The sequence below is a fragment of the Argiope bruennichi genome, chromosome X1 (assembly GCF_947563725.1).
Source record: "Argiope bruennichi chromosome X1, qqArgBrue1.1, whole genome shotgun sequence".
Lineage (NCBI taxonomy): Eukaryota > Metazoa > Arthropoda > Arachnida > Araneae > Araneidae > Argiope > Argiope bruennichi.
In genome coordinates, this window is record NC_079162.1 from 33,149,720 (window position 1) to 33,273,848 (window position 124,129).

General features: G+C 30.7%; 2 protein-coding genes across 4 annotated transcripts; both read right to left on the reverse strand.

The window, feature by feature from the left end:
- Positions 1 to 2,810: 2,810 nt before the first annotated feature.
- On the reverse strand, positions 2,811 to 92,856 carry LOC129958553 (uncharacterized). Of its 3 annotated transcripts, XM_056071097.1 has the most exons (15): positions 92,618 to 92,856; positions 92,326 to 92,455; positions 91,529 to 91,618; positions 91,323 to 91,441; positions 87,617 to 87,749; positions 84,103 to 84,166; positions 80,155 to 80,212; positions 48,596 to 49,289; positions 41,372 to 41,569; positions 31,032 to 31,132; positions 30,386 to 30,488; positions 28,034 to 28,142; positions 15,151 to 15,322; positions 10,290 to 10,476; positions 2,811 to 4,630 (listed from the first exon to the last, which is right to left on the reverse strand). In XM_056071097.1, the coding sequence occupies exons 3-15, from the start codon at positions 91,600 to 91,602 to the stop codon at positions 4,525 to 4,527; spliced, it is 2,118 nt and encodes a 705-aa protein (XP_055927072.1). In that variant the 5' UTR covers positions 91,603 to 91,618; positions 92,326 to 92,455; positions 92,618 to 92,856; the 3' UTR covers positions 2,811 to 4,524. The 3 variants fall into 3 exon arrangements, with proteins under 3 accessions (XP_055927072.1, XP_055927073.1, XP_055927071.1); XM_056071098.1 differs by having other exon boundaries at positions 91,529 to 91,615; positions 92,326 to 92,856; XM_056071096.1 differs by having other exon boundaries at positions 92,326 to 92,856.
- Positions 92,857 to 99,913: 7,057 nt separating this feature from the next.
- Positions 99,914 to 102,267, reverse strand: LOC129959185 (uncharacterized). The gene is made up of 2 exons (XM_056072007.1): positions 100,775 to 102,267; positions 99,914 to 100,094 (listed from the first exon to the last, which is right to left on the reverse strand). Exons 1-2 carry the CDS (start codon positions 102,265 to 102,267, stop codon positions 99,914 to 99,916), a joined length of 1,674 nt encoding a protein of 557 aa, XP_055927982.1.
- Positions 102,268 to 124,129: the final 21,862 nt, after the last annotated feature.

The following is a 124,129-nucleotide window of genomic DNA, read 5'->3' on the forward strand; positions in this document are numbered from 1 at the left end:
TGACTTCACTTTTTACAACATTATTTTGAAGTTTTTAATCACTTCGTTTATTCCCTTTTTAAGAATTTACCATTCGATTCTAATTTTTTATATAGTATGTTATGTAAAATTTTAAGAATACACTTAATATAGTTAATAATTCTCAATCATATGCTTAGCGCACTGTGGCCAAAATTGGTTCTTGCACCATAAAATTTTAAAACAGTATCTCAGCAAAAAGTAGCCATTTCAAGTTTCCTCCTTATTTCCGTCGTGCTCAATTCGACAAAGGAATGGGATGCTGACAAACTAATTCTTCGCAAAACATACAATTTGAAAATTTCACAACCTGAAGTTGGAGTTGAATAGACAGTCACAATTTGCGAGAGTATATTTTGCAGTTGCAATCTTTCATTAATAATTTTTCAAAATATCGAAAAGCAATCCAGTCGATTCTAATAATGCATTAGCAAATTTCAAATGTGTCTTGTGGCCATAGAGTACGAGCATAAAATTAAAGAAATAACAAATATAGAAATCTATTTTAATAATGGTTAATATAATAGAATTTCTTTAAATAAAAAAATGAGATCTTGCTACTGTCAAGAAGGAACTCTTTTTGGATAAATGAATATGTTTCTAGAATTTGCGTGCTTTATGCTGTTCTCTGGAGAAGTTTCAGCTTGAGTAAAGTGTCTTTCAAGTGTTATGGGGGATGACATTTTGGAGTATAATATAGTTGGTTGGATGAGTGGTATTTTATGACGCGGAAGCCATTTTTGGCCATGCTGTAACAAACTCCCCATGCTTATAGGGAGTAGAACATGAATAAGGATTTAGAAGCGATATTCGATGTTGTTTGTATCCTATTTCTACTAGAGAGCAAGAAACCAAAAAAGAAATATATAAACTTAAAAATTGAATACCATTGTTTCCCATTTCTTGGTTTTCAAAATAGAATGTTTCATTTTACCCTTCCCTTCCAAAGAATTTAAAAATTACATTCATTTATAACTTTGTTAAATTCTAATTTGTATTCTCAGACAATGTTGTTGGCATCTTTACGTGTTTTTTTTTCTTTCCGCACACTTTTTTTAGTACAACTGCTCTTTGTTCAACAACTCTTAACATTTTAAACTTGTATTTGTGATTTTTGCTTGCTTACTGCTAATCATTTTTTGATATATTTTATTATCTCCTATTATACCTCTTTTAACTAGTTTTTATATCAGCTTATATATGATGCAGTATAATCACAGGGTTGCCACTGAAATCTGGAAAAAAAATCCCTATATTTTCCCTGTTCGTACATTCAAGATACAAGAAAATATTTGAATAGCACTCATGCTAGTTATAATGCAATATAATTTTAAGGGGTGTAAAAAGCAAAGAAAGCAAGCAACAGCTTAACATTATTTGAAATAATAGCATATTAAAAGAAGGTTTATATTTACATACAAAAAAACTTCTCTTTATTATCTAGAATTTAGCAAGACAAAATTTATATATTAAAAGGGGGGGGGGTATATATTACCTCTCATGATCTTTAACTGTAAGTCACACAAAATTAAGGATGCGGGTGAAATAAAACACAAATTATTTTGTATTCTTATTTCTGCAGATTCTTCAGTCAACAGTTTCATGGAGCTTAACCCTAATAAATAAGGCCTAACATATATTTTTTACCTATTTCACTTTCAGTGGACATATGTGAAAATATTTCCGATATATCATTAAATGCATTAAAGGAAAACTATGACACAAGTTTTAATGCCCATAAAAATGCAGCTTTAACTTAATGTTTTTTAACTAAAAAGTTCGAAATTGGTTTATTTTCGGTCATGAAATTTGATGTTTTCGGATTTGACATGTCATCTTTCACTCTATTCCGTTTAGATACTAAATACAGCATCAATGATGACTCTTTTGAACTGGCAAGCATTCTTGTATGCTTTTATCTTTTGGCGTGATTAGTAAGTGCCTGTTTTCCCATATTACTTAAGCATATAATCTTCTTACAAAGACAGCAGTAAGAAACAAATGGATTTTTCCGATTCGTATTTAATGCAGATTTTGTGTAATTTATTGTTTAAAAAAATTCTCTAATCTATTTTGAAAAAGATGACAGTTTTTCAAATAATAAGCAAATCATTCAATAAAACTCAAGTATGGTAGACTAAACACCACCGCGCTTCTTCCACACATTGAATGTTCCCGCCAGAGAAATGTATCATTCTTTCAAGCAGCTGCAAAGTCTCGCGCATGTTCATTAGCTACAATTCGGGAATCTCATGGAAAAAGAACAACTGTCTCGCAAATATAATCTATATAAAAAAAACATGGATTATATAAAAAAAAAGGAGGAAAGGCGCGAGTTTCCGCATTACAAAATCGCGAATGGTATTGTTTCGTTTTCAGAAGCTATGACAGCGATCTTTAATTCTTGCAATCTTTAGAGATCGGCATGTTTTAGATGAGGAAAAAATAACTAAGAAACTTTACATCCCCTGTATTTTACCGGGGTTTATGAAATTCCCTGCATTTTTCAGATTTTTTTCTGTCGATTTTTAAATTTCCTGTGTTTTTTCGGTTCTCCGGGTGGCGTGGCAACCCTGAGTCCTATCTGACTCTTGTGACATTGAAATTCACCCGCCGAAAGTCTCACATTCTGCACACAGCATGATATCATCATATAAAATAACAAAACTATTCTCAACAAAAATGCCTTTTAATAAAACGATTCAAATTAATAAACACTTGAAATTAATCACATAAACATATATATTTGAAATAACAATTTGGTATTGTATAATAAAATTTTGATATAAATGCATAACATGATACTTTATAAAATTAAAAATAAATGCACAAAATAGGAACAATGATTAAGACTCTTGGGTATAACTGATGAATGAGATTCACCAGTAATAAGATTGGTATAAATAAAAAATAATAATATAAGATATCCAAAGTAGTAAGTTTTCTAAGCTACTGATCACATTCATAAAAGGAAAAGTTAAAACAATTAACATCCATTCAGCTTTGCTTCTTAAAACAAGCTGTAATACAAAAGGACAGCTCAATGCAATAAACAGAAGTTATAAAATACTGAAGGGTATTTTATATAAAAAAAATAGATTTTTGTATGGTTAGCCGAAATAAGAAAATCTCTCATGAAATTTCAAATAAAATGGGTAAAAACAATTCGATTCACCAGCAATAAGATTGGTCTAAATCATAAAAAGATTGTGTAAGATATCCGAAACAGATATTTTTCTAAGCTACTGATTACATCCATAAAAGGAAAAGTTAAAACAATTAACATCCATTCAGCTTTGCTTCTGAAAACAAGCTGTAATACAAAAGGACAGCTCAATGCAATAAACAGAAGTTATAAAATACTGAAGGGTATTTTATAAAAAAAATAATAGATTTTTGTATGGTTAGCCGAAATAAGAAAATCTCTCATGAAATTTCAAATAAAATGGGTAAAAACAATTCGATTCACCAGCAATAAGATTGGTCTAAATCATAAAAAGATTGTGTAAGATATCCGAAACAGATATTTTTCTAAGCTACTGATTACATCCATAAAAGGAAAAGTTAAAACAATTAACATCCATTCAGCTTTGCTTCTGAAAACAAGCTGTAATACAAAAGGACAGCTCAATGCAATAAACAGAAGTTATAAAATACTGAAGGGTATTTTATAAAAAAAATAATAGATTTTTGTATGGTTAGCCGAAATAAGAAAATCTCTCATGAAATTTCAAATAAAATGGGTAAAAACAATTCGATTCACCAGCAATAAGATTGGTCTAAATCATAAAAAAATTGTGTAAGATATCCGAAACAGATATTTTTCTAAGCTACTGATTACATCCATAAAAAGAAAAGTTAAAACAATTAACATCCATTCAGCTTTGCTTCTTAAAACAAGCTGTAATACAAATACAGAGTTCAATTTAACAAACAGAAGCTATAAAATCCTGATACGTATTTTATAAAAATTAATATATTTTTGTATGGTTCACCAACATGAGAAAAATCTTTCATGAAGTTTCAAACAAAACAATTTGATTCACCGGTAATGAGATTGATCTAAATCATAAAACATTTGTATAAGATATCCGCAAAAGAGATTTTTCTATGCGTCCGATCAGATTCATAAAAGGAAAAATTAAAACAACTGACAACCATACAGCTTTGCTTCTTAAAACAAGCTGTAATATAAATAGAGAGCCCAATATGATACTGATAAGTATTTTATAAAAAATAATATATTTTTTTATGGTTAACCAACATGAGAAAATTTCTTTCATGAAACTTCAAGTAAAATCGGTAAAAACCATTTGATTCACCGGTAATAAGATTGGTCAAAATCATAAAAAATTTGTATAAGATATCCAAAGTAGAGATTTTTCTAAGCTACTGATCACATCCATAAAAGGAAAAATTAAAACAACTGACATCCATACAGCTTTGCTTCTTAAAACAAGCTGCAATACAGAGAAGTCGGTGTAACGAACAGAAGCTACAAAATACTTAGTATTTTGCATTGTTAATCGACAGAAGAAAATCTTTGCCATGAAACTTCAGATAATATGGATAAAAAGCCGCAGCACGGTACTCTGCCTTCATTTTAAGACACCTAAAGAAAAAAAAATTAAAATGTTAAAATACCACAGATTTGAGAATTACATCAAATACATGAAAAACTAAATTTTATATTTCCTGAATAGAAACAAGAACAATAATGAGTATTACAAGAAATAACGATAATAAATATTAATAATCATTACTAGCAATGGCGGATTTAAGCACTTTGTTTCCTGACATGATATGGTCCCTCGTTTGAAAACTTATCAATTCAGTTTTATGTCTCTTAGCTTATACAAAATCATAAAACATTTAATCCTTTTTTTTTTGGTTTTTTTTAAATCTTTTTAAATAAATCAATAAAATTATTGTAATTTTAGTTATAATTATATATTTACTTATAGATAAAATCAATTATTATGATAGATTATAAGAAAATAAGCTTCAAACAACATATTAAAAATTATTTTATAAAACCTATGAAGTGAGATAAAACAAAACTAATAGAAAGAAAAAATTAAATATAATATAATTAAAAAATAATAAAAATTAATAAGTTCAAAGTAAACACACATTGCAGTCCTAATATATTATAAATAAAAGAATTTGCAGTTTTGTTTATTTCAGTTCTAGACTAACATTTTGAAATCAACAAGCTTGTACTTTCCCTCTTTAACCAAGTTACTCTAGGTAGCAGCCTAGTTTGAAATCAGTCCCTGATTACTTAAATATTATTTATTATAATTGCTTATAAAGTTATGAATACTTCCTTGTTTTATGGGGAAAATGTTTAAGAAAACAAACTAGAGACAAAATTTATATGCAAGATTTTAAAAAGGCTTAAAATTTCAGGCTTAAGTACATTAATAAGCTTAATTAAATACATTATTTTTTTAAATGCTCTAGTATTTACATTTAAAATAGAAGACTATTTATTAAATTAATAGAAATAAAATGCATTTCAAAAATTTGTCTTTTTAATGAAATGGGGGGGGGGCGAGTGCATTTCACCTTTTTAATGTGGTTTCCGGGGAAAGCGTTCATCCGTAGACAGCCTTGTTATTCTCGAATCCCAAAGTTACAATGCATTTCTTAAAAGAAACCATCTAGTTTCTATATCCTTTGATATAGGAGAGGCGTACGATCGTAGATGGAATTATGATATTCTCTGTACTTTAATTGACTTTAGGTTTAAGGGTAATTTGCCAGCTTTTATTCAAAAAATTTTTTTGTAAAGCTCTTATCTTTCGAGTTCACATTGGCAATACATTTACTCATCCTTTTATCCAAAATGAAGGTGTTCTTCAAGGAAGTGTTTCGAGTGTCACCCTTTATTTAAAGATATACTTAATATTTGACCTTCATCTGTTTCTGGTAGACTTTAATTTGATGATCTTTAGATATCGTGTCAAGTATCACTAATATAAATTTAACTGAATGGTAACTTCAGCGAAAAGTGAATAAACTTACAGCTTGAGTTGATCAAAATAGGCACAGACTCTGACCAGAAAAAAAAGGAGATGTGCCCATTTTTGTCAAAAATGATGTATCCATTCTGATCCTGTTATACAAATTCGAGTTGTCAACAGCCTTGTTATTAAAGAGGTACATTTCTTGGAGGTCATACTTATCGAAAACTCACTCTCTTTCCTCATGTTCTTCATTTGTGGAGGAAGTGTAAAATAATCCCTCAACATTTTGAAAGTCTTTCAATTACAAAATAGGGGTCAGATCGTATATATTTACTTCGCTTCTATAAATTTGCCCTTCTGTCACGCATTGATTCTGGATGCGCAATATATGGTTCAACTCGATATAATGTTCTTCGGAATATAGACATAGCACATAATTCTGCTTTGCGTATCATTTCTATACCCTTCCGTATATTGCTAGTTTATAACTGGTACGTAGTTTGTCACCAATTCCTATTATATCTGCGTCACAAAAAAAATCGCGTGAACAGCATTTTTTTTCTGCCTTCAATCTTATGTCAATCATATGAATGACATGGAAATATCGGATGAATATTCTCATTGACCTGGAAAGGTTATATAATTCGCATCCATCTAATATTCTTCCTTTTCATGGAAGAATAATACAGTCTCTTGGGAATTCAGATGTTTTAAGTCTTCACATTCATTATATCAATGTTCTTGCTCTTTACCCGAGGGCATCCCAGAAATATGATACTTAATCACTTTCCAATATATGACAAATCCACTATTGTTTCTGTGATTTTTCAATAGTTGTTTCTATAGTACCGTAATCAATATTCTACTTATATTTCTGTCTTTAATGATGGGTCAAAAGCAGTTTTTCTTGTGGGTTGTGGTGTCGTCGTTACTGGGGACATTAGCAATTTTAATTGAATACTTTAAGCTCTGTTTTAACTACTAAACTGGTGGCGATTTTGTTTGCTCTTGCAAGAATTTCAAATTTTCCAGACCATAAATTCTGCATTTATTTCAACAGTATGAGTGCTCTTGAAGTCCTCAGCCATGTTTAGAATAAAGCACATCTACAGGCTATAGATATTTTTGACTTTTGGGGACTTTGCAAGTTAAGAAATACAAAATTGATTGTTCTTAGCTTGTTAACTAGTCACGTCGGCATTATAGGCAATGAATTAGATTATGTTGCTGCGAAAGCAGCACCTACTTCTTTGAAATGAGCAATTTCGTACACTGATGTAAATAAAAATCATTCGAAATGTATTTCTCATTTATGGAATTAATCGTGAGATCCAATAAACTACATTTCCCAATGCGGGAAATAGACTTAACTGACTCGGCTTCACGTTCCTCTCAACCATAAAAATCTGTTTCGTGAACAATGTCAAGTGTTGATTTGACTGCCATTCACATTTTATCTGAATGTCCAATTATTTTAATCCCCATTTATTACGTTTTTTGTAAAACATCATTTTCAAATATTTGTGAAAGTTCATCCTCATCGAAATATTTTTTTAAAATTTTTTCAGAGAAATTGGGTAATTTATTTTACCAAACTAGCAACATTTTATCTTCATATTTCTTGGACTTTGCATATTTGCCATTATTTTAACAGTCTCGTTTCCATTGGTAACTTTTTGAACTTCACCATCCACTCAAATCAAGATAAAAAACTCCCCGTGTTTTCCTTGCATGTATATGTTACGGCCAATTCGCGAAATGGCTGGGGACGATCGGCCAAAGCAGAAAGAAAGGAATCAAGAGCACATTGTTTTACACCCTGTTAAAAATGAAGTATTTAAAAATGAGTACTTCTGTGTACTGTTTTTTTTTTTTTGTTTTTTTTTTTTTTTTTTAAGTACAATTGTTTCAGAAACGAGTTCAAATATAAGTGACACCTCTGAGTTAAAAATAAGCTTGTAATATATAAAAATATGATCTCGTTCTCATTCGTATTCTGTTCTCATATTAAAGCCATAATAGAAATTATTCAGTGAACGTATATACTTTAACAACGTGATAGCTTGAAGATTAGATTTGTGCCCTTCAAAATGAAAACATTATATCTTGAGCAAAGGCGTTGCGTATCGTGTATGAATACAAAGGCAAATTGAGTGTTCAGTTTTCAATTACCTTCAGTTTTCAATTTCAATGTCGAGAAACCCTGCAGAGGATTAGCGTATCTTCATTGAGACACTCGGTGAAGTGGTCTAAAATCGCCAGTTTTTATAGAAGAGTGATATTGAAATTTCATAAATCAGTCAGTTTTAGTGATTGATTTAGTTGGTTGGAGTTCAACAATTTTTATTAAAAATATTGGTGTCTCAAGAATATTTTGTTAAATATGATTCAAAGGGTAGAGGACCTATGTAAAAATTTAAAATTCCTGATTCATCGGAGCATTTATTGACTAAAGTTATATTAAATATAATTATTTAGTCAATTTAGACCATTTTGTTAACAAATGTATGACCCAAATTAGCTGATGGTAGCTGATTAGAATGATTATCCTAAGTATATTAAACTATGTTTGCCTTAAATTAAACTGTTTTATTGAATTAATAATATAGGTGTTGTCAAAGCTCATAGAAAACTTTTCCTCCTTTCACTTTTCAGAAAATATCTTATTTCATTTTTTTTTTTCATTTTATACAGACACCTGCAAAAAATTACAATTTTGTTTATTAAATGTGCAATAATAGTTGATTTATTTTTTAATTTAAACTTCTATCAATGTGATGGCAACACGTTGATAAAAGCTATTTTTTTAATTTGACGTGCTCGTGCAGATTAAATTTTAGCATAATATAATCTAAGCATAATTTATAAATTAAGTTTTAAGCTTTAATTTAAAAAAGCTTTAATTTGATGCAAAAATCGATTTTGTGCTGTAATATTTTCTGGTTATAGCGACAAATCGCCGAAATTACGCTTAATTTTTAATTAAAATTCTAATTAAAAATTTTAAAAAATCGCTCCACGGTGCATATTTTCGACCTCCAAGGTATATATATGACAAATTTGATAACTGTTTGTCAAACGGTTTGGAATGTAGAGCGCCAACACACACACACACATACGGGCGCGCGCGCGCGCGCGCACAAACATACATTGAGCTTTATTTATAAGTATAGATTATCACATCGGGCTTTGGCCAAGGATTCCCGGCCACTTCACGAAATGGCCAGCCAAAGTAGAAAATACAACATTAATTGCAAGTATTTCGGACTTTGGCCAAACCTCTTGGCCAGTTCGCGAATTGGCCGGCCAATTCGCGAACTGGCCGTATTTCGGGCTTTGGCCGTAACATATACACAGTATCAGAGGAAATGCGCAGACAGTACCCATGTACTAATTCTAATAGAAAAACAACTTCCTAGTTTTCAGCAGTGAAAAAAGTAAGGGGGAGAAAGTAGTAATTCAAAATTACCTGAAACTATAGAATATTAAATGAATATTTATATCTACTTACAGAAAAAAAAAGAAAAAAAAAACCACATTTTCTCTTTATTTATAGTCTCGAATTAAGCAAGACAAAATTCACTTGTTAAGGGAGAAAAAATTTGATCTTTTACCTCATATTCTCTGATCTAAAGACAAGGGTCTCGGGTCAAATAAAACACAAAACAACATTTTTGCTACCATGATGCAAACTATTTAATAATTACTTAACAAAAAAACATTGCAAAGCATTTTTTTGTAAGCCAATTTATATATTTCAGCATCAATTTGTATAACTTCTACAGATTTTCAGTCATTAGTTTCATTTTTTTTTCTTTTGCGACAATTTAATTTGCTAAACTCTTTTGCTTTTGTAGGGTAATTTTTACTATTTTTCATAACATACTTTTCTTTATTTCTTTCGTAAATAACGTACAAATTACATTTTTGAGCTGACACCGATAAGGACTTACACTAATTAATTTAAATTAAAAATCTACGTAACTTAATCCAAAATCTATCATCTACTTTGTTTGATATTAAAAGGCATTTATAGTTAGCAATTCCAATATCTTAACATTACCTATTAGTTTTGCTCTAGCAGTGATGTGATATCAATATTTCTGATGGTTGTGAGCCTATCTTATGATATTTGTCCGTAAGCAGTGCTTTATCAACATTTAGCGCTCATCATATTAAACTATTGCAAAAGCAGAGCAGAAGAAACATCATATTGAGGAATATTTTGAATTTAACTAAAATGAAATATAATTAATTATTTTCAATCCAAATGACTTAAAATATTTTTTTACAACTTACCCTTTTTCAGTGCCGCAAAGAGCGGTATTTACTTTCCAGAATTTGATCCGGCAATCTCCGCCGGAGGAAGCAAGCAAAGAACCATTATCATTGAAAGCGAGGTAATGACAGGGCCTTCTATGTGCTTGAATTTCATTGCACAATTTTCGGGCGCCGATATCATAAATCTTAATTTGCCCTCTTTGATCTACAGACAATGAAAAAAATTTATTTTCAGTTAAGTCCTCAAAAAAAATCACTGGAGTAGATATCGCTATATGTACCAAATTCAGCAAAAATATATTTAGAAAACAAGAGAAAAGAAATGAGCCATATTATTTTCAAATTATTAATATGCTACTTACACGGGGTCGATACTCAAACACTGAAATATACAACAGCTCTTCCACTTTATACGAGCATGAAATAGCTTTGAGCAAACCACGTTCAACATCATCAAGCCCAGATAAAATATATTAGATAATCAAAAATCTGAGTGAAGATTATTTACATGCACTTTTAATATTTTTCTATAGGATTTGGTTAGAAGATTTGTTTCCAAGCCTAGAAAGGAACCGTAGAATCCTGTCAGCTACAGATCGATTACATTAACAGGTTGCTTGTATAACTAATGGAGAGAATGATTAAATCTCGTTTAGTCCATTGTATGGAAAAATCTGGCCATTTTAATCAAACTTCCAAGGTGAAATTCGATATGGGCGAGGCATCACTTACAATTCTATAATGTAAGAAATAGGTGTTGAGACGATTTTGTGACAAAGAAAGACCTCGATTTCGATTTTGTTTCCGACATGGATAAAAACTACAATAGAGCATGGCGCTATGGCATTTTAAAAGACTTATATAACATAGGGATTTCGAGGAAAGGTGTTAATTTTTATACAAAATCTTCTAGACAAAATCATTTGAGGTTTTCATATGTGTGAACAACTTCCAATAATTTGGATGAGTCTCACAGGGAATTATCTAAAATGTAATTTTATTTATCATCAAATTAAATGGTATCATTCAGCAATCATCACAATACGTGCATTATATATGTGGATGACCTTCAGCTACATTGCACAACCTTGTTTACAGCTTAGATGATAGAAACTTTGTCTTGATTGTGTAAAAAGTAATTATGAGCCGTCAATGTGGGTGTGATAGGGTGCGATACTTAATACAACATTTAACTATCGAAAACAAGGAAATTTTACCTAGAGAAAATAAAATTTCACATTGGATAAAAAAGGATATTAAACAAATTAATAATTTTAACAATCATTCTACATCATCAACAATCGAATCGATTTATTTTCAGCTTGTTAATTCTGTCGCAGCTTTTAATTAATAAGGTTTGAAAAGTTACATGATTAATATTCGGTATTTACAACCGAAAATTATTCCATTCTAATAGTTTCACAAACAATAAGATCGGAAGATATTATAGAATTGTTTATTTATAAAGACTCGAAAATTTTTGTTTAAGCAATTTAACACACATCATGACACAACTATCTGCTAGTTTTGAAAGGCTTGAATCTAATTTCTTTAAAAAACAACGGCTATAGTATCACTTTATTCTGGATCCAGAACATGTAGGCATTGCAAGAAATGAAGGAGCAGATAGAGCAGCAGTAGCTACTGCTGTAGTTAAGAACTGTTTCGTTTCTCTAAATGATATAGATCGAAATATAAAATTTAATATTGAAAAGAAATGGCAGATGGTTTGAGAAAATCCAGTTCATAATAAATCGAACTTTATACAGTCATAAATCACAGGTTTCCAACAGACATACTTTAATCCTAAAACGACTGTAAAACTGATAAGATTAAGAAATTGTCACACATATTTCACACGTAATCATTTTTTAAAGGGTGAACTATCACAAATGTGCATGACATGAAACACAATTTTATCTATTAGATATTGTCACAAAATATTTTCTTCTACAAATACCGCAAATTAATCGTAATAATGCAGCGCATTTACTCGCTAGTTCAGCAGCTTGCTTGCCATCTAATCCTCCAGTTTCTTTAATTGTCGGCGACTCCGACTCCTCTCACACACAACTTCTGACTATCCACACACTTCCTTTCTGCGGATTCAGATTGTTTGTCTTTTATAGTTCCGGGAGGCGGGGCTGGAATCTTCAGACCAATCAGGGCGTACCTGGCTGTATCTCGGGTCTTGGTGGATGGATCGAGAAAGTTCTCGAACTTTCCAGTAGTATCCATTTAGTCGCCAAACTCGTCGCCAAGCTCTCAGGTCATTTACGCGGCAGCTGCTCAGCACAGATCTTACAACGGTCTTTCTCACGATGACACTATTCATGCCGGGTAGCAAAATTACAGATTTGTAACAATATATTTTAGATGAATGGAATAATTTTAACAATTTAAGCATGAAATATTTTAACAATTTAAGCATGAAATATTTTAACAATTTAAGCATGAAATATTTTAACAATTTATATCCTAAATTGGAAGATTTATGAGAGACATTCTGAACATAATTTTCTTCCGTCCGAAATCTGTTCGAATAGTCTAATTTGATTTATTCTCGTTATTTGGAGCTTTTGTAATTCCTTTTGTTTTTCTTTCCCGTGACTCTTCTTGTTTGGCCCAAAGTGATCAAACCTGGTTTTTACACCATTAAACTCCAATCGATCACACAACCAATCTGTAAATGCTAAACTACACATTTATAGAATATTGCCACTGATGATGAATCTTTTGTATTAAGAATGGATTTTCATCGTTCCAAAAATTAGCGTTATGGCAACTGATGCGACTCTCTCTATTAAAGTGACATTCGTCTGTCCAAATTACCTTTCTAATTAAAAAAAATTGCCTCAATTACAAAACTAGAGATATCGATTATGATAGGATTGTAGCTATCTATAAATGCTGTATGGATACCAGCTATTAAGTTCAAGTATTCTCTGCAATGCCGTTTTTGCTGAGCTGGCTATTCATACACTAGTATGAGGGTAACTTGAAAAATTAGTCAAAATATCAGTTTCTGTATCATCTTATAAATCCTCATTCTTCCCAGGAAAATATGGATTCTATAATCTTCAATGGCTGATCCATTCTATAAATACATTTTCTAGACGGATGCTAGGAAAACGATGCTTGTATTAATTTTGCAACTATGATGACACACATCATAAATCCTTAATATTTCCTAAATTTACCTCATTTGTAAAATACACCATTGTTTTACTAATGAGGAGTAAAAGAATGATACTAAATAGAAAAGAAGAAAGATCAGAGAAATATTCAAAAATTTAATATCATGCACATAACTGTAGGCAAATATATATATTTGTTTGGGGGTCACATTACTTCTCTGATCTATCTTACGTGTTCAATTTCACAAGTTTCTCTTCCTTTCTTCATAAAGTCAAAATTGCAACTATCGACCAATCAAAGTACATAACAGTATACTTAACTATTAATTTTTTCTGAAGCTATGATGATTTAATGATGTACTACTAGACAAATATTTGCATATGATAAAGTTTCTGTATTTAATATTCATTCTGATAACCCTTTTAAATTTAAAAATATCAGTAAATTTTGTTAATAGAAGTGCGAAACATTGTTTGTGCATAGAGGAGTGCAAGAAAAACGTTTTACCGCCACTTTCGTTCTACGGCGGCCGTATAAAAATTGCATTTTCTTTAAAACGTGTTAATAACAAAACCATGAAGTCAAAGAGTTTTCATATAATTGCCCGCCTTATTTAATGAAACTCTCTCATTTGAATAATAAGTCTAGATGTAATATTTAGGGGAACTAAATAGTTGTTCCCTGTTTTTGAAAAACATTCCACCCTGTAAACAAGATTTTTAAGATAAGAATATAAGAGATATGTTATTCAAATATTTTTACGGCTATAAGTTCAAAGATTATATTTTTGTCAATTTCAGTGTATGGAGTAATAAGTAATTGACAAGAATAATTAAATAAAAAGTACATCTTCCACATTCATGAATCCTTAAATTATATGTTTAAGAACTCATCACTTCATGCAAAAATAACAACCCAATTTAAAATTCTGGAGCTTTGGAGGTTTTTCTGCAAGCTTAAAAATGCATGCATTCTAAATTTGATTACTGGACAAATTGCCGAATAAAGTACGGTTACTGGATTATCGAATATTTAACACATTTCCGCACATTTTTAATTTCAGAATCCTGCCCACAAATGCAAAATGCACTACGATGAGAAATAAAGCATTAATAAATATTTAGAAGAGAAAATTATTATAATTACACAAGTGTTTCCACAAAAACTCTCGGTGGCTATAACCATAAGGTGTTAAATTTTTTTCTGTCTCTAGAAATAAAATATGGATTTAATAATCGTGGAGTTCTATTTTGAATGCGGTATACGATCGCCATAAGGCTAAAACAAATCCCTACTAATTTAAGAAAAAAATACTAAAAAATTAAATAGCAGATCCTAACAAAAACACAATTTATTACTGACTGTTATGTAAAGAATGAATAAAAATATAATAATATGGAAAAAAAAACTGTTGCATGAAAACTGTAGAAAACGTTAATTGCTACAGCCCTCATTAGATTACTGAAACGAACATGTGTTGATTTTTCCAAGATATGAAAAATCGTACGCAAAATCAATTTTTATATATCTAAGATAATAAGAAATTTTATTCAACGTATAACTGAAGAATTAAAAATTAAATGCATTTTCACTAATTTTTTTTAATGAACACTTGCAGGATAGCTTTAATCGTCATGTACCACAGTGAACCAAGAAAAAAAAGTTTTATTACCTACTTTGAATTAAAAATTATGGAAAACTATTGAAATTAATTTGATAAATAAAATAAAAGTATACCTACCACCACATGCGATATGCTTTTCATTTGGAGAAACTTTAATAGTATTTACAGTAGAACGCCGACACTGAATCGTCCATATTAATTCATGATGTTTAACCGACCAAACAAAGACTTGTCTATCAGAATAAGTAACCACAAACATTGGCCAAGGATTTGGATCAAATTCAGCAATCTGGAATAAAAGCAATGAAATAGTTATTATTAACAATTTGCTTTTCTACTTGAACAAATCAGAGTTAATATCAGAGCAGCGAAGCAAGAATCAAGATACAAATCAGTCAGTCACATACGCTTAGCTAGAGACAGCAGGAAGAGACGTGAATTTTATTTAGTGAGCAGCCCTATATATAACATACATATTTTGCTCAGGGCGCCATCTATTGACACATTGTATAGTTAAAACTAACATTTCAACACTGCCACTTTAATTTTAAAGTATACACACAATATACAGAAACCAGAAACTTGATTAATATACACACAAATTAACAAACAGATGCCTAAATAATGTTTACAAAACACATACAAAAGAAAACAAACAAACTTGGCTATAAACATAAAATAATATAACTGATACTTATATTCAACACTTCTCCAAAATAATCACATATCAACTTGCATCAGTTATATTTTAAACCCACTGATCGGGCATACAACTCGTGTTTTGCTCACACAGTTTTTGTTAAAAAAATCTGCTATCATTCTAGCAGTTGGCATTCGTTCAACAGTAATCTGTCCACTCTTTATCACTTCCGACACAAAGTGATGTTGGATATCAATATGTTTGCTCCGTGTATGGTACATATTATTTTTACTTAGATTGATGGCACCATTGTTATCACAATACAGAGTTATTCCATTAATGTGCGCGATTCCCAAGTCGGTCATAATTTTTTTGAGTCACATAGCTTCCTGGGCAGCAGCAGACAGAGCCATGTATTCAGCTTCTGTTGTGCTTGTTGCAACTGTGTGTTGCCTTTTACTAGACCATGACACAGCTTCATCACCTATCATGAAAACATACCCACTTGTAGATTTTCTATCTGCTATGTCACCTCCATAATTGGAATCACAGTATCCAATAACGTAATCACCATGGTCTTTAGTATAGCTGAGAGTGGTTCCTGTGGTCCCTCTAAGGTATCTCATGATATGCTTTATAGCAGTCCAGTGTGTTTTGTCAGGACTGTTGCAGAACTGGCACAATAAATTCACTGCAAAACGTATATCTGGTCGAGTTGCCTGAGCAGCATAAAGGAGGTTTCCAACTGCCGCTTGAATTGGAATTTTTCTCAAATCCTCCTTACTATTTGTAAATTTATTTAATGAACTATTACTGTCCAGAGGTGCTGGGACAGGATGTGACTCATGAATGCAGTACTTGCGAAGCATACTCTCTAAATACTGAGTTTGATTCAGGCTAATAGACCCATTTTTTCTATCACGTTCAATTTTAATTCCTAAGCAATAATTTGCAGTACCTAAATCTTTCATTTCAAATCTCCTTTTAAGTTAATCTTTAACCCAATTTTTAAGCTTTACAGAATTGCTAAAAATTAGCAAATCATCAACATAAATGGTTACTATAACTAGATAATTATTTTGATCTCTTTGAATAATGGCGCAACTACCAAAGGAATTTTGTCTTAATCCCATTTCAACCAAACACTTTTCCAACGTTTGGTACCAAAGTCTGCCACTTTGTTTTAAGCCATCTAATGCTTTATTTAGTTTTAGAATCTTCTCTTCAAGATTTTTACCATAGTATTCATTAAAATCCTCCGGTATTTTCATATAAATTTCCTCATCTAAGGTTCCTTGTACAAAAGCCATAACTGCATCCATTGGATCAATTTCCCAATCATAAATGTAGTGACGAGCGCCTGTTGGCGAGCGCCATCTGCTGGTTGTTAGACGGAGTTGACGCTGGTTAGACGGAGGGCAGATCAGACGGTTCTGGACGAGAGAAAAGACGTGGCAGATCAGACGGATCTGGACGAGAGTAAAGACGTGTCAGATCAGACGGATCTGGACGAAAGACGAGACGCGACGTATTCGACGAAATCTACTGAATGTTCAATTCTTTTATGTTAATGTATATATATCCTAAATGTCCTAAATGTAATTAAATGTGCGTTCTAAAATAGTAGTGATTTCTGAGTCCTACAAAATATGGGGGTTCGGCCGAGATATTAATGAAGACCGGCACATAGACGAAAGAAGAGCCAAACAGGAGTGAAATTTGACGTGCTACAATAAATCTTTTGGATATCAACTACTTGTGGACTGACGCAGTGTGGATCGACGTTGAAGAAATTGTGAGTACAATTTTGATTTATTCTCAAGTATGGCATTTCTTACACGAGCACGAAAGAGCGACTTACTAACTTTAGTAGACGAATTAGAACTAACGGCACCACAGGATGGCAAAGTGCGACAGTTAGTTACAATGATAACAGAGTCGAAAGACTATGACGAAGAGTTCGTAAAAAACTTACTTTTAACTATCACTCAGGAGCGCGAAAGGTTAGATGCTGAAAAAGCCGAAGCCGAAAAGATAGAGTGTGAATATACTTTGAAAAAGTTAGAACTTGAGTTAAAAAGTAGAGAAAATACTTTAACTGCATCAGATATGCCTAAGACTGATATATTAAAATTGCTAAAGAATTATGATAATAGCGGAGACATAAGTGTTTACCTTTCGTTATTTGAGAAACAAATAAGCAGGGCTAACATTGCAAAAGAAAACTGGATTTCTTATTTACTCGGGTTATTACCATTGGATATAGTCAATTTAATTGCTCGCGAACCTGATCCATCAGCTAATGACTATGATTACATAAAAAAACTGTTGCTTAAAAGATTTAAATTAACTTCCGAACAACTCAGGCAGAAGTTCTTTACTCACAAACGAGATTCTTCTTCATCATGGCGGGATTTCGGTTTTGAACTGAATAACTTTTTTGAGGAATGGATAAATTGTTTAGAAATAACCGATTTTGAAGATTTAAAGCAGCTAATGGTCGTTGACCAGTTAAAGAGTAAAATACCAAATGACGTACGCGATCATTTTCTCGACGATTTGCCCAAAATAAAGAAAGTAGAAGATTTGGTTAATAAACTGGACGAATATGAAGCTGCACGAAGTCACCTTAAAAAGGAAACAAACAGAAATTGGCGTGTTTCCGAAAACAGAAGTAAATTTGATATCGCGAAAGAAGCTAAAAATTCACCATTGCCGTTCGTTCGTGCTCAAAAGAATTATGCTGATGATAATTACTATAACAAGAGTAATAATAAATGTTTTAATTGTAATGAGACTGGCCATAAATCAACTAATTGCAAGTTTAAAAACAAAGGATTGAAATGTTTCCAATGTGGTAACTTTGGCCACAAAGCCAGTAACTGCCCGCAAAGAGATTTTAAAGTGTCTCTCTCTAATAAAGTATATACTCGTAACTCTCCAAAAACTGTAAATAAGCTTAGTAAAAATGTCGAAATAAATGGTGTAAATTGTGATGCATTAATTGATACTGGAAGTGATATTACTATGATTAATTATGATTTTTATTTGAAAATTGGTAAACCTAATTTAATGACTGATAATGTGAAATTAGCTGGTATAAGTGGAGATAGCATTACTCCTCTAGGTTTTTTTTATTGTGATATATTAATTGATGAATATGTAATATCAACTAATGTGTATGTGTTAGAAATAATGCCGAACGAAATAATCATTGGCATGGACGTATTAAATAATCTAAGCTTTTCATTTCAAGAAAATCAAATTATCATTCATGAAAAAAGAGCCCAAATAAATTACACCCGGCTGGTGAGAAACGAGGTCAAGGTCGTATCACTACGTTCCTCGGAGCTGAAAAGAGACAGTCAGGCACCTATTTTTGCTGAGACTGGCAATAAAATAAATACACATCCTCTCCCATACTTCATTCATTTAACGGATTCGATAAACTATGATGAAATCGACATGAGTCATGTAAAAAAACCGTTGAGACAGGAAATAAATCGTCTTTTAAATAAGTATTCGCCAAACAAAACAAAAAGTACGGATTTGCAAATGAAAATAATATTGAGCGATGATATTCCGATTAGTCATAACCCTCGAAGGCTGCCTTTTAAAGAACAAAAATTCGTTGAAACTCAGATTGATAAATGATTACAGGAAGGGATAATAAAACCTAGTTGCTCAAATTACTCTTCACCTGTGGTTTTATCCAAGAAGAAGGATGACAGTTATAGGTTATGCATTGATTATCGTAAGCTAAATAAAAAGATGATTAAAGATCGGTACCCTTTAGCCCTCATAGAAGATTTGCTCGACAAACTTGAGCAATCAAAAATATTTACTACTTTGGACTTGAAAAACGGATTTTTTCATGTAGACGTAGAGAAAGATAGCACAAAATTTACGTCTTTTGTAACACATCATGGCCAGTGGGAATTTCTTAAAGTACCATTTGGACTTTCCAATTGTCCGAGTGTATTTCAGCGTTACATTAATGTGATATTCAGGAATTTGATGCTAGATGGAACTGTACTGATTTATATGGATGATATTATTATTCCATCCAAAACCGAGGAAGAAGGGCTAGAAAAATTACAACGTGTTCTAAAGGTTGCATCAGAGTACGGTTTGGAGTTAAATTTTAAGAAGTGTCAGTTTTTAAAACCACAAATAGAATTTTTAGGCTATAGAATCCAAAACGGAACTATACAACCCTCTGTATCTAAAACGGTAGCTGTACAAAAATTTCCACAACCACAAACTGTTAAACAAGTACAAAGCTTTTTAGGCCTTACTAGTTATTTTCGGAAATTCATACCCCACTATTCAAAAATCGCAAAACCGCTTAGTGATCTACTAAGAAAAGACGTAGCATTTAAGTTTGAATCTGAACAAAAGGAAGCTTTTCAAAAACTTAAAGATATTTTAACTCAAGAGCCAATTTTGCATCTCTATCAACAGGGGTCAGTTTTAGAACTTCATACAGATGCTAGCAGTCAGGGGTTCGGAGCAGTGCTGCTGCAACAGGGAACCGACAATAAGTTTTATCCTATTCATTATTTTAGTCGAAAAACATCTCCACAACAAGAAAAATATAGTAGCTATGAATTAGAAGTTTTGGCTGTGATCGAAGCATTAAAAAAATTTAGACATTATTTACTGGGTTCTAAATTTAAAATTGTGACTGATTGTTCCGCTTTTCAACAAACTATGAGTAAAAGAGATCTTACACCAAAAGTTGCAAGATAGGCTTTACAATTAGAGGAATTTGATTACCAAATTGTTCACAGATCAGGAAAACAAATGGCACACGTAGATTCTCTTAGTCGAAACGCAGTACTTGTTGTTACTCGTTCATATAGTGAAGTGACCACTAAAATAGCCAATGCTCAAAATCAGGACGAATTCCTTAAGAAATTGAAAGCTTTGATAGATAAACAAGAAGATGGTGAACACATTGTGAGAAATGGAGTTTTATACAAATACGATAATGGTAGAGAATTGCTCATAGTCCCAGAAGCATTACAAAGAGAAATTATTCGAGAAATTCACAATAAAGGACATTACGCTGTGGCTAAGACGGAAGAAATTTTAAAGCAAGAATTTTACATACCAAAGTTGAGGTCAAAAATAGAAAGTGTGATTGCCAATTGCGTGGAGTGTATTCTTTGTAATAAGAAACGTGGGAAAGGTGAAGGTTTCCTTAACCCCATCCCAAAAGAAAATTTGCCTTTAAGTACATATCACATAGATTTCATTGGCCCTATGCCTTCTACAAATAAGAACTATCAGCATATTTTTTCAATAGTCGACGCTTTTACAAAATTTATCTGGTTGTACCCGGTTAAATCAACATCTACTCAGGATGCAATAACTAAACTTAAGCTTCAACAATCTACTTTTGGAAATCCGACGAGAATAATAACAGACAGAGGTTCAGCTTTTACCTCAAAAGAATTTGAAACATACTGTCAGGATGAAAATATTGAACATTTCAAAATTAGCACTGGAATTCCTCGCGGAAATGGGCAAATTGAAGTAATGCATAAAATTTTAATACCCATTCTATCAAAACTCTCAATAACAGACCCTACCAAATGGTATAAACATGTTGCATCAGTGCAAAAAATAATCAATAGTACTGTTTCGAGGAGTACAAAGTTTACCCCGTTTGAGCTTTTAACTGGTGTAAAATTAAAAGATACAACTGATTTACATTTAAAGGAAATATTGGAAGAAGAATACAGAAAAGCAATGATGGAAGATCGAAATAATATGAGAGAAGAAGCAAGGGAAAACATTTTGAAGATGCAAGAAGAGAATCGGAAAAGTTTCAACAAACGAAGAAAAGTGGCGCGCATCTACAAACTTGGTGAATTAGTGGCCATACAACGGACGCAGTTTGGAACTGGACTCAAACTAAGACCAAAGTTTCATGGACCATATCGGATTGTTAAGGTTAAACCTAAGGATCGCTATGACGTGGAAAAAGTTGGATGTCATGACGGACCAAATACAACTTCCACAGCAGCCGATTTCATGAAAGCATGGTCTTCAGACTAAAAAAAAAAAAAATGTTTATTGTTTTATCCAGATACTGTTTTCTTTTTTTTTATTCTTTCAGATTTTTCTACTATAACTTTCGAGGACGAAAGAGACGTCAGGATCGCTGAATGTAGTGACGAGCGCCATCTGCTGGTTGTTAGACGGAGTTGACGCTGGTTAGACGGAGGGCAGATCAGACGGATCTGGACGAGAGAAAAGACGTGGCAGATCAGACGGATCTGGACGAGAGAAAAGACGTGGCAGATCAGACGGATCTGGACGAGAGTAAAGACGTGTCAGATCAGACGGATCTGGACGAAAGACGAGACGCGACGTATTCGACGAAATCTACTGAATGTTCAATTCTTTTATGTTAATGTATATATATCCTAAATGTAATTAAATGTGCGTTCTAAAATAGTAGTGATTTCTGAGTCCTACATAAATAACTGCATATGCTAACAAAACTCTTAATATAACATAATGAACAACTGGTGAGAATGTTTCATTATAATCTACCCCCTCAATTTGCGAGAAGCCCTTAGCTACCAACCGACTTTTATACCTTTCTATCTCACCCTTGGAGTTTTTCTTAATTTTAAACACCCATTTACAGTTTACAGTGTTTTTATTTTTAGGTTTGTCTACAATTTTCCATGTTTTATTTTTGATATGAACCAATATAGTTTCGGTTATAGAGTCTCTCCAATGATTCCCATCAGGACCATTCAATGCCTCTTCAATTGTTTTAGGTTCTAGAAAACAATCATTTATCATTACTGCCAAAGCTTTTATATAACACATACGATTTAAAGTAGGCATTTGGAAATCTGGCACACCATTCATATCAAAATTCTGATAACGATTTGGAATTTTTGTTTCTCTGTATGGACGAGTCAATACAGGCAGAGAATTATCAACTGAATTGTCTATATTTGTGTTATTATCAATGGTATTATCACTAAAAAACATTATCTGGCAAGTCTGTTTCAGCATTATCATTTCCTAAACTTTCTGTCTTATTATTGGAATCATTATTAGTATCATTGTCTGAAGAAATAGTTATACTCCCACTGAATAAAGAATCATCATAAAATTCGGGTTAACCACCATTCGTTAGATTATACATTTGATTTTCTAAAAAATGTACATCTCGCGCATTCCTTATTTCATTAGTTACAGGATCTATCAAACGATAACCTTATCTATCTTGGCAATACCCAATGAACATCATTTCCCTTACCTTAGCATCCCATTTTGTTCGGTTTTCTTTAGAGATATGAACAAATGCACGACACCCAAAAACTCTTAAGTACTCCAAGTTCGGTTTATCTCCACTCCATTTTTCATAAGGAGTCATACCTGCAACTGACACTGTAGGGGAAACATTTTTACAATGATTAGCAGTTTGACTAGCTTCTGCCCAATATTTTCGATCAAGATGAGCATCAGCTAACATTGATCTTGCCCGTTCAACAACAGTTCTATTATTCCTCTCAGCTACCTCCATTTGCTCAGGTGTAAATGGAATAGACGTTTGATGCTGGATACCTTTCGATTCTAGATATTTCATCATCTCATTATTTATGTATTTTGTTCCATTATCTGACTGCAATACCTTAATTGACCTACCAGTTTGTTTTTCAACATGTGACTGAAATATCCTGAATTTCTCAAACACTTTCGATTTATGTTTTAAAAAATAGACGAAAGTCATTCGTGACAAGTCATCAATGAAAGAAACGAAATATTGAGAACCACCAATTGATGCGACATTCATTGGTCCACATACATCTGCATGCACAATACCCAATATTTCTTTGGCACGTTTAGCTTTTCCCTTAGAAAACAGCTGCTTATGTATCTTGCCCTTGATACAGGAAGTACAATAAGGCAATTCTCCATTAAAAGTAAAGCCTTCGACAATATCCTTCAGCTTTGTCATTCCCCTTTGCTTAAGTGATCTACTCTTTTATGCAATTTATCATTTGAAATATTGTAAGTTATCAAGGCCCATTCACTACTTACATCTAGTGAATATAAATTGTTACCGACACCTGTCCCTCTAGCAACTAAATGCTTGTTTTTATAGACCAAACACCTTTCTCTAGTAAAAGTGCTAATCATTCCAAAAGTTTTATTTAAATACTTAATAGACAATAAATTAGCTGTTAACTTGGGTACATGCAAGACATTACTAAAAGTTACATGCACTTTCTCTCCATTTCGAGACAAGAGGAATGCTACTTTACCAACACCCTCAACTTCTATCATTGAACTCCCAGTTTTAATTAATTTTACACTAGGCTTAATATAATCGTCAATTAATTCCTTGTGTGGAGTCATGTGATACGAAGCACAAATATCCATAAACCAAACATTAGGATCTGGATTAGAGCTGCCAACACACACATCTACCATGTAAGCTTCCACCCTCTTTGGTTGTTTTGTCTTAAAACCATTTCTTTTCTCAGATTCCCTTTCATTATATGTAACCTTAGAACGATCTGAGCTTTTGTGCCCATATAAGTGACATTTAAATAATTTACCCTTAAAATATGTCTCACACTTTTCATTAACAAAAGCCTGTTCCCCGTTAGCTTCTACTTGGGGCTTTACATCTTCAGTTAATAATTTATTTCTTACATTATCCACAGTAATTTCCTCACCACAATTCTTTAATTCCATAACGAGTGGCTCAAATCTATCAGGTAAGTTTGCTAGAATTATCCTAGCAATTAACTTCTCATCAGGTTTAATACCTGTAGAATTTAGCTGCTGATATGCTGAAATAGCTCTATGCAAATAATCAGACATATCTTTACAATTTGTATACCGAGTGTTAACCAATTCCTTTATGACTGAGACCTTTCTTGTGATTCCTTTATCCTCATAAGTTTCTGCTAACACTTGCCAAGCCACCTTCCCACTAGATAATTCATTTAAGTCATTAAAGATTGTCTCACTTCCCCCTCAACAATATAAAACAGTGCTTTTATATCATTAACAGTATCTTTCTTAATGCCTGCTACATAATCCCACAGCCCCTTTTAATAAGATACATTTTTATTGCAAATTTCCAATCCATGTAATTAGCCCTACTAGTTAACTGCCTATGATTGAATGAACCTTCTCCCCCAAGCATGCTGAATCCTGTTTTATACCCTAACCAAACAAGACAAAGTTACTTTGAGAGCAATTTTAATAAATTTTCTATTAAAATTAATTTATTCTCATATAGGAATTTGCTTAATTATCTAATTAAAATGCAAGATTAAAGTTTAAAAGATATCATCAATCATAGTTATACACATTTTACACTTAGGCCTACTACCATGTGGTTTTCCACATGTCTTCCATTTAATTCATAAAACTATTTATCAATTATTCTTACAAACATTACAATCTTATTCTTAAAGTTCTTCTGGGCAAATAACCTGAACAAATAAGAGAAATATCAGAGCAGCGAAACAAGAATTAAGATACAAATGAGTCAGTCGCATACGTTTAGCTAGAGACAGCAGGAAGAGACGTGAATTTTATTTAGTGAGCAGCCCTATATATAACATACATATTTTGCTCATGGCGCCATCTACTGGCACATTGTATAGTTAAAACTAACATTTCAACAGACTTTAATTTTTTTTTTTTTTTTAATTGCACCACCCTGAAATCTAAGCATATATCGAAGGACAAGACCATTTTATAGAGGCACAGAAAATTTCAACTTTCCTACTATTAGTTTTTCCGTTAAATTTTCTATAATGACCCTAAAACGATGCATTTAGGGGCGCATTCACAAATTACAAAATGTTGACGCTTTTTCATTTGGCATTTAAATGCTCTATTCATGCATTTCTATAAACAAATATCGCTTTCCTCGCTATTGTAAAGTAAGAATATATTTTTAAAAATTCGACAGGGGCGAAAAACATGAAATCAATGTAAAAGAATGCTTTCTATTGCCATAATATTTTATTAATAGTCTCTGATTTTAAATATGAAATATAGTCTTTGTCCCTGTGGCAAGCTAAAAGTTTTACTAGTTGGCTCATATGTGAAAACTTATAGAATACAAATTACTGAAAAATGGAAATTTTATATCTTAATAAATAGTTTATCTTATTTGACTATTTAATTTTACAAACATTCTGACCAATTATTTCTCTTAATTAACCCTTTCTAGGGCCGTGGGAAGTATGCTTCCCACCAAATTTATCAATCTTTGTATGAAATTATGTAGGTTGGCATAAGTTTTGACAAATTTTTTTAGAAAGACAGAAACTTAGATGCTTCAGTTCTTTATCTTACACAAAATGATGTGTCTTGGTTTGTTACTTAATTATTAATTAACCAAATTAATTAATCAAATTAAATTTATCTAATAAGAATCCCTTTTCTTATTCTAATTTCAAGCCTAAAAATATTTTAACATAATATGACTAGAAAAAAATGGCCCTTTAAAGGGTTAATGCGTAACGAACTCTACATTTTATAACAAGAAAAACGCCATTTGTGTATGTTTAAATTTAGATATTTGTCTAAGTGCTCAATATTTTTTTACATAATTCTCAAATTTCATAAGATTAATCTGCTTTAATTATAATTATTATAGTATTGTATATAATCATAAATGGATTCAAAACATTATTAGATGACGCATTTAGTATTAAAATTTTGGACACAAAATATATCTTATATTTATTTCCAACACATGTGGAAATGAAGAATTTCAAATAATTTTAATCATTCGCACAGTATTGATTGATATTTTAGTTTACTAATATTTTTGTCGGTATAAAATTCCTCATTTTTTCTTAATATTTAAATGAAGAGCCCAATCGGATCAAATGAAACTGAAAGACAAATAAATTCAATGGTTTACTGATTGAAGAATTATTTGTATACCCTTTTGAAAAGAATTTCAAACTTTTAAGAATAAATGCAAAAAATTAAACCTATATCTATTCTTAAACTTTTAAGAATAATTGTTGTTTTCAATAAATTACATTTAGATGCATTATTGCGAATTGCAATTCTTTTTACTGATTTTATTACTCCACTTAATATAGCTGATTCATAAATGCTACATTCTTTTTTTTGATAATTTAATTAAATGTGTTATGCTGAAGCAAATAGGTACTAATATGAAATTTCGACTATGAAGCTAGTTACTTTTGAAAGATATCCTATGGAATAATTACTCTCATAATTATATCTATATATATATAATAATAATTTCTATAATTATGCATAATTATTCTTATAATTATACTTCCTTTCAAATTTCTATTCATATCAGAAACAGCAAAATATATGATGACTAATAGCTTAAAAAAGTGCAACAGTAATGGAAATTAAAGTTATGAATGAACATTTAGAGTGATGTTCTGCAGTTTGCTTTTCACGACTGTAAGACGCATATATCCTATACAGTATCTTAATATAATGAAATCTTTCCCAATCAATAAACATTTACATAGAACACTAAGTTGTCGGGAAGCATATAAGAAAGTTGTTTACATTTATCAGTGAATAAAAGGAACTACTTTTTTAAGTACTTGTGAAATGTAGTGGTGTATCATTTCATATCTATTTATGAAGAGTAAGAAGTGATGATAGGAATAATATATACTGATAAAAAATGCAGGGATAAAGCGCAAAAAAGGGTTAAAAATCAGTTAATTTGTTCTCCGTCTCAATCGGTAAGATATTCATTTTAACATTAAAATTAATATTTCTTTTAAACAATAAAAAATAAATTTATTAAAAAAATAAGTTAATTTGTCATGAATGAAATAGCAGACGATTTTAACATGAATATTTCAATTTGCAGATGCTTTTAAAGTGTCGCAAAAATAAAAATACTACTACCGAAGTCCAGAGAATATCAAGATATTACACATCTATATATGAAAACGACCCTTTAACAGAAAACATCAAATATCTGTTGATGTAATCATGATATATTAACCAAAATTTATACTCCGGATAATTTTATCATGGGAAATCTATTCATGACATCAAAATAGGTGTAGCTAAAGGAAATTTCAAAGTTTTTACAATTTTAAAAATGTAGATAATCACCTATTAAAATTTTAGGCACAGCATCTTTTAGTACACCTCACTACTTTTAAAATGGTATTTTTAGTTTTCACATGGAATGATCAAAATCAGAATAAAGCTGAGTGACTTTTTTTCTTCTCCAGAACTGTGATGACCTTTATAATCATAGTACCCCAAAACATTCTATGAATAAAAGAACTCACCCCCCCCCCATCTAAAGCATGCAAACAAAATAAATACACATACCGTTACTTCTGAGGGATGAACGTAAGTTTCCACAGGTTCAGGTCTGTTGAAGTTCCACAAGCAAGCAGTTCTGTCAGATGCAGCAGTTGCAAAGTAAAATTCACAGAAACTATGGAAATAGAATATTAATGAACACCAAAGTGCCAAAACAACAAAGTAGTATATAACAAAATATTTCATATGTTTAAAAAATTATCACTACATTTAATAATTTTAATGTAGTGATAACAAGTCAATAACTGGTATTTCAGAATCTAGATAAGATAATTTAACAAGCTGAATTATTTGTTTGAAAAGATTTCAATAATGCATAAGCAATGTATGATAAGAGAATGCAAAAATAGGAGCAATATGACAAAAATAAATGGATAAATGTACTTAAAATATACTTAAAGATAAAATAATATCTGGGCTTAAAAGTTTATACAGACCTGAGGCAAGACATGAAATTCTGAAATATTATTAGATGGCAAGGATTTGAAGAATATTTATGAAATGCTTCCAAAGACAGGATTTAACGGTTTAATTTCATTTAATATAACAAATTAATAGAAATTCACAAAAATTAGTCACATTTATAGAAATTACAACAATTCCTTAATGAAATTCTGCCAATATCCCGATCCTAATTGTTCTTCATGATACTGATATGGAGAGGACGGCTTATGTACAGACACTTATAACTGCAACACTCCCATTTTATATAAATTCCCATTTCCCTTATATAATAATTATTTAATTTTTTAGGCGATATCTAAATCTACTAATACAATTTCTTTCCAATATTCAGGAGAACACACAGTAAAAAATGGTAACCTTTCTCTGCAGACAGAAACCTCCCCAAATGTACCGATTTCTACCGCTGCACGCGTGAAATAAAGCCAGGCGCATAGATGAGATTACTTCAACAATGAAGTAATTGAGTTGAGCGCACCGTGCTATTTCTCTCCGACTAAACAGTTTAGTTGATGGGTGGCGTGCTTATGCTATACACAAGCGTACTAGACATGAGCAAGAAATTTTGGAATTGCATTTCCCCCCCCCCCCTAACTTTTGCAATTTTATATGGCAGTAAATTTTAGTTTCCTTTGAAATTCTTTAAATTCATTTCTACATAACACTTTCTTACGAAACTACCATTTGAACCCATAAATCATTAGTTTTCATTTCGACTTACTATCGAACGCTTTGATAATCATTATTATTATTGGACCAGTACTATATATTTAGTGTAAAACCAATAATTAAAATTTATTTTGATTAATTTTTAGTCAAAATGGAAAATTATATATAAAAAAGTTTATTTGAATTGTTTTCGCTAGTTAAATACTAACGCCTCTTGTGTTTGCTCAGTGATCACTAATTGTGCAAGTTGAGGTTCAAATTTGCAACGTTAGGGTTCGTAGACGCGTAACAAAGCCACTAGACAAAAGTGTACACTCGTGTCCGGAAGTTGTTATCTGGCTTATGATGTTACCACCACACTAATGAATAATCTTTAAGGCTCTTAATTTACTCGAGGAATTTACAAGGTATTCAGTAAAAAAACGTGAACACTTTCTTACTTTTTCAAAAGCTTTTCTGAATGCATTAGACTTAAATTATACTGTTTATTTTTTTAAAAAAAAATTACATCATTACTTTTAGGCTCAAATTGCTGTAATGCTCCTTTATATAAAATATCTTAAATATTTGCTCTGAATTTGTCATCAGTATTCACTTAAAAGTACTTCGTGAAACGTATATCCAAACTCGTCTTTCTGATTTGAATTAATGAATAAAAAATATCTTTTAGATACCAAATAATTTTTTAAATTAAATATAAAAATAGTATAGACTTAAAAATTAAATATTAAAAAAAAATGTCGACACGACACTATTCTTGAATAACAACGAATTATTTCAGGATTTGTTTCTTTGTTTGAGTTTTTCTGGCGCAAGAGTCATGATGTTGACTATGATGTGCAAAATAATAGGTAAAATTGTATCACTTTAAAACAGTCGCCGAAGGGAATATGAGGAAGAACTCGAAAATGTAACCAAGATAAATGGATAAAACTTTATGTACTTCATAGATGAAAAAAGTTGAAAAGACATGAGGTGTCTTATCAAGAAGAAAGATTATGTAGTGCAAGACATTTGAGCAAATTGTAAAGTCTGGGCATTGAAATAAATTATTTCAGGATAGAAAAAAGTAATCAAAACTGTTTTTTTTTTTTTTTTAAATAATTCTGCACCAAGAAATATATTTGTGAATATAAAATGTAAAACTTAATTTTTCCTTACTCAGTCTTTTCTTTTCATATCAAAGTTTCTCATACAAAGTATATAAATATAAAATAGAATACTTACCTCACAGCTATATCGTTTATTGAATCGCTGTGGTTATATGTAGCAGTGTTTGTATAATCTGGCACTCCGAAAATATTCTTGTGACTCGAATTATATACACGAGCTAAAAAAAAAAATAATAATAATTCTTTTTTAAGATACGAGTAAATTTTTTTTATTTCAGTAAAAGTATTAAATAATTTAAATTATTTGACTTTTATATTATACTTGCTATTCCTTTTTAAAAACTAAGGCTGATTTCAAAAATAGTGATAAGTTATCAAACAGTTTTGATCAATTATTTGACATATTTAAAATAAACGTTTTAATCATACATTTACACTTTGATTGCTGTTGTAAGTTCACTAATGTAATTTAAAAGTCCGATATCATGAAATAACTACAAATATTAATGATAAATGCGTGTATTATAACTACATGTAATTTAATAATAATATGTCTCAGTAAAACTAAAATTGGAATTCGTTTTTTTTATTTATAGGTAAAATTTTTTCAAAAATAAGCCTCATTACTCAGTGATAAATATAATAATAAGTTTATCTTTCTAAAGCAGTTAATAATGACAACAATACTACTTTCTGAACAACCACTATAAACTATAAAATATAACTGCATGTGCAAATAAGAAGTGAAAGATATCAGTTACCTGTGCCATCCTCAGAACAAGACATTAATAAACCAGAAGGTGCATAAGCTAATCCTGTTACTGGACTTTCGTGCTGTGTTAAAGTACGAACCGGGTTATATCTGAAATAGAAAGATAGGAAACGATAATTTAAAGAAAATATAGCAAAAAAATGAGAATTATCACTGACGATATTTAATAAGAGAAAAATAAACAAAAAATAAAACTGCCAGAAAAAACAACAAATTAAAAAAGTGACATTATACAATAAATGGCAAATAATTTTCATGAGGACAAAAAGTAAGCCAGAATGATTTTTTAAATTTTTATAACTGCAATATTCTGGATAAAAGTCGCACAGAACAAAAGTAAAACCCTTAAAATTCTTCTAAATCATAATCATTATCTTAAGTTATCAAACTGACAAATAATTTCAGAAACGTTCTTTACAGACATATGACAATTTTAAAACATTGCTTTTAGAGTTTAAAGAGAATCCAATCAGTCAGTGTTGTGTTATTTTGATAGAATGATAAAAATAAAAAACTGTAAATTTGGTTTGAATAACAAAAAGAAGTTTCCAAAAGTGAAATTATTGAAAAACATGGACTTGCTTCATTTATAACTTTGAAAAGCAAAGATGAAATCAAAGATGCCGCATTGTAAAAAAAATATTGTCGGCATATTTAAAAATGTTTCAAAATGGTACTTGCAAAGAATTATTCTTTGTAAGTACCAATTCGAATCTTTCAATTAGTAGATCAACGACAAAAAATTATGGCCAACCATATCAGCAAATGAAATTACTAATGATTAGTTCAACCGTTTCAATAATAATAATAAAAGCATTCCTAAGCAAAAAAGAAAAAGAAAAAAAAAAAAGAAAAACCCTTTATGGCCAATTGGCAAGCAATTTAAATTGGTAGTTCTATTTTGATGAAAATTCTTGAAGTCATTCTGTAAGTAAGGGAAGTAAACTTCACACAGAATTCAAAATCGTTTCATGTGATCCAATTACATAAATTGCAGAAACATAGGGAATAATGAAGGGAAACTTTTATGAACAATCTGCAAATGTGTATTGAATGCGTACAATTACAGTAGTGTACGTGTATGAATCGCCACCCATAACCATTGGAATTAGCAGTTGTGCATGGCTAACGTTATTTTCTATCTCGCCAGAATAGTTCATCAACAATGAGGGCACCATCAAAAATTGGACTATGTTCAAGAATTCCATGAACAATATACTTGCCAAACAAATGACCTATGAATTTCTTCATACAAAACCATTAATAAACTGCCTGAGTAGCTCTAAAATGTCCCTATATGCTCCTGCAGCTAAGTCTCTCATTCTGCTCTGCCACTAAAACTCGACTGGTAGTCACCATCCACTCCGCATCTCTACAATTAGACGCCTTGATGCATTTTGGGCCCACGACTAAATACATACCACGAAACATGGACAAAAAATATATTTACCCTTCAGAATGAGGTTTCAAGTTTCACTCGAGTGGAAGGTCCTGTAAAAGAAGAGAAAAGATCGCAGAGTGCCTCGGGATTGGGACACCCTTACTCTCCTAAATTTAGCCATCCCTTGAGGGTACGTTTTAAGATATTGTAGGAAGAGACGCCAAATATTCACAGTTGCAAGAGCCACATAAAGATTCAATTCCTGATTAGATAATACAGACGCCGAACAGCCGTATTTAAAATTACGTGCAGCCGGCTTCCTCTACTTTCAGAAGCAATTCACCTTACCCTTGCTGTTCTACTACCGCCAACAATCACAGTCACCTTAACGCAGCTCCAGCCGTTCTCCTCGTCGATCTAATGAGGAAAACTAACTGAAGCGACCTGTGCTGGAGGTGAAGCCGCAAATAGGGGGGAAAAAAATTCTCCGACGTATATAAAAACTAAGTTAAAATGAAATATCATCTAAATCACAGTAAATGTATAGTGGATAAAAACCCTCGTTGATTTGGGTACCGATTACTCCGTTATATCAGAAGAATTACGCTGACATTTGAATGTCCCTACAGAGACTGAATCAAAACTTAAAGCAACGACCTGAGCTGCCTCAAAATGAAGTGAAACAATGAAGCCGTTTGAATTTCTAGTGTTTCCTCAGTGCAATCATCAAATGATACTTGGATGGAACCTTTTCAGTGCTCCTGATGCTGCCATAGATTGTGGAAGTAAAGAGTTTCAATTTACAGAAATTCTTTCAGAGAGATTAGCATCACAAAAATCTGATTTCCTCCTGCTTGTCGCGACAAATTTCCTAATTGAAGCCAAATAAGTAAAGGAAATCAAGTCAAGAAATGAGTCAAGAAATCCAACTAATTTCTAAAGGAATAAACATAGCTTGCTTGAAGACTATAGAAAATGAAGCAATTTGTTTCAACAAAGGGGAAGATCGAGAATGTTTTAAGAGACAGAAGGCAAGGAGAAGAATATCTCGAGGAAAATTGAAATCGAGGAATTGAGTCTTCGGCGCTGTTAGCTTCTATGGAGAGACAATTGCTATTGAATTTATTGAAAGAATTTGGTTACATTTTGACACTAATAGAAAATCGAGGAAATCCAAACGCAAGGCTGCCACCCAAATCAAGCAGATACCTTATCGTACATTAACTACAAAGAGACGTGCGATTGAAGACGAAGTGCAACGGATGGTGAAACAAGACGTGATACAGCCATAAAGCACATGGTCATCTTCAGTCGTGCTTAGAAAAAGAAGATTGTCGAATGGCGCTTTTGGATCGATTATAGAAGGCTAAAAAAATTAACCAAGAAAGATTTCTATACGCTGTCACATACCGATAACGTTTTAGACTGCTTAGCCGGTGAATTTTTTTTCTCTGATGGATTTAAAATCAGGTTACTGGCAAACAGAAGTTGACGACAAAGACAGGGGAAAAGACTGTATATATGACATTAGATTATCTCTATAAATTTAAAGTTATGCAATTTAGATTATGCAGAAATTGCATCAATATTGCTTATAAGAGCGGCGGTAAATATTCCGATGTTCATTAATTGTCAAAAAAGGTTCTTTTCGAAGGAATTCGAGCGTTGTGATAAAATCTCTTCCCTTACAGCTATCACAAATTACAGAAAAGAGCTACTAAAAATAAGCATTTGATCCTAAATTAAAGCTTTCGAGAAAGGTGACAGTTACTAAAGCTATCAAATAATTCTATGGGACAACAATGGCTCTTAGTGGTACCGACACAATAATATCATGATATCTTAAAGAGTCTTTATGATGACCCAACTGCCGGTCATCTCAGAATTTGCCAAAAGGTAGGACAAATTAAGAAAGTAATATTGACCAAGATTATATAGGAGCGTATGCTGATATGTGTCACACTGAAGATAATGCCTAAAACTGAAATCTCCACCTCAACTTCATTGGAACAACTTCGCATTATAAAAATCCGTGACATACCTTTTGTCGAAATTGGAATAGATCTTCTTGGAGCTTTCTAGTTTTCCGAAAAGGGAACCAATGGATCATTGTTTCTACAGATTACTTGATGAGATTCATAGTTACTAAAACATTACTGACTTCTGAAACCACCGAAATTACTAAATTTGTAGATGAAAAAATCACACTGAAGCACAATGCTCCTTGAGAAATCATAAGTGACCGCTCTTCTTATGGAATCTTGTAAAAGACAACAATCAGTTTTGCCAGACGTCTCGTCTTCTAACGACCTCCCTACCACCCATAAACCAATGGTTTGACCGAAAGGTGAAGTAAAACATTGGCAAACATACTGTCTACTTAAATAGACGTCGAACAAAGAAACTAAGATATCATCCTACTACTTGTTCGTCTACAATACAGTGAAACAAAACACTACCGGATTTAATCTATTATTTGTCACTCATGACAAAGATATCGAGACTCCTTTGGACGTAATTCTACCATACGACACAGAAAATCATGACGATAATTATATACCACAGTTGGTCACTAGAGTGGATGGAGGAAGCAAGACAACTTGCGGAATTATACATCCTGAAAGCTCAAGCAGCTTATAAACGACAATATCACAAGAGGCACAAACCAATCAATTACAATGTAGGCGAATTAGTTTGAGTCTTTACTCCAGTAAGAAAAATTGGACTTTCTCAAAAGCTCTTTAGACGTTAATTCGGTCTTTACAGAAAAACTCGAGGCCTATCTGACATGAACGAGTACAAGGTTCGGAAGTGATTAGGAGACGACGAAGTCAGAAACACGTAATACAAGCACTGATATTGAAATCCTTCTTTGATCCAAAGATGATTGATCTTGATCTAACTTGATATCGTAGTACAGCATATCATTAACAGGAGACTTGTTACGAGAAGCCAAAACAGAATAACTCAGAAGCCAAAACAGAACAGAAGCCAAAACAGAATTTCTTAGATTTCTTCTAAGAAAGGGAATATGTAGCGAAACTTCGAATGTGAAACTATGGTACAATTGGCAACACAATAAGCTTCCGAGGCACAGTCGGATGTGACAGTTCATCGACTCAAATTTGGCTGCAGAAAAAATGCGTAAATGTTTTATTTATTTATTTTTTTTATGCTGCCTTTCGTTTCTTTCTTCTAAATTATTTATTCAGATAATTAACTGTAATTATAGTTGTTAACTGTATCTTTAGAAATTTCTTCTACTATTTATAACGAGATTGTGTTTAAGTTCTGCATGATATAAAATATCAAGTTAAGATAACTATATTTTCATTCTTGCTTATCTTACAAGTTCGTCTAGCTAAGTTCATCTACGAGACAATATTTTCCAATAAAACATAACAAACTTTGCCAATTTGCGATTATGATTGTCTTGTAATAATATATTTATTTTAGTTTAAAAATCTTATTTGTTTCTCTTGTAATGTGAAAGGTACCATTGGATGAACTGCAATATCTATTTGTAAATGTTAAAATTAAATGATTTTCCTACATTTAAATATATCGCATCTGCTCCAATAATCTTACATGGTAAACTCTGTAATAAATGTACAAAGAAAAGTGTAAATAAATCGCTCATTAAATATTGTTGAAAAACATTAAAAGTTGCTGAGGAATACAAATAACGAAAGTTAAATTAAAAGATTTATAATTTGAATGGCGGATCCTATTTTTGTGTTTTGATTGTCTAAGTCAAATTTAAAATAAGTCTAATTGAGGAAACAGATTTATGTGATTTGTGGTTAACTTTATCAGTTATGGCTGCAATTATTTCTTTTGAAATGTTTGCAATCATAATAACAAGTTACAGAAAAAAAATGCTCTTTAAATCTTGATAATATTTTTATATCCATTCGTGCAAAAGGATATTCAACTAAAATTAACTAAATATCTAGCAAAAAGGGCATCATTGCATCCCTTCCCACTTACAGAATCGTGGCCACCGTTGAGAAAACCGTACCCCCCCCACCTCCATCGGATGATCCACTGTCGGTCAGACTCTACCACTACTCTTATAGCGGGTATAAATTTCAAGTTCAGGATAGAGATTGCTTTGGACAAAAATGGATCAATTTTTAATAAAATTGTGCGTCTATGCTAGTCGTACTATTTGACAAGATGTTCAGAACAGTTTTAGCTGTCTTTAAGTTAATCTCAGTTCATCCTTCGTATATAATTTCTAAATCATTAGAATATAATGTGCATGGAACTGATTATGGATATTTTAAGAATTCGAAACGTATGGATGGTAAAAAGAGTAGCACTTGAAATGCTAGCCTGAGGAACAAATATCTGTCAGTTGAACAAAAAGGATCAGAAAATGTGGATCTAATTCGGAAAAACCTGATGAGATTTATATATATATATATATATATATATATATATATATATATAGAGAGAGAGAGAGAGAGAGAGACGTTAATTGACCACAAACTTCAAACTCAGATAAGGCTCAAAGGCATCATCTGAGGGTACAGGCGCTAAATTATTTTGAGGTCCTTCTTATCTAAATTCTACTGATGTCAAGAAAATAAGATGAACTACGAGTGAACTTATTTTCGCTTTTAACTTTACTTTTATGCTTATATCCAATTTTGCAGTTATTTGATTGGCAGGAAACTCTTACATTGTTACTTACTGCATCTATAACGATTTTTTCTCCCCATTTGTAGGGAAAATATTCTTTATTATTGACAAAGTGTATATTCTATGACATTTTTTAAACGGTTCCACACCACTGAACTTACTTTGTATTTCATACAAGCATGTGTATTCTTTTTTTTTTTTTTTAACTCGAGCAAAATTCTTATAATTCCACCTAAGCATGTTTATACAAGAGTTAATATTTAGCAAAAATTTCAGACTACATTAACTTTCGAGAAAAAAATCATAGGAAGATGCCTATAGATTCTACTCTATCTGCCCCAAAAAAATCCTATTCTAAAGGCGTTCTACAATTTCAAATGATTTATATATGTAAAATTTTGAAAGAAAGAAAGTTACTCATGCGACAATTGCTTTTTGAAATATATTAAAAAGCAGTGTTTGAGACCGTAATGGTGTGTGTTTTAGGACATCGGCAAATCGCTTTCGTCACTTCTGAATAACAATGATACAACAACCATTTGAAGTTGTAATCAACATTGTTAGAATACGCAATTTTTTTTCTCTCCTCGTGAATCCAAATAGAAAGACTTTACCTCCATATTATTCCGAGTTTTCGAAAAATAATGCGATCTGAAATTTTTACCAGATATACCCTCCTGCATCACACGTGCTTTAAAATTTTGCTCAAATAAAAAAAAAAGTCTGCTAAGAAAATATTGCATAGCAAATTTCAAATATTTCAATATTACTAGCTCGAAACTTTTACGACTTTTCGTGTTTACATGTTCACGGGTGGACAGGTAAATAGGCTTCGCGATGACGGATTTTCGCACAAAATTTTATAAAAACGTATAATTTTTATATAAATATCCCATACAAAAATTCATACCTTTCACCCCGTCATGCTCACAGACTTGCGCTTTTCGAATACGAGATGTTTAAAATGTGATGCAAGTCTCGAAGAAAATTGTCTGAAATGACCTGTTGATTTACGGATTTTTTTTTTTTTTTTATTTTTTTTTAAAGTAAGGCAATTCATGCTTCTCAAGCTTACGTATTCAAATTTCGAGACTCAACCGAGTTTGCTTTGTCATTAAACGCTGTTTGACACTTCTACGAAAGGGAATTCTTAAAAATATAAAGTGGCAAATAGAAATAACATTTTTTACAGAATCTTTGAATTTTTAAATCAGTGGTGGATTTAACCCTTCAGCAGTGCACGTGTGCGGTCCCTCTTTTAATAAATTTGCCAGTTTAGTTTTGCACATTAAAACACATATTTAACTTAATCAGCATATTAAGATTTATTTTAGGTGAATTTTTTTAGTAACTTTGTGAAACTGCTAATTTTTTTATTAGTTATGAATTACGGCTGTGCCCATGTCTGCACACGATTTTACTCAAGCAGATGCTTAGCGTCTATAAATTTTTAATAACAAAGTGGAAATTGTGAAAAAACAGATTATACCTGCCCCACTGATACTTTAAAAAGTGCTAAAAGTGCAACAAATAAATGTGCAAAAAATTCAAATTCTGTGGTTACCACAGAATTTGAATTTTTTGCACATTTATTTGTTTGTCAATTAGGTTAAGAAAATTTTTTAATCCATCTACTTACATTAACACCCTTCAGATGCTTAGTCCTAACTTGTTACCTAATTGGAAATCCACCGTCGTTTTGAATTACAGTATTTTTTTTACGAAATGTTCAATAACAAAATAAATAATCGCTACGATTAGAAATTTAGATTAAGGCTAATCGAAACCTCATATATTCATTTAGGATGTATCAGGCCCAAGAATTAGGAAAAGTCGAGACAATGTCCTCCTTTCCACCAAATTGCGAAGTCCAAGCAACAAGAACCGACAGAAATTTGAAGTTCGCCTAAAATAATATCACCATCTCTTTTTAGAGTTCATAGCTATGTCAGCCAATAATATTTCATCCATACTTGAAATAGGATAGGAATTTATTTAAAATAGGGTAAGAAATTGGAATAATGGTCCTAAGGCAAGAGGAGACTGCCTCCAACGCTTGTGCGGAAATCGTCTTTGTAGTTACTTGCCAAATCGATACACTAAAAACCACTGTATCGCCCCCCTATATGCATGCTTAACAAGAGATTTTCACCTGTCCATAAGAAGCAATTAGTAAATACAGCAGAAACAACTTCTCATGAAGAACTTTTTTCTTTACTATCAAAGGACACAGAAGTAAACAGAAAGAGATGGAGAGGGTAAGACTGAAGAAAGTCCAAAACAAAACAAGTAAATACAGGATGTAGACAAAGCAATTGAGTACTACATCTATTTTATTTATAACATTCTTTATTGTATTTTAGCTCCATAATCAATCTCCTATAATAACGAGAAATCCATTATATTTAATAATTATAATTTTCACCAGATTAAAGCATTATCATTATAATTAACTGTGCAAGTACACTACTGACAAAAATTAGGGGATATTTCACATAACTAGGTACAGATAAATATATGTAAGAAATAATTGATTTCTGAATTAAAGAACCAAAGATATTCGTAAAACAACAAACGAAATGTAAGCGATATTCTTGTCTGATAAATTTTTTAAAAATGAAATACTTTTTTTTTATCCCTTCATATCCAATTTGAAATATTTCTCATTTTTGTTAGCAGCGTAATTCCTGTGAAGCACCTTAACAGCTTCTGTTCAAATCACAAGAAAATCGTAAAAATTCCTTCTTCTATTAATAATGCCTATTCTGTTTCCTTAATATCACCCGGATATTCACTACACATGTTTTTAATTGTCAAGACTGTTAATTATTAACAGCTTTGACTGAAAGATCAGATAATCGATTTCTGAATTGAGCTTCCTGTTGTTATTTAGTTACTGCTTTTTAACCCTTAACTGGGACGTGCGGTCTGTGAGACCGTTAGTGATGGATTTTCGGTCCCCCCTATTCTATTTTTAGTTCAATTGAATGGATTGACTCGGTAGTTTCCTGTTTTGTGACCTTCAATACACGTGCACTTTAACAACCGATTTCACCGGATGCTTTTTAAAATAATTCAGTTATTTCTTTAAGCGATGTCTCTAAGACCGCACCTCCCTGTTACTGTCCCAGTGATAAACAAGGCTTAGCAGATGGCGCTAAAACTTTGGCCCCGAAATATCATCCAATTTACTGATCCTGTTAAAAAGCAGTGCTCCAGACACTTTTAAATGAAGCAGAAAGTGATTTTAGTGATAAGGAGAATTGTACAGAAGAGTTTTTCGATGAAAGTTCGCATTCAACTGATTCTGATATGTATGTTCAAACATAATTAATTTTTCTAGTGATAATGTATTTTGAAAAATTTATAAAATATTTGAATATACCAAGAGATATATATACAGAATTTATATGTTGATTTTTATACTAGTTCTTAACCTGTATGTTTAAAATGCCCTGGAAAACCGTGCTATGAAAGTCACAAATGCCGATAAAAAAAGGGCCAATTTTACCCATTGTCAATTTTTTTTTATTTTTCATATAATTGTTGAATTTTACATTACATTGTCTTCGATTGTCTACCTTCATATACTGTAAAAATAAATATGATGTAAAAAGTAATATGTTTTTTCAAGAATATTATTTATTGCAACATGTAATCTGAGAAGAAAATGTATATTCCAACGCATTTACTTTTTCAATGATAATATATTTTGAAAAATTTCTAAAACATATCCATATTTCAAGAAAAATATCTGCAAAATATATTGACAGTTTTTCATACTAATACATTTATTAGAAAATTTAATTTGAGTGTAAATGAAATGCGGTCTCGTAGACCGCACCTCCCCAGTTAAGGGTTAAAATGCAGATATTTACTACACGAATACAAAAATTTTATATGAAGTTCACTGAAAATTTAAAGTCCACGTATTAGGAAGTATAAACAATTAAACACGATTTGGATAATTTAAAATTTAAACTATTGGAGTCAGATAATGAACAAAGGTCACCTCAATACTTCCACAAAACATAAAATAATCCTAAAATACATAAGCTATCAGCACTTTCTCTATTGACAAATCATAAAAATATAACTATGCAGCTAAAAGTATCAGTATTAAAATTATAAAATATTTTCAGCTTTATATGAAGATAACTTAATTGTGTTTCATTTTAAAATTTTAAATAAAAGCAATTATAAATTTGCACTTAATAAAATGCTGAATTTACACAAAATAAACTTTCTGAAATATACAGAGAGCGAGAAAGATTTTTATACAACTTATAAGACAAACTTACCTATTCGGAGCAAGATGGGTTTGGGTTATATACTGCACGAGGTTTGGGACATTTGTTTCCTCTAATCGGAGACGAGCTGTACAACCGGTATATTTTCCTGATTTCTGCTTTTCGAGGTCTAACTCAAATATTTCAATATCATTTTCATAACCACATGCAAAATGAGTATTCTGCTCATTCATGGCAGCGGCTTGAATCCTACAATATGAAATATGAAAGCCTCGATTACCTACAATTCATAAACTGAGATAAATTCTATGTATTAAAATGATAATCTAAGAACATTAAGAAACTACAATATGGTACAATTTTGCGAATAATTCACAAAATTGTTAAAACATTCTAAAATATATTTTTATTAAAATGTAATGTTTTGAATATATTCAACTAATAATTTGCAGTATTTGGAATTTCAATAAATACAGTATAAAAGGACACAAACTTCACTTTCAACTGAAACGCAACAAGATTTCTGGTATAGTAAAAATTTAGCTAATTAAAATGCCGAAATGAGGAATAAAATTATCAGAGCTTCATCTAGCAACTAATAGAAGCTTAAAACGAGTAAAAATTTTCGATATGTTCAACAAATAAATGTAAGTCAGTTGTACAAAATATGCAGAGATGAATTTTAGCTCATTTTAATAGCTTTTAAAATAATTACATAATTAGTACTATTTTCTAGTTAAACAATACTTTTGAAAAACTTGAGGACCGAAATATTTCATGATTCAACAAAAAAGTCACATAAGTTTGAAAGCGTTGCAACTGAACATAAATCTTTTTCATTTGAAAACAAAAGAATAGAGCTAATACCATTGGGGGAAGGACTTCGTGAATCGTAACATGACTTTTAAAATATATATAAATCTCAGAAATTATGCTACAAATGCAAAACTGTCTTATATGAAATGCATGGAAATGTAACCTGTTTTTACTTAATCTGCTTTAATGAAATGAAAAATATTATATTGCTAACAAATTTCCAGGCCCGGATGAAGCTTAGATATACCACCTGACTGAAGACTGAGAGGTTTTAGGTTCAACTCCGGAAGAAAAAATTATTATAAAAGTTTTTATTCAAAACTTTTTTCTATTACTAGCTCTAGGAGTTCTAGTTTATCATTGAAAGTACTCTAATATTTTTACTCTTCCGGAATACTTTCCTAGAACAATCCATGATGATATTTAAACCTGTCTACCTTCATTCTGGTTAGTTCTCATCTAAGTGTATATGGTAAAAGTTTTATAAGTTGCGTTAAAAAATCAGATTACGTCCTCAATTCTATCTACCCATTACATTAAGAAACAGATGTCCTCAATTCTATGTACCAATTACATCAAGAAACAGTTTGATGGAAACGTCGTGATGCTACTCATCTTGGAATCAGATACTGCTCCCAGAAGAAGTGGTCGACTTCAGGATACCCTACCTAAATAAAGACTCTATATACCGTCCTCAAAGACAAAGATATCGGAAGAAATGGTTATGGATGCGGAAACGGAGGAGTCTGTCGTTATGACTTCTCCAATGCTATAATATAGAAACCCATCTGTATTTCGTGCGGAAGCTGGCCAAGGCTCAAACAAGTGACTTAAAGAATATGACCGAGTCGTTAAATACAACAAATGGCATGAATTCTTATGACTGTCAAACGTATATTTCTTCCTTGAAGTATATATCGATATTGATTCGAAAGAAATGAACTGATCACATTTTGGGATCAAGACAAATTTAAATAAGAATTGATCAGAACATATGGAGACAGCAGACGTGCTGGGATAGAAGCCGAAAAAGAATTGAAATCGGGAGTTGAATTTGAAATGAAATGAATCGATAAAAGCACTCAATCGTGCATTCAAAATGTGATGAGACACTGTCATGAAATAAATTCTCAAATAACGGAAGATAAAAAGTATTCCACCTCATTAAAGGTTTTTCAGAAGACTTTTACCAAGCTCTTTTAACAAAAGAAATAACGGCGAAGAAGGGCTTCATTTACTGGAATTAGTATATCGAAGAAATGAAAGAGAAGCTTGTAAGCCGAAAGAAATTCGATCATTACCTGATGCCATCAGAATGTCCTCTGTCAGGGAAGAAATGGATTTTAATAACCTTATTCGAAAAATAAATCGGAAGAGATCCAATGTATACAACGCCGAACAACGAAAAGTCTGAAACACAGCTTAAATCCATCGAAACTTTTGTTCCAGAAGAAATGCAAGGGGCTCTATTACCTCTCACACGACTGAAATTCATCCATGACCATGATTATCAAAGCATTTTCCCACCATCGCAAAGACGAAGAGAACTATTAAGGAACCTGAAACCATAGCAACTTATTCATAATGAACTGCAGAAAATAAACTAGAATACTGCCATTGTTGCCGTACAAGACATGTAGTTCCATATTATAGAAAGAGGCGAGCCATCTTTGACTCTAACCTGTCCCACAGAAGAAATGATAATGAATCAAGAATCGAAATGGAAGACCCTGCTGTCTATAGCCGATTAGCCACTAGAAACATCTAGTCGAGCCCTACACGAGGGCGATCACCACCCCCAATACCATCACCTATCGGTCCATTACCATTTTATCGGCGTTCCATTTCTTGTTCTTCACCCAGCTGATACAACGAGGAAAACTAAAAACAGCGACCTCCTTTGGGGGCGAAATCACCAATGACGGAAACCTCCACCTGGAGCGAAGTAGTTTAAAAATCAGCTGGAGGTTATTGTCGATAATCATTTAGTTCATGGTCTTGTGAACTCCGTGGCATCTTCCTCCGTCATTTCAGAACTGTACAGATGTCATCTTACAAAACCATGTTTCAAGTCAAAGAAAAATTCGTCTTGAAAGTAGACACTGGAAATTATGTGCCGCTGGAGAAAAGTGTACTTCGTCTTAAAATTAAGGGCTGAATTTAAATGCACTGTGTTGCTGAAATGTAGCCACGATATCATCTTGAAGCAACCTAAGGTGTCATAGATTGTGGAAAATATCAATTGACATTTGAAGATTTTCCAAGTTGTATCAAAATACTCAAATCTGGACACTGGATAATACCGACGACTATAAAGTACCTGATCATTATGATGAATAGAAATAAAATGTTTCTCTTAGATGAAAGAAATTGTAATAACGGCTACTGTAATAATCTTAAAAAGAAGAAAAGGGGAATTATAAGCTAATGGACAAGTTACAGTTCTAATTGTTCTCAAAGGTATGTCCGTAGGTAATGCAACAATTCTGCACAAAGACTGTGTGAATACAATAACTATCACAGAGTCCAATAGCACATTTCAGGTAAAGTAGGATTGCCATTTTTTCGATTATTTAAGCGTGTTACCTCCTAAACTCATTTTGGAGCAAACAAGAAGATACTTGGAATACTTGAAAAATTTTCGTACGTTTCTGAACAATAAAAAAAAATTCAAATTCTTGAAAGGAATTGTTAATAATCGCATAAATACTATTGGTCATGTACCTATGAATCAAAGAACATGCATTGTCGCCAACTGAACATCGAATAATTCCTGAAGAAATCGATAAAATGCTAGATAGTGACATATTTCAGCTGCCTGTGAGTTCTGGGTCGTCTCCTGTTGTCCTAGTAAGGAAGAAAGGAATTGATGCTTTTACGTGAACCTCAATCGAATCACAATTTTTTATGCTACCTCAATCGAATCGCTAACAATGATGTGTACCATCTTCTTAGCGTAAATGACACTATAGATTGTTTAAAGAGTGCTAAATATTTTTAAACCATGGTATCCGAAATGAGTATTCGCAAATCGAGGCAGATGAAGTCAGTCGTGAAAAGACAGCGTTTGTCACCCCATAAGGGCAGTATGAGTTTAAATTTATGCCATTAGGTTTATGCAGTGCGCCCACCACATTAGAAATGAAGAATGATGGACAATATGATACGCCATTTAAAATGGGTGATGTGTCTCTGCTATTTGAACAACATTTTGACGTTCTCCGAAACTTTCAAAAAACATTTGAACAAATATAGTATATATCTGAACTGCATCCTAAAAGCTGGACTCAGTTTAAATTCAAGAAAATGTGCTCTTGCTGTCGAAGAATTTAAAATTTTAGGCAATCGTGGGTGAGAAGGAGGCGTTCGACAAGGCAAAAGATGCAAGTTCCTTTCCAACTCAGAAAAATTAACACGATGTCAGAAGATTTTTAGGACTCTGTACCTGCAATTGTCGTTTTCATTAGACTTTTGCTACAAAGCTCAAGCACTACAGAAGCTGCTGAGGAGGGACTTTAAATTTCGTTGGAGTTCCGAATAATCAAATTTTTTTCATAAATTGAAGTAAGCGCTTACTTTTGATCCCAATTTAGGGCTTTATGATGAGAAAGTTCCCACGGCACTACATACAGATGCAAGTGGTTATGGAATCGGAGCAGTCCTCGCTCAAAAGCAGTTCGAAAGGAGAACGCTATTGCCTATGCATCACGGATGCTTACGAAAGCAAAGAATTATTCTACAACTGAAAGGGAATGTCATGCAGCCGTATGGGCAATACACAAATTTTACATATACCTTTTCGGAAAGACATTTATTATTGTTATAGACTATCATTCTCGGTGTTAGTTAATTAATGATCCCCTCCAGAAGACTTGCGAGATCGGCTTTAAGCCTCCAAGAATGAAAACATTGCTATTGTGTATAAAAGTGGTAAGAAGAATAAAGACGCAGATAGCTTTTCTCGTACTCCAGTAAAGGAAAAAAAAAAATGTCTCTTCGGAGGAGGGGAGCGTCTTTACTTGTTTATAGATATCGCCAAGGAACAGAAGGACCGAGACTTCAAGAAAATCACACCATCGAAAGAAAGATTAGACAAAACCCATTACGACTAAGTTAGTGGGGTCCTATGTAAAAAGAAGTTTGACCCGAAAAAAAAGGACGTGGTTGCCACTTGTTCCTAAACATCTTCGCAAGAACATGTTCCTATGTTTTCAGAACGCACCATAGACCAGACGATTGAGATTTGCTTTTATATACGACAGAATAAGGAAACGGTTTTATTGACCAGTTTTCAATCGCAGTATCAGTCGGTATGTAATGCATTGCCAAGAATGCCAACGGAGAAAAGCATTTTTTCACAATCAGCACATCAATTAGTATCTAATCCTCCTGCAATAGAATATTCCATAGAATTAGACGATTAATTCTCAAAATCCTTGAAGGGGAACAAATCGATCGTTGTTTGTACTGCTATCTGACGTGCTACGTGATCACGAAGGCCTTGCGTACGGTTGAAATTCCAGCAAAAGCCAAATTTCTACTGGAAGGCATTATTTTAAAGCATGGAGACCCAAGAATAATTATTATATTCAGGGAACAATTATTATATTCCTATCAAAACTAATTTTTGAACTTAATCATTTCTGCAATGTTCCCTAAAGAATGACGATTGTATATCATCTCCAAACTGATAGACTAAGACGTTAGCAGACCTACTGTCGTTATACGTCGGAATCGAACAGAAAGATTGAGATGAAATATTAACCTCCTTTACTTTTGCAAATAATACCGCCAAGCAAGACACTGCTGGATCCACGATCGTGAAGTTGAGATAACGTTTGACGATCATATTACCAATTGAAGAAATCGAAGTTTATAATACTACTAAATTGGTATAGAGAGCCGAAGAGTTAAGACATTCTGCGAGACAGCGAACACTAGAAGTGAAAGAAAAAGACAGACGACGCTATGACTCCATAGTTCACTATGAGCGTAGAGATCTCGTATGGGTTTTTTATACCAGTGCGGAAAGTAAAAACTTCAGAGAAGTAGTTTAAATAATATTTTGGCCCTTATAAAAGTTCTACGACGATTATACGATATAACATAAGGAGTACAAGATTTTGATCCAAGTTCGAAAACATACACAAAAAGAGGTAAATAGAACAAAGATGATAAAAATGCAAAATGTCATTCTATGTGAAACAAATTCATTTAAAATTGGCAAAAAAGAGTAAAAAAATCTAAATATTCCTAAAGCAGCAACAAAACAGATAACATTGGTAAAAAAGGTAAAAGTAGTTTTGTAAAAAGGTAGTATAAGTAAGGGTCAATGAAGGGAAGTACAAGTAAGGGTTAATGAAGAATTTCTCAAAAGTTTCAATCAAAAATGGAGCATTGTTCTATGTCTTCACCAAAAATCCACAGTATAAAGTTTTAAACTATCTAGGAAAATATTCCGTCTGTCCTCAAATTAGAAAGGTTTGTAAAAAACCTGTTTTAAAAAAAATAAAATGTAGAATGATTTCTATTTGGAATGAATTTTTCAGGAAATCCGTTACCTACTGAAAATATATTCTGAAAGTATAAATAATGAAGTAATGGAACATAACATCATTCAAAAATGCATTTTTTGCAACAAACCTATTTTCACTGCATGATATAATAAAATTTTAATAATTAGTATTGTATGATTGTATTAATAAACATTTATTTTAGATTTAAAAAAAATAAAATTTTTGCTTTCTAGAGAAATAAGTAAGCTAACATGAATTTATGTTTGCATCCTCTATTTGTCTTTTAAGATCATAAAAAAATTTCAACTTACCCTCCCCCCTCCCTTTTTCACGTGATGTCATTGTTACTCGAAACATTTCAAGCTCTTAACAATGTGATTATTATACTTTGATTTTTTCTCTACTCGAATTACCTACTGTAATGCAAACAAGTGAGAAACATACAAAGTTTTATAAACGTAAAGTTGCGGATTTTTATACATTCTGAACACAGGATGTTTGAGGAGATAAACATCAAATATTGTACGCAAAGGGGAAACATAATACTGCCTTTAAATCACGGCACGTTTCGTTTTCTAAAAAGTTACAGCTTCAACCGCTTTATACTTTTCTCATAAACTTTTATGTTAACATTCCAGCTAGTTCAATATTTAACAGCAGTCACGCAATCATTTTAAATAAAAATTATCTTCTTTTCTTGTCACTTATTTCCTAATGAATATTCAGTATTTTTAAATTTAATGTTTTTAATATATTTTAGTAAATGAAAGTTGAAATAAGAGCTTATTATTCAGAAAGTTATATAAGATTCTGTAGCCAAATTAGGTATAAATCTAATGAAAACACTATGTATCATATTTATTAATGAACTCTGAACACACACACACACAAACACACACACACACACACACAAAGTAATGTTGAAAAAATAAATTTAACGTACTGAAATGGACCATAATGGATACTACAATGGTACATATCTATTTCATTTACAGGTTCAGGTATGCCGAAATTTCCAGGATTGACGCTACTCTTTACGCAGGGTTTTGGGTGTTCAATTTCTTCGATTTCCGGTGAGCTGGTTTCAAGTCTTCCAGCCATTTGACTAGCTATTCCCTCTGAACTGGTTCCTGGCCTTTCATTCATGTGACTAGGCATGCCCTGTGAACTAGTTCCTGGTTGTTCATTCATGTCACTAGTCATGCCCTGTGAACTAGTTCCTGGTTGTTCATTCATGTCACTAGTTCCTAATTGTTCATTCATGTCACTAGTTCCTGGTTGTTCATTCATGTCACTAGTTCCTGGTTGTTCATTCATGTGACCAGTCATGCCCTGTGAACTGGTTCCTGGTTGTGCAGACATTTGGTAAGTTATTCCTTGTGTGCTTGTTCCTGGTTCTTCCCTCAACTGACTAGTTTCCTCTTTTGAGATGCATTTGAACCTTTTATAGCTCTTTCTTCTGACAGGCTCTCCAGTCGTTAGACTGTAATATATTTTTTGTTTAAATTCTTCAACTGCACCAGTCATCTCTGGCCTCAACATTGTTGGTATAAACACGTCTTTTGAGAACATGGAAGGAGAGAGAAGGTTATTATACAATCTTGGAACAATGATGCAATCTCTCGGTGGTACTGGAGCTAAAAAAGGGGGGAAATTTTAATAAAAGCACAATCAACAAAGAATCTTCAAATTTTTCAAAATGCTCGTTGAAAAATGAAAAAAAAAAAAAAAAAAATATGCAAGAGTTAAAAAAGTTTGGATTAAACAAAGGCTATTCATGTATATACAAGAAGCAAATACAGCACCCCAACTATTTTTCAACGAATAAATTAAATCACTCATTCATTTACTTCTGCATATATAATTCAAATCCACCAAAAATCTAATTTACTTTCTTTTAGAGTTTTCAATGTTCAGGGTTACCACATGGAAAGCCAATATGTCTATCATCAGAGACTGATAAAAATTCTGGAAGATTTGTTTACCCCCAGTTCATAATACTTCTGCTGTGCATGCACAAAGAACACACTTTTTGAATCGTGAATGAAAGAGGGTACTGTAGATAAGTGAAATAACAGAGATTTTAGAAACACCGAAGTTTTTTTTTAAATCTGAAACGTTTTTCAACAGAGAACAAACATCTTGTGATCCCAGAATCTGAAGATGTACAAAAAAGTGAAGGGTAATTATTTTTAAGTAAAAATTAGTTAAAATATTATAAAATCTTAAAATAAAATAAATAACTTTTTGTTAAACACAGTTGAAATAAAAAATTTTATAAACAAATATAAAAATGTCAAATAACTCTGTACAATTTTAAATTCCTGATCAAATTTTGACAATATTATAAAGATAATGAATCAGTTATACTTATAAAAGCCCCTTCTAAACATCTAAAAAAATTGTTCAATAATGAAAATTTAAGATTTGTGATGAAATGTCAACAAAACATGTTACATGCTCACATTCTAAAAGAAATCATTTTTTAAAATGCCAGGAATAAGAATGAATTAATGTTCTTTGAAGGAAAAATTTGAAAGGAAAAAAAAAAAAAAAAAAAAAAGCCTTTAGGAAATGTTTTTCTTATTCTTATAGAACGATCATTATCCTGAGTTAATTGCCCTCAAAAATGAACTACTTAATTAGAAAAGAACTTTTGATGTAATAATTTTCACGACCTATTTATAAAAATTTGATTATTTTCAATAAAACGAATATGTCTTATTAAAATCAATCAATCTATATTGACATTATTCAATGGTGTAATTTCAAAATCTGCAGATATTTTTTTAAGCATCGGAAAGAAAAGAAAAAAATCGGGTAAATTGATTAATTAATCACAAAATTTTAAAATCATTTTAATCAACTATTATAAAATGGCTATAAAAAGTAAAACACGAATTATTTTTGTAAAAAAATTTATTGCGATTTTTCTTATCTGGTATTTAAAATGCCCTTGATGATTTGTTTAAAAAAGTATTTGGTTTTTGAGAAGTCAATAATTCTCATTGCTATTGGGAGAATTTACAGGAAAAAAAATACAAAAAAAAATAAATACGTATATTTAAAAATGAAGACTATTCAATTTTTAGATACAACAAAATGATAATATTGTGCCGTTTTTTACAACAGGTTCGAAACACCCCTAAATCGATCTTTTTTTTAAATAGAGGGAGGGGATATACCACAAAGTGGGTGCCCACCATTTGCAAATAAATCTGTAAAAATAAACCATTTGTAGATAAATCTGTGGAAATCCATTTGTACAGATAACATTCAATATCCCCCTTGCTTTCCCAAACAATTACAAAGAATTTGATTGAAAGGACGAAGATTTGGACGAAAGATAAAAGGGCTTGTCTGGTGATTCACCGTTTCCGTTGTCATCCTGTCTAAATATTATATAGTACATAGCGAAATGTTTGCAAGGAAAAGAAGTGCTGTAAATTGGCAGTAATGATGAACAAACTCCTCTTTCAGTCATTTCAAAGGTCGTATGATAGAGAACAAGTGAACACGGAAATGAAGGAGAACTTCTCCCTTTTAAATGCACGAACGACTCTTCCCAGTATCAGTAAATTCATCGTAGATACTACTTAGTCCGTTACAAGCATCTCTCTGAGTTAAAACAATAGCACTGTATATGAAACATTGTAATGTGTGAAATAGGATAGACAACCCAAGAAAAATCAACTCGGGAACTTACTTTTCAATTGAACAGTTTCACCACCTTCGGATATTAGTCGAGAAGAAAGTAATTTATTTTGTGTTTGTTCTTGCAAACAAACTTCACGCCAACAATTTTTTTGTTCTGTTTTTATATCTGTTCATTGCAAAAAATTTTCGTTTTAAATTTCCAAAAAGAAAATTTAACTATTATAAAAGGTTATTAATCTAGATAACTGAAACGCCAATATTTGTTTCCGACAAAAATCCAAACTACGCAATAGATTTTCTTCAAATTTTGCCTATAAATAATTTGAACCATAACAAAGGTTTCAGAGAAGATTTCGTAACAATTAATCAAATAAATAATTTCATCTTAATTAAAAACCATGTTTCCATTGTGCATGCACACTTTGCGCAAACAAACAACATAAAAGTGCTCAAGATTTGTTTAATTTAAAATAGACATGAATACATTTAATACATTTAAAGATGAGTTTTATCTAATTACATAAAAAATGTTATTTGAACTTGAGAATTGGTTTGAGGATTTACTAACAACTATTTAAAAAATTGATTAAAAAGTCAACTACTTGCTTTTACTTGATTTGATGGAGATTGAAATACAATGGTAAAAATGGCTACCTCCATATTCCAAATTGTAAACACATATTTAAGTTGCCATTCACAATGTTTAACTAAATCTTGTATCATCCTTTGAATATTATTAATAAGTAAAAGAGTAAATTAGCTTTCAGCAATTTTTAAGATCCATTTGGCACAATTTTAAATTTTCCGAGAAACTACAGACAGATTTAATACAACATTATAATTAAAATAAAGTTGCATACGATATTTACATTTCGCAATATTTTATATGAAAGAGTCCTTTACATTAAAACATATATGTGTGTCTGTGAAATTTTTAGCTTTGTTTCAGATATTAAGTATGTTATAAATTTTTCAAATTTTATTCTCGGATACACAGTATTAGAAAGGTTTGAATGAACATCTGTGACTATTAATTAATCTTTCATTGATGAAAATACGAAAATAATTTCATCCCAGCAGAGTTGGTTTATCTGACCGCTTGAAATAATATTAAAGACAATACGAATTATCTTTTGCTTTTGAATCGCAAAATTTTTACTATCCCTAATTATTGCATATAATTCGGATACAAGATTCGGTACATAGTCTATTAGGATTTTACAAATAGACTATTTCTACTCTTTCATTTAATGCAGTTTTCAATACAAAATTTTATTTATGTGGTAGTCCTATATTATTCATGGGGATGTAATATATTATTATAAATTATAAAATATGTGAAGCATTTTGATGATTGATTCAATCTAAATGTCCTAAACCGAAACTATCAGTAAATTCTGTATTCAGGATGTGATATGATATGTTTCAATAATGAATGCATGCGCTGCAATCATAACTTGGCAAAAATACTGAAAAGGGAGGATGAATTTTTCAATTAATTACATAAAAGTTATTTTGATTTACTACAATTCTTATGATTTGAAATTCTAATTGAAATGTTTTTTGTATTTTAGAAATCAAATTCAAACCTAAAATTAAAACTTTCACATAAAACATTTTCAATGTGCATCAAACTTAAAGATAAACTTTCTAAAACAATTTGAATGTTAAAGATTTACATTGATTTTAGTATTTGTGAATATTTCTTAATACTGTTCTCTAAAATTCTTGCACTCAAAAGAACTTATAGGGTTTTTATTCCAGTCTGAGAAACTGAAAATTTCCTCAGGTTTCCATTGATAAATCATAGCGATTACTCACCAGGCAATCGTTAAGCCTATTTTCGCACCCGATTAAACTTTGGCGTTTATTTCTTAATTTCTTTTACATCTTTATTCCTCTGAGTGAAGAGATTTTTTATCAGGTTTATTTCGAGCCTTTCTAATAATATTTTTCAGTTTCATTAATTAGCAAAGCATTGCACTATGTGCAGCTGTAAAAACGTTCAAAGTCATTTGAAACTTACATATAGTTAAACTTACGTTACATTTGTTTACATTTAACTGTTGCCATTCGACAATATGTAATAAGGGCGAATTTTGTGCCACGGATGTTAGTGTTTTGTAAATATAAAATGAGATCAGTTCATGTTTAAAAATTAATTGTTTTAATTTCATTTGTACTAAATTCAGACAAGCAACAAACACCTAATTCTCCATAGCAAATGCAAGATAACTCGTCTAGTTGAACATAAAACGGATGCTATAATGAATCATAATCATTTCATAATTTTATAAAAGCTTGTTTATATCTTAATAACAAGTAAAATGTTCATTATTAAATACGCATGAAACCTTTTCGGAAACAACATTTATTTATTTTTCTTAGAAAAATATATTTCCCCGCACACAAAATTAGAAACTACAATACTAAAAAAACATTGAAAGAATTGTTTATAACTAAATTTGATTTGCAATTCAATTTTAATACGCACACACTTTCTGAAACACACAATTTTTCGAAAAGTATTTGTAAAAATATTCAAACTTTTAAAATAATTCAACATATATATGTATGTATGTATATATATAGAGAGAGAGAGAGAGACTTAAATATCAGTGCATTTCATTCAAAAACAGTTAAATCTTGAATTTAAACTCCCCTATCTTGAGTTTTTGGCACTCTTCTTTTCGTTAAGTACTTTTTTTTCCCTCAAAGCTATCACAAACTAATATCATCCTCCCTCCCCAAAAAAATGAGTGTGCTTCCCTCAGTTACTTGTATTGGTTTTTCTTAATCCTTTCGCATACAATGACGAGGCTAACTGGCACACCGAATTACTAAATTTTTAATTTTCTATCTGCAATTTACTGAAAGTATTATGTAATTTAAAATGCAAAAATCATTTAAAACGCTTCAGTATCTCCAATACACTTACGTTATTCTAAAAATTAAAGTAATAATAATTGTCCCAAATAGGAACTGTCATCTAATTAGGAAGTTCAGTAAATATGTATGCCAAGGGGTTGATGTAATACATGAATACTCTATGAATAACTATTTTAATCATCGTTTTATCAAGAAGCTTTTACCCAAAGACTATTAGAAGTTTAGAAGCACTTGTAATTATATAGTTTTTACAGTGAAGAGCAATTGAAAAGAAGAAAAAAATGAAAAAGAAATATATATATTCCCCGATTACATAGTTATAAAACTGAAGGTATGTATAATCTGAAACATTTAGGTACTAATTTATTTAACAAGTTTAGTGCATATTTGATAAGCTCTTTTAGTGTAGCTAAATATATTACCGGACTACCATATCGCATATGTTTATTTTTTGCCATCCATTACAATCGGTAATATTTCATTAGAGAAACAATTGTGGCCTAATAAATTACACTGCAAAAAAACATATTTTGCTGTTAAATAAATTTAATTTACAGTTATATAATTTTCTTATTCCGCTGATATATAGTGCATTCGCATAATTTAGCTACATCACAGTAATTCTTCTTAGTATGCATATTGTATAAGAGTGTCGAGATAAAACAGTGTTTTATTAAATTTTGTTTAACCATTTATTGGATTTTAGTCAGAGAATTCTCATAGTGAAATTCACTTGAGCAAAATTTATTTCTTCATGCAAGTGAAGAAATAAAGTGAAATGAACTTAGAAATTCATTATCGGAGAAGTAACAACTTGATTATTAAAATGACGATTCTTTTCCGAACTCTTCATAGTCCTATTCATACTATATAGTATAAAAGTATCAATTTCTCTAATAATTCCACCGACAAGTGATAATAGTGGTTGGAAGCAAATTATTTTTTTCCTTGGACCGCCTACAGAAAATACACAGACTATAAATATAGTGGAAAATATAAGCTGGATGAAAGACATTTGAATCAGGTGCCTGAAAATCTGTGGACGTTGTCAACATCCATCGCAATGAGTTCTTAGTCGGGCAATCAACAATTATAGGCAAAATGCGGTATCTTATTCACCTATCACCTTGTCGGTTAAACTGCTAAAATTGGCGCAAATTATAAGCTGAATGAACACCATTTGAATCAGGTGTCTCAAAATATACGGACTTAACATCGTCGACATCCAACCAAAAATTATCGGCAAAATGCGACACCTTATTGACTTGCCATCTTATCGATTATTTTGCCAAATGTAGTCAAACCACTTAAACCGTTAGTAGGATATTTCGATTGTTTACAGTATATTTACTTTAAGATGGTTTTTAAATTATCATATTCGTTAATGTCGAGCTCTCTATAACCACCCTGAAGTGGTGAAAACTTTTATCGACGAAACTCTCAATCTCTCGCCGACGGGGGAGTGGTTTCTGACAGGGGGCAATTGCCTCCCTTGCCTCTCCCCTGCTAACGCCACCTCTGCTCAACCTCCGACAGATTCTTCCCATTCGAAATCGATCCAAAATCTGTTCCTATAGCGACCAGAGCCGGCGTTCTTTGTGAAGTGGCTCGGATACAAAAAACTATTTGGGGCCCTAAATTTTTTGCAAAGTTAAAAAAAAAAGATACAAATACGAACACATATTACTATTGCATGTTTATTTAATGCAGGAATTTTTTTTAATTAATTCAGGAAAATTACAATTTTTTGCAAATTATTTTTCGATGCTCAGTATAGCAAGTTCATTTAAGCATTCTGCACACATGTTTGACTGAAGACAATTCTTTATTAATTTTAATTTGCTAAAACAGCGCTTAGCATTTATTATATTAACTGGCATTGAAAAGATAAATTTTAACACAGTTAATACATTCAGAAATAAATCATTATAATTATTAATTAATATATATCGCAATATGTGTTGAGCGTTATTTACATCCCTTTCATTCAAAATCAAATCCCGTAGCAAAACAATTATTTGAATTAGGTTTTCATTTACATCGTTATTATTAAACGTTACAAAGTTATTGGAACATTTTTCTAATTCATGTTTTTCTAAAGTTTTTACAACAATGATTGATTTGAAATACTTTTAAATCTATCTTCTATCTGTACAATAACAGTATCGGTTACAGAGTTAAAAAAAATAACATCTAAATTTCTCAACTGGGTATTCTATAATTTCATCTTCTGCTGTTTCGAAGTAAATTTTTTCTCTTTTTTCGAATTCGTTTTTCAAGAAAAAGTTCTGAAAGATTCAAATTACATGCTATCGCTTTTACTTCGTCTAAAAATGAGTTAAATTTTGGATTTCAGTTTTAATTTTATTGACTGATTTAAAAGCTAGTCGAGAACAATTGTTTTTACTTGAAATAGTTTATTGATAGTGCTAATTTTGGACAATATTATAAACCATACTATTAAACATAAAAATAAATGTCATTTATTTTATTGAATCCAATAGACTTTTAGCTTCGGATACCGCTGTATTATAGTTATTTACATCAATAAATTCTTTGAAGGCATTACAAGTTTGTTCAAACTGTATATAAACTGCTTTGACCGTATTTATTTTGGCTTCCCAGTGAGTGTTGCATAATGGTTTAAGAGTAATGTTTAAATGCTTTTGTAGAATTTCCCATCTTTTTGTAGATGCAGAAAATAAGCAATATAAACGTTACAATATCCCCAAAAAATTATAATATATACTGCTGGAAGCGGCATCACAAATTAATAAATTAAAACAGTGTAATAGGCAAAGCACGTAAATTGCATGCGGGTTTAGAGCAATTATTCTAGATTGTAACCTTTATATTTTCCTTTCATGTTGTTACCGTTGGCGTATGCCTGTCCACTATAATCTATAATATCTAAATCAAGCTCACTTAGGGTTTCCAATATGGCTTTTGCTAGTCCTTCTCCAGTCACATCAGTTACTTCAATAAACCATATAAATGACTCATTTATACTTAATCTTTTCTCTTCATAATTTACATACCTAATAAAGACTGAAGTTTATTTTTATGTAAAATATCAGAAGTAGAATCCATTTGAATACTGTAATACGTGGCTACTTTTGTACCGTCTTTAATTTTGCTAAGAACTTCATTTCCTAACACAGGAATAATTTGTTCTTGTGATGTATGTGCTAAATCATGCACAATTCTATTTTTGGAATTTTTTTTATTCCGTTTATATGATCCATAAGCACAGAGTCGTGTTTACTTAATTCGATTAAACTTAAATTTCCATTATTAGGTTTTCCTATTATTTGAAGGTTTCCTCGAAGTGGAAGATTATTACATGCTAAAAATAGAATATCTACAATTCTATGAAATAGTAATTTAAGTCTTTCCGTTTCCTTATTTATATTAATTTGATTTGTTTTATCAATAGTCGAACATAAATTTAGTCATTTCAGTAATTCTTTCCAAGTAAAATAAATGAATTAAGTGACAAATAGAGCGCTCATGATCTTGAATTACAGTTGATAACTTTCTCCAGTTATTATAGATATCTATAAATCGTTTAAATTTTTCATTTCCTCTGGAAAATAATGTACAGCAAAAACAAAATACCGAGTCTTGCGTTTTTGAATAAATCAACCAGCTTAAAAAAGTAGTAAGTAGTGAAAAATGACCTGTCTTCAGCATTCTTAGCAAAAACTGCTTTGTGTACAACAGGTCTGTTTTTAACACAAAACATTTTTAACTTATCAGTTATAATAATTGGTCATAAACTTGAATCACTTATATGCACTTGATCACATTTGTTATTGTCATTTTATCGTTATTTTCTGATTCAATCATATTTGCATAAACATTTTTAAAGGTTCTTCAAAGATTTTCACAGTTTATACACTATCATTGCAAGATTGTGCAGTTTGTGCAGAAATTTCTTCGCCAGTTGAAGTTTGAATTGTAACTTCTGAAATCGAAGCAATTTCATTGCCACAATTACTTCTTAGACAATAAAACAGGTCTACTCATGACTTTTTTAAAATTTAGCTTTTATTCTTTTCTCTTTTCTGCTAATTTTCTTTTTTGAAACTGAGTCTTGACACCCAGAGGGATACTTCCTCGGCAGAGACATGATTAGACCTAACAATATTATACATTTTATAATATGAATTATCAAAATTATATATGCAATTTAACCTAGTAGGTGTGGTAAATGACAGTACTTTATGTTTATAATATATTACACACTTAAACTAAAGTGTAATAAATTTATATACTTCGTGCATTTCAAAACTCATCGATTGATCATGCTAAATTTCTTTCTCTCTTTTTTGCATCCCGCTATTACCGTTCAGAACATTATTTTAGTTCTTGATTATGTTGGGGCTCCCTCAATGCAGGGCCCTATTGCAAAGCATTCGCCTCAGCCCTCAGATGGCCAGTCCTGATAGCGACCGCTATAATCTCCTTCCCCCTCCCCTCACACACATGAAGATAAGGCCTCCGAGTCATTAAATATATAACTGAAGGCCTCATTAATAAACAAAAAAAATAGGAGTTGTTTTTCTCGGTATTCAGAAAGTGTTCGACAGACTTTGGAAAGACGGATTAATTCACAAACTAATGAAAATGAATAACTTTTGCATCTTATTAAATTGCTCGACTCCTATCTAACCGACAGGAAATTTTAAGTCATAGTAAAGCAGCAACTATTTGACACTAAATCGATCAAAGCACGGGTTGTCCAGGGCTCCAAGCTGGGGCTAGTTATTTTCTCCTGCTTTATCAATGATATTCCCGAATAACACAACATGCTCATTAGCCAACGACAAAGTAATATTGACTAGAAATAAAAACATTTGATCCATCCAAATCGCATTCAACAGACGTCTAAAAAATTTTGAAAATTGATTCATTAAATAGAAAATAGTAATAAATATCTATAAAATGAAGCAATTATATTTAATAAAGCTTCCAAGCCCCCCCCCCCAATTATAATGCATGACGGAATTATCTCCTGACTTCAGGAATGCAAATATTTAGGCGTAATACTAGACTATGTTAATTAATCGTAAATTAACTTGGAAATCCCACTTCCGTTATGCTAGAGAAAAATTCAGTGAATTAAATATAAAATCTTACCCCCTTATATGCCGGGATTCAAAATGAACTGGGACAAATTATATATATATATATATATATATATATATATTCATAATGCCTATATGCGTCCAGTGCTGACTTGCACCTGTCGGGTTTGGGAAAACGCTGCAAAAACAAATTTAAGAATTCTAGAAATATTGCAAAATAAAGTAATTATACAAGCAGTTAACTCACATGATTCTTGAGACAAATACATGAAAATTGCAAAACTCAATACTCACATTAAAAAATTTGCCACAGACATTTACAAAAAGCTTGAACAAAATGAAAATGAAGCTGTTAAACTGATCGCCTCCTATTCCCAACCCTAAAATTAAAAGATTGCGAAATGCTTTATCAATATAGATTAATTATTCTACTAAATTCAATTTGTACCTTCACCTGAAATTAATTTTATCCCCCTTAAATTTAATAATAAAGACGATCAAATGCAACATGATCCACGTTTCTGGACAGCCAATTATATCAACTGATGAAACTAAATATTCACACCATCCTTCGCTCTCTCACCCACATACAGATCCTTAACTTCGAAACCTTATTCCTCTCCCTCCTCTCTTGTGATTGGACACTGCTCTCTCCCCTCATCTCACCACCACAGCCACGACGGCCGTCAATAGCTAAAGTAAGATCATCTCCAGTCACCGCATAGTTCCAAGACGGGCTAAGCCCCTACTAGGACTATGAACTCTGCCAATCTTTATTCGCAAAATAAGGCCTCTCTCTCGCGCTCCCACCCAAGTGAGTCATCACATCTAGTCGGTTGACAATCACCATACTGCACGTTTTTTACGTGAAACCAGTGATAAACTTCCTGTTTAAGCTTTTATTTTTTTTAATATAACCTACTCCGCGATACTGTTACATTGAAATGGATAATGATATGCAGAAGCCAAGTTTAGAATACAAATTTAACGGTAAATTTGATTCTTTTATTACCTTTAATACAAGCATAAAGTGTGATTTAATCTATTAATGTTAAGCCTATTTGTTATACTATTTTTAAAAGAAAACGAGCAAGTTGATGTTTAATTCCTTAGTGCATTGTCCAATTTCTTAAATTCGAATTCTATAATATGTTTTTCATTATTAATGTGTTTTTTTTCTTTTTTGCATTTTAATGATAAAAATAATACAAGTTCAGTGTTATATGACGAGAGAGTTTTGTTCATGTTCTGTTTTAGCAGCACATTAGAATTGTGATTCAGTTCTTCAATATTAATCGAACTGTTCACTTTTCTCCCCCTGATGCAGCGTTGATTAAGGGCGAACTTAATGAAATAGGAATAAATAACCACGATCTTTTCGTACGAAATTCTCTATTATAATTTAAAAATCAGTTTAGTTTTTGAAATAACAAAATAATGTGTTTATCTATTATTGCCTTGCCAGAATTCTTACTCATTCGATTGTTATTCACTCGTTCATAATTCTGGTATAAAAATTCTGTTAAATAAGCTGCTCACAGAATTTTTTTATTAATTAACTTCAAACTTTTCTTTTGATGGTTATTTAATTAAACAAATTATTTTAATTACATCTGTTATCTCTTAATATTAAACATTTTCATTCATAATAGAAAGTTGTTTTTAAAGCTACAATGGAAATGAATATCTTTAACATAGTAATTTATATTATTTTGTTTCAATTTTTGTTCAAATTAAATCAGCTCAAATTAATTTAATTATTGCTAAATAAAATTTCCCTTTTTTTTTTTTTTTTAAAGATGCCATATAAATGCTCAGTTCTGGCATGTTGAGAAAATTATGATGAAAATAAAATAGAATTTTTGGATTCCCAGTTGACAAGGCTTTAAGAAAGAAATGGTTGCATGCAATTCCAATGAAAAATTTTACCATTACAAAGAATTCTAAGGTCAGCTATAACTTGCATTGATATTGAATATATTTTAATATTTAGAAATAATTTGGATTACATTTTAGGCATAAATTTAAACATTACGTTTAGATTTATTGTACAAGAATGTTTCTTTTTTTCTCTTCAGTTATGTGATGAGAATTTAAAAGACAAAAATTTTAAAAATAGTTTCTTTAATAAAAGTACCAGTGAAATGTTATCTGCTCCATTGAAAAAGCCAAAGCTGAAAGAAAATGCTATGCTAATTATTTTTTCTGGGTGCCTGTCATATTTTTCATCATAAATTCCAGAAAGTCCTTCTAAAAGAAGGCAGCAATTAGAACAAGCCCAAACTGAACTTCCCATGAGTGAAAGTTTAAATTCCCAAAGAGACTATGATAGCAGAATTACATTTGCTAATTTTGATGAACTTAAAAAATGTATTAAAATCAATAGCTTTTCTCCCTTTGGACTATTGTTGAAACGAATGAAAATAAGCTACTGATTGATCTTTCTTTAAATGATGACATTTCTTCCATAATATATGCTATAAATGATGGCAATGATCTCTTGTTATATGTATCATTTATAGGAGAAAAGATTTAAAAACATGAACAGAAGAATATGCTATTCACTAAATTACTAATTAAAATGAATAGCATATTCTTATTTTTTTAAAGGGTCCTTCTGCTTGTTTATCAAGTTCTGTGAATAGCTGAATTAATATTATTGAATATGCTATCAAAAATTCAGAGGATGTATTTACTGACAAAAGTAAGTTTTGGAAAAGTAAATTGGAGTCTAGATAATATAGAAGCATGGGCTGGAGACCAATACCATATTTTTCTTTAAGACAAATTTATGAGACTGAAATAAATGATTATCCCATGAATTAAAACTTGTATCTCATAATAAAGGTTCTATAACTATTAATATATTTGATGGTAATGATGAGGGAGAAAAAAAACTATTGATTTAATTTTCTGCTATATATCTATCAAAGAATCACTGATAAAATAGTGGATATCTTGCCCACAATAGCATATTTAGCTAATTGCTGTTCTCATGCTACTTTAAAGAAAACAGTTTATATTGTATCAAAAATTAATAACAATTATAAATTATATTTCTTATCATTTTAAACTGATAGAACTAAAAGATAAGGGAAGCTTATAATATCCCATGGAAATAGTTGTAAATGCTGTTATTCATGCATATATAGTCCTTTAAAAGTTAATTAGTGAAAAGATGAAGATAAGTTTATTTTAGTTTTGAATCAATGCAACTTTATCGTTAATTTTGTGGAATATATTTTAATAACAAAAGATACGTTTCTTGCTTCTGATGTTTGTGTAGATGGGCATAACACATTACCATTACTTATTATAATTCTAAGGTCATCATCTAACAGCTATTTAAATAGTTATTGTAAAATAAAAATGAAAAAAATATCTAATAAAACTTGTTTCTAAAAATAAAATAAAACTAAAAACTTTTTCTACAAATTCTTTGACCGATAAAAGGGAAAATAAGAAAATTGACCAATCAGAAAAAAGGGAGGGTATTTGATCAAAGTATGAAAGAAAAAAAAATTATGGATCAACAAAAATTATTTTTTAAAAAAACTAATTAAATGTAACTGTATAATTAAATTGTTTATATTGTTAAAGATTAATAAAATTCTAACTGTGCAACTTAAAAATACCAGAATTTTAATTGTTTGTTGATTTTGTTACAAAATAGAAATATCACTTCAAATATGATTTATAAGTATATGTGTTCTGTAAAACTACATTGTGCCTTTTCTTGCTATCGATTTTGCACTAAATAATAATCTTTGTAAATTCTGATATCGGATTTGAAGTGGTACTTCTATTTTGTGTGAGTGTGTGTGTGTGTGTGTAATATATAACCATAACAATTGTATTTTTCTTGCTATTTATCACACAATAATAAATACTATTGATTATTAATTGCATTTGAAGTGATATTTCTATTTCGTATGTACATATATGTGTGTTTGTGTGTTATGCTTTTTCTTTCTATTTATTAAGTTGTTTTTTTAACCGCATTTCTTTTAAAGTGTGCATGTTTTGACTAATTGCATAATCTTTTTCTTGCTAGTTATTATGTAGAAATAAATAATATTGTTTATTAAGCATTTTGTGTCATCATCTGATTCATATCTTATTTCTAAATCAATCATATTTATTAACTTAGAAATTAAAAATGTTATTTCTTTAGATAAGTATAATTTATAGATTTGCTATTTTTTTAACAAAAATTTGGTAAATAACTTTAAAGTAAATTAAAATCCAATATTTATATAACACAGAAAAATTGTACGGATTTTATTTTGCTACTAATCGAATGTTTTGCCTTGTTTAAAGCAGTTTTAATTTTTTATATATTATTTTGATAATATTTTACTATTGAATTAGCTTCCCTTTTTTAAAAATAAAACCTCAGAACTAAAAAGGCTTCTATTTCAAAGAAAATTTAAATTAAATATCTATTTAATTTCACACAAACAAGTATTAAATAATTTTTAAATTAGTTTTATTATGAGACTATTTAATAATTCGGAGAATTTGCTTTTAAGGACATTTGTCAAGAAAGCATGAAGTTCAATTTCAGCGACTCTCAGACAACTATTATAATTTAAATATCAATTTTATTTTACACAGCAAATATTAAATATTTTTTTAATTTGTATTTTAATTGACTGTTTCATAATTGAAAGAATTAATAAAAACTTCAAGAAAGCATAACATCGGCAAATTTCTGACCACACATTATGATTAAGGGCGACAAATATAATAAATCAATACGATCCAAAGAGAGATGCAATTCAAATGTTTGATATGATTTTACTGATGATATTTCGATAACAGATAGAAAGTAACCGATTCAATCTATCCAGTTAAAGCTCCAGAACAAGAATTCATTCATTCATTCATAGGGAAAGTTCCTTAATGATGCACATTCCAGGTAAAGACGTCCCAAATAGCAGTGGCAGGATTTATTGATCACGTGCAGAGAACCTCCCATTTCACAGATAGGCTCCGGCCTATCTCACGAAACTGCAGCATTATAATGACTTGACCATTGTTGGAAGCGAAAAACTCCTTATCTCATTATATGTAAACAAGATTTGTTTCACGCTCAAACTTCCACAAAAATTGTTTTATTAATATTTCCTTAAAGAAGTCTGTGCAGATATTTAATGTTCGAAACAAATTCCATATGATATCCCTTAAATGGTTGGTTATAAATGTCATACATTTAATATTTTTCCATAATTGAAGTGATTTGATATTCATACAATTAAATTGTCTATACCCAGTTGGCATGAGAATGCCACTGCTCCTAAAGACTGCCAAGTTTTTTTTGTCTTTTGTTTAATAAGTATTATGGCTGATTTGTAGGCCTTTTTAAAAATAAAACTGATATTTTAAATAAATTGTCGCTGATCAATTTTCCTTCATAGATTTTTAAATACATTTTGGATGATGTATAGAAATTCATCCAAATGTAAATACTTCTTTAATGTATAACGGAAAATCTAAATGTTGGATTAAGGTGCCTGTCAATGATTTTTATATATCATCAGTAATATGATTGGCAGTGTGACAAAGAAAACTATTTCGGTTATTAAAATTTATAAGTTTTTATTATAGTATTAATTTCATTTTCAGTGTATAATGAATTTCTCTTAAATGAAAAAAAGTTATGTTTGCATTAAAGTTATTTATTTAAACTGTTTCTTTAAATCAATTTTTTTCCTTAAAATATTTTTAATTGTAATGCAAATAAACTGCCACTTTAACGTTTCCCCCCCACTACAAAATGTTCGAGAGATACATGAAGGAATAAAGAAATCCTTAATTTTCTAGACTCGGAGATATCTGACCCATAAATTTGCTAAAAAGTTGTTTCAGGTAATGTTTACAAAGTCGCAGCACAAAAAAAAAAAAAAAAAAAAAAAAATTGACAATACAGGAAAATGAAACCATGGAAAAAAAAAAAAAAAAAAAAAAAAACGGTTGTAACCGGCCATTTGACTCTCAATCATGTATAATCCAGTGTGTAATGTTTGCATATTACTTTTATTGGAATTATATTTTATTTTTTCAGAGAAAGTTTCAGTAAGAGAAGCACACATTAAAAAAATCATAGAAGTCCATTAATTACAAAATATTTACTAAGCAAAATAAAAATATCTTCAAATTACCATTTTTAAATGTTAAAATAAGAGCTACATTAAAAAAAAAAAATCTTATGTAAATTTCATAGAAAATTTTTAACAAATTTATATCATGTATAAGTATCATATAGTTAAATATGGTATTTGTGACTCTTAAAATTGAAGTTTTAGGAGTTAAAAAAAACATAACACTAAATTTAATGTATTATTTCACTAACAAATACTTTCATATTTAAAAATCAATCTATAATTTCATAATACCCCTCATTAAAATCATAAAAAGGTTTTAAAGATCCCCCATGAATCTCGGTGCATTTACATAATTTTCAGGGACAAAACCTGTCTTTTGTTGCTTAAAGGTTCAAACACACAATTTATAAGTAAAAACATGTTATAGCGATATTCATAAAAATGATACTATCTACGGTTTATTTATTATTAAGAGCTTAAAAATCTATCTGAACCTATAAGATACTTTTATATAATCTGCATAGCACATAAAATTAGTTAACCCAAATTTAATAAGTAAAATAAATACCAGATTTAGTTTTTTGCATAGTATTAAAAGAACTCATAATTCCAATGAGTTAAATATGATAATATGATCTATATTTGTTGTTCCTATGCAGACTGCTAAAAATTGAAAGTAATTTAAACAAAAATAATAAATCAGTTATTCAATTTAACTGAATTAAATTATTAAGCCATATTAGACAACACATAAAAACAACCATTGGAAAAACGTAATTTTTTTTAAAAAAATTCAATACAAAAATACTTACTTACACAGATAAAACAAAACAAAACAATTTTTAAAAAACAGACAGCCCTTTAAATAGGATAATGGTCCAATGCACTATCAAAAGATATAAAGGTTGATTTACTATACAAAAAAGATTTTTATGGTTGAAAATCCGAAAAACATACGAAAATTGTAATAGGATTCCCCCGTCCACTTGCAAGATTTTAATTGATGTCTTATCTTTGATGACCATCTGGATTTTTCGTTAATTCATGTTCACAGTTTGCAATTCTGCAGCATAGCTCTTAGTCTAATATTGTTTCTCAAAACTGTTTCACCAAGGTAACATTGTTACTGACCTGTGTTCGTGTAATAAATGGTGTGTATTGCAAGAGGGAAATAGTTTTGAAATTTTCCAGGTTGCAATGAGGATAGTTTCAAAGCAATTCACGAAAAGTGTCCACTTTTCCCTTGAATAATTGCAAAGGACTGTACTTTCCCCTCCCTTGAATAATTGTAAAGGAATTTTCCATATGTCTGTCGAATAAGTCTATTACATTTTTATATTTGTTGTAAAAAATAGCACATAATAATACATCAACATCCTTTCTGCCTCCTTTCACATGACACTGTACTAAGCTCTGTACTTTTGTAATTATGTCAGTAATGAAACCCAATACCCCAACCTTTTTTTAATAGTTAGGAAACACATGTCAAATGTCTGTAATATTTACTTATACAGATGATTTTAATGCTTTGAACAACACTGACGATCTACTAAAAAACTGCTGGTTTATTCTGCAGTATACTCACTGCATGCATACATACATATGCTTCCTGTATATGTTTAAGAAAAAATTATAATTTTATTATTTAATGGGTTAAAACTATGACATTTTTAAGGGTGAAATTAAAGCATTTTTTTTCAAATTTAATTTATTCCCAGTAATTTATTAAATTTAGCCTTTTTATAATAATTTACAAGTTTTATATAGATTTTAATTGTCTCTCTTAAACCCTTTTATTTAACTGTCACTTTCCCTCTTATTTATTTTATCCACATTTAAAATTCAAACTATCCTGTAAATAGGACGGCGGTCCAATATGGGTCAACAGAAAAGGAGTGTCATCTAAAAGATCCCCGCCCCTCCCTTAAATATATGATTTAATCAAAGTCAATAAATGATAAATATAAAAATTAATAGGAAGAAAAGAGTTTTCATTTTTTTTACTAAAAAAGCTAGACTGTTTTATATATACATAAAATAGGTTTAAATATTTCTGATAACAATCATAATAAAACGAGTAAAAAATCGTGTTATTTAATTGTTGTTTTAATTATTGGTCAGCTAAACGTTTTTCCCAGGATTCAATCCTTCCGAATTCCGATATAATTGATTGACGAAACCACATATCAATCATTGTCAGAGGACACACATTCAATCCCACAGAGATCATCTATCGAAAACCTTAAGCATCTAAAATCGCCTCAGATAAACAATATGAGTAGAGGCACTGTATCTGAGTAATTTTTGCTGTTGTTTTTCTTATGCAAAAAGATTTACGTGTTCTATCATTTTTGGTTTCATTTATAAGTTTCAACAAAAATCATATTTTCAAGTATATGAACTATTTCTGTTACATCGTTCTATTCATAAAAATCTAAAATGAATCTGAATTGGAGAAAAATAAGAAATTACTTTCATACAACACCGCAAAATAAGAAAATAAAATCACATCAGGATTTTGCTTATAAATTAATGGAAGTTTTGTGAGACTAAAAACAAACCAATGACATTTTTTAATGTCGAGTTAAGATTCATAGTACACTTGGAAATTATTTCACTCAAATAGAATGCTTTGAAATGTTATTATATTCTGGATATATAGCCGTTTAAAATTTCTTAAAATAATTTCATAAATGAAATAAAACTTATAATGTAATGATTTAAAATGAATAAATTTCTTACCAGTTAAAAAAACTGCATACCTGAAACATAATTAGTGGGCCAAAGGTCAATTTTCCTGAATATTTTTTACTGAGAATTATACTTCGAAAAAAGAGAAGGAAAAGAAAACTCACCTATAAATTGGCTAATATCTTCCCAATATGAAATTAGTAATAATGGACACTACTACTCTAAAAGAAGTAAAGATCACTGATTTTGATTGATCATGGATCTTGTAGCCTCTTTCTTTTCATGAAAGTTTTAATATTATATATACTTTTCATAAAATGTCTAATGAAATCTTTTAATAATAATTTGAGTTGTTTTTTTTAAGAGGAGTTTTTTTTTTTTAAATATTTCTACAACTCCTAAAACTATTATCGATAAAACTATTATAAACTATTATTAATCCATTAACAAGATTATTAATAAATAGAGAAAACATTACAATTAGCTGTTAAAATATATTATTCTCACAATCATATTAAGTTTGTTGTAATCCCATGGTTTTGAAAACTTCAGGCGTCTGAAAATATACACGTATTTTTTGCTTTTCAATTTTCCAGCGAATGTTTTAAAATGATAAATGATTTCATTTACTTTTTATCATTGTATCTCTATTTCTATTTAAAATAATTCGGTTTCATATTTTATTATTTGTTATCTATTAGTTTTATTATTTTTTGTAGAATAATTGAATTGCTTTGAATTCAATCATTTAAAATTTAACTTAATTCTCTAATGAAATTAGAGTACGTAAGATTATTTTTAAATTCTGATTTATAAAACAATTCTCTTTTAAAATTATTTTTTTACTTTTTTTTTCTTTTTTTTTCAGATCACTATTTTACTGCAAGCGATGCATATAAAGTGCCTGTACCATGCTTCGGAAATAAAACTCTATAATTGCTTGTAAAGTAATACTGCACAAAACAAAAATCTAACAAATTCTTTCTAGATATTCTTTAAAAATTATTCATTTTTTATATGCATCAATATTAGTTATTATTATTTTATGAATAATAGTACCATACTATTTAATCCTTTCTAGGGACATGGGAAATAGGCTTATCACCAAATTCATCAATCTTAGAATAAAGTTACGTTGGATGGCATAAGTTCTCACGAATTTTTCAATAAGTCAAATCAATCCTAGATGCTTCAGTTTTTTTTTATTTCACGCAAAATTATGTGTCTTGATTTGTTAGTTAATTAATCAAATTAAATTTTTCTAATCAGCTAAATGAAATACTTTTCTTAAGCCAGTCTCGATCCTAAAAATATTTTCATATACCATGCCAAGAAAAAAAATGACTTTTTAAAGGGTTAGTATGCTTTCCTACATCGAAATATGATAATGATAAAAAAAAAATTAATATTTCGTTTACGTTACAGAATTTTTATTCTTTATTAAGAATAAAAAAAATTAATTCATTTGATATATATTTTTTTTAGTTTTTCACACAAGCTCTTTTATTTACTAATAAAATTAACGATAACTGAAATTCAATTAAAAACATCTGACTGAAATATCGTCTATGCTTTAATTATAATGTTATATAGTGAATGAACCAAATATCTGTGTTACAATTAACTATTGTGGAGTTGCACAATTTTTGAGATTTAAAAGCAATCTAAAATTTTAAAACAGGGCGGGGGGGGGGTTGTACTTAGATTCTTACATTTTTCAAACATTGACAGCGAGAGATTGATAAACTTTTGTTTCAGTCTCATGCCAATACTTTAACTATTATACGTGATAAAAGCTATTTCATTCCAAGAATTTGTTGTTCATCTGAGATTTTAAAAATGTTCAGATTTAATGCAAAAAAGTTTTCTTAGATATTAAAATATACATGCGGTAATTTCACTCCACGAGAGGGCGCTCTGACTTTCGATAATAGCAGTTAGAGTTAGCTCAGAGACGTCAGCCAGGAAAGATTGGGCAGAAGCTCGAAAAGAGATGATCCTCTGGGAAAACCGCAAGGATTCTTCTGCAAATCTCCAATGTACACGTATAGGTTGAAAAGATCATTCAGAATAACATTACATGTCCTTCCTCATGTAATATAAATTCCTTCTTCTTCATTGAATTCTCACTTATAAAATTCATCATAATCATCTTTGGTAATTAAAAATAAAAAGATTAAGCTATACAAGTGGACAGTTGCATTAAAACCCATCACACCCACATATAGACTATCTTCGATTATTTAATACGTTTTAATCTACACGTTCTTTAAAAATATGAATATTATAAACGCAAATTAAAACTTGTGTTTAAAATACCATTATTATATTATATTATATGTAACATACCTTACTAGATGTGTGGTCGAATAGAAGAGACCTTTGAAATGTTAACTTTGATTTATTTCATTGCAGGAATCATTTTATGTACAAGAAGTGATGATAAAACTAATGTCCGTTTATATCGCGATACAAGTGCAAAAGAGACCAAAATTTTCCCGTTCAATGGTTTTACTATGATATTTTGATAAGGGTTTCTTTGACACGCGTAGATATAGAAAATGGAAATGTGATAGCTTTAAAAGAATGTTGTAAGCATTAAGTATTTTTATCCCTTCTCTTGGAGCGTCAGAAAACGTTGAAGTGATCATTTTATAGAGTGCGTGTAGGGGGGAAAAAAATGGAATTAGATCAGGAAATAAAAGAACATTTTAGAATGAAGTTAATATAGACTAAATTAAGATAAAAATTAGGAAATTTATTAGGATTTAAATCAGATTTTTAATATTATATATAATGAATCGAAAATACTAATTTCAATAAGGTAATTATTTTGTATGCGCGCATGTATGATTATATATGCGTGTGTAATTCTTAGCTTTATTAAGTGTACAAAACTTTTTGAAGTAAATTATTGTTTGGATAATATAAAAAAAAAAGAAAATCGGTGAAAAAAGATTACATTCTAGAGTAAATGAATTTGATTTGTTCGAGAATCGATGCCTTCTTAAATGACACAGAAAAAAAAATTAATTTTCTTCAAAACATGTAAAATTTTCTATAAGAATTAAGATTGAAATATTAGAAAACTATTATTTCAAATGAAATTTCATTCAGATATTTTCCCCTATGTTTCGCAAAGTGTGTTAAATTTGAAACAACGCATTGTTCTTAAAATGCTGTGTCTTACGGATAATTTGCAGATAGTTTGTGCCTGGGAAGGCGTCCATTTAAACACGGCCCTTAACCATTTTTCATGAGTCGATTCCCTGGGAAGAAACATTAGCTGAAAAGGTGTATCAACTCCCCCCCCCCTCCTCCATTTAAACTAGGCAATTACTATACACACATGGATTGACTTGAATAACTTAGTTGACTTAATGTGAAAAAAAAAAAAAAAAAAAAAAAAAAAAAGCTAAAAATATAAGATCACTGGAGATTATACTATTTAATGAAACAAAGTTAATAAAGCATTATTAAATATGTGTATTTAAAGGCATTTGGATGGACGCTAGGATTTTTTTTTACTAGAAACTGTATTCCAATCAGTAATATTAATAACATTATTAAATTTGTCTTTTGTTGTATAATACCACTACACTATTCTAAAATTTTCGATTGAATGCTATCTCAAATATTTTCAGATGTTTTAAATCCCATCAGAAAGATTACTTAAAGCAAATATCCACAAATTAAAACAGGAAACCTGCACAAGGTAAAAATAGACTTTTCTGTCAAATTTTCAGCAAAATAATAATTTTAATTTATAATTATCAAGTGAATTAATGCATACAAGTGTAAATAATACTTGGGGCATAGTCATCATTTGTTTCATTCAAAAAAAAATTTCTCAAAAATATGAAATAAACTCATAACTATTTTGTTTTCATCGCGGATAATCCGAATATCCGCGAAATCGCGGATAATCGCGGATAATCCGAAAAAAGCTAAAAACGCGTATAGCAAAAAAGAAAACAGTCATTCCAACTTTGAAAAATCGTTTTATGTACAATAAAACGTAAAATAAACAGCAGGAAATGTTTAACTAACGCTTACTATTTTAGTATATCACTCAAAACTAATCTAAAATGCATTTTGTTAATGAAAACAGAAAAGTGCTTTGTATTTACGAGAGGCGTCAAGGATACACAGAAAAATTAATACATATGTACAGTTTTAATACTATAATGTATTATGTAATTACAAAAGCATAACTGTAAAACTGCACCTTTTTGAAAAATCAGTCAAAAAAAAAATATTTGTGTGGCAGGCGCGGATAACCCGCCCGCGGATAATCGGGAGTCTACTGTACTCCTCTTTCAATGCTAATTCTCTGATTATCACTACCTCCAAAACTACACCACGGAACTAGTCAACTTGATTTTTATTCAATAGCGAATTTAGGTTATTAATTAAATGTAACAATCTGCGCATCTGTTGACAGAAGGGTCAAATTATTATCTAAAATTTAGGACCAAAATTTCTTTATAAAATGGATAAAGTTTATGAATCTTAATCACGCTGCTTCAGCATATTATCAAATCTGTTGACGTACATTTGACATCACTTATCATTACTTGCTTGTACTAAAGCTTGAAATCCCATTTTTTTTAATGGCCCTTTAATTTTTTTTTTTTTTTTTTTTTTTTTTTCCCTCTGCCTTGATAACTACACGTGCTTAGCCTTTCATCCTTCCCAAAGGTGTAAATAAAAGAAAATAAATTTACAAATTATAAAAATGAATAGATTCAAAAATTATGGAAAGCAGTAATTATCACAAAATATTAATAAGGTTTTGTTTAATGTGAACTTTATCATTTCTTTCATTCAGTGTAGTAAAATAATAATTTTCTTTAAATTGATGTTCAAGTTACAAAACAATGTAGGAAACCAAGAAATTATTTTCTAAAAAAGCTTCACTTGAGAGCAGTGCGTAAATATATTACATCGCCCATCTTTAAAAATTAGATTTGAAATAGACATTATGCATAAAAAAATTAGTTATGTTATGCTTATTCCATTCATCTAGTGCTTCTTTCTAGTTGTATAGAAGAAAGGGTTTGATTTTTTTCTCAACAATCTATGAAATCACATGGATAAAAGTATATATTTTGTACGTAAAATATTTACACTATAACATTTTTTAATTTATTTTCAAAACGGTGAAAATAAACATCTTCAAAAAAGAAAATGATTTTTTTTACAATCTTATTAATATCACATGGAACCTCAAGATAAACACCTATCAATGCTTCATTACCAAAAGTTGCAGAAGTGAAGTAGATAGTAAATTTCAAAGAAATGAATTTCAAATTTCATTACCATTGATATTTTATCCTGCATATTGAAAATAAAATGCATTATATTCATTGTGCTTGCAAATTTATGTAAAATTGATCATTCTCAAGTTATTCTACCAACAAGTCATCAAAAGGAATCAATGAATGTCCATTTTATATTCGATGTTTATGCGAAATCTAAGTCTATAACAGACATATATATTGTAAGTGGAAAAGAAACGAAAAGAATTGCAGATTTCCATCAACCCAAGACCACAAAGGAATAATTCCCCGTATTAACATTATGTCACCGAAAATTAAGCGGCCTGATCCGACACCAACGAAAGAAAGGATATCGTCAGGGGTAGAAAGTAAAGGAAAAAAAAAAAAAAAAAAAAAAAAAAAAAAAACAGCATGTGTCCTCAGAGAATTGAGGACCCTCCTCTTAATTGAGGTTATAAAGGGAAAGGGAGACATCCAAGATTGGGTTGAAAACCTAACGGACCGATTATTCTTTGAATTATTGAATCGTTTTAATCATTCGAAACTGCACCTCAGTGTAAATGGGATTATTCACAGGAAAGTGTAAGTGTGAAGTCACTGCTTAATGGTAATAGTAAATTTTTGACTTTCCAATATTACTGATTAGACACTTGGCAAAAACAGTGTCCCATAAAGCAGCGTTCACACGAACCTAACTATTGCGCACAATAGTTGGCCTCGTGTGAATGCTGCTTAAGGGTAATTTCTAGTTCCCAAGGAAGTGACCTAAGAAACGGCGTTAGTAGGGGACCAACTACCCCCCTCCCCCGTCATCGAGAAATTGGGAGTTTCGTTGCCAAAAGTCTTCAGTGTTTCCGAACGTTTGTGAAAGGCTAGACATTAACGAATACGATAATTTAAAAACTATCTTAAATTTAATATATTGCAAATAGTCGAAAAACCCAAATAACGGTTTAGCAGAAAAACTACAATTGGCAAAATAGGCTACGAAATGGCAAGTCAATAAGATGTCGCATTTCGCCGATAAATTTTGGTCGACCTATTAAGAAAGCAATGCAATGGATATCGACGGCGTTAAGTCCGCAGACTTTCCAGACATCTGATTCAAATGTCGTGTTCATTCAGCTTATAAATTGCACTTTTTGGGTAGTATAACCGACAATGTGTCAGCAGAATATGATGTTGCATTTTGCTGAATATTTTTTTCCGGCAATATTTGGCTCCAACACACGCATCTTTACTATTAGTAAAGATAAACAGGGAGATAGGATTGTTTTCCCTGATTCTGAATTCTACCTACTCGGCTAAGATAAAATCATGACTTATGAAAAATGAAATTTTTAATTTCATCCACAATTTTAATCACTGTCTGAGGAATTATTAAGAAACTGAAGCATTTGCATTATACATAAATAGGGCGAAGGGTAGTTTCCCTGATTCAGAATATACTGAATAGTTCAGAAAAGAATCGTCGTTTAATTTACCCAATTGTTACTTCCTTGGTAATGAATTTGCAAGTTTTTCTAATCTATTATGCTTGCTTTATTATGATAATTCTCTGACTAAAATCTGCTTAATGATTAATGGAAATTTAATAAAGCATAGGCAAATATTGTCTACACTCTTTTGTAATATGCATGCTAAGAAGGGTTGCTTTGCTGTAGCCAAATTATGTGAATTCAATAGAAATCAGTGGATTAAATAGATTGTGCAATTGTAAATTAGGTTCATTTAACAGTAAAATATCTGCTTTTTGCTATCTATTTTATCAGGCTGCAATTATTTCACTAATGAAATATTATTGATTGCAAATGCCGACAAAAAATAAATATATGTGATATGGTAGCTTTTTAGCTATACTATAAAGACATACTAAACTTCTAAGCTTTAGTATGGAGTATATATCTGGAAAAGTATTTTTTTAGCTACTTTTTCAGATATGCACTAAACTTGTTAAATAAATAAATGTCTAAATTCTTCATATTTTACATTCAATATTATAATTATGTAATAAGGAAATGAAAGGTTTTTTTTCCTTCTTCGATTTTAAAATTATTTTTTTGCAACAAAAACTATTTAGTAGAAAATGTTTTTAAATTTTAAATAGGCTTTATATAAAGGCATCTTATTAAAACGATGATTAAAATAATGATTCAGAGAATATTCATATTTAGTACATTAAGGAATGCCCAACTGAATAACTGAAGAAAAAATCATTTTTTGGAAAGGGAGTAAATGTTACCTTGCTATAACTGAAGGAGAAAAAGTACTTCATGCAAAGAATACGTGCCTAAAACTGAAAATAGTGGAGTTCAATTTCAAAATCTAATTGTTTTTTAATAAAATGCATAGATTTTTAAGTCTAAATATACACATATATAAGAATGCATGGGGAATCAACTGTTTGGGTTATTCATTTTTCACATATGCATAAAATAATAAATTTGTAAATATATTTGCAAAATATTCAATAAAATCTAAAATTAAATATTTCCATGATCATGATACAGCAAATGTAGATGATTTATTCCTACAACCTGTATTTCGAGCTTCATATTAAAATCTAAAAGGAAATATAACCCTACTTTTTTTTTCCAGAAGTAGATCAATGCAATTAAATTTCAAGAGTGTCATGAAAATAGACTCAATTATTGACAGTCCTTTGATGATCGGTAAAAAGAAATTTTGTTTAAAAATATTCTAGAAAATTTATTGCGCTTGTCCCCTCCCTGTCGGACATGTCTTGTCGCCCCGCGAGTCGGTAAACCTCTGAGCAACTTTCTATTGGCATTCATTCTGCAAGCACCATCTTTGCATTTTTTTTTTTTTTTTTTTTTTTAGAAAATACTTTACTCAAGTGAATAAATAGTTTTGAACAAAATTAAGCTTAAATGGATACTTTAAGTCAATCGTATGTTACTTAAGAATAAATTACAATTAATAAATTTTTATTATTAACAATAATTTTTAATAAATAGTCCGATTAACGTAACACTTATTTGGAACAAATATTTAAATTAACGATAGCAAAAATATTTATTATTCAAAAAATCGTGGATTATGCATCTCTAGTTACAATGAACTTTGCCCTTCTCTGAGCGTCCAACTAGATGTGATGACTCATTCCAACAGCCAGCAGGCCTTGTCTTCTAGTGGGTCATGTATAAACAAGCCCACCTTAGGACACTTGGCGGCAAGATTTTTTTTATGGCGGATAAGAAGTAGAAGACTATTTAAAAAAAACTATGGTACTGCAAACACAAAGATCACAAATCTTAATTTGAATTGCATTATTTAGAAAATTTCATAAAATTATAACCAAACGTAGGATACAATTACTTTAATATTATCAAATAATGTCGAAATATTTTAAAGCATTATATGAACCTCTTGTAAGAAAAATGGATTTTTACCGTTCCAAAAGTCATGGTTTTGAAGATTAATACTTCTTTCTCGATTAAAGCGACATTCGGGTATCCTAATTATATTTTTCAGAAAAGAAGAATTTGATTTTACCTCAGGTTGGGCCTAACTGCAAAATTCTAGATGCCGATTGTGTAGTTGTCTATATAACTTTTGTAACCGTCCACAGACTTCGCAATTGCTACATGGTGGCTAATTATTGCAAATAATTGGAAATATACTCTGAATAGTCAATTTCGAAATGATTACCTGTGCTCTAGCATGACGGTAATGTGAAAAATAAAGCTAAAATATCATTTCAGTCAATTTTATTATTACATGCATAATGCCTCATCCTCCCCGTTCCTTCCCTTAAGAGTATGGATCCTGCAAGCAATCACTAAACCCTTCTGTTAACACACTTCCTGGAAGGATGACGGAAATTCGGAAAACGACATTTGTATTCGTCTACCACTAGGTCAGCATTACGAATACATATAGCATAAACGTCAACAATCCCAAACGTTCCTTGTGACTGAAATATGCCATTCTTTTAGAAACAGCACAAATGCTCGCAAAGAATTTTATTTCCTTGTTCGAAACACCAGTAATTCTCTTAGATAACTTAAATGTCCAGTTTCTCTTCCCTTCTTCGCTGCAATGATAAGTGCTAAAATCAACGCTGTAACTGTTGATCAATCAAACTGAACATTATACGCAATTAGTAAATTTCTTTTTAGTCATAATGATTGAATAATAAAAAACAAAATTAACTTATCTAAAATATATACAAATATAAGTTTATGATAGTTTTCTGTATTGAATAAATTTACAATTCCGAAGTAAATGTTTCCCTCTACATTGGTGATAAGTCCTTCTAAATTTAAAAATAAACATATTTCGGTAAATTTCGAAAATAGAACATGAAATTTTGCGTGTAGATAGATGAGTATAAGAAAAATTTTTTTACTTATTAACACTTTCACACTATAGGAAACATAAAAAATTTAAATTTATTAAATTTCCACAGCTTCCACAGAAGTCAAAGCATTTTCGTACAAATTTCTGCCTTATTTAATGAAATAAAGACTTGATCTAATTTCAGGGGACACCCTTTATAGATAAATTTAATAATAAGTTATTAATTACTTTGAATTGTTTCTGATATTATTTTAATTTTTATAAGATTTAAATAATTACGTGAAAATTTGCTTCCAATATCAAAGCAGTATACAGCATCTGCAAAGATATGCCTATTCTTAATGATTCGTTTTCTATTATTGCTCTATGTTGTATTAGACAATTTTTACTGTCCCTAAATCCTATTCATGCAAATAACTAATTATTCCAGTTAATCATTTTTTATAATTGAATTAGATAGTTAATGATTAATTACCTTTAATTTTATCTAGTTATTTCAAAAAATTTATTCTATTCTCTCACGCAGTTATAGTAGTATCGTGCATCTCTTTAGCTGCAATCGAGGAATCTCAAGGAAAAAAACCGTCTCTGGAAAGGAAATAAGATTCATCTATACTGAAAAAAAAGGGACGAGTTTCCGTGATTACAGGTTTTTTTTCCCTCCCCATTTTTGGTGCTATAACTATAATCTTTTATTCTTACAATGTTCAGAGATCAACATTTTTAGATGGAAAAAGAGGAACTAAGAAGCTTAAAATCCCCCATATTTAACTCCTTTTTCGGAAATTTTCAAATTTCTCTGCATTTTTCTTGTTTTTTTAGATGATTTTTAAATTCCCTGTAATTCACCAGTTCTCCCGATGCGATAGCAACCCTGAATCAATCGAAAATCTAAACACGGCTTAATTTTGGAATGTTGCAATTATTTTTGAACCAAAAATGTGCCTCACCATCGGAAATTTCGAAGTTCATGAAGATACAGATAAACAGTAATCAGTAACTTTTCAAACAGTAATATTTTAAAAGCACGTTCAATGATGCTAGAGTAATAGTTGAAAAATTCTTTTCATCCTTTCTTCCCAGTTGGATTCTTTTCATCATTCCTTTCGATTACATTAGTTGCACCAATATAATGGAAGCATACAAATGAATATGTGAGGAATTTCAACAATACCCTACAAATAACTTTCTTCAGAACAATAAATTTTCAGAAGTAGGCAATCATGCTACGAAAAAAAATTGAAACTCTTGGTTCTTTGTTAATATTCATTGTGCTGCAGATTTTGTGTTTAAAGAAATAATTAATCTATGAAGCGGAGTGTGTGTGTGGGGGGGGGGTATACATGTAATATTTATTTATTTATTCTTTTCATAGAATCTCTTAAACCTTTGAAAAAATGTTATATTTTTATAGCTCTCGTTTAACTTATAGTTTGTGCCATACCTGGAATTATTAGAAATATAAAAGGTGTTTTCCGATTAGTGCAAAATACAAAATACATTAATAATAAAATACAAAAACATTAAGCTACCAACACAAATAACTAACTGAAAATATTACAAGAATTACCGCATTCCCATATCAGAACAGGCATGAGAATGTTCTTCAAGGCTGGAATTCTTATACCAGAATAAATAACATGAATAAAAGGCTGTAAACTTAATGTATGAAATAATAAAGTACTTACCGTATATCGCTTTAAAAAAACTAAAAAATGATTATGTGGAAATTATTTCAAATGTATTTTTAAAATGCTAAAATAATTTTAAAATCTAGAAGCAAATTGTTACATTAAAAGGAACATATTTTTTGCTTTAATTCTGAATACTAATTTAAATATTTTGGGTAAAAATTCAATCACCAAAAATAACATTATTTACTGATAATGGCAGAAGAACTACAATTAATAAAACTCTTAGTAGATTACCAAACACTTTTAACATAACATTATAATTCATTGCTCATTTAATATTTTCACATGAAAAACAGTGTTCGAATATTATTACTGGTTATGAAGCCATTTACCATTTTAAGTCTTCAAGTAATGATAAAAAAAAAAATGTAAAACGATTATCAGATAAAAACTTAAAGCATTGTCTTTAATCGACAATTTTGAGAAATCTGAAAAAATACATTTACAGTAAAGTTTCACATACCTAAATTAAATTATGCAGAGCATTGCATATTATATATTATTGTAAATTTGTTCTAAATAGTTGTTTAAAATTCTTTTGGGAATATACCATCTAATGCCATTTTTCAAACCTTAAATACATAAACCTTCACTGAAGCTCAAAATTGACAAATTAAAAATCTTACAGCAGTAATTTAAATCTATAAGGAAAGAGTACACACAACAGATTTTATCAAATAATTGAAATTAATACAAAATTTAAAAAAACAATTTAAATTAATACAAAATACTAAAACTGTAATAAAACAAATTCAGAGCTTTTGCTTACTTTTTTTGATAACACACTTGTAATAAGTAATGAAATACAACACCATCGATCTGGAGTCCTAAATATTCATGAAAGAATAAATAAATATTCACAACTTCAATAAAACTCAAGTCCTGCATGAACCAGATTTTTAGAAGTCAACTGACTACTAAAAATTGAATTTGGGCAAAACTACTTCAAAGCAGTTTTAATGGGTAAAAAAAAAATTTAGTTTATATAATTTTCATCTTGCTTATATTTAAAAAAATCAAATTCAAAACTAAAAAAAAAAAAAAATTAAACAGGAATAAAACGTTTAATATATTAAACCATATTGATAGTAAATTTGGTTGAAGGAATTTTTAAAAAAAATCCAGTTAAACCAACAAAAAAACAAGACAAGAAAACTGGAAACAGCATCGCAAAAACTGTTGATAAAACTTTAGGCCGCCCAGTAATTTTTGGCCTTTAGTTAAAAATTAAAAACTTTAGATCTTTAAACTTTAAAAACTTCTTTAGATCCTTGATTGAATTAATATTTCCTGAATTATGCTACTTTTGCTTCAGCATCATGCTTAATTAGAATCGCAATTTTTTATATGTGGCTACCAACAAATTATCAATCAGAAATATGAAACATTATTCAACATAAATCATTCTTTTCAAACACTTGTTTTGCAAAACAATTCAGAAAAAGTTTAATATATATTAATATTTGCATACAGTATATTTTCTCTTATGATACATGTCCATAATGAAAAAAGGTGCTTCTTTTTTATCCCATTCAAATTTCCTAATCATTGTTACAAATTATTCTATTATCAAAGCAAGATTTCATATATTTTCATTCGTCAGTTTTCTGCACTTCAAAGCAAATGTGATTCTTAAAAGCTTTGGATTGTTAAAAATAGAAAAATCCAATAAAGATTAAGTTGATTGTCAATCCTACATTAAGTTACAAATTCAAACTTCCTTTTAAATTGAAATTTATATTTCAAACGCAATTCAAGTACAAATTTTATATTTATATATTAGTGCGCATGAGAAAAAATTCCTCTACAAACAATTGCATAATTTTTGTCTTCCATGCTTACCTCCCCCCCCCCTCCTTTTTTCAACAATATACCAACTAGCAGTTAAAGTAATTTCTCTAACTAGCAATTTTCACATTCCGTCATCATTCTCAGGAATTTTGTTTTCACTGATACTTCACTGATAATATAAAAAGTCAACGAGGACTGAATTCTAATAATAGCTTTACAATATCCTATAAATGCAACTTCTATGTGTCCCTTTCCCATTAACTGATAAAGATTGTAACTTCGAGAAGCTCCTGTATTCTTTACTCTCAAATTTCACCCGCATCAAATTGACATATTTTGGTAAATAATCACAGAATTGTGAATAAAAAAAATACTGATATAGCTCTTTAAAAAAAAAAATTATGTTTAGTAAAATAATTCGAGACAAAAATATGAACATTTTCAGAAAAATATTAGTTTCATTAGATTTAATCTGGTTCTGTTCGATTTTTCAAATTACTTATCTAATTCTTTGAAGTTTTAATAATCGAACTGTAGCTAAGTTTAAATAGATTAACATCCATTTCAGATGCAACAAAAGGTCTACTTTGGGACTCATCACATAATTTTGTACTCTTGCCAATTGACAAGAATACTAGCATTTGAGCAAATACCTATTCTTCAAACTTCAATTTCAAAATACTTTAAGGGTATTAGAACTAGTCGGTAGATTTACTATGCACCAAATACACATACACCACATATCTCTAACTGAATCCAGTACTGAACCTGCGGTAACGATTTCAAGAGCCTGCCCCAAAACAAGAGCAACTTATTTGTTCATTATATTATTAATCACACTATAAATTCTCACCTAAGGAAAATTAATAATAATAAGTGATCGATTTATCAATTATTAAGAAGATAAGACATTTTAAAGAGCTTAAGTTGCTTTACTTTTCAAAAAAAAAAAATCTAAGTTATATATGTAATCAACATTATCACCAAATGCTGCCATGTAGTTTTAGATTTAAGTTTGATTTGATTTTCTTCTATTTCACTGCTTTAGTTTAAACAAAGAATCGATAGGTAATCAAAGCTTAAATATTATACCGATTCAACATTTTCTACTGTTCACAGCAGTCTTCATTGCGATGCTTATCTTTAACAGAACATTCCATTAACAACTTTTTCAAAGTCTAAAAACATTATATGTCCTTTTTCTCAATTTTCAACTCTATATTGTTAAGATATAAAGGCTGACTAAAAACTCTTAAAGGATTTTTTGTTTTCCAACAGAAACCTTATTTATGTCATTATAAATGAAATCTTGAAAGTCCTCGACATTCAAGTGCAAATTTACCATATTTTAGAATTTGGCAAAACTGCATTTAAACAATCCGGGCATAGGCAGTGCTCTAGGAGTTTAAACCGAAAAAAAACTACGGTTAGAGTTTTACTGCTTTAATCATTTCAGTTAGAGTTCAGAATGATTATCCCATGGCTTCCACCACCATCATGGTGAACTTTGGGTGTAAGGTGGAAAAAGTGAAGTGAAAGGACGAGATTTTCAATTTTCCCTATATATTCGAAAACGAGACATTTTCTAAAAACAGATGCAAAAAAAAAAAAAAAGGTTGTAGGACACAAAAATCAACAATAAAAACTAATACTGTATACTTTGCTACAGAAGTTTAAATACCTAGCCATTATTAAAGCTGCTTTTTTTTTTTTTTTTTTTTTTTTTTTTTGCAAATTGGAAAACTACTTTTTTTCCGAAAGACACCTACAGTGAAAGTAGTAATCCAAATAAAGATTATGTATTAATGCATAACTAATTTTTATATGCTTATACTTATGTTTGTGCACCAATAACAGTGCACTAATGTGCTATGAAAGTTTAAAGAGGACATTCCAGCTTAGATTGTGCCCCATTTAATTAATCACGGTTTAAAATAATGATCTCGATATTAAATTACTCTCCATGTAGCTTCTACACTGAACATTAACATAACTATGCTAAAAGTACTGGACAAACTTAAAAAATTTGCACTTGTTTTTCAACTTGAATCAAAAAGAGGAAAATATAAAGTTGCCCATACATAAAATATTGTCTTCACTAGGCATTATAATTGGATACTAAGCCTTTACAGAACATGCAAGAAAAATATTCGGTTCGAGTACGTCTTGATGTAAACAAATAAAAAAAAATCAAGAATTAATATCTGTGCATGTATCCAGCATGTAATTTTCAATAAAAATAATAAGATTAGAGCAATCTTTCACATTTGGAATAACATTTATATGTGTGTAACATTTATATAACATATATAACATTTACAGTCTTATTTTTTCAAAACTTGTACATTTTTACCATAATACACTTTCATGTACTGATCAAAATGAATATAAAATTATTTATAAATAAGCAGCTACAATACATAAAAGCAATGAAAATTTTGCTATTGGTTTCATATATTGTATTATTGCGACGATTTCCACAATTTGATGTTTATTACAAAATATTTTATCACATTTTCAGAAAAAAAACTAGTTTAGGTGAGAATAAGAATATCTTCTAAAAAGGTTCATCCAGGACTTTTGTATAAAAATAAGAGCTTCACAAAAAACAGAATTCATGCATTAAACAAAAACATGAGAAAATTTTAAACTTTTAATGATATATGCAGTGCCTATTATATAAAAAAAAACTCTAGCAAAAATAAAACAAAAGACGACACGCGAAAACTTTTGTGGATTTTCATGCAATACTAAAGTTAAATTAAAATGACAAAATTCACAAGAATAAAAATGCAATAAAAAATTACAACAAAAAGAATTACGATCAAAAGAGATAGAAAATCAAAATTTCTATAATACTTCCGACAATAATTTCTTATTGTAAATAAATAAGATGCTGAATTATGAAAGAGTAAAAATTAATTACCACTAAATGTTTCTCCAACCTTTCAAAGCTGTCTATAGGAATCTCAAGCTGATATCTGGAAACACTAATCAAATATAAATGCACATTTTCAGTAAATTATAGTTAAAATATAGAAAGAAACATATAGAAATTAAAATTTTTATGCTTATTTTCACATAATTACTCAAACTAGGAATATATATCTATTACTGAAATAGGAGTGCAAACTAATATAAGTAAAAAATGTTGCATACATTATTTTCATTCAGGGGACAGTTATAGTTACTTTATTTTTCAAACAAATCCAAAGAAAAAAAATAATTATCAGAATGAATACATGCTTATCATAAAAATGCGCATTTCAGATTCAAAACTACTCAATTTTATATGCTTCTGTATGAATATGTACTGAAATCGAGGCATTCCATACATGTAACAAAAAGAAATCAATAGAAAAAAAAATCGACTCCCCGATTAGAGTCTAAAAATTAGGATATGGTAATTTTATTTTATAGTAAACTAATTGATAAGATCTTTTTTTATTAATTACATATTTTTGATAAGATAAGTAAAAATGTGTTAAAGCACATAAATCCTTAAGATGGTTGTTGTCACTGTTGCAAATTGTTTTCTGTTGTTGCTATGTCAAATTGTTTTCTTTACATAATTTTTCTTGATAACTTTCTCCAATTAAATATGTTTTGACAATATTTCATTTTATTTCATTCTCATATAGTTAGAAATGTTTCCATACCAAGTTAACATTATTGACACAAATTCCTAACAAAACTCTTTCAATTTAAATGGATTTAATTAAAAATGATTACAAAAAGCATTTGTTAACCAGCATTACCAATAATAATTATGTATTTTACTTTTGTAAATACTTTAAGAGAAAGACATCTAATTTTATGCATTTTAGAAGTGCATTTTTTTTAAAATTATAAAATGTGAAATGATAAATATTTAAAAGGCAAGCATATCCATACTGCCCCAAACTACCCAGTTTAAAGGGGGAAAAGATAAGTATCACAAATAGCACAATTTAAAGCACCAGGGGAAGACATCAATTTTCATTAAATGGCGATTAATACAGATCTTGAGGCGAGTTAAATTCTTTCTATATATTGTAATAAAAGTTATTCCTCCAAAACATAGAAAATATTTTAATTTCAAAGCAAAATTAATGAAGAATGTAAGAAGAATACATTCATAATAAAAATATTTCCTTTTTAAGTGATACTAACAGGCATCTTCAGGGGAGAAAATCTGAATGAACACAAAAAGCAAAAGAGACTGCCAGAACATTAGTGCTAAGTTTGTTCTTCATCATTCGATTATAATTCCAGAAGTATTTTATTTATTTTGTAAATACTTATCACTCTAAGGCTGTATTGGTGCACTTTCCATATTGGTGTGCATTTCCATAACTTATTTTTAATTGTATTGCCAAAGATTTAGAAGCCTATTAATTTTTTAATTTTTATAAAAACTATTCCATCTCTTTTAGGAACTCAATGTACCATTATACATGAGTTCACAATCATTGTAAAAAATGATACTGATGAACTTGTTCTTTCTGAAGGGCATATGAAGGATGACTTTTCATAACTCATACCGTCCAACCGTCCTAAAATTAGCACCATTTTACAACTTGCACATAATGGTTGCTTGTTGATTTGATTTCATTAAAAAGACGTGAATTCACTAAATGAAATATGAAACAGTAGCAAATGGTATGTTTGCATTTTAAAATTGAAGTAGTAAGAGAGCAACACAAAACTGTTTCACAAGATAACTGTTAAATCACAAGCTGGTATTTAGTCATTATTTCTGCAGCATTTCATCATCAAGCACAAATTATAGAAAAGAGTAGGTTTAACCCAATTAGCAGGAACATAAAAAACATACTCTAAAATCCCACTGACAAGTTAAAGATTATTTATCAATGACAGACACATATTACTAACTAGCCGCCTTTGGCGACCAACTTGTTCGGCAATCTTAATGTTCGTTTAAATTTTAATAATTAAATATTTTACGCAATACCTACTTGAATAGATTCTTCATCAAAATATTTTAAAACTTTAAATTTTGATAGTCATATAATTCACACAGAATATTATAAAGGCCTTCAGTCATAACGTGATATGTATCTCTTTAATTTTCTGTTAGCTCCCGTAGAATTTATGCTTTAAATTAAAGTGGAAAGGATTAATCTGCAATTAATATAAAAATATTTTTTACTGAAACAAATCATTTTTTTATAATATGATTACTGAAAACAGAGTCACTGAGCGTTTAAACTTTATGGGCACTAAAGAATATCTTTCTTAATTTATGTAATATCTCAAGAATTTGTCAACGATTCTGGGCAGATCGATTTATTAACACTGTTTAATTTTAAATGAATCAAACACTAAGAAAATAAAACGAATCATTTAAAATAACCGGTTGAAAAAAAATTACTTAAAAAAACGATGTACTTAAAACTATAAGCATATACAAAAATATATATAACTAACATAAATACAATTTAATTACAAAAGCATGCAACTAACCTAAAAATAATTTAAATCAAGAATCATCCATTGATAATATTGTCAACAATCAGAACACAATGCGCATGCGTGAATTTTCAACGCCAGTTACGGTAATGCAAATGCGTGAATTTTCTACGCCAGTTGGGGTAACGCTATGCTGATTAGAAATTTTTAATTTCCTTTATTCTGTGTTATTTTAATTCAAAAGTACTTCAGAATGAATCTGAAAGATCGATTAATTAACAATGTTTAATTTTAAATGCATAAAACATTAATTACTTGAAATAATCGGCCGAAAAATATTAACCCTAGCCTCATTACTGTTGGGAAAACTCATTTGGCGTTGGGGAAAATGACAAGATTTTTTTGGCGGGAAAGTTAGTTTTTAATTAATAATTAAAAATTTAAAAAAAAGGAACCCCAGGTGCACATTCCCGACCTCTAAGGTATACATGTACCAAATTTGGTAGCTGTAGGTCAAACGGTCTGGCCTGTAGAGCGTCAACACACACACACACACACACACTAAACTTTATATAAGTATAGACAGATTGTATAATGTTTGCAAACCATTAAAATTATTAGAAAAGTTAATGCAAATACAATAAAAGAACAAATATAGGAATACAAAAATAGGAAAGAAAAGGCAATGAAATTTCTTTAACTACTTTGAAGACAGAAAAATTATACTGGCAGTTTACAATTTTTATGTTAACTGTTAATAGATTTTCCAAATAGTTTAAAATACAACTAGATATATGTCATAATATCTTAATGATATTATACACCATTCAGAATATCAAACAATATTATTGACACATCATATAATATATAAAGATAAATTTCATAATTTATAAGCTAACAAAAAATTAGTAAATTAAAAATTCAATATAATAAATTAGACTTTTAAAATCAAACAATAATAATGAATTTATTTTAAATTCACATTTATTATATTTTTAAGGGTGGAAAGGTAAGAAAAATAAGCATACCAAAAATTTCGAAAATAGGGATGAAGCCAAGCCTCTCGTATTGTTGCGAATGAGAATAATTCCATCATTACATCCTCATATCCAGTAACGTATTTAAACACTTTTCGGGGACACATGTCAGAAAACTTTCGAGCTAAAATAATTATAAGAATTAAAGCCAGAACAACAGAAATAAAAAAGAGCAAAATTATTCACTATAGATAATAATTTCAATACAAAATTAACAGATTTTTCAGTAATAATAATAAAATTCAAACAAGCCAATTCAATCAATGAACAGATTACATGAACTGAGGACTCTAAAATTTATTTGAAACATGCAAGATTCATCAAAGCACCTTATGGTACCAGAGGTATTTCAGAGAAAACTAGAAAATCAATATCATAATTTTAAGAGATAGTAGACACAGGTATGGATTAAACACAAGAGGCATCAAGGAACCCAGAAATCAAAAGAAGGCCTAAAATGGAACTAATTTTATAATTTTTTAAATTATTACTATTATAATAAATTGCTTTTACTAATCAGAAGTAAAATTTTACTTCATATATTATTCCAGATGATTAGATATTCTAGATTTCTCAAGGTCGAGACTGAAATAAATCATTATAAAGAAAACATTTCATAATGAATTTTTCATTTCAAATTTTATCATGAATGATGAGCTTCTTAATGAATATCAGCAGTTATTAACAGTAAAAGATCACATCAGTAGATAGAATACTGCATACATTTGGCAATTCAGAGTGTTGAAAATCATTATTTTCCATTGTCCTTCAATTTCCTGTTCATACTTCTGTTGAACACACATTCAGCACCAATAAAGAATACTCAGCAGCTCTCTCCACAATTATTTTATTATTAAAATTGCAATACTTGATTAGAAGAAATCTTGCTAAAGATTCAAATATTTATCTCTGAAATTTTTGCCATATATTTATCTTCCAGATAAAAAAAAATTGCCAAATTTGTAGAGGATTTATTTTATTTTTTATTCTAGCTTATTATTTTGGTTCTACATATTTCAAAGGTTAATTATCCCCACCACTGATAAATTTAGCCTCAAATCATGTAGCTTTATTTTCTTAATTACAGCTATATTAAATTTAATTCAGATTCAAGCAAACAAACAAAAACAGAAATAGAAACGGATGGTCAAATTATAAATTTTTAAGTTCAATTCCAATTATGTGCTAAGAACTTTTAAATCATAATAAGAGAATATGATATTATAAAACAGATATAACCACAAATGGGCAAAACTGTTGTGTTTTATTGGAAAATATGAAAATATTATGAACCTGACATTATGTCCTAATGGCATTAATGTAGATGAATTTGGCTTTTTAAATATATTTTTATCAAGCTTTTCTACTATATGAAGAAAATCTAATTTTCTCAAACTGTTACTATGTACTCCCAAGATCATGAGGCTTTAAATTCTATTCTGAAGCATAGTAGCATACGTCTTATTTTTAACGATTCGAAATGTGCTGAAACTTCTGCATGTGCATATTGATACTGGAAAAAATCTCTGTACATATGCAAAATATAAGAGAAAATGCACAAACAGCACTCATATGCTGTTACAATAGAATAACAAAACTGGAATGGAAACCAAACAAATTTTAGTAAGTGGAATAAACAAGGTTCTTCAATAAATGTGGATTTAAAGAATATGCAGTTTTAAAAACAGTAAAATTTTTGGATGCAAGTTAAATACTTTTATAGTATTCTTCACAAATATAAAATACTCTGCTACAAAGCCCCCCCCCCCTTTTTTTTTTAGTTCAGTAGCTCCACTAATAATCAAATAATTTCTAGTCGTTATTCCAAGATCTGTATTTTTTTTATTTTTTTTTCTCAGGCTGAGATTTTTAAGATCATTAAACTATATCAAAAATTTTTCAAGTTTTTGCTTCTTCTGCCAATGTTTTTCATTAATAAAAATGAAAAGATTTTCATATAAGGAAAGTACCATTGACTATGATGTCTGATTTTTTTAAAGAAATTGCTGAAGAATATTAGTAATATAAGAGAAGCTAATTTTAGTCAGAATCAATTTATCCCGATACACATTTATAATATTATCAGATCCAGGAAAAAGGCTTTTGTGAATGTGTGTGTGTACTTTTTAGCAGTCAAATATTTTTAGAGCACATTCTCGAACACTGAAATTTTCTACCCAGTGGGAAGAACAAAATCTTAATAAAAATTCAGAAGAACCAGTTCCATTCTAGTTAAACTAACTTTAAATATTCTCTTAGAGTAACATCTACTTCCCTTTCAGTAGATTTATGTTCATACAGAAAACACTGGATGGATTACATGTAGTCCATAAGCACCTAGATTTAAAATTTTACATTCATTTTAGCACAGAAGTTCTGCTTTGACATGTTTTTAAAATGTTAAATTTACATTTGGTCCACCTATACTAATTTGTAAAATTGGCTATATGTTCAAACTTGATATAACTTCTTTAAAATTCTCAAACAATTCTTGAGCAGTGGAATGCCTAAATATATTGAATTCCAGTATGTTGTGGAGAATGTATATTGATTAACACCAATATCTTACAATAAGATCTATTTGGTATTTAAAAGCTTCATCAAAGCATATTACAAATGTTTTAATGTTTAAAGATTTCTTACGAGATTGTTGAAAAAAATGGAGCTAATCCATTACAAATAATGAATGTCATAACATTTTTGGCTATTTCGCGATCAATGAACATATGTCAAAATATTTCCGATACAACATTGAATGCATAAAATGATGAATGGGGTGCAATAAGTTTTAATGCCCATAAAAGTCCAGCTTTAAATGATTGTTTGTGAATAAAAAAAGTTAAAAAATCGGCTTGTTTTTGGATATCAAATTTGACATTTTCAAACTTGGCATATCATCTTTTCCTGTATTCCTTCCACATACCAAGTCTGATAGCAATGATGACTTTTTTTTTTAACTGGCACGCAATTTTACGTTTCCCTCTTTTGGCATGAATAATAAGTGCTTGTTTTCCAATATTACTTAAGCTTATTATCTTCTTACAAAGCAAGCAGTACGCAACAAACAGATTTCACAGAATTTCTCTAACCGATTCTGCAAAGTCAAGAATAATATTTTTAAAAATCCAATCTGTATTAAATATGGTTTTGAGTGGCTCATTGTTTTAAAAAAATACTGTAATCTACTTTGAATAAGCTTATGATATCTCATATAATAAACCATTCTATAAACTCCCTTATTTATGACTAAACACCACCGCAATACTTCCATAGATTGAATGTTGCTATTCCATTGAGAGAAATTTATTAATATTTTTATTACTTTTCTTTCATGCAGTTATAGCAGCTTCACGTGTCCTCATTAGCTGCAACTGTTTATGAAATCGAAATTAGAATTATCTATAATGAATAAAAGGAAAAACAAGTAGTAAAGAGGCAAGTTTCTGTGATTTCACAGTTGTTTTGTTTATAGTGATATGACTACAACTTTTTATTCTTGTAGTGTTCAGCGATTGGCAATTTTTAGATAAAAACATATAACTCTGAAACTTAAAATTTTCTCCATTAAAAAGGGGAATTATTCAAATTCTCCCTTTTTAAATGATTTATAAATTCTCGGCATTTTTTCTAGTTGTGTGGCAGCCCTGCAAGAAATTGAAATGATTATCATCAGTACAAAATTTACATATAAACATACCAAGTCGCAGTTCCTTTCCTGCCAACAGGTATAAGTAAATGTTCACAAAATAAGGATGCAAAAGTTCAGTTATATCCTCTGCTACTATTTCTGAAGAATGCAAAATAAATTCATAACATCTGAAAAACAGAATATTTAGAATAAAATATGGGCGATTTTTAAGCATAATTATCAAGGGGAAAAAAATGAAATTTTTTCTGACTCACTTTTCATACTCCTTCTCATATCTTTTAAAATCGTGCTTGTATTCATATTCTTCAATGGGTCCGTACCAAGGCATATTGATCAAAGAGCTGCTATTTCCAATTACATTAAATAAACACACATAAATGGAAAATAATTTATTCATATGAAAATCCAAAATCCTACTTTTTTTTCCCAATACAGAATATTTCTTTATTAGTATACATAAAAAGAGAAGCAAGTTAAACAATAATAACAATGGATATTATTATTTTTGCATTTAAAAGTATTTTAAGCAACCATAATAACCATCTTTATGTTTTTGAAGTAATAAATATTTTTAAAAACCAAGACAGACCTAATTTTTAAAAATAATCATTTTGATTAAATCAGAGAATAAAAATTAATGCGAGAGAAATCGAGAAGTTCAAATTATCCAACTTGATTTCTTTAGATCTGTAATAATTTCATTCCTTTTAAGTCATTTTAAATGATTTGATAATCTGTTTGAAAAATGTGCATTCACCAATTTATAAAAGGAAGTAATTTAAGTTAATAGTATGAAAGTACTGTACAGTATATTCAAGTTTATAATGAGTGCAGCTCTTAACAAAATATAATAGCAAAAACTGGTATATTTACATTTAATAAATAAAATAAAATTGCATTTGTATGTCATACCAAACTCAGAACTGGGAAAAATCAATATAAATTATTTTTACTGTTTTTAAACAAATTATTATTTATTTTTAAAAATAACAAGATTAAGAGATATAACAAGATTTTTACATGAAAAAATATGAAATGTAAAAATTCTTACTTAAATCTGTAGCAAAACAAGTTTTTTTTAAATTGTTCTTTCCAACGAAAAGCAATATTTCGAATCCATGTATCGAATTATGGCCATATGCTTATTGGCATATTCATGGAGTAACAGCTGATTTAAGAATCTGCCAAATAGATCATTAAAATCAAAAGTTTAAATCACTTTAAAGCTTAAATTTCAGCCTTATTTCATAAGATATAAGTGAATTTCACTTAAAAACTACTTAAGCTTTTAGTTTTGACGTATAAAACACTACTGGGAAAAATATGACAGCAATGCTGCGTACCCTCAGCGCATGACATTTGACAGCTGACAGTTGCATAACACTAGCGTAGCGTCCTCTCTCCATCATCATCATACTTATCCATATAGGATGGGCGAGTCCACTGTAAGCAATATTTTTTGAGAGTAGGGCGTAAAGAATGTTTCTGCAGTTGACTCGTCCATTTCAAAGTGATAAATATTATGATTGAGACGCCCGAATAGCTAATAAATGCACCGATTTCATGGAAATCTTGATATATTTTTTTCGCGCTGAAATTATTTCAGTTCAGTTTATACAATTTCAGTCTATATCATTTATACTTCATGCATTATTTTTCTTTTAACATTTTCTATCGTATTGTATAATTCAATTCAAAGTTTTTATCTATATATTTAAATTATTTTAAATACTTAGAAATTATTCTTTCTGAACTATTCAAAGTGTTAAATCTAGAACTTTTTCAAATAAATTTGCTAAGCAAAGTCAGCTAGGCCTCTGATATTTGTGCAGCATAGGAATGACGAATATTTCACGAACTATTATTATGTAACCAATATCAAAAAAATTACAAATACCAGAGAACAATACTTTTCAAAAAGAGATTTGATTCAAATCCTTTATATGAATTTACTGATGATATTTCGATTACAGGTCCTGGATCACAATAGAAAGTGACAATTGATACGATCTCTCTACTTAAAGCTAAAGAACAAGAATTCATGCATAGGGAAACTGTCGCACGTTCCAAGGAAAGACCCCTTACCCATTGTTGTTGTGGGATTTATTGTTAACATGCAGAGAGATTCTCTTTTCACAAAGAGTTAGACCGAAGCTCTCTGAAACTAGGGATGACGAATATTTTATGAGCAGTTATTACGTAACCAATATCAAAAAGTCACAAATACCAGTGATCAATATTTTTCAAAGTGGGGTGTGATTCAAATTATTCATACGATCTTACCGGTAAAGATGCATAATCCACGATTTTTTAAATAACAAATAATTTTGCTATTGTTATTTTTTAATATTTGTTCCAAATATCTGTTATTTCAATCATATTATTAATTAAAAATTATTACTTAACATTAAATTTAAAATTTATTAATTGTAATTAATACTTAATTTACTAATTTAAGTAACGTGTGATTGAATTAATTTATCTATTTCAGCTTAGTTCTTAAACTTGATTTTTTTCAAAACTATTTATTAAATTTCTTTATTAAAGTAAACCATTTTCTGAAAAATTTGAATTAAATATATATGTCATTTCTTTAAATTCTTTACTTTCGTTATATATTCTACTAATAGATGGCGCAAGCAGTAAACGGATTATATGCGAAGTCAAGTCACAAGCAATTAAAAAGCATTTGTATGGAATAGTGCATCATATGCGAATATCGGAAAGTCATGGTTACTCTCATGAAGTGGAGCGGTGACTTCATTGGAAAGTGTGAAATCACCACTCCGATAAATTTCAGTGATATGCAATTCAACGATACGATAATTCCAATAACCGGTCCGTTCACTTTTCAATCCATTCACAGATTTCTTTCGAGAGCTTACATTGGACAGATCGTATCGATTGTTACTTTCCAGTGAAGTCACCGCTCCTGCAAATTTCAGTGATATCGTATCGATTGTTACTTTCTATCGTGATCCAAAACCTGTAATCGAAATATCACCAGTAAGATCGTATCAAGAATTTGAATCACACCCCTCTTTGAAAAGTATTGATCACTTGTATTTGTGACTTTTTGATATTGGTTACGTAATAACCGCTCTTAAAATATTCGTCATCCCTAAATATCACCAATAAGATCGTATCAAGGATTTGAATCACACCCCTCAAAGAAAAGTATTGATTACTGGTATTTGTGACTTTTTTATATTGGTTACGTAATAACCGCTCGTAAAATATTCGTCATCTCTACTTACCAGTGATATTTCGCTTGCAGGTCTTGGATCACGATAGAAAATAACAATCGATACGATATGCCCAATGCAAGCTCTGAAACAAAAAATTCAGTCTATTCAGTCATGCATAATGAAAGTCCCTTACACATTGATGCACGTTCCTGGAAAAGACCTCCCACAAATACTTGTGACGAGCGGCGGAACGAATTGATCACATGCAGAGAGTTTCCTATTTCAATAGAGTCAGGTCCGAGCTATCCCGATCCTATCGCAAGATAATGACCATAGCTGGAAGCAAAGCGCGGCTTATCTCAGTGTACAAAAACCAAGATTCTTTCGCTCTAAAGTCTCTACAGAAAAATATTTATTTTTTTAAACAAGTTTCTGCAGATATTCAGTGCTCTAAACAAATTTCATATGCGATATCGTACGATTTTGATGTAAAGTCTTAAAGTCTGCATTGGTGTCAATACATATGACGTAAAAGTCACATGTCATGAACTTATGCGCATGGCATTTAAGTTTTCATCCGCAACGCTTTCGTCGATGAGTCTGCCATTAACGTTCACCGTGAATTATGAAGCGGAATTTTTGTTTACATTTAATTTATAATTATGAGTCATTTTCTTTCCTCTTATTATATGTTAAAAGAGCAAATACTGGTGTGCCGGTGAATGCTCTAATGCGAAACACAAGAGTGATTGTCTTGACAAAATGTTTTTTTAGTTTCCTTCAACAATCCTGACGGGTTATTAGCTTTGGATTAGAAGGTTTTACGCCTTCTTCGATGTCGGTGATAAACTCCGATCATTTTGAAGAATTCATTCAGTGTTTTCCATTTACTAAACATAGGAAATTGAAATTCAAAGCTGTTCCAATAATTTTTTAGAAAAACCTTTCGAAGAAAAAGAAATCGGAAAGCGATTTGCCGCCAAAAACAAATGGGGACAATCAAACAAAGCCGTGAGTGCATTTCTAATTTACTTTATTGACATTTGATGAAATTTCTGATAATCTTGAATATGCTTAAAAGGTTTTAAAATGTTTACATGAATATTGTATTACATTTTACCTTCAAAACCGTATCTAAATTTAATTGTTGCAAATCAAACTCCCGTTTCAAAAAAATATCACTCCTAACTCAAAATTAACAACAGTTATAATGCTAAACTTGCGTGGAAGTGAATATATTTAATAAGTGAGTCCTTTATAGACCACTGAAAATTCAATTTTCTTATTGACTGTTATCAGCATTTACAATTGATGTATTTTATTAAAAGTGCTTTTAATATGATAAATTGAATGCTACATATAAGAAATATATTTATCTAAGTTTTGAAAATACATGTCATTTAGTTAAATGCAAGATAATTGATTACTAAGCAAAATTATTTGAATTTTGATTTCAGTGGAATGTACTCTGCTTCTTCCCAGACTATTATTTTTTCTGAAATAATGGACAAGATCAGTAATTTGCAAAATGATCTGCAAGAACTTCAGGATTCTGTGAGAATGAAAGAGATCTATTCCAGAGAATATTGTTGATGATATTAAAATGAGTGCAAGTTTCCAATTGATTTATATGTTCTGTTCCTTGTTAAATTAAAGACTGGAATTTGAAATGAATTTTTATCAATTTTGTAACAACATTTTTTTATGAAAAGTTGAAATTGTTACCTATATTTCCTCCAAAGTCATTATTACTTTGGAAGAAATATAAGCCATTGTTGAAACCATGATAAAACAGTTTGGTTCTGAAAAGTCAGAGTCATTATTGGCTGCACTGAATTTCCTATATAGAAACCTAGCAGTCCAGTAGAACAGCAAATGACTTTTAGTTTTTATAAAAAAACAAATACCTTAAGAGATATGATAGTCATATGCTTTAAAAGATAGGATGCCTTCAGGAGTCATCAGCCATTATACTGGGGTAGCATATCTGACAAGGAACTTTTTATTAAAAGCTATCTGATGAATGTATTAGAACCGAATGATGCTGTGGTGGCAGATAAAAGTTTCCAAATTGAACAAGAAGTACAAATAATAGGATATAAATTGAAATGTAATAAATTTTTAAATTACTATTCATTTTAATATTACTGAAAGAATTGATAACCCAGGGTATCCAGTATAAGGGTTCCAGTAGAAAGAGCTATTTCAAGAATTGAAATGCGCAAATATTTTGAAGGGGTTCTCCGTTATAAGTGTTTATATAATGTCGATTCAGTATTTTTTACTACTTACATGTTGTGTAACTTTCAAAGACCATTAATGGGGTCAATTCATGTGACGTAAAAGTCACATGTCATGAGCTATTCGCGCATGGCATTTAAGTTTCATCCGCATCGCTTTCGTCGATTAGTCTGCCATTAACGTTCTCCGCCGAGTATGAAGCGGATTTTTTTTGTTTACATTTGAAGTTATAATTTTTGAGTCATTTTCTTTCCTCTTATTATGTGTTAAAAGAGGAAATACTGGTGCGCTGATGGAGGCTTTAATGCGAAACACAAGAGTGACTGTCATGATAAAATGTTTTCTTATTTTCCTTTCAACAATCCTGACTTGGGTTGATAGCTTTGGTATAGATTTTTTCAAGCCTTCGAAGTCGGTGATATGCTCCGATCATTTTGAAGAATTCATTCAGTGTGTGTCCATTTATTAAATATAGCTGTTCCAGTAATTTGGTAGAAAAACTCTTCGAAGAAAAAGAAATCGGTAAGTGATTTGCCATCAAAAACAATCAAACAAAAACATGAGTGCATTTCTAATTTACTTTATTCACATTTGGTGAAATTTCTGATAATTTTGAATATGCTTAGAAGGTTTTAAAATGTTTACATGAATATTATATTGCATTTTTCTACAAAATTTTATCTAAATTTAATTAATGTAAGTAAACAAATTCCTGTTGCAAAAATAACAACTGCTATAATGCTAAACTTAGGTGAAAGTGAATAAATTTCTTAACGATTTATTTAGTAAGTGAGTTCTTTACTAACCACTAAAAATCCAATTTTCTTATTGACTGTTATAATATATATATATAATTGATGTATTTTATTAAACGTGCTCTTAATTTGATAAATTGAATGCTATATATAAGAAATATATATATTTAAGTTTTGAAAACACATGCCATCTAGTTAAGTATATAAATACAAGAGAATTGATTACTAAGCAAAATTATATGAATTCTGATTTCAGTGGAATGTACTCTGCTTCTTCCCAGATTATTACTTTTTCTGAAATAATCGACAAGATCAGCAATTTGCAAAATGAGCTACAAGAACTTCAGGATTCTGTAAGAAAGAAAGAAATTCATTCCAGAAAATATTGGACTTTTATTTAAATTTATTATTATTTATTTTTTTTAATTTATTTATTTTCTATTTCTTTAACATATCAATCTTGAATTATAAAATTCTGTAAAAGCATAAAAGTGTTTGTTTCAACTACTCTTTCTATCCTATTTTAATTCTCTCTCTCTATATATATATATTTATCATGACCTTATTCTTGCTTATTAAATTTACTGTATTATATGTTTTTGTTTTATTTTATGATATTCATTCAACTTAATTTTTATCAATGTAACTTTAGCAAAAAAATTCATAAATGTTCTTCTTTAAAAGTATATTGTTCAACATTATGTTTTTATTGGTAATAAAAAAAAAATGTTGTTTAGTATCTAGGATGTTTCTGTTGAATAAAACTGATTTCATCATTTACATTGACATTCTTGTAATACTGTGTTTATATTATTTCTAAGTGTCTAGAAAAATAGATGTTGATAAATAGTAAATAGTTTTTTTGAATTAGTGAGTGCATTAAAACATCCATTTGATCCTATTTTTCCAAATAATTATCATATATATTTTATCTCTTTTTTTTTTGTAATGTGTAAATAAAAATTATGAAAATTTGATTTAGTTTGTTTTCCTTTAATGATTTCTACAAATTAAAATGAAATAATTGATTCATAAGTTGCATAGATTTAAAAAAAGGTATCTATGCCTTTTATATTTCATAATTTGAAATTGTAAACCTAATTTATTCAATATATACTAATTTGAGTTTCATGTTCTTTCCTCTGAGCAAACATAAAACATCAAAGTCTCAATATTAATAAAAATAATTACATAAGAAAAAAATGTAATAATTTTATTAATAAGCTTTAAAATATTAACTTATCTAAGAGTAATAATTATTTTTTAAAAGAACTATATTCATAAGATTCAACATTCAATAATATGTAAAAAAGAATATATGTAATTTTTCAAAAACACTGCCATAGTTGTTTGTTAAAATGTATCCTTTGGATAAAAAAGGAAGGGATATGTATTAAAGCTGCCTAAGAAAAACACCGTTTTCTTTCGCTTTTTATATTAAAATAGAAAAACGATATCCCACCGGTAAAAAATTCAAACTTTGTTTATTCCATCTTGGGATTAATCAACAAGTTGCCATCTACAAAATGAGACAGCAAAAAATATTTCTTAAATAACGTTGCCATTCTAAAATAAACAAATAAATAAATAAAATAAAATATTAATACATTTTCAACATCCTCCCACCTTTTGATTATAAATAATAATCAAAATATAATACTATTAGTTAAACACAGTTAAGAGATTCAATTAATGGCAACGTTTTACAAATTTTCAATTAATATTTAAATATAAAAATGAAAATTAATGTGAAAATGTCCTATCAAAACAAAATAAGTTACAAGTTCAGTCTCTCTGGCAATTTAATTCTTCTTCCGGCTCTACTAAATTTCATCTCGTTGCCAGAAGTACTGTCAGAAGTTTTGGTGATGTCATTTGACTTATTCAAATCATCTTGTGTCATCGAAGTGGAGAAGTCATCAGAGGATGTTAACTCTAATGGATATATTCTTTGAATTGGTCGCAGGAAATTCTGCTGTGAAGTTTGCACTCGAACAAGTCGTACATGTCCATCTTTACCTGGTATGATTTCTGTGATACGACCTAAAGGCCAGACAAGTCTCTTTTTATTATCTGCTCCCACCATAACAATGTCACCAACAGTAACTGTACATTTTCTTGATTTTTTATTTCTCCGCTGTATGAGAGCACCCAAATACTCAGATCTGAAACGATTTCTTAAGTCTTTAAGCACTGCTTGTCTGTATTTGAATCTATTGCTCACAGAATTTTGCTCTACAGCATCTATATCAGGAAGATTGCATTCATGCACATCTTGTATGAACATCGATGGAGAAATTGGTTTTATAGCTTCCTCTTCGCAAATGTAAGTTAGAGGTCTTGAGTTGATTACACGCTCGCAGTCTTCCAAAACCGTTATCATCTCCTCATAATTGAGACGTGCCTGTCCTAACACTTTCTTCAAAAGATCTTTTAAAATTCTAATTAATCTCTCTCACCATCCGCCCCACCAGGCAGCAGTTGGAGGATTAAACTTCCAGTCAATAGAGTTTATTGCTCCATATTTTTGGATACGGCTCCAATCCAGTTGTTTTAAATAGTTGGCTGCTCCAACAAAATTGGAGCCATTATCGCAGTATATTGTTGTGCGTCTTCCTCTGCGAGAAACAAATCTCCTAAAGGCCATTAAAAAAAACATCAGTCGATGCAGCAGTAACAAGCTCGAAATGAACTGCTCTGTACACTGCACAAGTAAAAATTAGAACCCAGCTCTTCTTGTCTTTAAGGAAAAAATGTCCAGCCATATCAACGTTATCTGAAACACCGCAGCATCCTTTACTCTATTTTCTGGAGGGGGGGGGGACTTATAACTTCTATGTTCTTTGAGCTATATCTTTTACACGTAATGCAATTGGCCACCACATGTTTCACCGCTTTTCTTCCATTTAGGATCCAGTACTTTTCTCTAAGTGCATTCAATAGTATCTGGACTCCAGCATGACAGTTCTTAACGTGAGCATTATAGATTAACCGCTTTACCACTTCATGCTTCGGAGGAAGAACAATAGGTTTAAGAAAATCTTCACTGTCCTTGCGATAAATAATTTTAGTTTTCAAACGGATGATGCCAAGATCGTCTTTAAATACTTGTAGGGTTTTTAATCTCTTTTCTTCTTCTGGGAGAAAAGACTCATTCTGTATCATAAATAAAACCTTCATTTCTGCTTCCTGAAATTCTGTAGCGGTTAATTCACCATGCTTCTTCTCAGTTATATTTTTGCAGTTGTTCTTGAAGCGGAGGATCCATGCAACAAGACGAACTATTCTATCATAGTTCGAAAAATATCTGTAGTACCAGTTTGCAACACCACAGGCTTCATTATTTGATAATATATAAGTCGTTTTAGACATTTCCTTTCTAATCTCTTCTTCATTCCAATCATGGTTGGAGGAACCCATAATGTTTTGAAATTCACAAGCATTTTTCATCCATTGTGGACCCTCCCACCATCTTAGGGAGACTAGATGTTTTGCCTTGCAGCCTCTGGAAGGTAAATCTGCCGGATTCTTATCACCAGGTATGTGTCTCCATGATGTAGGATTACTCAACTTCCTTATCTCTTGAACTCTATTCCTAACGAAGACAGACCAATTTTCTTCCCGTAATATCCATGCAAGCACTGTTGTAGAATCACTCCAGTAATATATCGTAACATTTTTCCAACCAAGAGCTTCAACAACTGAATTCGCTAGTCTCGCTCCAATCACCGCCGCAAGAAGTTCCATTCTTGGGATAGTTGTGCCTCTTAAAGGAGCCACTCGAGATTTCGCTGCAAGTAGAAATAGCTCGATTCGACCATTATTTTCTATTCTAAGGAATGTAACAGCAGCATATGCATCTTTGCTTCCATCAACAAACGTATGAATAGTGCAGTGAGTTATATCTTTTGAAGATGCTTGAACACACCTAGGAATCTGTATGTCAGACAAATGCTTAAGTTCTTGAAACCACTGTAGAAATTCTTTACGAAGCTCACCAGTTATTTCTTCATCCCAACTTGTACCTAATTTCCATGCCTTTTGTAGCATTATTTTTGGACAAAGCATCACTGGTACAGTGAATCCAAAAGGATCAAATACTTTATGTACTGTAGATAACATACTCCTTTTAGTTACATTTTCCACATTAATGTCATCTAGCCATTTCATGTTAATTTTCAAAGTGTCTAATTTCTTATTCCAAATAAGACCTAATACCTGAGTTTCTTCCTTTGAATTAGTTTCACAGTCGCCAGACCATTCCCATTCTCTAAGATCAAAACCACCTTTTGCCATCAAGGTTTTAGAATTGTCGATGAATCGATCTAATTGGTCTTTACTGTCGACACTAGTAACGACATTATCAATGTAGAAACTCTCCAAAAGTCTTTTCTTCAAGGATTTTTCAAATCCTTCACATTTTTGAATATGGTACTCAATTACTGAAGCTAAAAGAAAAGGGCTACATTTTACCCTCAAAACAACTCTTGTGTGACGAAAAACTCTCAATTTCTTTTCTTCTCTATTTTCCCACCACAAAAACCGAAGGAAGTCTCTATCCTCTTTACGAATACTAATTTGCAAAAAAGCTTTCCTGATGTCAGCTATAACGCCAAGCTGTCCCTCTCTGAATCGAAGAAGAATATTTGGAATAAGCTCAATGAGATTAGGACCACATTCCAAACACTGATTCAAAGATGGATAATTTGCTAATCTCGCTGAAGCGTCAAATACCGGACGAATTGGAGTAGTGCTGCTGCTTAGTTTTATCACTGCACGGTGAGGTAAATAATTACCATAAGAGTTCATTTCGTTGGTCGGAACTTCCTCTATTATGTCTTCATCTAACCAATTTAGAAGAATATTTTCATATTTCTCATACATATTCATAGCTATAAGTTTTGAGGTAGTGTAGTCGAGCCTTTTCCTCGCCAAATCCAAGTTGTCGGGCAAAGGTGACTTATCATCAGACCATGGTAAACAAACCTCATATCGACCATCTTTATTAATTGTTACCGTTTCTAGAAAATGCTCCTTGGTCCGAAGATCAATCTCGTTCTTAGATTTTTTCTCAACAGGATCATTGATTCCAATTGAATCTAATTTCCATAAATTTGTGATTTCAGCTTCATTTACAAATAAGGACAGCACTGTTATCGGCAGGTTTTCTTCCGAAGATTCTTCCTGTGGTACCTTATCCATTAAGGTCCATCCTAAGAAAGTTTCTACAGCGACAAGACCTGAAGATAAGACTTTTCTTTTGCCAGTTAATATTTTCCCCATAACGTCAGCTCCAATTAGAATATCAATGCCTTCACAAGTATCGCTAATATCAGTTAGATTAATCTGATTTTCCTCTAATTCTTTTATCCAGGGACCTTTAAAAACCGGTCTAATATTGTCACAAATGATAGACTGATCCAGAACTTCAAAATTACAGCCGAAATTTCCAATCAAATTTCTCAATTTTACTTTATAACAATTATGTTTAAATTCGTTAGTGATAACGCCACCAAAAAGAGAATGTACCAATTTTTCTCATCGAACGGGTGTATAATTCATTTCTTCAGCTACACTTTTCAAAATGTAAGATTTATGTGATGCAGAATCAAAAAGTAACCTCACAATTTTCTGTTTATTATCCGATACCAGTTTAGCTTTGAGAGTTTGAAGAAATACCTTAGGGCTGTGTTTATTAAAATTAGCCATATTAACATCTAGTGCGGGTTTATCTTCTTTTCCCTCTACAGACATCTTTTGTGAATCAAGCACATCACACATTATAGGAAAATGTTTTTTAGAACATATCAGGCATTTTAAAACTGCTCGGCATCTTTTAACTGCGTGAAATGGCGATAAACATGCAAAGCAGCATCGTTTTTCCTTGACTATTTTTTGTCTTTCCGATAGAGTCATTTTTTGAGCCGTAAAGCAATCTGAACTTGAATGTTTACCACCGCAAAAAACGCAAGATTTCTGTACATCTTTATCTGCAGCAGTCGTTAACAAACCTATAGCTGTAGGTACTTTATTTCTCAAATTTTCCGAGCTATATTGTTTCTTTTTCAAAGGTTTGTATTCTTGGCCCTTTCCTAAACCGAAACCGGCTACAGCCAAACATATTCTTTCTTCTCCTTCAACTTCCGTTTTCAAAAATTGCATCAAATTATCCAATCTTCCTTTCGCGTCAGAGTTAATACTGGAAATATTACTACGATTCCAAGCCTTTAAAAATTCAGCTGGGAAACACGATTCAACCATAGGATACAAAATGGATGCACATTTATCTGTGGTTACACCTAATGTTTCTAATGCTCGTAAATATGATTCAAGCTTATCATACAAAGAAGTTAATGAAAATGTTTCTTTTGTTTGCACAGAAATAATTAATTTTAATAATTCTCTCACATATACTTCCACTAAAATATCTTCTCTACCAAAACGCGATTTTAAACCATCAATAGCCTTTTGATAGTTGGCGAAAGTTGGCGGAAAACTTTCAACAACCTCTCTAGCACGAGAACCAGAAATTGTTGCTTGAACTAGGTACTGAAATTTGTCTTCAGGTGCGATATCCTCATCTTTATGTATTTGCTCAAATTGACGCCAAAATGGGAGCCAATCTTTAATATCGTCGCCAAATTGTCTAAATTCTAATCTAGGCAGTGTAAACTTTCTCTTATAATTATTTAAATCAGCAGTAGAATTAGCAGAAAATGACTCACCTCTATTTTGAGATTGTATTCTTGCCAATTCTATTTCTTTTTCAATTTCAAGCTGCAATCTTCTATCTTCCTTTTCAGCTTCAAGCTGCAATCTTTTATCTTCTTTTTCGGTTTCTTCTTTTAATTTCCTTTCCGAAATAACATTACTTAAAAGTTCTTGAACGAATTCTGGATCATTCTTATATTCACAACTATTTAAAATAAGATCTTTTAATCCAACTATCGTAATATTTTCTGATACGTTTTCTCCAATTTCAGACGCAACGTATTTCAGATCTTCTTTTTTAAAACCTTTTATTGCTTGAAACATCTTGATTTATTTTGTTTCGAGAAAATCCTGTCGCGGACGTCCAAAAAATATTAAAGCTGCCTAAGAAAAACACCGTTTTCTTTCGCTTTTTATATTAAAATAGAAAAACGATATCCCACCGGTAAAAAATTCAAACTTTGTTTATTCCATCTTGGGATTAATCTACAAGTTGCCATCTACAAAATGAGACAGCAAAAAATATTTCTTAAATAACGTTGCCATTCTAAAATAAACAAATAAATAAAATAAAATATTAATACATTTTCAACAATATGGGAAAGGAAAGAATAAAGTGGCACCAAACGAATTAAAAAGTGATATTAATTAATTATGCAAAAACAATAATTCCATTGAAAATGCTAATTAAAATTTTAATATAAAAAATAAAATTATATAACTATGAAAACTTGGATTAAATAATTCAAAATAATATCTTTTTTTAAAAAATCAGAAGTTTTTAATAATTGATCGGCTAGCGTAATATTTACAAAACGATGGTTTCATCAACGTTATCGACAGACATCACGACATGCGCAGAACGATTGAAAATTGAACAGAAGCGGTTTGTTTGGTACCTGTCACGTGATCGTGAATTGACCCCATAGAAAAATATGTTGTAAGTGGAATAGGAATAAAAAATGAGGTGGATTTCCTTCAACCTAAAACTGCAAAGGAAAACTCCCCTCAGCCGACACCTCTGAAAGAAAAGAAGGGGTTTCGGCTGATTCCGACTCTCCCGGGAGAGGAAAGGAAATGTCAGAAACACAAAACATTCTCTTGTTTCCTTAGGGAATGCACTTTCCCATACATTTAATGGGAATTAAAGGAAAAAGCGATATCTGTGAATGGGTTCAAGAGAGAACGGACCGGTAATTCTTGGAATTATCAAATCATTGAAGCACATATCACTGAAAGTAGAGTTATTACAGGAAAGCTTTCATAAGTGTGAAGTCACCGCTCTGGTATTTGCGACCATGACTTTTCGATATTCGCATTTGACAATGCACTATCCTAATCAATTCTAATTGCCTGTGATATGACTGTCTTAAGGCATTCATTTAGTTCACTCTACAGGCGCCATCTATTGGTAAAATATAGAACGAAAAGAAATTACATTTTTTAAAAAATTTTACTTTTTCAGAAAATGCTTTACTCTAATAAATAAATTAAATAAATAGTTTTTTAAAAAGAAAATTAAAAAGTAAGTTGAAATAAATAAATTAATTCAATCACACGTTACTTAAAATAGCAAATTAAGTATTAATTACAATTAATAAATTTTATATTTAATACTAATTACTAATTATTAATTAATAATATAACAGATATTTGGAACCATGCCTGATATTGACTATCGCTGTAAGCAATAAGCTGCTTATCTCATTGTGCATATACCAGATTTCTTTCGCATTCAACTTTCACAGAAAAATATTTTTTTTCCCTTGAAGAGGTTTCATCACACATTCAATGCTGGAAATAAATTCCATATGTGACATCCCTTAAATGGATATAAAGCCATAATTACTGTCTTATATTTAATATTTTTCTATGTCTGAAATGATTTGATATTCACACAATTAAATTGTCTGTGCCCGGTTAGTATGAGAATTCCCTGCCACCAAACAATGTCCAGTTTTTTAAACAGATGTATGACTTATTTTTAAGTACTTTTAAAAATAAAATAGATGTTTTAAATAAAAATGCCACTAATGAATTATCAATCGTAGGTATTTAAACATATCTTGGATGATGCATAGAAATTCATCCAAATGTGAATACTTTTTTTAAAAATATGTAACAGAAAATCTCAATGTTGGCATAAGGTATACATCAATGATTTTTATGCATCATCAGTAATGTGATTGGCAGTGTGGTAAAGAAAGCAGTTTCTATTATTAAAATTTTTAAGTTTTTATTATACTATTAATTTCATTTTCAGTGTAACTTGGATTTCTCCTTAGCGGAAAAAATTATAATGTTTGCATTAAAATTATTTATTTTACTAATTCTTGTTCTTTTTTTTCAACAAACTAATTTTTTTCTTAAAATAATTTCTAGGGCAATTGAATTAAAAATAATTTCTTAAATTAATTCTAGGGCAAATAAATAAATTGCCACTTTAACATATATTTTCTTTTTCTTTCTTTTACCTTTTTTTTTTTTTTTTTTTTTTTTTTTTTGTTAAAAACTGTTTGAGAGGCATATAAAAGAGAAATGAAATCAGTGCTTTTGTAGACTCAAAAAAGTTTTTTTCGAGAAAATGCCGATAATACTTGCTAAGTCTCAATATCTAAAAATATTGAATCGAAACAAAATTTCTGAAAATAAAGGAATCGATGAAAAATAGTTGTAATCCGTCTTTTGACAATCAGTCAACAATATTCCAGTGTGTAATGTCTACATATTATTTTTATTGGAATTTTATTTAATTTTTTTCATAGAAAATTTTAATAAGAGGAACAAACTTAGAATAGCTACTATATAAAAAAATCATAAAATTTCATTAATTACAAAATATTTATTAGTAAAATAAAAGTATCTTCAAATTACCAGTTTTAAATATTAAAATAAATGCTACATTTTTTTAAAAAAATTTCTATTGTAAATTTCATAGCTATGTTAAGTAAAATATTTTTTACAAATTAGTATTGTATATAAGTAAGGCACTGTAAAATGCGGTGTTTGTGGCTCTCAAAACTATATAGTTTTAGGAGTTAAAAAAACATTATTACATTATAAATAATAATGTTTTTTTATTATTTCGATATTATATTTCAAAAATATAAATAATAATCATATATAGTATAACATTAATAATTTCATATTTAAAAATAAGTTAATAATTTCAGAATACTGCTCAACAAAATCATAAAACATTTTAAAGATTGTACCTTGTAAAAGTTTCTTCCTCTCTTTCTGTATTTTACTCTTTAACAAGGTAATCCAATAGAGGTCCACATGAATCTCATTCTATTTACATAATTTTCGAAGAAAATATGTGTTATTTTGGTCAACTGTTCAAATATACAATTTACGAATAAAAACATATCATAGCGGTATTAGTAAAGATGATAATTATGATTAGTAAAAATGAATATATTAAAAAATCATAAATTTCATTAATTACAAAATATTTATTAGAAAAATAAAAGTATCTTCAAATTACTGATTTTAAATGTTAAAATAATTGCTACATTTTTTAAAAACATTTCTGTTGTAAGTTTTCTTAGCTATGTTTCATAGAATTTTTTTTACAAATTGGTATTGTGCAAAAGTAAGACACAGTAAAATGTGGTGTTTGTGGCTCTCAAAACTATATAGTTTTAGGAGTTAAAAACTTATCACTAAATTTAATATATTATTTCACTAACATAAGTAATTATATATAATATTAATAATTTCATATTTAAAAACAATCTATAATTTGATAACACTCCTCATCAAAATCATAAAAGATTTTAAAGATCGTAATTTGTAAATGTCTACTCCTCCTCATGTGTATTTTACCCTCCAGCAAGGTAATTAAATAGAGATCCATATGAATCTCAGTGCATTTACATGATTTTCGGGGGTCAAAATCTGCATTCTGTTGTTTAAAGGTTCAAACACACAATTTACAAGTAAAAACATGCTATAGCGGAAGTCACAAAAATGATACTATCTATGATTTATTTTATCATTAAGAGCGTAAAAATCTATATGAAACTGCAAGATACTTTTATATAGTCTGCATAGCACATAACATTTGTGTACCCAAATTTCATAAGTTAAATAATTCCCAAATTTAGTTTCTTGCATATTATTAAAAGAATTCATAAATCCAATGAGTTAAATATGATAATATGATCTATATCTGTTATTCCGATACAGATTACTAAAAATTGAAAACTACTCAAGCCAAAATGATAAAACAGTTAATAATTTAATTAAGTTGAATTTAATAACACAAAAGGAATACCATTAGAGAGATTTCTATCTCCCAAATATCTGATTTTATCAATATCAATAAATGATAAATAGAACAAATTTTCTTCAATCATTTACTAAAAAGGTTAGAGGTTTTTTAATATCTTATGCATAAAATGAGTTAAAACGTTCCTGAAGTCAACTGTAATAAAACGCATTAAAAAGTCGTTTTAAATTTAATTGCGTTTTTTCCTGTCAAGATTTTTATCTATCTGGTTGGCTAAACATTTTTTCTCGAGTTCAATCTTTTTGAGTTCCCATAGAGTTAGTTGATGAAACCACATATCAATCACTGTCAGGGAACTCAGATTCGCGTAGTGAACCTTATCGTCCAAAATCGCCTCAGATCGACACCACCGAAAGAACTGGTGTAAAGAAGGAAAAAAAAAAGGGTGTTCCCTCAGGAGGACATGAAACGCTAGAAATAAACTTTCAACCTCTTGGAAACCAATCTCTCATCCTCTTAATTGAGGTTATAAAGGGAAAGGGAGAAATCTGTGAATGGGTTGAAAAGTGAACGGACAGTTTCTTATAATTGCAAAATCATTGAAACCTCTCGAAAGCGCATATCACTGTAATTCCGGCTATTCACAGGAAGTGTCTGTAAGTGTGAAGTCATTGGTATCGGTGATTTCTTGCCTTTCCAATATCAGTGATGTCTCACTTGACAATGCCAGTATCCCATGAAAATAATTTCTAATTGTCTTTGACGTGACCTTTTATTGACATTCATTCTGCAAGCGCCATCTATTGTAGAATATAGAACTAAATTGAACATTTTAAAAAAAATGACACTTTTTTTATTTCTTCATAAAATGCTTTACTCATTAAATAAATTAGATAAATGGTTTAAAAAAATCAAAATTAAAACTTTATCTCATATATATTAATTAACTAAATGACACGCTACTTAAATTAATAAATTAAGTATTAATTATAATTAATAAATTTATTATTAATACTAATTAATAATTTTTTATTAAAAATGTCATTAAAATAACAGTTATTTGGAACAAATATTTAAGAATAACAATAGAAAAAATATTTTTTATTAAAAAAGTCGTGAATTATGCAGCACCTTCAAACAGTAACTGAAATTAGAAAATACATGTTTTGCTTTAATTTTCTCTTCTCTAGTAATAGGATACCGCTGCTATGAATTGAGGTTGCTGGTTGGTTGTCGGAAGGGGTTGTATGATGCATACTCTTCAAATGTAAATTTTTCAATTACCTTGAGAATATGTTTTTTCTCCGTAGTCTCCCTTTTTCTTTTTCTTTCTTTTTCTTATTTTTAAAAAGGATTTAAAATTATCTGTTCTAATTCCTTTTTACTTTTTGAAGAGGTCTAATTTTTATCTGATGAATTCGAAACGTAAAGTTAAAGTCATTCAACGTTTACTGTTTCGATCCTAATTTCGGAGAAAATTTCTTTAATAATGAGAGGTTCGACTTGCATCAAAATGAATCCTAATTCAAACGAAAACTTCTTCTTTCTTGGTAATCTACCAACGAACTGAATTATCGGATTGGCCAAAAGCAATAAAAAGAGATTAACATATTTAGGTCCCATTAACATATTTCCACATCAAAAATTCCTCATGTAAACCAATCCCTTATCCAAGGCCATCCATAAACAGCCTATCAATAGACACGATGATATCTTCAACATGAAGTTCATAAGAAAAATTACCTTCACAACCTTAAACATCGTGTTCGCAGCCCACGTAGGAATTTGAGTACAATCATAATAAACCCTGTTTCTATCGATATAATTTCCTCAAACTCCTCTGACAGAATTGGCTTGACACTGACACACTAGAATGACATAGAAATTATTAAAATGAAAAGACTTAGGATATTTAATTCCCTAGGAGAGTCTCCTCCTGTCCTCTTCACAATTCTAGGCACCACCTCAACAGAATTCATTAAGATATCATTTACAAATCAAGAAATTCAAACATTTTATAGATAAACAAGGGCAATACCTGAAATGCCAATTTATTGCATCTAACTTGAATACGCGAAAAACAAATGCCATTTATGTGGTGAAGCACACAAAGGTTGATGCATAGGTCCTGAAAAGTTTACTAATTGTGAGGGTCTTCACCAAGCGTCTCGATTACATCACAGAACGACAAACGATAGAATTAAAGTATTGAAATTACTTAAAGACTGTACAGGCCAGCGGTCTTTTTGAACAATCCACAAAATCAAACTATTCTAATGCAGTTAAAACAAATATGGCTGCAACAAGCTTCGAGCAAACACCCTTGTTTGTACCACCTGCCACTTCCTGTTTCAGTGTATAGTGTCGTCCCCTATATCCTATTAAAAAATACGTCACTTAACCAGTCCTACTCATACAGAGTAGCCGTGCTTTTACTTTCCTTGTAATTATTGATCCGTTTTTATAAGTGTTAATAGTTATACATTTTTTTAATTAATATGGATTAAGTCCATTATTGTCGAATTGTTCACTATCGACTAATTTATTACTTGCTGGCATACCGCCAGAATTAGGCCTACCACCACCACCATAACATAAAATTGGTCCATCGAGCCGGAGAGATAGCGTTATAAAATGTCGCTCACATCTTCAAATCGTCGAAAAGGCACATTTAAAAACTAAATAAGATTGAAACTTTCATCAAGGAATTTCGCCTTTCGATGACTCCAAAAAGGATGATATACAGCTTAGTACTAAGCTAACATCAGTTAATGATATTCTGCGAGGACTTAATCAAATAAAAGAAACTATCAATCCATAAATAAACAATGTGCAAAAAACTTTGGCTGTTAACTTAATATTTATTTCTAATTTTAATTTGGTTAATCAAATAAAGTGTGAATTATGTGCTCTACCTGATGATATGGATTTAAAAGATGCTTTAGAAGTTACTCTTGAACTGGAAAATTTTGCTGAAGGTAAGCCTTCTTGTATTTCTTTCCAAATATGAAAATAAAAGTTAAACAGTTTGCACTATTCCAAAAGCAAATATTAAAATTCCTGACTTACCTTTGCCTCCATTTAGTGGAAAATTTCAAGAATTTGAACTCTTCAAATCTCAATTTATGAATGTTATTTGAAATAAACCATCATTGGATAAGACCTCAGAAATTCACGTATCTAAACTGTTCTTTAAAAAATGAAGTAGAGTTAATTCAAAGCGATCAAGATACTTTTGATTCTCTGTTGAATGCCTTAGAAAATAGATATCAAAATAAACGAGCGTTAGTTGATATACACATATCCGAAATACTTCCGATTAATAAATTTCATTATGAAAATCCTACTCAAATTAGATCATTAATCGATACTGTTAGAAATCATACACGAATTTTAAAAAAAATCTAAAATTTGAATCTAATCATTTATCTGATGCTATAATATTGCATGTGTTAAATACTAAAATTGAAAAGGAATCTCAAAGATTATTCCAATTAAGTCTGACAACGACTGAAGTTCCCAGCTTAGAAAAACTCCTTCATTTTTGGAATTAAGATGCCTGCAGCTAGAATCTGTTATTAAACCAGAATTATCGATAAATAACCCAACAAAAGGTAAAATAACTTCCGTTGTTAGTGGAAATAATAATTCGTCGTGAGTAAAATCTCTTTCATCCAAAAACAAGCAAAATAAAAAATGCGTCATGAATGAATGTAATTTTTATCATTCCTTATATAAGTATGATAAATTAAAAAAATTTTCAATTCCTGAAAGGAAAGAAATTGTTAAATTAAATCATGTGTGTAATCTCTGTCTCTCAACAAATCATTCTAATAAATGCCCCAGTTCTTTTTTTCTGTATAAATTGCAAAAACAAAAATATTAACGCAATGCATAATATTGTACTATGTGAAGACAAATATATTACTAATCAAAGAATAAATTCTCCTGAAGTGAGCGAAGCGTCTGACTCATCAGTGAGTTTTGCTTCCAAAAGCGATTCTATTAGCAAAGGGTTGTTTAATACTGCTATGATTTTTATTCATAGTCCTTTTGATTCGGCTTCAGAAAGTAATTATTTAACATTGAAGGCAGCAAATATTTCAGGACAAAATAAAATAAAAACTAACTGTACAAGGTCTAAATAATTCTCTTTTAAGAATTTATCATTTTTAAAAGGCAGATGTTTCGAATTTTGATGATACATTTCGCTTGAATGATGTTGACTTTTTCCTCACTCCAGAGATAGTAAAAATACATCCTTCAAAATCCTTCAAATAAATATTTCGGAACTTAAAGTTCCTTCAGGTTGTATTCCTGCGGATAAAGATTTTAATCAACCTTCAGAAATTTCTTGCTTGTTGAGAAATGAACTCTTTTTTTGATATTTTTGGTCCAAACCAAATAAAATTGCCTAGCTGTAACTTCAGATTAGTAGAATCTAAATTTGGATTTATTCTCGCAGGATCGTATAATGATGAATCTTGCTATCCGAATCATTGTTTCTTTCAAAGGGTTTAAGCAACTTAAATCACACTCTGTGCTCTTTTTTGGGAAACAGAAAATATTTCCGAAGTGCAAACTAAATTTAACGATCAACTTTCATACTGTGAATATCATTTTGAAAGAACGCACGATAAGAGACTTTGTGGTAGATATTCTGTTTCGCTACCATTCACACAAAATATTGAAGAAAATGTAAATTTAGGGAATTCTAGAATCATTGTGTCTAAACGCCTCGTTCAATTCTGAAGACGTCTAGACCGTGATAACAAATTAAAAGTTCTTTAAACAGAATTTATTGAAGAATATCTTTCTTTAGATTATATGGAAGAAGTTTTGAAATTTGATGAAATAAAATCTGATGAGGGATTCTTTTTTCCACACCACGGTGTACTTATATCTGGCAATCGTGCTCGTCCCTTAACAGTGGTTTTCAATGGCTCATAAAAAGCTAATCTAAATATCTCCCTTAATGATGTTCTGTGTAAAGGAAGTGCAATTAAAGAAGACTTATTTTCTATAATGCTTCGTGCTCTTAAACATTGTTATTTCTTTAACTGTGGCATATGCCACATGTTTAGACAAATTGAAATAAATCTCCAACAGAGACATTTTCAGAAAATCCTTTGGAAAAAGTGTCCAAATGAACCAGTTCAAATTTATAAACTGAAAACGATCACTTACGGAACAATAACTGCATGTTACCTGTCTACGCGAGTTCTAAAGCAACTTGCAATTAATGAGAAAGACAATTTTCCCATTGCAGCTAATGTTGTTCTGCAGGATATTTACTTGGATGATATCTTAACTGGATGCTCCAGTCTCCATGAACTTGAATTGTTAAAAACTGAACTTATTTTTCTCTTTAAAAGTGCAGGAATGAATTTGCACAAATGGTGTTTCTCATATACAAACAGTGAGTTTCCTGACTTAAATTTCGATCAGTTATCTGAAGAAATTGTAAAAACTTTGGGTGTTTTGTGGAATAGTTCTTCATACACCCTTTGGTTTCAAAGTTTGTCTTCCTACCAATTCGATCTTCACGATGTCCTCTCTCAGATCGCACGCCTATTTGACCCTCTTGGTCTTTTAGAACCTGTAATAAGTAAACCAAATTCTTCATGCAAAAATTATGGCTACTTAAATGAGATTGGCATGAGAAACTACCTACAGCAGTTTCTAACGAATGGACTTCATTTGTCCAATCCTTACCGTATTTAGAAAAACTTAAAATCCAAGATTTGTCCTATTAGAGCATCTTGTAAGAATCGCACTTCTTGGATTCGCCGATGCCAGGGAAAAGGGGTTTGCAGCTGTAGTATATGTTTCTGTTCACACAAAGAATAGTAACAAAAACTGTCATCTTCTTTGTAGTAAATCAAGAGTAGCACAGCTCAAGACTATCCATTTCCCGGTTGGAGTTTTCGGCCTGCCTCCTGATGTCAAAGCTAGTAAACAAAGTTTGTGGCTGCACTCGTGACTGATCCTCCAGAAATAACCTTATATTCTGATTCCTTAAGTTGGATAAGGACTTCGCCTCACTTTCTCAAGACATAAGTCTTTAATAGAGTGGCAAAAATACAAGAATTAACTAAAAACTTATCATGGCAACACATATCATCTGAAAATAATCCAGATGACCTCCTTTCCAGAGGTTTGAATGCCCCAGACTTGGTCAAAAGTAAACTGTGTTGGAAGGGCTTCGATAATTCAAAACTTGTACATGCTGAACATTCTCAGAATTGTACTGATGACATTAAGAAGGAATTTAAAACTTATGTAACTAAAAACTCTGATGCTTTCAGGAGAAATTGATTTATTTCATAAGATTGTTTCTGTAACTAATAACTTTTATAGATTAATTTGAATTCTTAGTTATATTTTCAGATTCATCAAAAATGCCAAGTCTTCACGTGACAAACGCTTCGCTGGAACTTTTACTCACAAGGAACCTACTGGAGTAGAGATATGGTTATTAAATACTGTTCAAAAAACAGAGTTTCTTGGTAAATTTAAAAATTTATCCAAAGGTGAACCTGCACTTGTAATAGCAAACTTGCTTCTTTAAATTGTTTTATTGGTGAAAATAATATTATTTGTGTTGGAGGTAGATTGCAAAACTCTTCTTTGTCTTTCAATGAAAAATGTCCTATAGTGTTTCCAACTAAGAATGCTGTAACTTTAATAATTATAAGATATTATCATAATAAATACTTTCATGTTGGTTCTAACAATTTGCTATACCATGTTCATCGTAAATATTGGCCACTTAATGGTAGAAATCTAACACACCAAATTGTTCACGATTGTATAATTTGTTTTAAAAATGAACCTGTGAGGTCAAATCAATTAGTGGGTAATTTGCCCAAAGAAAGGGTAACTCCGTCTTTTCATTTTAATAACTGTAATAGATTTCTGTGATCCATTCTTGTTAAAAACAAAAACCAGCATAAAAGAGTACTGAATAAAATCTATATCTGCATATTTGTATACATGGTTACGAAAGCGATCCATTTGGAATTTGTGTCTGATCTTACTTCCCAGACATTAATTGTCTGTTTAAAAAGGTTCTTTGGACGAAGGGGTAAGAGTTCTAAAATCTTCTCGGATAATGGTAAAACATTTGTAGGTGAAACTGTAGAGTTAAAAAAATTATGTGAGTTAGTTAAATCTCCTGATAAGTATTAAGTAGTTATTTTAATGATGAACATATTGAATGGCATTGTATTCCTCCTAGATCTCCTAATTTTGGTGGATTGTGGGAATCGGGAGTGAAATCTTTTAAATTTAATCCTTGAAGAATTCGTCACTTTACTAGCTGAAATAGAAGCTGTGTTAAATTCACGCCCTCTAACCCCATTTTCTTCTGAATTTGACAATTTTGAGACTGTTTCTCCTGGCCATTTTCTAATTGGCAGACAGGTTACTGCTACAGTAAAACCTCAATTTATTGATTTTAAGGAGAATACACTATCAAAATGGCAAAGAGTTACTCGATTATCTCAACAGATTTAGAAAATTTGGAAGAGAGATTACCTAAATAATTTACATGAAAAGAGCAAATGGAAATTGAACAAAAATAATGTTGAAATAGACATTCTTGTTTTAGTTAAAAATGAATCCCTTCCCGGTACCAAATCGATCACAGGTATAATTACAGACGTTTTTCCTGGGAAAGATAGTAAAATTAGAGTTGTGCATATTAAACATCCTGATAGAAAATAATTATCAGAGATCTTAGAATTTTTCCTATTGTATAAAAAATGTAATAATTATTAATACAATTTAATATATTAGTGTATTTGCATTTACTTGTTAATTTTTTTGCTTATATTTCATTTGATTTAACATGTATTATATGTATTTTTTTCTCAAATTTGTATTTATTTATATGTTGAAATTATTATTTCAACGAGGGTTGGGATGTTTGTACCACCTGCCACTTCCTGTTTCAGTGTATAGTGTCGTCCCCTATATCCTATTAAAAAATACGTCACTTAACCAGTCCTACTCATACAGAGTAGACGTGCTTTTACTTTCCTTGTAATTGTTGATCCTTTATTATAAATTTATTTTTTATAATTAATATGGATTAATTCCATTATTCTCGAATTGTTTACTATTGACGAATTTATTACTTGCTAGCATACCGCCAGAATTAGGCCTACCGCCGCCATAGCAAGCCTCAAGGGTATATTTCCTTCAGATATTAAAGGTTTTACCCCCCGGTACCTTAATGATCTGTTCTATCTTCCAGATTCTTCTCCCTTTAGCCTGCTGCTTTCTGCTTTCTTTCATCCTTCCTTCGATGGTAAGCGAGAGAGATCCCCATGAGAGGATGTCGCATATCTGTTTGCTTCTTGCTTCCTATGGCCAGCCCAAAATCCCACGTGTTGGCAATGATTGGCCACCCATTAGACGGGTGACGCACTGTGATTCCCAAGGTATCAATCGACCGGTAACTATCCACCTGAGTGATTAATCTTCTAAGGATCAAGCATGGGATTGGCGTTAAGGGTGGTTGATGTTCCCGGGGGTGGCACCCAACTTTTAGGTTCTAAGTACTAAGTACTAGTACTGAGATAAGCGCCGAGACTGGGAATGTCTAGAGCCAGTAGCTGCATTTCTTTGTTGAACTCCATGGTAGGGATTGACGTCCAGTCTGAATGTTTCTTTTTATATACATCATATGGCTCATGGTCATTTGGGTTCCTTCAGTGGGCATCATAATATTCCTACATCTTAGTAATGTACAACATTTTGATTCCATTTTCATTGTAAAGCGAGTTTCAGAAAGTCAGGAAACTTTTAAAATAGTTTTTCTGCTCCTTGTACAAAAGGCTGTATCAGAAATAGAGAGAGAAGTTATATCCATTCGGGATATGCGCTCTGGTAACTTGCTGATAGAGTTAAATACTCGAAAGAAAGCACAGCAGATTCAAAAATTAAAAGCTTTAGGTACAATACTTATAATTGTAAGTCTTCACCAACCTTTGAATTCTTTGGAAGATTAATTACCCGAGGGGAATCGCTACAAGTTCCCCTAGAGAGTTCCCTAAAACATAGATGAAATCACAAGGAGTAAATATTCCCGCCATATCACTATAAATCAAGATGGTTAACACCTTGAAATGAAACAAATACTTACATTCCAAACTCATAAACTGTCAAAATTTGTTTATGCAGGATACATAAGACTACCAGTGAGGCATTTTTTTCAAATACATTAAGGTTTTTTCAGTGTCAGCATTTGGACACTCGAAAGTAAACTGCTGCTGGTCTTGAACATGTGCCCACTGTGCAAAAAAAAGGACCTGACAATGAGTATTGTCCCACACAGAAAAAATGCAAGTACTGCAATGTCGATCACTTTTCGCATTCTCAATCCTACCCGCGCTATAAATTATAAAAGCAAATTACTAACCTTAAAATTAAAGAATATCTTTCTTATTCAGAAGGCTGGCGTGAAGTTCAAGCACAGACTCCTACTTATAATAAAAGTTACGCACCTGTTGTCCAGAACACATTTTGCACAGATTTTACATGTGTTAACTGTGTGAAATTCTCACGAAATCAGAGCCACCAGAAAAGATCACGGATTTTGACTCTGAGAGTATTCTAGTAAAACTACTCCTGATACTTCAAAAGTAACAAAAACGGAATCAAAGAAAAAAATTTCAAAATCTCACTGACATTAAAAATTGAGAAACGTAGGATTTCGCTAGATATTCTCTAAATCTAAAAAATATCATCACCGAAAAATTTTGTCACTTTGGGACTTGTGAATGTATTGCCATAAGGACTTATCATCCATATTTGGTGGCATGCCTAATATTCCTGATTGCTTTTCCTTCCATTTATCAGATGAAGATTTGCGCATGAGCAACGAAGTTTCTACAACTCACCCATATGCACCGACAGCTGATTAGCTTACTTGCGACCCTGATTTCTTCCTTTCTTGGAATTGTCACGGCATTCGGTCCAAGCTTTTTGACATCAGAATCATAAGCAGCAGCTTTCTTCCCGGTTGTATTGGTATCCCAGAAACATTCTGGACACCAAATATTCCTTTAAAACTGTCCAGTTTTAATTGTGTTAGGAAGGAACAGATAGTTGACATCATAGATCTGGAAATGTCTGTATCTTTATCTGAAATCTTCATCTGCTCGCACTTGTTAGTTTGCTTACAAATCTGCAAGCTATGGCTGTAGACACACACATTTTCATGCCAGAGCTTTAGCAACAGTTTTCTGCATTTATTTACCAACCCATGATGTCATTTGTCACCAATACCTTGTCAACTTAGTAGACACGCTTCCTAAGCCTTTTATTATTCTCGGCGATTTCAGCGACCACAGTCCTTTGTGGAGTTCGGATTGTACAAACTTTCATGGGCGACAGATTGAACAGTTTATATCTAATAACTGTCTCTCTCTGCTTAATAATGATGAGAAAGTGTACTTCCATGAAATGAAACGTAGCTTCCATAGTCTCGAACTGGCTATATGTTCTCCTGAACTCTTGCCATTGTTGGCCTTTGTAGTTAGCAAAGATCTATTAATATTGATCATTTCTCGATTATTGTCTTCCATGCTGATGGAGGTGGTGAGATTCCTGGTCCTTCACGTTTTCTATTCCAGCGAGCTGGCTAGGATGCTTTCACGTAATTGGCAGATAACACCGAGACTATGGTCAGTACTTCCGACATCACGGAAGCGGTACAACATGTCATTGACAGTATAATAAGAGCCACAAATGCCACCCTCCCGGAAACTTTCCCACGTCTAAGAAAATTTCAAAGATCATAGTGGAAGGAACTTTGTCATAAAAATTACAAAACATCTTTCGGAGGTACCCGACAATAGAAAGCATTGTCGTTTTTAAAAGTGCCAAAGCACTTATTCGTCATCGTTGTCAGAGGGAATCCCGGATTAATTTTGTAATCACATCCTGGACCCCTAGTAAAAGTTAAAAGCTTCAAATGGCATTTATAGTGAATTTTCTATTCAAAAATAGGAAACTAAATACATTCTGCCCCATTTGATGTAGCTAATATTCTCGGTCAAGCATTCGCGCAAGTTTCAGCAACTGAACCTTATAATGCTGATTTTCTGGCTATTAAGAATCGCGTGGAGCGGTTGCGTTTGCATTTTAATGACCGAGTACCTTTCCATGTAACTGTGGATTTAGGATGTTTGAACTAGAGAGCGACTTGTTTCAAGCTCATGATATCAGTCCTGACCAGATTGTATCACATATTACATGCTTCGGCATTTAAATAAAACTTCCTTTTTCAATCTGTTATTGTTATTTAACAAAATCTGGACTATGCAGTAGTACCCCACACAATGGTACGAAGCTATTGTGATACCAATCCTAAAACCGGCGAAGATTCACCCAGCCCTCTACACTAAAGACAGATTGTTCTTACAAACTGTTTATGTAAGACCTTAGTGTGGATGGTCAATGTTCATTCAATCTACGAATTGAAGAAACAAGGATGCATCTCCCTTTTGCAATAAGATTTCCTTTTGATAAAATTTTGTTGGGAACCCAAATATGTAACGCTTTTGTTAGGAGGAATCACTTTGTCTCCATACTCTTTGATATCGAGAATGTATATGACCGCGCATGGTGTTATGATACATTTCTACGCTTTTTAATTTTAGTTTTAGAGGAAATTTGCCTATATTTTTACAAAACTTTTTATCACATCGTGCCTTTTGTGTTGGTGTTGGTAATTTTTACTATAATTATTTTATTCAAGTTGAGGGTATTCCTCATGGAAGCATTCGCTGTGCCACACTTTTTATAGTTCATCTACGTTTTATCTGTTTTACCATAATCTGTTCATGGAACTCTCTTTGTTGATGATCTGCATATCTCATGGCAAGGTAGCAACTTGAATTTAATAGAGAGACAATTGCAAAATGTAATTAATAAAGGGGTAAATTGGCGTAATAACAATGGCCACACTACCTCTCCTGAGAAAAGTCGACACGTTCACTTTTTCAGGAAGAGAAATACGCATTTACATCCTGCTATCCACATAAGAAATACGCCAATTCCAGTTGTGGCTGAAATATGCTTTTGGGGAGGGATCTTCGATTGTAAACTTACTTTCCTTCAGCATATCTTAACATTGCTGAAGAGGTGTGAGAAAAACTTGAATATCTTGAAAGTACTCTCTAAAACATCTTGGGATGCCCATCGAATTTTTCTTCTTTGTATCTACTGTCATTTTTAGACGCAGAGATTAAGGTTGTATGATGTATGGTTCAGCAGTCCTTCTGTTTTGCGGCATATTGATACCACCACTTTGCTCTCATGATCTGATCTAAAGCTTTTCGCACTTCTCCAGTAGAAAGCTTATATGTTATTTATCATCATTTGCCATTTTATTTGCGGCAATGAAATTATCAATATAGTTTTATTTCCGTGCAAAATTTGTCCCAAATCATCCCATTTATCGTATAGTTCTTTGTTATTCAAAAAATCTGTAATGCCCGATCATATCTTACTCTTCCTTTTTGTGAGAAATCAAAAATTTCATTGCATGACTCGGACTTTTATAATGTTATTATTACATCTGCTGATTTCTTTTCCATCTTGGGATACCTGGCAATTTTCTTTTCTGGACCCTTTCTTAGGTTTCGATAAATTTGCAATTGCTTCTGTTGCTTCCCAACAGCTTTTTCATCATCCTCACTGTCAATATTCTTTTTTTAAACCGATTTTTACAAATGACTCGAAATCAGATGGATATGTTGGTTGTAGCATTATAACTCCATCTGGTTCACTGCGCTATCATCTGCACAGTTGTTGCTCCATTTTTACTAGTGATTTAGTGGAAATTTTTTATGCTCTTCAAGAAATTTCGCTTTTTACTCACGTAATTTTATCATTTACTCTCATAGTATGAATAACTTGGAAACTCTTGCCCATTTCCATAACCGGATGCCCCTGGACGCTGTCCGAATGTTGTTTATCTTGCATCTACTACAAATTTGGAGCTTTAGTTATCAGAACGACAGTCCGGGCTGTAGGATGGATGTTCAAGTTGATCCCACTTGAACGTGGACATCACACTTTGTGTAGCACTGGAGACGTGTGGACGAGCATATCGTGGAGTAGAATCACTCTCCCTGCGTGAACAGCCACGGCCATTTGCTCTTGATGGATTTGCGTAGGAGTGTCTCGTTTACACATCACGGTTAACGGTTTTACCGTGCTCAAGAAATTCGATGAGTATCAAACCTCAGACGTTGAAAAAGATTATGAGCATCACTTTGTCCGCTGAAGGCACAGCTCTGAATTTTTTGTAAGAAGGTGACGACTCATGCTTCCATAGCTGTTCCACGTTGTCTCTGACACGAAGTGATGGCACCAGCTCTCGTCACCAACGACTATATACTCCAGGAAAGCAGGGCCTTCATAATACAGGAATAGGTGTTGCAGTGCTAACCTCACATGCAGTTCCTTTGATGGTTCGCTAAAAATCTTCGGAAATCAATGAGCTCACAACTTCCTCTAAAGAATCTGCCATGCACAACTGTTCTGCATTATTCCAACCCTGCGGTCTCCACCATCATTGCGACACACTCCGATCACTTCTCACCAGATCGTTCACCTTGTTAATGAATTCGGCCACAACTGCCGTGTTTATCTGCCTTGGTCTCCGGCCATCCCTCAAACGCTCTCCACTTTCACGAAAACGGGCATTCCACTTTCTTTCTAACTTGTGGACACACAGTGTTCCCCATGTACGGCCACCATCCGGCAGTGAATATCAGCCGTTTTCATCCCTTCCGCATTCAGAAATCCGATAAACTTCGCTGCTTCTCGATCGTCGAATTTTGAGTTGTGAAGATCATAATGTCCTCACACACACACTACCCGTCAATTGGAAGGAATACCCAACTGCCTGCTTCTCTCATGAGCCGTGTGGTGATGTCAGCGCATGCACACAATCACGCTGAGCTGTAAGTTTTTTTTTTTTTTAACTAATGCCGAACTACATTGCCGCAAAGCGGCATATTGAAATTTCAACCGGTTTGTTTTTTAAGACGTTTCATACTTTTTTATTTGAACACTACATTTGAGCAGAGACTTTTGTGCTTCTTATATTTCATGTTTTCTTTTAAATACCTTTGGCATTTAGTATTAGATCCCATTTGTTTCTTAAATAAACAGTCCATCAACAAAACGGGGTTAATCTCTATACGGGAGGTGAAATATACATGGTCCTTAGGCAATGCATATTTCACTCCTCTCTTTAACTTTCGAAACCAGATATTTTTTATTGCTTTAAATTTAATCATTATTTTAGCAACTTTTCGGAATAAATATTGGGAAAAATTGAGAACAGAAAACCTTTGATTGCGGATCGTCTTCATAATTTTTTTTTTCAATTTTGAGTACAAAAGGAATTTAAAAGCAATTTTGAAAGAAATTATAAAGATATTTAATACGACCCAATTATTACGATGCAAAATTTGCCCTCTAAAATATTTCAACAGTTTACACTGAGTTACAAGCATTAAAGCATGTGAAAAAAATAATCATAGAAACAATATTCTTAAGTTTGATTGATATTTGATCATAATTTAAATTAATTCTAGTACAGGAATTTTATATAAAATAAAAGCTAAAAATCGAATATCCTAAGAATATGGCATGAAAAAAATCTCAAGGTTTCGAGGCCCCTAGGTGGTTGCCTACTTTGCCTCTTTGATAATTTGGTTCTATCCATAAAAAAAGTATCCGAACTTTTCTTGTTCGTAATTTGTGAAAGTTAAATTCAAGAATAATATCGCCTTAAACGTGGATATACATCCTCTTTAATAATATATGAATTACATTCACATAAGAAGTCATTTACAAATTAATTGCATAATATTCATATTTTCCAGTTTGCAACCCCAAATTTGTAATATTTTGAATGATTCTGCATAATGTGAAATCCCCAGATATAAAATTTAAGACATATCTTTAAAAAATAATCGGAGATAAAAAGCAAAGAACTATTTTTTGACTCCAATAAAATTAACTTTATTGATGACAAAAAGGTAATATCCCTGAAACTTATTTTTTTAATTTCATCTTTATGCGTAATCTTTAAAATTTTGAAATATAATTCGAAGACATTCCTCATATGGTTATTTAACTTCTCTCATTTGTACAGAGATTATCGATAAAGGGTTTATCTACTATGTGTTTTTTAAAAAATGGCTGTACAACGTCTACATATCTACTGTGAATTGATTGGATTTATTTATCTCGGCTGTATATATATATATATATATATATATATATATATATATATATATATATATATATATATATATATATATATATATATATATATATATATATATATATATATATATATATATATATATATATATATATATATATATATATATACAGGGTGTTTCATAAATGATGGGTGTAACTTTAAGGGGTGATAGTACACATCAAGACGAGTAATAGTAAATAGGAAACCAAGTGTCCCAAACGTCTTCCGAAGGAAATAGGCGCCATCAAAGTTTAGGGCCCTAAATTTCAAATGATGATAAAAAACGGAAAAATTGATCGATTCATTTACGGTTTTCGCTAAAATCATTCTGCAAATTAGTATTTTCTTTAAAAAAATTTTTAAAGACAAAGTTTAAAAAATGCCGATAGAGAGCGCTCTAGACTTTGGAGTACCGAACAACT

Coding starts and splice junctions, on each gene's coding strand:
- LOC129958553 (XM_056071097.1), bottom strand. CDS start 91,602: ATGCCTTGGTACGGACCCATTGAAGAATATGAATACAAGCACGATTTT. Junction 91,442..91,528: donor TATGAGAAGGAGTATGAAAA/GTGAGTCAGAAA, acceptor TCTGTTTTTCAG/ATGTTATGAATTTATTTTGC. Junction 31,133..41,371: donor ACCCATCTTGCTCCGAATAG/GTAAGTTTGTCT, acceptor TTTCTATTTCAG/ATATAACCCGGTTCGTACTT.
- LOC129959185 (XM_056072007.1), bottom strand. CDS start 102,267: ATGAACTCTTATGGTAATTATTTACCTCACCGTGCAGTGATAAAACTA. Junction 100,095..100,774: donor GCCTGTGGTGTTGCAAACTG/GTACTACAGATA, acceptor AATGGCCTTTAG/GAGATTTGTTTCTCGCAGAG.